Source organism: Pseudophryne corroboree, chromosome 3 (genome assembly GCF_028390025.1).
Source record: "Pseudophryne corroboree isolate aPseCor3 chromosome 3, aPseCor3.hap2, whole genome shotgun sequence".
Lineage (NCBI taxonomy): Eukaryota > Metazoa > Chordata > Amphibia > Anura > Myobatrachidae > Pseudophryne > Pseudophryne corroboree.
Window position 1 is genome coordinate 782,681,800 of NC_086446.1, and position 144,179 is coordinate 782,825,978.

Sequence of the window (144,179 nt, forward strand, 5' to 3'; positions counted from 1 at the left end):
ATAAGTACGGACTGTGTGACGTGCCTACTTGGATGCGGTCACTCATATAATCCTCCACCATTCTTTCAATGGGGAGAGAATCATATGCAGTGACAGTAGACGACATGTCCGTAATCGTTGACAGGTCCTTCAGTCCGGACCAGATGTCAGCATCAGCAGTCGCTCCAGACTGCCCTGCATCACCGCCAGCGGGTGGGCTCGGAATTCTGAGCCTTTTCCTCGCACCCCCAGTTGCAGGAGAATGTGAAGGAGGAGATGTTGACAGGTCGCGTTCCGCTTGACTTGACAATTTTCTCACCAGCAGGTCTTTGAACCCCAGCAGACTTGTGTCTGCCGGAAAGAGAGATCCAAGGTAGGTTTTAAATCTAGGATCGAGCACGGTGGCCAAAATGTAGTGCTCTGATTTCAACAGATTGACCACCCGTGAATCCTTGTTAAGCGAATTAAGGGCTCCATCCACAAGTCCCACATGCCTAGCGGAATCGCTCCGTGTTAGCTCCTCCTTCAATGTCTCCAGCTTCTTCTGCAAAAGCCTGATGAGGGGAATGACCTGACTCAGGCTGGCAGTGTCTGAACTGACTTCACGTGTGGCAAGTTCAAAGGGCAGCAGAACCTTGCACAACGTTGAAATCATTCTCCACTGCGCTTGAGACAGGTGCATTCCACCTCCTATATCGTGCTGAATTGTATAGGCTTGAATGGCCTTTTGCTGCTCCTCCAACCTCTGAAGCATATATAGGGTTGAATTCCACCTCGTTACCACTTCTTGCTTCAGATGATGGCAGGGCAGGTTCAGGCGTTTTTGGTGTTGCTCCAGTCTTCTGTACGTGGTGCCTGTACGCCGAAAGTGTCCCGCAATTCTTCTGGCCACCGACAGCATCTCTTGCACGCCCCTCTCGTTTTTTAAATAATTCTGCACCACCAAATTCAAGGTATGTGCAAAACATGGGACGTGCTGGAATTTGCCCAGATTTAATGCACACACAATATTGCTGGCGTTGTCCGATGCCACAAATCCACAGGAGAGTCCAATTGGGGTAAGCCATTCCGCGATGATCTTCCTCAGTTGCCGTAAGAGGTTTTCAGCTGTGTACGTATTCTGGAAACCGGTGATACAAAGCGTAGCCTGCCTAGGAAAGAGTTGGCGTTTGTGAGATGCTGCTACTGGTGCCGCCGCTGCTGTTCTTGTGGCGGGAGTCCATACATCTACCCAGTGGGCTGTCACAGTCATATAGTCCTGACCCTGCCCTGCTCCACTTGTCCACATGTCCGTGGTTAAGTGGACATTGGGTACAGCTGCATTTTTTAGGACACTGGTGACTCTTTTTCTGAGGTCTGTGTACATTTTCGGTATCGCCTGCCTAGAGAAATGGAACCTAGATGGTATTTGGTACCGGGGACACAGTACCTCCAACAAGTCTCTAGTTGGCTCTGCAGTAATGATGGATACCGGAACCACGTTTCTCACCACCCAGGATGCCAAGGCCTCAGTTATCCGCTTTGCAGCAGGATGACTGCTGTGATATTTCATCTTCCTCGCAAAGGACTGTTGGACAGTCAATTGCTTGGTGGAAGTAGTAAAAGTGGTCTTACGATTTCCCCTCTGGGATGACCATCGACTCCCAGCAGCAACAACAGCAGCGCCAGCAGCAGTAGGCGTTACACGCAAGGATGCATCGGAGGAATCCCAGGCAGGAGAGGAATCGTCAGAATTGCCAGTGACATGGCCTGCAGGACTATTGGCATTCCTGGGGAAGGAGGAAATTGACACTGAGGGAGTTGGTGGGGTGGTTTGCGTGAGCTTGGTTACAAGAGGAAGGGATTTACTGGTCAGTGGACTGCTTCCGCTGTCGCCCAAAGTTTTTGAACTTGTCACTGACTTATTATGAATGCGCTGCAGGTGACGTATAAGGGAGGATGTTCCGAGGTGGTTAACGTCCTTACCCCTACTTATTACAGCTTGACAAAGGCAACACACGGCTTGACAAATGTTGTCCGCATTTCTGTTGAAATACTTCCACACCGAAGAGCTGATTTTTTTGGTATTTTCACCAGGCATGTCAACGGCCATATTCCTCCCACGGACAACAGGTGTCTCCCCGGGTGCCTGACTTAAACAAACCACCTCACCATCAGAATCCTCCTTGTCAATTTCCTCCCCAGCGCCAGCAACACCCATATCCTCCTCATCCTGGTGTACTTCAACACTGACATCTTCAATCTGACTATCAGGAACTGGACTGCGGGTGCTCCTTCCAGCACTTGCAGGGGGCGTGCAAATGGTGGAAGGCGCATGCTCTTCACGTCCAGTGTTGGGAAGGTCAGGCATCGCAACCGACACAATTGGACTCTCCTTGTGGATTTGGGATTTCGAAGAACGCACAGTTCTTTGCGGTGCTTTTGCCAGCTTGAGTCTTTTCATTTTTCTAGCGAGAGGCTGAGTGCTTCCATCCTCATGTGAAGCTGAACCACTAGCCATAAACATAGGCCAGGGCCTCAGCCGTTCCTTGCCACTCCGTGTGGTAAATGGCATATTGGCAAGTTTACGCTTCTCCTCCGACAATTTTATTTTAGATTTTGGAGTCCTTTTTTTACTGATATTTGGTGTTTTGGATTTTACATGCTCTGTACTATGACATTGGGCATCGGCCTTGGCAGACGACGTTGCTGGCATTTCATCGTCTCGGCCATGACTAGTGGCAGCAGCTTCAGCACGAGGTGGAAGTGGATCTTGATCTTTCCCTAATTTTGGAACCTCAACATTTTTGTTCTCCATATTTTAATAGGCACAACTAAAAGGCACCTCAGGTAAACAATGGAGATGGATGGATACTAGTATACTTATGGATGGACGAGCGACTGCCGACACAGAGGTAGCTACAGCCGTGGACTACCGTACTGTGTCTGCTGCTAATATAGACTGGATGATAATGAGATGAAATCAATATATATATTGTAACTAGTACTGCAGCCGGACAGGTAGATATATTTATTATGTAATGACTGATGACGGACCTGCTGGACACTGTCAGCTCAGCAGCACTGCAGACTGCTACAGTAAGCTACTATAGTAGTATGTATAAAGAAGAAAGAAAAAAAAAAAACACGGGTAGGTGGTATACAATTATGGATGGACGAGCGACTGCCGACACAGAGGTAGCTACAGCCGTGGACTACCGTACTGTGTCTGCTGCTAATATAGACTGGATGATAATGAGATGAAATCAATATATATATATATATATATATAATATCACTAGTACTGCAGCCGGACAGGTATATATATTTATTATGTAATGACTGATGACGGACCTGCTGGACACTGTCAGCTCAGCAGCACCGCAGACTGCTACAGTAAGCTACTATAGTAGTATGTATAAAGAAGAAGAAAGAAAAAAAAAAAACGGGTAGGTGGTATACAATATTATATATATATTATATACAATTATATATATATATTATATATATTAAACTGGTGGTGATTATTAAACTGGTGGTCAGGTCACTGGTCACACTATCAGCAACTTGCAAGTAGTACTCCTAAGCAGACAATCACAATATATATTATACTGGTGGTCAGTGTGGTCACAATGGCAGTGTGGCACTCTGGCAGCAAAAGTGTGCACTGTACGTTATATGTACTCCTGAGTCCTGCTCTCAGACTCTAACTGCTCCCCACTGTCAGTGTCTCCCCCACAAGTCAGATATACATTATACAGTCACACTATCTATCTATCACTTCAGCAAGTAGTAGTACTCCTCCTAATGCTCCCCAAAATTACTGCTGTGTCTCTCTCTACTCTAGTCTCACTCTCTTCTCTATAAACGGAGAGGACGCCAGCCACGTCCTCTCCCTATGAATCTCAATGCACGTGTGAAAATGGCGGCGACGCGCGGCTCCTTATATAGAATCCGAGTCTCGCGATAGAATCCGAGCCTCGCGAGAATCCGACAGCGGGATGATGACGTTCGGGCGCGCTCGGGTTAACCGAGCAAGGCGGGAAGATCCGAGTCGCTCGGCCCCGTGTAAAAAAAAATGAAGTTCGGGCGGGTTCGGATTCCGAGGAACCGAACCCGCTCATCTCTAGTTAATACCCACAGTCACTGTCCTATTCACCGTTGCTGGGGAGCAGAATCTGCCTTTGGGTAGGTAACCCAGTATTAATATGAGATATGGAAGGAGAGAAGGGGAGACATGTGTCTTTGTAATAGCCCTGGCTCAGTTCTGTGGTGACAATACTGATGCCCAGTGTCCCTGGGTCAGTTCTGTGGTGACAGTGCTAATGCCCAGTACCTTCCGCAGTTGCCAGCTCCAGCTGGATGTCGCTGTCCCTGACACACAGTATCCCTTGGTCACTGTAGTCTCGCCCGCTCGCCAGCTGCCTGTGCGTAGTAGGCCTCTGTGGAAGCGATCGCTGCCTGGCTGTCTCTAAACCTGGGTCACGCTAGTGTGGGCGCTATGCGTTGCCGCACTCAGCTCTGACCCCTTGTCCTGCTCTGGGAAAACCGCCTCTGCATCACTCCTGCTCCTCGCCACGTGTATCCACACACTGGCCCCTCCTGCACGCTCTCCACACTGCAGCTCCTATTCCCTCCTCTGCACACATGTAATGTTGCAACTCCCAGCTCACTCCTCACACAGGTCACAGGGTTATCAAAATAGCGGGCTTTTCCTTTCCTGCTTCAGAGCTGAATCTGCCTTCCCTGGGTCCTAGTGCCTCTCTTGTTCCATTAACCCTGTGTTGTCAGAATCTTGAATAGTCTGAGGGAATCTCTGATATCTCTAGGGCAATCTTGCAGAAGTTCCTGCTGAGACAGGGGTACCATATATATTATCCCACTTGAAACATGCGTGTCCCTACGCATGCGATCCTTTCGGGAAAAAACAAAGTCTCTCCTGGAACAAGTCTTTGCAGAAACTAATTACACATCTGTGGAATGTCTTTTGACAACAGAATGTTGCGAACGAACACATACTATTGGACAAGGTAAATAGTATAAACAGTGAACATATCAACATAATGTATGCACAGTACCATCATCGGAGGAGCCTTACTGCTGAAAGCGATGTGGCAGGGTGCCTCTTGTGCTTCTCGTCGAGCGTCGTAATACCGGAACTTGGACTGCATCCGTAAGTGCTACTGGGACCTGACAAGGGGGTAAAGCATGCTCATCCACGTGCACCGCCACTGTAGGCACCATAGGCCAACTCACATCGAGCAACAGTTCTAGTGGATTGATTGGCATCGTCGGTACTGGTGGTTCAGCCGTTGTTTGCTCCTCAGATGCATCACTGGTGGACTCCGCAAAGACTTGGCCAGGGTCGCGATGAAGTTTAAGTTGATCTCGGTGGACCCACTGAGAATGGGACCCATCCCATTTTGCAATACGGTATATCGCCACGGTAGAGCGGGGTCCCTCCCGCACGACATATGGATAGGACTTCCACTTTGGGTCGAGTTTACTCCGCGGTCTGTTGTTCCTTTTTAATACCACTGTCCCTACCGGTAAGGTACAAGCTTGGGCATCCTTGTCATAGTTGGCCTTTTGTCGATCCCGCATTTGTTCCAACCGTTGATCCACTAGTGCTCAAGCTTCTTCTAACTTAGCCTTATGTTCTCGGACCCAAGACGTTTTCAGCTGTACTGGTGTTTCCATGTCGGGGACATCCAACTGCAGATCAGCAGGTAGTTTGCCCGGCCGGCCAAAAAGTAGAAAGTATGGCGAATAACCTGTGGAGCTATGGCACATATTGTTATAGATGAACGTCAGTTCGGCCAATAGGGTAGGCCACTCGAGCCTTTGTTTAGCAGGGACTGCCCTTAACATGTTGATGAACGTCTGATTAGTGCGCTCACACAATCCATTTCCCTGCGGGTGATACGGGGTGGTGCGCAATTTCTTACACCCATAGAGGGTGCAAAGTTCTTTGAAGAGGTGGGCCTCAAACGACGGGCCTTGATCGGTGAGGATCTTGTGCGGGAAACCATATGGCCGTACAAATGCTCTCTAGAATATCTCTGCAGTGGTTCGGGCGGTTAGGTCGCGGACTGGCAACACAACTGCAAATTTCGTGTAGTGGTCCACGATGGTGAGGGCATAATTATAGCCAGTGCGACTAGGCTCCAACTTCACATGATCTAAGTCACGAGCTCCAGGGGATACCGGCTGACAATGGGGTGAAGGGGGGCCCACTCTTGCGGTGTCGCTGACCTCCGAGTTGTGTAGTTTACACAGGTCTTGCACCATCCTTCGACATCTTTTCTTAATTGGGGCCAATAGAAACGGTTCCGTATGTTGTCCTCCGTCTTTTGAACCCCAAAGTGTCCCGAATAGTCATGGAAGGCCCGTAGTACAACATTGATGGCTACTCTTGGGAGTATCAGTTGTTTTCGTAAGTGATGTATTTTCGGATCTGTCCAACGTCTGTATAACAGCCCCTTTGCTAGTTCTAGTCGATCTCGTTGCTTCCACAAAAGTCTGAAGGTGCCGATTCTCGCTCGGCCCTTATGGGGCCTTGGTTCGTAACTAGATAACTCTTTATCCGCTGAATGTGGGGACACTCACGTTGCCAATGTTCCCATCCACTGTCGGTGGTTGCTCGTGTCACGTCAGCGGAAGCCGAATTTGATTCAGGCAGTGGAAGCTTCCGGGGTGGTGTGTTGAAGTTAGGCATCTCCACCTGTTCCCTCCTGTCTTGACCCTCTTCCTCCTCCGGTAGGGGCAGTCTGGAAAGGGCGTCCGCATTGGCATTACTGTGTCCACTTCTGTATTCTATTTTGTACTGGTAATTAGCCAGGCGAGACGCCCAACGTTGCTCCAGAGCGCCCAACTGGGCTGTCGTTTGATGGGCAAGAGGATTACAGTCAGTTACCGCTACAAAAGGGGTAGCAGCCAGATAGTCTCTGAACTTCCCCATCACCGCCCACACCAGCGCCAAGAACTCGAGTTTAAATGCGCTGTAATTGGCATCATTCCATTCGGTTTTCCTCAATCTCCGGCTGGCATAGGCGATGACGCGCTCATATCCATCTTGTAGTTGGGCGAGTACGGCCCCCAATCCCTGTTTACTTGCATCCGTATACAGGCGGAATGGAGTACTGTAGTCTGGGTAAGCCAATAGCGGTGCTCTTGGTAGGGTCTCCTTCAGTTGGTCAAAGGCGCTCTGGCAGGTTGCCGTCCAGTCTACGGTCGCTTTCCGGTCATATTCGTCTTTGGGAATGTCACGGAGCAGCTTCATCAGGGGCTTGGCGATTTTGGCGAAGTCTTTTACGAATCGACGGTAGTACCCCATGAACCCTAGAAACCGTCTGACATCTTTAACCGTCCTTGGGACTGGCCACTCCACCACTGCCTTGATTTTCTCTGGGTCTGGGGAGACCCCTGCCGAATTAACCACATGTCCCAAGTACTGGACTTCAGGTTTTAGGAGGAAGCATTTGCTGGGTTTCAGCTTCAACCCATATTTTGCCAACTGTTGAAAAACCTCCCGCAAGTGTTGCAGATGCGCGGCATACGTTTCCGAAAAGATGATAATATCATCCAGGTAAAGGAGTACAGTTTTGAAATTACGGTGACCCAGATAATGCTCCATCACCTGCTGGAATGTGGCTGGGGCGTTGCATAGCCCAAATGGCATCCTGTTAAATTCGTATAGTCCCATTGGGGTGACGAAAGCCGTCTTCTCTTTGTCCGCTTTGGCCATCTGGACCTGCCAGTATCCGCTGGTCAAATCCAGTGTAGAGAAGTATTTGGCTGCCTTGAGGGCCGTTAGTGACTCCTCGATACGAGGGAGTGGGTATGCGTCTCGGTGTGTCATGCTGTTCAGTTTTCTATAGTCTACGCAGAAGCTAGAACCATTGGGGCGGCCCAGGGACTATGGCTTTTTTGGATGATTCCATTTCTCTTCATGTCCTCGAGCATCTGTCGGACCGGCGGGTATAGGGCTGGGGCCACCTGTCGGTGTCGGTCTCTAATAGGTCGAGCATCCCCCGTAGGGATCTGATGGCGAATTTCTTCTATGACCCCCAATTCGGAGGGGTCTTTGCTGAAAGCGACGGCGTTTTCTTTCACCACTTGTAGGACTCCCTGTCGGTGTTCTTCCCTGGTGTTCGTGTCTCCGACTTGAACTTCGTTCCACCACGCACAGGTTAGTGTATTTCCTGACTCTTTTTCAGTTCCAGCGGTACATTGTCCCACCGGTGGGACAGGATGTAATACGTCCTGGAATGTGGTCCACAACAACGTCGCCAACGGTTGGCTGCGGTACAGTTTGACCGTGTGATTATGGGGGTTTAACACCCGCACTGGTACTCTCCCATTCTTGACTCTGACGAGGGCACTAGCCACCACCACATCATGGCGTGCTGGTATCAGGCATGCTTCGATAAGGACATCGTAATCACATCCGCTTGGACCACAACGTGCATTTCCCCACAGTATTGTCTCTGAATTTGGTTGTAATTTGATGGGTTTCCCGTCGGTTAATCGTATTTTTCCGACTTCTCCAGTCTTCCGTATAAATCTTTGATGACCCTGCAACACTTTGATAGTTTTCTGTAAGGCTCTTTGAGCTGGCGGGCCCGTATTCGTCTGTCCCCCCCTGAAGATGGTCACTAGTTCTTCGGGGCATTGCTGTAATATATTCATGCCTAAGATTACGGGTGCTACCTTTCCTTCCCCACTTGTGGTTACTAAGCACCCTTGTTTGGGCAAGAGAGTTTCTCCAATCTTCATGTCAGCCTCCCAATATCCAATGCACGAAATCTCCAGGCCGTTGCTGGCAATCAGTTGAAGCCAGGAAGGGGGTGGTGAAAGTAACGGATCCTCTCCCCAATGTTGTTGGAGGGTCGCCAGCATGTTAATTGCGATCCTGTGTCTAGCATGGCGAGTGTCTCTATTCCATTTATGATTACAGGCATGGTCGGACATTGTCCTATATATTGGGGCCACCACTTCTCTGGATCTGGGTCCATTCCCGACGTTCTCCCCAAGGCTCGGCCCCCGTCCTCGGGGCACTGGAGTTTAAAGGCTCCGAGCGGTAACAATTTCTCTCCACATGACCGGTTTCTTGGCATCGTCGACAAATAGGACGTCCCTGGCTATCGAACTGCCGAACTCTCTTGGGGGGTCCCATCGGTTCCCAGTTGGTCTACGCTGACCTGCCCTCCATCCGTACTCCCCGGTGTTGTACGTTGGTTGCCTTGCCATCTGACGCATCTCTCGTTGCATGTCCGCCATCCCGACTGTTAGTTCCTCCATTTGTTTCCGCAACATTTGTAACTGGTCCCCGGAGGGGTGCTGCCCACCTTGCATCGCGGTCTCCTTGCTCCTCTTTATCCTATCAGGACTGGTAGCCGCGGCTTCGTGTGGATTTTGATGTTCGCGGAAACCCAGTAATTCTGGGTATTCATCTTAGCGTTCTATTTGCGTGCCGACTACTGCGATAGCAGCTTCTTTGAAGTCTGGGAATGATTTTCCCATCACCTGCCTGTGCAATAATCTCAGTTGTGCTCGCACGCTCTCTCTCAATGCCCCTTCTATCAATTGGACCGTCAACGCTTCGTCAGAGTTTTTTGCTTCTTCAGGGTCAATGGCCTGGTTTTCCTCAGGGTCTCTTGTAAACTGAGAGCATAATCTCGCAGCGTCTCTCCTGACTGTTGCTTTCTTGCATAAAGCTTCATTTTTAATTCTGGAAGGGACTTTGTTTCAAAGGTGGTAGATAGTCTTTTCAATATTTGTTCCACATCCTTCTTATTGTCTGGGGGCCATGATATCACTTCGCGGAGGGCAGACCCCGTTAGCTGACCTATCAGGATCTCCACTTTCTGCTGTTCCTGTAATGAGTGTAACTGGAACATCGACTTCAGTTTATTTTTGAATTCGACGAATGTGGTTCCTTTGCGGCATGTTAGTATCTCCGCTGTAGGTAGGAAGCCACGGCACCCCAAAGTAGTATGGAAGCTTGATCGGCGTGGCTGCTGCCATAGCAGGTGGCTCTTGTTGTTCTCCCCTCTGTTCTATTGGTGCTACACCGATTGGTGCTCCATCCCCAGCCTGTAGTTGTTGTTCCATTACTGTTTTCCCGGGTTACTTCTTTGAACTAGGCTTCGGATCTGGTTCGTGACGCCAAAAGAGATGTGACACACCCGCCCCGAGTGTGAGTGCGATTACCTTATCGGTGCGGGGAAACCCCAGTTCTTGTTATCCGGCAGTTCAGAGACACCTGCTGGGGACTCAAGGAGCAAGTAACAATAGGGCTATGCAATCAGGGTCTTTTATTATTCCACAATTGTTACAATCTGCATGTGTACTACGTCACTGGGGCGAGAACCCCTACATTTCTCTATGCTGTCAGACACCTGGTTAATAAACAGGTCACCTCAATAATGATTCTGCACTTGTAACAAACACAATACTTTCAGTACAGTGGTATCAACAACAGTAAGTGAGTTACTTTATCTATAGCTTATGTAACATATCACAACAGTGCTATTAATACTAGTATGTCCCAATCACTATTTAAGGCTAGCAATGGTATACCTTTTATTACTAACACTTGCAAGTGTGTGGTAAACCAAACCTGACCTGTGCACAGGGATTTAAGTCTATTTCTATAAATAGGGTTTATACCCACAGTCACTGCCCCATTCACAGTTGCTGGGGAGCAGAATCTGCCTCTGGGCAGGTAACCCAGTATTAATATGAGATATGGAAGGAGAGAAGGGGAGACATGTGTCTTTGTAATAGCCCTGGCTCAGTTCTGTGGTGACAGTACTAATGTCCAGTACCTTCCGCAGTTGCCAGCTCCAGCTGGATGTTGCGATCCCTGACACACAGTATCCCTTGGTCACTGTAGTCTCGCCCGCTCGGCAGCTGCCTGTGCGTAGTAGGCCTCTGTGGAAGCGATCGCTGCCTGGCTGTCTCTAAACCTGGGTCACACTAGTGTGGGCGCTATGCGTTGCCGCACTCAGCTCTGACCCCTTGTCCTGCTCTGGGAAAACCGCCTCTGCGTCACTCCTGCTCCTCGCCACGTGTGTCCACACACTGGCCCCTCCTGCACGCTCTCCACACTGCAGCTCCTATTCCCTCCTCTGCACACATGTAATGTTGCAACTCCCCAGCTCACTCCTCACACAGGTCACAGGGTTATCAAAATAGCGGGCTTTTCCTTTCCTGCTTCAGAGCTGAATCTGCCTTCCCTAGGTCCTAGTGCCCCTCTTGTTCCATTAACCCTGTGTTGTCAGAATCTTGAATAGTCTGAGGGAATCTCTGATATCTCTAGGGCAATCTTGCAGGGGTTCCTGCTGGGAGAGGGGTACCACAAATCATTCAGTGCAACTTAATTTATGTCAACAATGTTGAAAGGATGAGTGCACTATTGCACATACTCCAGTCTTCCAGTTCTCTAGAGAGGCTTCATGACCTATCCCAAGATGGCCACCAAGATTTCTACTGAGCATGTGCAGAGCCATCTTGGAACTGTGTGAGAGGCTGTGTAGTGTGTCTGGCTGTGTAGTGTATCTGGCTATTATGGGGGATCTGATTAATACCTGCAGATGAATCTGTTCCAGCATCCCTACACCGCTACCCGTTTGCAGTTTACACTGACCGGCTGGGGAATTGTATGAAAACCCACTCCATTCAAGCTCTGCTCCATCACCAGTGTGCATGTAACAGTGAGTACTGCTTTAACTGCTATCAATCTTTGAGAACCAAACCCTACCGAACATCACATCCCGAACCCGGATCCAAGCCCGGCTCAGGACTTCCCACCAGATTCGGAAACCAGAACGAGGCAAAACGTCATCCTCCCGCTGTCAGATTCTTGCGGGCTTTGGATTTCATATAAGGAGCTGCACGTCGCCGCCATTTTCACTCCAATCCTGGAGAGTGTAGCGAGAGGACGTGTCTCCTTAGTGTCTGTGCGGGAAAGTGGTGTGGGGTGGCGACCTGCTCTTATGTGTCATTCTAGTGCTGTCTTGTGCTGCATCAGTCCAGTGGTGGAGTTTTGTGCTGCATCAGACAAGTCACAGTGGTGGTGCCCTGTGCTACCATAAACCCAGTGCTGCTGTATAAGTCCAGTCCAGTGCAGTGGTGGAGTTTTGTGCTGCATCAGACAAGTCACAGTGGTGGTGTCCTCTGCTGCCATAAGTCCAGTGCTGCTGTATAAGTCCAGTCCAGTGCAGTGGTGCTGTGTTGTGCTGCATCAGTCCAGTGGTGGTGTCCTGTGCTGCCATAAGTCCAGTGCTGGTGTCCTGTGCTGCCATAAGTCCAGTGTTGCTGCCGAATAAGTCCAGGGGTACTGCTTGCTGTATAAGTCCAGTACAGTGGTGCAGCTGTATAAGTTCAGGGGTACTGCCGTATAAATTCAGTGTTACTGCCATATAAGTTCAGGGATACTGCCGTATAAATTCAGTGGTACTGCCATATAAGTTAAGGGGTACTGCCGTATAAGTTCAGGGGTACTGCCACATAAGTCCAGCGGTACTGCCGTATAAGTCCAGCGGTACTGCCGTATAAGTCCAGTCCAGTGGTGCAGCCGTATAAGTCCAGGGGTACTGTCGTATAAGTCCAGTCCAGTGGTGCAGCCATATATGTTCAGGTGTACTGCCATATAAGTTCAGCGGTACTGCCATATAAGTCCAGTGGTACTGCCGTATACGTCCAGGGGTACTGCCATATAAGTTCAGGGGTACTGTCGTATAAGTCATGGAGTACTGTCATATAAGTCCAGTCCAGTTGTGCAGCCGTATAAGTTCAGGGGTACTGCCATATAAGTCCAGGGGTACTGATATATAAGTCCAGGGGTACTGCCGTATAAGTCCAGTGGTACTGCCATATAAGTCCAGGGGTACTGCCGTAAAAGTCCAGTGGTACTGTCATAGAAGTCCAGTCCAGTGGTGCAGCCGTAAGAGTTCAGGGGTACTGCCATATAAGTTCACGGGTACTGCCGTATAAGTCCAGTGGTACTGCCGTATAAGTTCAGCGGTACTGCCGTATAAGTTTAGGGGTACTGCCATATAAGTCCAGTGGTACTGCCGTATAAGTTCAGGGATACTGCCGTATAAGTCCAGTGGTACTGCTGTATAAGTTCAGGGGAACTGCCGTATAAGCACAGGGGTACTGCCGTATAACTCCAGTGGTACTGTCGTATAAGTCCAGTCCAGTGGTACATCCATATAAGTCCAATCCAGTGGTGCAGCTGTATAAGTTTAGGGGTATTGCCGTATAAGTCCAGGGGTACTGCTGGATAAGCCCAGGGGTACTGCCATATAAGTCCAGTCCAGTGGTGCATCTGTATAAGTTCAGGGGTACTGCTGTATATGTTCAGGGTTACTGCCATATAAGTCCAGTGGTACTGCCATATAAATTCAGGGGTACTGCCATATAAGTCCAGTAGTACTGCCGTATAAGTCCAGGGGTACTGACGTATAAGTCCAGTGGTATGCCTGTATAAGTCTAGTCCAGTGGAGCAGCCATATAAGTTCAGGGGTACTGTCGTATAAGTTTAGGGGTACTGCTGTATAACTCCAGTTGTACTGCCATATAAGTTCAGGGGTACTGCCATATAAGTCCAGTGATACTGCCGTATAAGTCAGGGGTGCAGCCGTATGAGTTATGTGGTACTGCCGTATAAGTCCAGTGGTACTGCCGTATAAGTCCAGGGGTCCTGCCGTATAAGTCCAGTGGTACTGCCGTATAAGTGCAGTCCAGTGGTGCAGCCATATAAGTTCAGGGGTACTGTCGTATAAGTCCACCAATATTGTGCGTGTATTACATCTGGGCAAATTCCAGCACGTACGATGTTTTGCACATACAATTAATTTGGTGGTGCATAAGTTTTTTAAAAATGACAGGGGCGTGCAGGAGATGCTGTCAGTGGCCCGGAAAATTGTGGGCCACTTTCGACATTCAGCCACTGCATGCCACTCCTAGATGGGCCAGGTGTTTGTGCCGCACAGTTGTGTCGCTTAGCTTAGCCATCCAGCGACCTATTGCACCTCTTTTTTTTCTTTGCATGATGAGCTGTTTGGGGCCTAGTTTTTAAAAGTGCCATCCTGTCTGCCACTGCAGTGCCACTCCTAGATGGGCCAGATGTTTGTGCCGCAAACTTGTTTCGCTTAGCTTAGCCATCCAGCTACCTCATTGCACCTCTTTTTCTTTTTTGCATGATGTGCTGTTTGGGACCTAGTTTTTAAACGTGCCATCCTGTCTGACACTGCAGTGCCACTCCTAGATTGGTCAGGTGTCTGTGCCGCACACTTGTGTCGCTTAGCTTAGTCACCCAGCGACCTCGATGCACCTCTTTTTTTCCTTTGCATGATGTGCTCTTTGGGGCCTAGTTTTTAAAAGTGCCTTCCTGTGACACTGCAGTGACACTCCTAGATTGACCAGGTGTTTGTGCCGCACACTTGTGTCACATAGCTTAGTCATCCAGCTACCTCATTGCACCTCTTTTTCTTCTTTGCATGATGAGCTGTTTGGGGCCTAGTTTTTAAAAGTGCCATCCTGTCTGCCACTGCAGTGCCACTCCTAGATGGGCCAGGTGTTTGTGCCGCACACTTGTGTCGCTTAGCTTACCCATCCAGCTACCTCATTGCTCCCCTTTTTCTTTTTTGCATGATGTGCTGTTTGGGGCCTAGTTTTTAAAAGTTCCATCCTGTCTGACACTGCAGTGCCACTCCTAGATGGGCCAGGTGTCTGTGCCGCACACTTGTGTTGTTTAGCTTAGCCATCCAGCTACCTCATTGCACCTCTTTTTTTTTCTTTGCATGATGAGCTGTTTGGGGCCTTGTTCTTAAAAGTGCCATCCTGTCTGCCACTGCAGTGCCACTCCTAGATGGGCCAGGTGTTTGTGCCGCACACTTGTGTCGCTTCGCAAAGTCATCCAGCCACCTCGGTGCAACCTTTTGGCCTAAAAACAATATTGTGAGGTGTGAGGTGTTCAGAATAGACTGGAAATGAATATTATTGAGGTTAATAATATCGTAGGATTAAAATTAACCCCAAATTCTGTGATTTTAGCTGTTTTTGTGGGGAGGTTTCAAAATCATCCAAAACCAAAACCCGAAAGGGTGGTTTTAGCAAAACCAATCCAGATCTAAAACACGAGCGGGGCTCCAGAATCAAAACCAAAACACGAAAAGTGTCCGCTGCACATCTCTACTATATAACTCACCACCTGCATTCCCAACACACAAACTGGAATAGCTTTCACATATACTTAAATGCATCCTGTTAATGCTGAATTATTTTTTCTCTAAATCTGCCTATTATTGTTGCAGGATATCCAAACAAAATGAAGACATGCTAAAGGCAGAATATTAAACCAGGGACTTTTATAGAAGCAAAACTTGCCGTTATGTACTTATCACTTATTCAGATCTCACCCCCGTGTCTCTCACCCGCTGTACTGTCAGCAACACTGCTACTGAAGGAAGAGATGAGAGAGCAGAGTTGTTGATTTAAGGATTAGGATGAGAGGGAATAAAAGGGAAAGTTTACCTTTCATATTAATCAGAATATCAGTGTGTACAGAGCCCGGGAGCAGTTATATAACATACAAAAGCTAAATAAACACTTGTACAACTCATACCAACCACCTGACACAAGAGGAGATAAAGAAGGGAAATAATAAAACCAATTTGCTTTTATTATCTTCATATTCTTATGGTAACATTATACAGATTGATTATATATACTACATTTTGTTCCTTTTATTCTTCTCCAGCCCCCACCCATGCTCAGAATTTAGCAAAAATAATATATTCCTTGGGATAACTACTGAGTGATACTAAACTTCCCTACGGATAAAAGTCCAGAGGGGGAGACGCAGCCAATCAATGAGGGGGGCGGGCCAGTCACATCCCATAACTGGGCCTGACTCCCTCAGGGTATAGTGCCACAAATCGAGAGTCTATGAAGTGGGAACTAAATGATGACGCTTAGGTCCAGATTTATCAAGCCTTGGAGAGTGATAAATTGGACGGTGATCAAGTACCAATCAATCAGCTCCTAACTGCCATGTTAAAGGCTGTAATAGAAAATGACAGTTCTGAGCTGATTGGCTGGTACTTTATCACTCTGCAGTTTATCAGTCTCCAAGGCTTGATAAATCTGGGCCTAAATCCCTTATATTGGAGGCCATACTCTGTTGGAGGTTCTACATCTTAGCATGGGGCTGGTGCACGTGTTGATGGTGCATCTAGTGATTTCATCCACCTGGATAAATTGGATCTATAGATGCGCAGAGTGGGTGTCCCAGTCTTTGCACATGCTGACAGAAGGAAGCACACCATGGAAGGGTTTACTTTATACTAATATTATTAGCATAAACAGGCAGACGCAGCTGCAGCAAAAGGTGCAAACACGGACACTGCTGAGTCTGACTCAGAATCAGACAAAATACTTAACATACAGAAATAAGGATGCAGAGACTTTACGTCTGTCAGCAAATGGTCAGCTCTGTATAATGTAATTGAGGAAGACTACCCGTAAGGGTGGTACAACTCGCAATATAATCAGGGGGGTGAGTGGCACCCCAACACAAATATTAGAGATGAGCGCCTGAAATTTTTCGGGTTTTGTGTTTTGGTTTTGGGTTCGGTTCCGCGGCCGTGTTTTGGGTTCGACCGCGTTTTGGCAAAACCTCACCGAATTTTTTTTGTCGGATTCGGGTGTGTTTTGGATTCGGGTGTTTTTTTCAAAAAACCCTAAAAAACAGCTTAAATCATAGAATTTGGGGGTCATTTTGATCCCATATTATTATTAACCTCAAAAACCATAATTTCCACTCATTTTCAGTCTATTCTGAATACCTCACACCTCACAATATTATTTTTAGTCCTAAAATTTGCACCGAGGTCGCTGGATGACTAAGCTAAGCGACCCTAGTGGCCGACACAAACACCTGGCCCATCTAGGAGTGGCACTGCAGTGTCACGCAGGATGTCCCTTCCAAAAAACCCTCCCCAAACAGCACATGACGCAAAGAAAAAAAGAGGCGCAATGAGGTAGCTGACTGTGTGAGTAAGATAAGCGACCCTAGTGGCCGACACAAACACCGGGCCCATCTAGGAGTGGCACTGCAGTGTCACGCAGGATGGCCCTTCCAAAAAACCCTCCCCAAACAGCACATGACGCAAAGAAAAAAAGAGGCGCAATGAGGTAGCTGACTGTAAGCGACCCTAGTGGCCGACACAAACACCGGGCCCATTTAGGAGTGTCACTGCAGTGTCACGCAGGATGTCCCTTCCAAAAAACCCTCCCCAAACAGCACATGACGCAAAGAAAATAAGAGGCGCAATGAGGTAGCTGTGTGAGTAAGATTAGCGACCCTAGTGGCCGACACAAACACCGGGCCCATTTAGGAGTGTCACTGCAGTGTCACGCAGGATGTCCCTTCCAAAAAACCCTCCCCAAACAGCACATGACGCAAAGAAAATAAGAGGCGCAATGAGGTAGCTGTGTGAGTAAGATTAGCGACCCTAGTGGCCGACACAAACACCGGGCCCATTTAGGAGTGTCACTGCAGTGTCACGCAGGATGTCCCTTCCAAAAAACCCTCCCCAAACAGCACATGATGCAAAGAAAATAAGAGGCGCAATGAGGTAGCTGTGTGAGTAAGATTAGCGACCCTAGTGGCCGACACAAACACCGGGCCCATTTAGGAGTGTCACTGCAGTGTCACGCAGGATGTCCCTTCCAAAAAACCCTCCCCAAACAGCACATGACGCAAAGAAAATAAGAGGCGCAATGAGGTAGCTGTGTGAGTAAGATTAGCGACCCTAGTGGCCGACACAAACACCGGGCCCATTTAGGAGTGTCACTGCAGTGTCACGCAGGATGTCCCTTCCAAAAAACCCTCCCCAAACAGCACATGACGCAAAGAAAATAAGAGGCGCAATGAGGTAGCTGTGTGAGTAAGATTAGCGACCCTAGTGGCCGACACAAACACCGGGCCCATTTAGGAGTGTCACTGCAGTGTCACGCAGGATGTCCCTTCCAAAAAACCCTCCCCAAACAGCACATGACGCAAAGAAAATAAGAGGCGCAATGAGGTAGCTGTGTGAGTAAGATTAGCGACCCTAGTGGCCGACACAAACACCGGGCCCATTTAGGAGTGGCACTGCAGTGTCACGCAGGATGTCCCTTCCAAAAAACCCTCCCCAAACAGCACATGACGCAAAGAAAATAAGAGGCGCAATGAGGTAGCTGTGTGAGTAAGATTAGCGACCCTAGTGGCCGACACAAACACCGGGCCCATTTAGGAGTGGCACTGCAGTGTCACGCAGGATGTCCCTTCCAAAAAACCCTCCCCAAACAGCACATGACGCAAAGAAAAAAAGAGGCGCAATGAGGTAGCTGTGTGAGTAAGATTAGCGACCCTAGTGGCCAACACAAACACCGGGCCCATCTAGGAGTGGCACTGCAGTGTCACGCAGGATGGCCCTTCCAAAAAACACTCCCCAAACAGCACATGACGCAAAGAAAAAAAGAGGCGCAATGAGGTAGCTGTGTGAGTAAGATTAGCGACCCTAGTGGCCGACACAAACACCGGGCCCATCTAGGAGTGGCACTGCAGTGTCACGCAGGATGGCCCTTCCAAAAAACACTCCCCAAACAGCACATGACGCAAAGAAAAAAAGAGGCGCAATGAGGTAGCTGTGTGAGTAAGATTAGCGACCCTAGTGGCCGACACAAACACCGGGCCCATCTAGGAGTGGCCCATCTAGGAGTGGCACGCAGGATGTCCCTTCCAAAAAACCCTCCCCAAACAGCACATGACGCAAAGAAAAATAAAAGAAAAAAGAGGTGCAAGATGGAATTGTCCTTGGGCCCTCCCACCCACCCTTATGTTGTATAAACAAAACAGGACATGCACACTTTAACCAACCCATCATTTCAGTGACAGGGTCTGCCACACGACTGTGACTGATATGACGGGTTGGTTTGGACCCCCCCCCAAAAAAGAAGCAATTAATCTCTCCTTGCACAAACTGGCTCTACAGAGGCAAGATGTCCACCTCATCATCATCCTCCGATATATCACCGTGTACATCCCCCTCCTCACAGATTATCAATTCGTCCCCACTGGAATCCACCATCTCAGCTCCCTGTGTACTTTGTGGAGGCAATTGCTGCTGGTCAATGTCTCCGCGGAGGAATTGATTATAATTCATTTTAATGAACATCATCTTCTCCACATTTTCTGGATGTAACCTCGTACGCCGATTGCTGACAAGGTGAGCGGCGGCACTAAACACTCTTTCGGAGTACACACTTGTGGGAGGGCAACTTAGGTAGAATAAAGCCAGTTTGTGCAATGGCCTCCAAATTGCCTCTTTTTCCTGCCAGTATAAGTATGGACTGTGTGACGTGCCTACTTGGATGCGGTCACTCATATAATCCTCCACCATTCTTTCAATGGTGAGAGAATCATATGCAGTGACAGTAGACGACATGTCCGTAATCGTTGTCAGGTCCTGCAGTCCGGACCAGATGTCAGCATCAGCAGTCGCTCCAGACTGTCCTGCATCACCGCCAGCGGGTGGGCTCGGAATTCTGAGCCTTTTCCTCGCACCCTCAGTTGCGGGAGAATGTGAAGGAGGAGATGTTGACAGGTCGCGTTCCGCTTGACTTGACAATTTTCTCACCAGCAGGTCTTTCAACCCCAGCAGACTTGTGTCTGCCGGAAAGAGAGATCCAAGGTAGGCTTTAAATCTAGGATCGAGCACGGTGGCCAAAATGTAGAGCTCTGATTTCAACAGATTGACCACCCGTGAATCCTTGTTAAGCGAATTAAGGGCTCCATCCACAAGTCCCACATACCTAGCGGAATCGCTCCGTGTTAGCTCCTCCTTCAATGTCTCCAGCTTCTTCTGCAAAAGCCTGATGAGGGGAATGACCTGACTCAGGCTGGCAGTGTCTGAACTGACTTCACGTGTGGCAAGTTCAAAGGGCAGCAGAACCTTGCACAACGTTGAAATCATTCTCCACTGCGCTTGAGACAGGTGCATTCCACCTCCTATATCGTGCTCAATTGTATAGGCTTGAATGGCCTTTTGCTGCTCCTCCAACCTCTGAAGCATATAGAGGGTTGAATTCCACCTCGTTACCACTTCTTGCTTCAGATGATGGCAGGGCAAGTTCAGTAGTTTTTGGTGGTGCTCCAGTCTTCTGTACGTGGTGCCTGTACGCCGAAAGTGTCCCGCAATTCTTCGGGCCACCGACAGCATCTCTTGCACGCCCCTGTCGTTTTTTAAATAATTCTGCACCACCAAATTCAAGGTATGTGCAAAACATGGGACGTGCTGGAATTTGCCCATATTTAATGCACACACAATATTGCTGGCGTTGTCCGATGCCACAAATCCACAGGAGAGTCCAATTGGGGTAAGCCATTCCGCGATAATCTTCCTCAGTTGCCGTAAGAGGTTTTCAGCTGTGTGCGTATTCTGGAAACCGGTGATACAAAGCGTAGCCTGCCTAGGAAAGAGTTGGCGTTTGCGAGATGCTGCTACTGGTGCCGCCGCTGCTGTTCTTGCGGCGGGAGTCCATACATCTACCCAGTGGGCTGTCACAGTCATATAGTCCTGACCCTGCCCTGCTCCACTTGTCCACATGTCCGTGGTTAAGTGGACATTGGGTACAGCTGCATTTTTTAGGACACTGGTGACTCTTTTTCTGAGGTCTGTGTAAATTTTCGGTATCGCCTGCCTAGAGAAATGGAACCTAGATGGTATTTGGTACCGGGGACACAGTACCTCCAACAAGTCTCTAGTTGGCTCTGCAGTAATGATGGATACCGGAACCACGGTTCTCACCACCCAGGATGCCAAGGCCTCAGTTATCCGCTTTGCAGTAGGATGACTGCTGTGATATTTCATCTTCCTCGCAAAGGACTGTTGGACAGTCAATTGCTTGGTGGAAGTAGTAAAAGTGGTCTTACGACTTCCCCTCTGGGATGACCATCGACTCCCAGCAGCAACAACAGCAGCGCCAGCAGCAGTAGGCGTTACACGCAAGGATGCATCGGAGGAATCCCAGGCAGGAGAGGACTCGTCAGAATTGCCAGTGACATGGCCTGCAGGACTATTGGCATTCCTGGGGAAGGAGGAAATTGACACTGAGGGAGTTGGTGGGGTGGTTTGCGTGAGCTTGGTTACAAGAGGAAGGGATTTACTGGTCAGTGGACTGCTTCCGCTGTCACCCAAAGTTTTTGAACTTGTCACTGACTTATTATGAATGCGCTGCAGGTGACGTATAAGGGAGGATGTTCCGAGGTGGTTAACGTCCTTACCCCTACTTATTACAGCTTGACAAAGGGAACACACGGCTTGACACCTGTTGTCCGCATTTCTGTTGAAATAGTTCCACACCGAAGAGCTGATTTTTTTGGTATTTTCACCAGGCATGTCAACGGCCATATTCCTCCCACGGACAACAGGTGTCTCCCCGGGTGCCTGACTTAAACAAACCACCTCACCATCAGAATCCTCCTGGTCAATTTCCTCCCCAGCGCCAGCAACACCCATATCCTCCTCATCCTGGTGTACTTCAACACTGACATCTTCAATCTGACTATCAGGAACTGGACTGCGGGTGCTCCTTCCAGCACTTGCAGGGGGCGTGCAAATGGTGGAAGGCGCATGCTCTTCACGTCCAGTGTTGGGAAGGTCAGGCATCGCAACCGACACAATTGGACTCTCCTTGTGGATTTGGGATTTCGAAGAACGCACAGTTCTTTGCGGTGCTACTGCTTTTGCCAGCTTGAGTCTTTTCATTTTTCTAGCGAGAGGCTGAGTGCCTCCATCCTCATGTGAAGCTGAACCACTAGCCATGAACATAGGCCAGGGCCTCAGCCGTTCCTTGCCACTCCGTGTGGTAAATGGCATATTGGCAAGTTTACGCTTCTCCTCCGACAATTTTATTTTAGGTTTTGGAGTCCTTTTTTTTACTGATATTTGGTGTTTTGGATTTGACATGCTCTGTACTATGACATTGGGCATCGGCCTTGGCAGACGACGTTGCTGGCATTTCATCGTCTCGGCCATGACTAGTGGCAGCAGCTTCAGCACGAGGTGGAAGTGGATCTTGATCTTTCCCTAATTTTGGAACCTCAACATTTTTGTTCTCCATATTTTAATAGGCACAACTAAAAGGCACCTCAGGTAAACAATGGAGATGGATGGATACTAGTATACAATTATGGACGGACTGCCGAGTGCCGACACAGAGGTAGCTACAGCCGTGAACTACCGTACTGTACTGTGTCTGCTGCTAATATAGACTGGTTGATAAAGAGATGTAGTAGTATGTATGTATAAAGAAGAAAGAAAAAAAAACCACGGGTAGGTGGTATACAATTATGGACGGACTGCCGACACAGAGGTAGCTACAGCCGTGAACTACCGTACTGTACTGTGTCTGCTGCTAATATAGACTGGTTGATAAAGAGATGTAGTAGTATGTATGTATAAAGAAGAAAGAAAAAATAACCTCGGGTAGGTGGTATACAATTATGGACGGACTGCCGAGTGCCGACACAGAGGTAGCTACAGCCGTGGACTACCGTACTGTACTGTGTCTGCTGCTAATATAGACTGGTTGATAAAGAGATGTAGTAGTATGTATGTATAAAGAAGAAAGAAAAAAAACCACGGGTAGGTGGTATACAATTATGGACGGACTGCCGAGTGCCGACACAGAGGTAGCTACAGCCGTGAACTACCGTACTGTGTCTGCTGCTAATATAGACTGGTTGATAAAGAGATGTAGTAGTATGTATGTATAAAGAAGAAAGAAAAAAAAAACACGGGTAGGTGGTATACAATTATGGACGGACTGCCGAGTGCCGACACAGAGGTAGCTACAGCCGTGAACTACCGCACTGTACTGTGTCTGCTGCTAATATAGACTGGTTGATAAAGAGATGTAGTAGTATGTATGTATAAAGAAGAAAAAAAAAACACGGGTAGGTGGTATACAATTATGGACGGACTGCCGAGTGCCGACACAGAGGTAGCTACAGCCGTGAACTACCGTACTGTACTGTGTCTGCTGCTAATATAGACTGGTTGATAAAGAGATGTAGTAGTATGTATGTATAAAGAAGAAAGAAAAAAAAACCACGGGTAGGTGGTATACAATTATGGACGGACTGCCGAGTGCCGACACAGAGGTAGCTACAGCCGTGAACTACCGTACTGTGTCTGCTGCTAATATAGACTGGTTGATAAAGAGATGTAGTAGTATGTATGTATAAAGAAGAAAGAAAAAAAAACCTCGGGTAGGTGGTATACAATTATGGACGGACTGCCGAGTGCCGACACAGAGGTAGCTACAGCCGTGAACTACCGTACTGTGTCTGCTGCGACTGGATGATAAATAATGATATAAAAAATATATATATATCACTACTGCAGCCGGACAGGTATATATTATATAATGACGGACCTGCTGGACACTGTCTGTCAGCAGAATGAGTTTTTTATAGAATAAAAAAAAAACACCACACAAGTGAAGTCACACGACGAGTGTTTAACTTTTTCAGGCAATCACACAATATAGTATACTACTAACTATACTGGTGGTCAGTGTGGTCAGGTCACTGGTCAGTCACACTGGCAGTGGCACTCCTGCAGCAAAAGTGTGCACTGTTTAATTTTAATATAATATGTACTCCTGGCTCCTGCTATAACCTATAACTATTAACTGGCACTGCAGTGCTCCCCAGTCTCCCCCACAATTATAAGCTGTGTGAGCTGAGCACAGTCAGATATATATACATAGATGATGCAGCACACTGGGCTGAGCAGTGCACACAGATATGGTATGTGACTGAGTCACTGTGTGTATCGTTTTTTTCAGGCAGAGAACGGATATATTAAATAAAACTGCACTGTCTGGTGGTCACTGTGGTCAGTCACTAGTAAACTCTGCACTCTCTACACTTCTACAGTACTCCTAAGCTCCAGTAAATCAGGTCAATCTCTCTCTCTCTCTCTCTCTTCTAATCTAAATGGAGAGGACGCCAGCCACGTCCTCTCCCTATCAATCTCAATGCACGTGTGAAAATGGCGGCGACGCGCGGCTCCTTATATAGAATCCGAGTCTCGCGAGAATCCGACAGCGTCATGATGACGTTCGGGCGCGCTCGGGTTAACCGAGCAAGGCGGGAAGATCCGAGTCGCTCGGACCCGTGAAAAAAAACATGAAGTTCGTGCGGGTTCGGATTCAGAGAAACCGAACCCGCTCATCTCTAACAAATATATTCTTGCACTCTGCAGTTCTGACGTTCTTTCCCACCCAAAATAACCAACAAGAATGAAAATAGCCAAACACCAAGCAAACAGGGGGAGAGGGGGGGGGGGGGGGGGAGAAAGCTTCCCCAGACCAAGATGCCTGGGCCTACCATTCACTGTACTGTTTAGCAGCAGCTAATAGAACCCTACCATAGGATAATACAGTCATGTGACTGGCACCGGGGATAGCCACCAGTCTTGTGGTTTATACCACATCAGGACTATTGTGCCTAGGGATAGCCATTGGTAAATTAACCAAAGAAGGTCCCCATCGCTGGTGCCATCGGTGATTAACATCAATGGCTTGAAACAATTGATGGTTTTCTATCATCAGTGGCTATCCCTGCTGGACCAATCAGGTTTGGGTGGCACGGCCTAGCAGCCCAATACGTGTGGCTTAGCTAAAAGGGTTTGGAGTGCACCCAATGTTGGGGAAACAAATGACAACCACCAGAACCATCAGATCTCTGCCATTGATGGCAGAACCATCAACCATCGCTAGCAAATCATCAGTGGTTGTTAACTATCAATAGTCGATGGCCATTCCTAATTCTTCAGTTCTTCGATTCCTGAAAAGACTGCATTAAAGTATATAGGGCCTAATTCAAGGTTGATTGCAAATCAGCATTTTCCTCTAATGGGCAAAACCATGTGCACTGCAGGTGGGGCAGGTGTAACATGTGCAGAGAGAGTTAGATTTGGGTGGGATATGTTCAAACTTAAATCTAACTTGCAGTGTAAAAATAAAGCAGCCAGTATTTACCCTGCACAGAAACAATATAACCCACCCAAATCTAACTCTCTCTGCACATGTTATATCTGCCCCACCTGCAGTGCACATGGTTTTGCCCATTAGAGGAAAATGTTGTTTTGCAATCAACCTTGAATTAGGTCCATAATCTTTAATAATTATGTGATTTGTTTTTTGAATACCACTTAGTTGTATAGGCAGACCAATTAATATTATGTACTGCAAAGTGACATACATCACCTTAATTAAAGAGTTGTACTGTTTTAGTTTTAGTGGCAGGGTCCCCCCCCCCGCAAAATGCTTGTTCTGGGACTCCTATATTTCTGAGTCTGTCCCTGGGCTGTTGTCCCCTGCAAACCTCCCGAGGCACACAAGTTTGGGTAAATTATTAAATTCTTACCCCAAATTGCCTGGATTAAGACACGGTTGTGCCCCCTTTCCTTGCTGGGTCACATCATAACCTATGTGTCTAAGATTTGTGCCCTCAACACCCCTGCCGTGGAGATACCTCGCCTGCTACGGGCACCAGTGCGCCACATGTTCACTTCATATTGTCATTTTTCTCCTTTAACAACATAGCAACATTTACAGCCACCACAGACATAGGATAACGTGGTCAGATGGAGACACAGCACCTGCCCTAGGATAGATGCAGGCATTGGTGTCAAGTAGGGGGGGGGGGGGGGGGGAGGGTGCAAATTATCCAGGATTAGGACTAATGGTTACAGTTCTACTCCTCAGCCCAGCGCACGCTGCTCTGTACTGGGCTGCAGTTTGGCCGTAGAGGCACTTAAAATACCATGACCACACCTCCTGTGATTAGGCCACACCCCCTAAAAGTACCTGAACCCAGCCAGGCTCCCTACTGCCTTGGATGCAGGGGCACTGACAGTAGGTGTCCCAGTGTACACAAGGGGAGGAGTTTGTAGCTGTATTTTCATAAACTCGCAGATGGGCAACCGCCAATTGACGCGGGTGCATTCGCTTTTGTGTGCGACCCCCCCCCATCAGCCCCATAATACCATTTAGTGGCAATTTAAACTTGCTTTTCGGAGCTAGTGAGTAAAACAAACTGTTTCAGTTTTATTTCTGATCTATTATTTTATTTCCCCCCAGAAATGAATTATTTAGGACCTTTTCTCAAAGTGCACTTAGGCGAAAGAATTTGAGTTTTCTTTTCTTTTTCACATTTTGCCTTGTACGTGTTAGCGACATTTTTTCTTTATACTTTTGAGAATATTATTTTATTAGATATTTTCCCCAGAGGTGGTTGGGAAGGAAACAAAACTCCTTACATTTATTTATTTACGGTTCCGATGCTGCATTTCATAGCGGAGGAGGCATTACCGCTGATCTCCGGCATAAAGGTGTTTTACTTCCATAAATGTGCCATATTACAGCAGGATTTCAGGATGCTACAGTGCTTTATTGCACATGTAAGAAACAATAAAACAGAAGCAGGATCGTATTGGCTTAATGTGTGAGCCGTGTTTCAGCAGAGAATAGCTGCGGGAAGTGTTGCAGACAATGCGTTTCTAGAGTAGATGGATTGTTGCAAGTGTCCCCCTCTAGCTACATCGGCTGGATGGCAGAAAACAGAGATCAAAGCAGAAAATTTAATATCGCTAATGTGCTGTAGTTAAAACAGCAATATCAGGGCGCTACGGTAAGTGTGCGGCCCATTTGTCAATTTTTACCATCTCTGAAGAGAGTGTAGAAGGAACACTATTCCAGTTGGTGTAGCATACAGCATCTTACATGAAATCACCCAGTATATGCTCACAGAGAGAATGAACACATACTGTATGTGCGACTACAGATCTGTGTATTGCTGGCACCTGGAACTTATGACTAGAGGGAGAGAGCAGCCTGACACATAGGCAAACGCAGGGGGGGTTTCTGGTTGCCCATAAACTCCCCTCCTCTTGGCAAGTAGCTCAATTTATGACAACAATATCAATGGTATATAATATGATTACTAGAGCTGCCGCCACATCATGCAGTGTATGGGACAGAGCAGAGCTGCTGCACATGTCGTGTGGTAGCAGCTTATTCTACCAAGTTTGCGGTGTGTAGTTCTGAGCCCTTATTCAGTGCGCTGGACCAGAGAGCAACTACTGGAAAGAAGAGACAGGAGCCTTACCATGAGGTGGGAGAATGGGTGTTTACAAAGTGCAGTACTGGTTCCATTGTGTTTGTGCATTTATTTATTATAGTATGTTTAACCTTTTCCTGACCACTTATTTATATTATTTAAATATGTTTGATACAGCCTATGCTATAGACCATCTATACTATATTCCATGTTCCACAGAGTGGGATATTTGCAGATTGCATTTGGAAACCCTCCTCTGGAAATTCTGCGTTTGACACTGGCCTGACGTAGGCTGACTAAAGTATGGACGTATTCAAGCCCTGTTAGCTTCCGCCCTCTTTTTGAATCCAAGATGGCTGATGCGAAACTACTCTATCCAGATATGGGCTAACGCTATGTGAAGATTTCACAATTTCGCAGCCAAACTGTCATTGCCTACATATCATGCAGCTGCTTTTATTTATATCTCCAGGCAGGTTTTACTAGAACCTGCTCCAAGGTGTCAAGACTGGGTGTCATAAAAAATTGCAATACAGTAATGATATACCCTAAGAAAAACAGTGGTTCTAGAGGAGATGAAACTAATGTAGACTTAAGAGTGGTGGAGAAATGCAGAAGGAGACAAATGTCCCTGAGACATCACCTTTGATGTAATAAAAATGATCAGTTCTTGGCCAGAATGGCCCTGTGATGTTCACCTGGCTAGTGTTGCCTGCTGAAGCTCTCTTGAAATGGCAGCCTTTAGCTCAGGACTTCCACTGTCTGCTTTGACGCTTCTAGCTTCTTCTTTCTTCAGTGGCTCCTCATTGCTCTCTCTCCACCATCAAACTAACTCCTGATGCCTTGCGCTGGCTAATATAGCACCAGGAGGTGGGTCGATGATGAGGCCAGCCGTGATTGGCTTATTGCGGACAATCTTCTATTGTCGCCGGGTTGAGCCCTGATTTGCTTGGTCACGACCCCATTTTTGAATAGCTGCGTCTTGACTGGCAGGAAATGAATTCTCTACGTGGGGTGGCACACCCACAACTGCCACTGCACTCTCCAGAGAGGGCAGGCGGACACTGGAGTTTCTCAGATCCAGGCCCGCTGCGATGCCCGATGGCCACGCTGTGTCCCATCTCTTTGGCAGACAAGATTCCTCTGGATCTATGCCCATCATCATGCTTTGGGCACCCGGATGACCCCACCAAACACTCTTGTTACTTTGGTCTCCACTACTACAACTTGCAGTGAATTGGATTCCTAATTAACGAGAGACCATCATGGCTGGATCACGAATAAGCTAATTAATGAATAGGTTTAAAACAAGTGAATATATATATGTGCTTGCTGCTCACAATGGGGATGATTCTGTGCTGGATGCAACTGGATATTCTGTATTCTGCACATGCGCCAAAGTAAGAAATCGGTGACTGCGTACGCACAGAATCAGCAGATCCTAGTGAAAGAGGTTTTATCTTTCCATCGACTCTTTCCGTGAAATGGGCGTTTCATGGAGGTAACTGAGCGACGACCGTGCGCACTGAACCATTTCCTCTTGTGGGAGTGATGTGAGGATATAAGCATGATTAGAACTTATACATGGAAATTGGATGCCTGTTTTAGTTTCATCCCGTGCACCTATCTGGACTTGCACCCACTGGGTGTAGTATGTGATGCCGGCGGCTGGGTTCCCGGCGACCAGCATACCGGTGCCAGAATCCCGACCACCGGCATACCAACAGCTGGGTGAGCGCAAATGAGCCCCTTGCGGGCTTGCTGCGCTCACCACGCTGTGAGCACGGTGGCGCCCAACGCGCGCCACGCTATCTGTTCTCCCTCCAGGGGGGTCGTGGACCCCCAAGAGGGAGAAAAGCTGTCGGTATGCCGGCGGTCGGGATTCCGGCGCGGGTATGCTGGTCGTCGGGAGCCCGGCCGCTGGCAAACTGAAGACCACCCCATGCGGACAAATGGATTTGTGGCATACACGCATAAGGAAGGAAGTAGCCTGCCGTGACCGTACGGAAAAGCGCCCGCAGATGTGTACAACTCATAATCCGGCCCAATTCCTTTTTAGAACAACTTTGCTGAAAGGTCCGGCGTAACTTTCTATTGATTCCTGACTCTACCATGCAACTGACTCTGAGTCACTCTGGACATAGCGGAATTTTCCGGCATTGAATGCCTTATTCTATAATTGACCGAATGTATGTCCTTTAGAACATGTTGTACCTATTCATCTGCCATTACTTCTTCCTTATTTTATAGCTAATGGCTCTTGGAATAACGCACATTGGGCCTAATTCTGAGTTGATCGCAGCAGCAATTTTGTTAGCAGTTGGGCAAAACTATGGCCCTCATTCCGAGTCGTTCGCTCTGTATTTTTCATCGCATCGCAATGAAAATCCGCTTAGTACGCATGCGCAATATTCGCACTGCGACTGCGCCAAGTAATTTAACAATGAAGATAGTATTTTTACTCACGGCTTTTTCATCGCTCCGGCGATCGTAATGTGATTGACAGGAAATGGGTGTTACTGGGCGGAAACACGGCGTTTTATGGGCGTGTGGATGAAAACGCTACCGTTTCCGGAAAAAACGCAGGAGTGGCTGGAGAAACGGGGGAGTGTCTGGCCGAACGCTGGGTGTGTTTGTGACGTCAAACCAGGAACGACAAGCACTGAACTGATCGCACAGGCAGAGTAAGGTTGAAGTTACTCAGAAACTGCAAAGTAGTTTGTAATCGCAATATTGCGAATACATCGGTCGCAATTTTAAGAAGCTAAGATACACTCCCAGTAGGCGTAGGCTTAGCGTGTGTAACTCTGCTAAATTCGCCTTGCGACCGATCAACTCGGAATGAGGGCCTATGTGCACTGCAGGAGGGGCAGATGTAACATGTGCAGAGAGAGTTAGATTTGGGTGGGGTGTGTTCAAACTGAAATCTAAATTGCAGTGTAAAAATAAAGCAGACAGTATTTACCCTGCACAGAAACAAAATAACCCACCCAAATCTAACTCTCTCTACACATGTTATAACTGTTCCCCCTGCAGTGCACATGGGAGGTCATTCCGAGTTGTTCGCTCTGTAAATTTCTACGCATCGCAGCGATTTTCCGCTTAGTGCGCATGCGCAATGTTTGCACTGCGACTGCGCCAAGTAAATTTGCTATGCAGTTAGGAATTTTACTCACTGTTTTTTCTTCGTTCTGGTGATCGTAATGTGATTGACAGGAAGTGGGTGTTTCTGGGCGGAAACTGGCCGTTTTATGGGTGTGTGTGAAAAAACGCTACCGTTTCTGGGAAAAACGCGGGAGTGGCTGGAGAAACGGGGGAGTGCCTGGGCGAACGCTGGGTGTGTTTATGACGTCAAACCAGGAACGACAAGCACTGAACTGATCGCAGATGCCGAGTAAGGTTGAAGCTACTCAGAAACTGCTAAGAGGTGTGTAATCGCAATTTTGAGAATCTTTCGTTCGCAATTTTAAGATGCTAAGATTCACTCCCAGTAGGCGGCGGCTTAGCGTGTGTAAAGCTGCTAAAAACAGCTTGCGAGCGAACAACTCGGAATGACCTCCATGGTTTTGCCCAATTGCTAACAAACTTTCTGCTGCGATCAACTCAGGATTACCCCCATTAGCAGCAATGGGGGTAATTCCAAGTTGATCGCAGCAGGAAATTTTTTAGCAGTTGAGCAAAACCATGTGCACTGCAGGGGGGGCAGATATAACATTTGCAAAGAGAGTTAGATTTGGATGGGTTATTTTGTTTCTGTGCAGGGTAAATACTGGCTGCTTTATTTTTACACTGCAATTTAGATTGCAGATTGAACTCACCACACCCAAATCTATCTCTCTCTGCACATGTTATATCTGCCTCCCCTGCAGTGCACATGGTTTTGCCCAACTGCTAAAAAATGTCCTGCTGCGATCAACTTGGAATTACCCCCAATACACGGTGACAGTGTTGAGCAGACAGCCTGTGTCCTGTAGTTTTATTGGTTCTTTCAAATTCTACGTACAACCTCGGATTCTGCACAGTGGTGCGGCATCGTAGCACAGCTGGGAATTCAGTATCGACCATCATGTCAGCACTGCGTATATCGGAGCATCAATGTGGGCACCAGTATGCCGACAATACTTAGATGCAGCTGAATTGCCCCCATATTGCAGGCATACAAAGAAATGCGTATATTTGCCGAGTTGTACAGAACATATCTCTGTGGCTGGATCGGCCTTTCCATACGCTTGTTGTCATAGATGTCATCATCCATAATGCAAATTTTCAATGATGCCCCAATTCACTAAGATTCGCATCACACCCCTCGGCGCGCTCATTTAATTGGAAACGACTGGGATGCGGCAGTGTGACCTGCACTCTTGAGAGTTAGTGGAACTTAGAAAAAATTTGTGAGACATTCTGGTAAATAAATAAATATACATGGGTCCTGAAGGGAAGAGGGAGAGGGAGGAGTGGGTACTGATTACATGGACCCAGGATTTCCTGGGGTCTGGGACTGCCATGGCGGTGGAGGAACACCCTAGACCCTTGGCATGGCTGCCCAGTATTCTTAGTGAGACTTTTTCTGAGCATTCATCTACTTGACCATGTCCCCATACTTACCGACATTTTAAATCTCCTCTCTGGGAGATGCCCGGAGAGAAGTAGGTGGGCGGCAACGAGGGTGTGGCCGAGCTAACCACATCATTAGGCCCTGCCCACTCACCGGTAAAAGCCCACGATTGGTCAATTTTTTTGTTTTCTTGGGACCGTAGAGTGGGGGGCGGAGCCACAATGACACGCCCTCAAGTCTCCACCCCCTGCAGCACAGCACCCTGTCAGCCACGCCCCCTATACGCCGAATAGGCTGCTCCCTCCCCTCCTTCTCTAACCAGGTAATGAACCAGCACCTCAGAGTTTCACAGTACAAGCATAGCACCCCCAGAACATCCCTTGCTACACCCCAGAACGAGAACCAAACCTACGAATAAGGAAAATGTACCTAAAGTACTGCCAGTGCTCTATGCTGTGGCTTACAGCAAAAGCATGCTAACACGGAGTGGGACCCCACCCAACTCACCACCCCTGCAGGCCAGGCCCGTCATTCTGCTCCTACAAATAGTAGTGATGTGCACCGGAAATTTTTCGGGTTTTGTTTTTTGGTTTTGGATTCGGTTTTGCGGCCGTGTTTTGGATTCGGACGCGATTTGGCAAAACCTCCCTGAAAATTTTTTGTCGGATTCGGGTGTGTTTTGGATTCGGGTGTTTTTTTTACAAAAAACCCTCAAAAACAGCTTAAATCATAGAATTTGGGGGTCATTTTGATCCCACAGTATTATTAACCTCAATAAAAATAATTTACACTTATTTCCAGTCTATTCTGAACACCTCACACCTCACAATGGCCCTCATTCCGAGTCGTTCGCTCGGTATTTTTCATCGCATCGCAATGAAAATCCGCTTAGTACGCATGCGCAATATTCGCACTGCGACTGCGCCAAGTAATTTAACAATGAAGATAGTATTTTTACTCACGGCTTTTTCATCGCTCCGGCGATCGTAATGTGATTGACAGGAAATGGGTGTTACTGGGCGGAAACACGGCGTTTTATGGGCGTGTGGATGAAAACGCTACCGTTTCCGGAAAAAACGCAGGAGTGGCTGGAGAAACGGGGGAGTGTCTGAGCGAACGCTGGGTGTGTTTGTGACGTCAAACCAGGAACGACAAGCACTGAACTGATCGCACAGGCAGAGTAAGGTCGAAGTTACTCAGAAACTGCAAAGTAGTTTGTAATCGCAATATTGCGAATACATCGGTCGCAATTTTAAGAAGCTAAGATACACTCCCAGTAGGCGTAGGCTTAGCGTGTGTAACTCTGCTAAATTCGCCTTGCGACCGATCAACTCGGAATGAGGGCCAATATTATTTTTAGTCCTAAAATTTGCACCGAGGTCGCTGGATGACTAAGCTAAGCGACCCAAGTGGCCGACACAAACACCTGGCCCATCTAGGAGTGGCACTGCAGTGTCAGACAGGATGGCACTTCAAAAAAATAGTCCCCAAACAGCACATGGTGCAAAGAAAAAAAGAGGCGCAATGAGGTATCTGTGTGACTAAGCTAAGCGACCCAAGTGGCCAACACAAACACCTGGCCCATCTAGGAGTGGCACTGCAGTGTCAGACAGGATGGCACTTCAAAAAAATAGTCCCCAAACAGCATATGATGCAAAGAAAAAAAGAGGCGTAATGAGGTAGCTGTGTGACTAAGCTAAGCGACCCAAGTGGCCGACACAAACACCTGGCCCATCTAGGAGTGACACTGCAGTGTCAGACAGGATGGCACTTCAAAAAATAGTCCCCAAACAGCACATGATGCAAAGAAAAAAAAAGGCGCAATGAGGTAGCTGTGTGACTAAGCTAAGCGACCCAAGTGGCCGACACAAACACCTGGCCAATCTAGGAGTGGCACTGCAGTGTCAGACAGGATGGCACTTCAAAAAAATAGTCCCCAAACAGCACATGATGCAAAGAAAAAAAGAGGTGCAATGAGGCAGCTGTGTGACTAATCTAAGCGACCCAAGTGGCCAACACAAACACCTTTCCCATCTAGGAGTGGCACTGCAGTGTCAGACAGGATGGCACTACAAAAAAATAGTCCCCAAACAGCACATGATGCAAAGAAAAATGAAAGAAAAAAGAGGTGCAAGATGGAATTGTCCTTGGGCCCTCCCACCCACCCTTATGTTGTATAAACAGGACATGCACACTTTAACAAACCCATCATTTCAGCGACAGGGTCTGCCACACAACTGTGACTGAAATGACTGGTTGGTTTGGGCCCCCACCAAAAAAGAAGCAATCAATCTCTCCTTGCACAAACTGGCTCTACAGAGGCAAGATGTCCACCTCCTCCTCATCGTCCGATTCCTCACCCCTTTCACTGTGTACATCCCCCTCCTCACAGATTATTAATTCGTCCCCACTGGAATCCACCATCTCAGGTCCCTGTGTACTTTCTGGAGGCAATTGCTGGTGAATGTCTCCACGGAGGAATTGATTATAATTCATTTTGATGAACATCATCTTCTCCACATTTTTTGGAAGTAACCTCGTACGCCGATTGCTGACAAGGTGAGCGGCTGCACTAAACACTCTTTCGGAGTACACACTGGAGGGGGGGCAACTTAGGTAAAATAAAGCCAGTTTGTGCAAGGGCCTCCAAATTGCCTCTTTTTCCTGCCAGTATACGTACGGACTGTCTGACGTGCCTACTTGGATGCGGTCACTCATATAATCCTCCACCATTCTTTCAATGGTGACAGAATCATATGCAGTGACAGAAGACGACATTTCAGTAATCGTTGGCAGGTCCTTCAGTCCGGACCAGATGTCAGCACTCGCTCCAGACTGCCCTGCTTCACCGCCAGCGGGTGGGCTCGGAATTCTTAGCCTTTTCCTCGCAGCCCCAGTTGCGGGAGAATGTGAAGGAGGAGCTGTTGACGAGTCACGTTCCGCTTGACTTGACAATTTTCTCACCAGCAGGTCTTTTGAACCTCTGCAGACTTGTGTCTGCCGGAAAGAGAGATACAACGTAGGTTTTAAATCTAGGATCGAGCACGGTGGCCAAAATGTAGTGCTCTGATTTCAACAGATTGACCACCCGTGAATCCTGGTTAAGCGAATTAAGGGCTCCATCCACAAGTCTCACATGCCTAGCGGAATCGCTCTGTTTTAGCTCCACCTTCAATGTCTCCAGCTTCTTCTGCAAAAGCCTGATGAGGGGAATGACCTGACTCAGGCTGGCAGTGTCTGAACTGACTTCACGTGTGGCAAGTTCAAAGGGTTGCAGAACCTTGCACAACGTTGAAATCATTCTCCACTGCGCTTGAGTCAGGTGCATTCCCCCTCCTTTGCCTATATCGTAGGTAGCTGTATAGGCTTGAATGGCCTTTTGCTGCTCCTCCATCCTCTGAAGCATATAGAGGGTTGAATTCCACCTCGTTACCACCTCTTGCTTCAGATGATGGCAGGGCAGGTTCAGGAGTGTTTGCTGATGCTCCAGTCTTCGGCACACGGTGGCTGAATGCCGAAAGTGGCCCGCAATTCTTCGGGCCACCGACAGCATCTCTTGCACGCCCCTGTCGTTTTTTAAATAATTCTGCACCACCAAACTCATTGTATGTGCAAAACATGGGACGTGCTGGAATTTGCCCAGATGTAATGCACGCACAATATTGGTGGCGTTGTCCGATGTCACAAATCCCCAGGAGAGTCCAATTGGGGTAAGCCATTCTGCGATGATGTTCCTCAGTTTCCGTAAGAGGTTGTCAGCTGTGTGTCTCTTATGGAAAGCGGTGATACAAAGCGTAGCCTGCCTAGGAATGTTGGCAGTTAGCGTTTGCGAGATGCTGCTACTGGTGCCGCCGCTGCTGCGGGAGGCAATACATCTACCCAGTGGGCTGGCTCAGTCATATAGTCCTGAGTCTGCCCTGGCCCACTTGTCCACATGTTCGTGGTTAAGTGGACATTGGGTACAACTGCATTTTTTAGGACACTGGTGACTCTTTTTCTGACGTCTGTGTACATTTTCGGTATCGCCTGCCTGGAGAAATGGAACCTAGATGGAATTTGGTACCGGGGACACAGTACCTCAATCAATTCTCTAGTTCCCTGTGAATTAACGGTGGATACCGGAAACACGTTTCTCACCACCCAGGCTGCCAAGGTCTCAGTTATCCGCTTTGCAGAAGGATGACTGCTGTGATATTTTATCTTCCTCGCAAAGGACTGTTGGGCAGTCAATTGCTTACTGGAAGTAGTACAAGTGGTCTTCCGACTTCCCCTCTGGGATGACGATCGACTCCCAGCAGCAACAACAGCAGTGCCAGCTGCAGTAGACGTTAAACTCAAGGATGCATCGGAGGAATCCCAGGCAGGAGAGGACTCGTCAGACTTGCCAGTGACATGGCCTGCAGGACTATTGGCTTTCCTGTCTAAGGAGGAAATTGACACTGAGGGAGTTGGTGGTGTGGTTTGCAGGAGCTTGGTAACAAGAGGAAGGGATTTAGTTGGCACTGGACTGCTTCCGCTGTCACCCAAAGTTTTTGAACTTGTCAATGACTTCTGATGAATGCGCTCCAGGTGACGTGTAAGGGAGGATGTTCCTAGGTGGTTAACGTCCCTACCCCTACTTATTACAGCTTGACAAAGGCAACACACGGCTTGACACCAGTTGTCCACATTTCTGTTGAAATAATTCCACACCGAAGAGGTGATTTTTTTTGTCATTTGACCAGGAATGTCAATGGCCATATTCGTCCCACGGACAACAGGTGTCTCCCCGGGTGCCTGACTTAAACAAACCACCTCACCATCAGAATCCTCCTTGTCAATTTCCTCCCCAGCGCCAGCAACACCCATATCCTCATCCTGGTGTACTTCAACAGTGACATCTTCAATTTGACTATCAGGAACTGGACTGCGGGTGCTCCTTCCAGCACTTGCAGGGGGCGTGCAAATGGTGGAAGGCGCCACCTCATCCCGTCCAGTGTTGGGAAGGTCAGGCATCGCAACCGACACAATTGCACTCTCCTTGGGGATTTGTGATTTAGAAGAACGCACAGTTCTTTGCTGTGCTTTTGCCATCTTAACTCTTTTAAGTTTTCTAGCAGGAGGATGAGTGCTTCCATCCTCATGTGAAGCTGAACCACTAGCCATGAACATAGGCCAGGCCCTCAGCCGTTCCTTGCCACTCCGTGTCGTAAATGGCACATTGGCAAGTTTACGCTTCTCCTCAGACGATTTTGATTTAGATTTTTGGGTCATTTTACTGAGCTTTATTTTATTTTATTTTACATGCTCTCTACTATGACATTGGGCATCGGCCTTGGCAGACGACTTTGATGGCATTTCATCGTCTCGGCCATGACTAGTGGCAGCAGCTTCAGCACGAGGTGGAAGTGGATCTTGATCTTTCCCTATTTTACACTCCACATTTTTGTTCTCCATTTTTTAATGTGTGGAATTATATGCCAGTAATATATCAATAGCAATGGCCTACTACTATATATACTGCGCGCAACTGAAATGCACCACAGGTATGGATGGATAGTATACTTGACGACACAGAGGAAGGTAAAGCAGTGGCCTACTGTACCGTACTGCTATATATTATATACTGGTGGTCAGCAAACTGTGCAAAACTGAAATGCACCACAGGTATGGATGGATAGTATACTTGACGACACAGAGGTAGGTAGAGCAGTGGCCTTCTGTACCGTACTGCTATATATTATATACTGGTGGTCAGCAAACTGTGCAAAACTGAAATGCACCACAGGTATGGATGGATAGTATACTTGACGACACAGAGTAGAGCAGTGGCCTACTGTACCGTACTGCTATATATTATATACTGGTGGTCAGCAAACTGTGCAAAACTAAAATGCACCACAGGTATGGATGGATAGTATACTTGACGACACAGAGGAAGGTAGAGCAGTGGCCTACTGTACCGTACTGCTATATATTATATACTGGTGGTCAGCAAACTGCGCAAAACTGAAATGCACCACAGGTATGGATGGATAGTATACTTGACGACACAGAGGTAGGTAGAGCAGTGGCCTTCTGTACCGTACTGCTATATATTATATACTGGTGGTCAGCAAACTGTGCAAAACTGAAATGCACCACAGGTATGGATGGATAGTATACTTGACGACACAGAGTAGAGCAGTGGCCTACTGTACCGTACTGCTATATATTATATATTGGTGGTCAGCAAACTGTGCAAAACTAAAATGCACCACAGGTATGGATGGATAGTATACTTGACGACACGGAGGTAGGTAGAGCAGTGGCCTTCTGTACCGTACTGCTATATATTATACACTGGTGGTCAGCAAACTGTGCAAAACTGAAATGCACCACAGGTATGGATGGATAGTATACTTGACGACACAGAGGTAGGTAGAGCAGTGGCCTTCTGTACCGTACTGCTATATGTTATATACTGGTGGTCAGCAAACTGTGCAAAACTGAAATGCACCACAGGTATGGATGGGATAGTATACTTGACGACACAGAGGTAGAGCAGTGGACTACTGTACCGTACTGCTATATATATACATATAGTTATACTGGTGGTCAGCAAAATTCTGCACTGTCCTCCTACTATATACTACAATGCAGCACAGATATGGAGCGTTTTTCAGGCAGAGAACGTATAATACTGGTGGTCACTGGTCAGCAAAACTTTACAAGAACCACCGAATTTCGAAATCATGATTCAAACCATGGGGTTTAAGACTATCAAATTCGTAAATGTTTCTCATTTCTGCTTTTGCCAACCTACTATCTCTATCCCTTGTTCTTGTAATAAATTGTACATATCATTGATTATTGCTTTGTTATGGATAGGCTTTTAGAAAATGTAGATACATTTGCCCATGCTATGTATGACTTCTAAACAATGGGGGCCATTTTTGGAATGGGCAAGGTGCATTGGTCTATGTATCTGAAATTAGGGTACATGTTTGCCGATTCATGTCATATGTTATATGTCTTGTTTTGTTTTAAATTAGGTTAATGTTGTTTGCTATATAGAATGCCATATGATAGAAATGCATTGGTTTCTATATTCATAAATTACGGTGGCCATCTTTGTAATGGGCAAGGGCAGATCTATAGTTAACATATGTATGTTTGTCCTCCCAGTTTATGATGCGGCCCGTGACTGCGGTGTGTAGTACCCGCATTCATGAGGAGTATGTGTAGGTCTTTTTTCGCCCGGCCACGTGATCGGAGGCCCGCACCGTGTGACCGGATGTTCGTTTGCGCGATGTTTGATGCTGCATATAGGAAACTAGAGGAAGTGATGCACGTCACGTGATCACATTCCGGAAGTTAGAATGGGTTACTATGGCGACCACACGTAATGTTATGTTAGAGGCCAAAGCCATGTGACCGGTAGTCCGAACGGGTCACCATAGCAACATAACGTAGGGCTATGTAATTAAAGGGATTGGAATAGTTAGTTGGCGCCGTTTATGTAAATGTATTCTAAATAAGATACATTTCATTGGTATATCCAAATGTCCATCTTATTCAGAGGGATGTTGATTGGATAATTGATTGCAAACACATTAGGCCACTGCTATTTAAGAGAGGCCAGGTTAAGAACCACCTCATTTGGCTGACCACACAGGAGAGGCTGCATACCAGTGGTATGTTCTCATTTGGGAAGCGTTTTATTTCAAAATTTTATTTTAAAAATCTTCACTGATTTTTTAGTATTACGTCATTTTATTGAGTATGGAAATGTCTATTTAATTAGAGTTTAACTTAGTGCAAAATTGGTTTAAAATACACCAGGCCTCTATTAGGTTAGTTTAGGAATTATTATATTCAGCTGACTATATATGAGAAGTGGTATATTAGGTTATTAGGGAAGTCGTATTGATCAGGGTAAAATCCTTATTGATGTTTGTTTTGGTTTTGGGTTCGGTTCCGCGGCCGTGTTTTGGGTTCGGACGCGTTTTGGCAAAACCTCACCGGAAATTTTTTGTCGGATTCGGGTGTGTTTTGGATTCGGGTGTTTTTTTCAAAAAACACTAAAAAACAGCTTAAATCATAGAATTTGAGGGTCATTTTGATCCCATAGTATTATTAACCTCAATAATCATAATTTCCACTCATTTCCAGTCTATTCTGAACACCTCACACCTCACAATATTATTTTTAGTCCTAAAATTTGCACCGAGGTCGCTGGATGGCTAAGCTAAGCGACACAAGTGGCCGACACAAACACCTGTCCCATCTAGGAGTGTCACTGCAGTGTCAGACAGGATGGCACTTGAAAAAAATAGTCCCCAAACACCACATGATGCAAAGAAAAAAAGAGGCGCAATGAGGTAGCTGTGTGACTAAGCTAAGCGACCCTAGTGGCCGACACAAACACCTGGCCCATCTAGGAGTGGCACTGCAGTGTCAGACAGGATGGCACTTGAAAAAAATAGTCCCCAAACAGCACATGATGCAAAGAAAAAAAGAGGCGCAATGAGGTAGCTGTGTGACTAAGCTCAGCGACCCAAGTGGCCGACACAAACACCTGGCCCATCTAGGAGTGACACTGCAGTGTCAGGCAGGATGGCCCTTCAAAAAAATACTCCCCAAACAGCACATGATGCAAAGAAAAATGAAAGAAAAAAGAGGTGCAAGATGGAATTGTCCTTGGGCCCTCCCACCCACCCTTATGTTGTATAAACAGGACATGCACACTTTAACGAACCCATCATTTCAGCGACAGGGTCTGCCACACGACTGTGACTGAAATGACTGGTTGGTTTGGGCCCCCACCAAAAAAGAAGCAATCAATCTCTCCTTGCACAAACTGGCTCTACAGAGGCAAGATGTCCACCTCATCATCATCCTCCGATTCATCACCCCTTTCACTGTGTACATCCCCCTCCTCACAGATTATTAATTCGTCCCCACTGGAATCCACCATCTCAGGTACCCATGTACATTCTGGAGGCAATTGCTGCTGGTGAATGTCTCCACGGAGGAATTGATTATAATTAATTTTAATGAACATCATCTTCTCCACATTTTCTGGAAGTAACCTCGTACGCCGATTGCTGACAAGGTGAGCGGCTGCACTAAACACTCTTTCGGAGTACACACTGGACGGAGGGCAACTTAGGTAGAATAAAGCCAGTTTCTGCAAGGGCCTCCAAATTGCCTCTTTTTCCTGCCAGTATACGTACGGACTGTCTGACGTGCCTACTTGGATGCGGTCACTCATATAATCCTCCACCATTCTTTCAATGGTGAGAGAATCATATGCAGTGACAGTAGACGACATGTCAGTAATCGTTGGCAGGTCCTTCAGTCCGGACCAGATGTCAGCACTCGCTCCAGACTGCCCTGCATCACCGCCAGCGGGTGGGCTCGGAATTCTTAGCCTTTTCCTCGCAGCCCCAGTTGCGGGAGAATGTGAAGGAGGAGCTGTTGACGAGTCACGTTCCGCTTGACTTGACAATTTTCTCACCAGCAGGTCTTTGAACCCCTGCAGACTTGTGTCTGCCGGAAAGAGAGATACAACGTAGGTTTTAAATCTAGGATCGAGCACGGTGGCCAAAATGTAGTGCTCTGATTTTAACAGATTGACCACCCGTGAATCCTGGTTAAGCGAATGAAGGGCTCCATCCACAAGTCCCACATACCTAGCGGAATCGCTCTGTTTTAGCTCCTCCTTCAATCTCTCCAGCTTCTTCTGCAAAAGCCTGATGAGGGGAATGACCTGACTCAAGCTGGCAGTGTGTGAACTGACTTCACGTGTGGCAAGTTCAAAGGGTTGCAGAACCTTGCACAACGTTGAAATCATTCTCCACTGCGCTTGAGACAGGTGCATTCCACCTCCTTTGCCTATATCGTGGCCAGATGTATAGGCTTGAATGGCCTTTTGCTGCTCCTCCATCCTCTGAAGCATATAGAGGGTTGAATTCCACCTCGTTACCACCTCTTGCTTCAGATGATGGCAGGGCAGGTTCAGGTATTTTTGGTGGTGCTCCAGTCTTCTGTACGCGGTGCCTCAACGCCGAAAGTGGCCCGCAATTCTTCGGGCCACCGACAGCATCTCTTGCACGCCCCTGTCGTTTTTTAAATAATTCTGCACCACCAAATTCAAGGTATGTGCAAAACATGGGACGTGCTGGAATTTGCCCAGATGTAATGCACGCACAATATTGCTGGCGTTGTCCGATGTCACAAATCCCCAGGAGAGTCCAATTGGGGTAAGCCATTCTACGATGATCTTCCTCAGTTGCCGTAAGAGGTTTTCAGCTGTGTGCGTATTCTGGAAAGCGGTGATACAAAGCGTAGCCTGCCTAGGAACGAGTTGGCGTTTGCGAGATGCTGCTACTGGGGCCGCCGCTGCTGTTCTTGCAGCGGGAGGCAATACATCTACCCAGTGGGCTGTCAGTCATATAGTCCTGAGTCTGCCCTGCTCCACTTGTCCACATGTCCGTGGTTAAGTGGACATTGGGTACAACTGCATTTTTTAGGACACTGGTGACTCTTTTTCTGAGGTCTGTGTACATTTTCGGTATCGCCTGCCTAGAGAAATGGAACCTAGATGGTATTTGGTACCGGGGACACAGTACCTCAATCAAGTCTATAGTTGGCTCTGAATTAACGATGGATACCGGAACCACGTTTCTCACCGCACAGGCTGCCAAGGCCTCAGTTATCCGCTTTGCAGCAGGATGACTGCTGTGATATTTCATCTTCCTCGCAAAGGACTGTTGTACAGTCAATTGCTTACTGGAAGTAGTACAAGTGGTCTTCCGACTTCCCCTCTGGGATGACGATCGACTCCCAGCAGCAACAACAGCAGCGCCAGCAGCAGTAGGCGTTACACTCAAGGATGCATCGGAGGAATCCCAGGCAGGAGAGGACTCGTCAGACTTGCCAGTGACATGGCCTGCAGGACTATTGGCTTTCCTGGGTAAGGAGGAAATTGACACTGAGGGAGTTGGTGGTGTGGTTTGCAGGAGCTTGGTTACAAGAGGAAGGGATTTACTGGTCAGTGGACTGCTTCCGCTGTCGCCCAAAGTTTTTAAACCTGTCACTGACTTATGATGAATGCGCTGCAGGTGACGTATAAGTGAGGATGTTCCGAGGTGGTTAACGTCCTAACCCCTACTTATTACAGCTTGACAAAGGCAACACACGGCTTGACACCTGTTGTCCGCATTTGTGTTGAAATAAATCCACACCGAAGAGCTGATTTTTTTTGTATTTTGACCAGGCATGTCAATGGCCATATTCCTCCCACGGACAACAGGTGTCTCCCCGGGTGCCTGACTTAAACCACCTCACCATCAGAATCCTCCTTGTCAATTTCCTCCCCAGCGCCAGCAACACCCATATCCTCATCCTGGTGTACTTCAACAGTGACATCTTCAATTTGACTATCAGGAACTGGACTGCGTGTGCTCCTTCCAGCACTTGCAGGGGGCGTGCAAATGGTGGAAGGCGCAAGCTCTTCCCGTCCAGTGTTGGGAAGGTCAGGCATCGCAACCGACACAATTGGATTCTCCTTGGGGATTTGTGATTTCGAAGAACGCACAGTTCTTTGCTGTGCTTTTGCCAGCTTAAGTCTTTTCTTTTTTCTAGCAAGAGGATGAGTGCTTCCATCCTCATGTGAAGCTGAACCACTAGCCATGAACATAGGCCAGGGCCTCAGCCGTTCCTTGCCACTCCGTGTCGTAAATGGCATATTGGAAAGTTTACGCTTCTCCTTAGACGCTTTTAATTTTGATTTTTGAGGCATTTTACTGATCTTTTGTGTTTTGGATTTTACATGCTCTGTACTATGACATTGGGCATCGGCCTTGGCAGACGACGTTGATGGCATTTCATCGTCTCGGCCATGACTAGTGGCAGCAGCTTCAGCACGAGGTGGAAGTGGATCTTGATCTTTCCCTATTTTTTTAACCTCCACATTTTTGTTCTCCATATTTTAATGCGCACAACTAAAAGGCACCACAGGTATACAATGTAGATGGATGGATAGTATACTTAATGGATGACGAGTGACGACACAGAGGTAGGTACAGCAGTGGCCTACCGTACTGCTATATACAGTATAATGGACCTGGTTTACACTCAGCAGACTGCTAAACTACTAGTATAAAAAAAAAAGCCACCACAGGTATACAATGTAGATGGATGGATAGTATACTTTATGGATGACGAGTGACGACACAGAGGTAGGTACAGCAGTGGCCTACCGTACTGTTATATACAGTATAATGGACCTGGTGGACACTGTCAGCAGACTGCTAAACTACTAGTATAAAAAAAAAAGCCACCACAGGTATACAATGTAGATGGATGGATAGTATACTTATTAATGGATGACGAGTGACGACACAGAGGTAGGTACAGCAGTGGCCTACCGTACTGCTATATACAGTATAATGGACCTGGTGGACACTGCCAGCAAACTGCTAAACTAGTATAAAAAAAAAGCCACCACAGGTATACAATGTAGATGGATGGATAGTATACTTATGGATGATGAGTGACGACACAGAGGTAGGTACAGCAGTGGCCTACCGTACTGCTATATACAGTATAATGGACCTGGTGGACACTGTCAGCAAACTGTTAAACTAGTATAAAAAAAAAAGCCACCACAGGTATACAATGTAGATGGATGGATAGTATACTTATTAATGGATGACAAGTGACGACACAGAGGTAGGTACAGCAGTGGCCTACCGTACTGCTATATACAGTATAATAAATGGACCTGGTGGACACTGTCAGCAAACTGCTAAAGTAGTATAAAAAAAAGCCACCACAGGTATACAATGTAGATGGATGGATAGTATACTTATTAATGGATGACGAGTGACGACACAGAGGTAGGTACAGCAGTGGCCTACCGTACTGCTATATACAGTATAATAAAGGGACCTGGTGGACACTGTCAGCAAACTGCTAAACTAGTATAAAAAAAAAAGCCACCACAGGTATACAATGTAGATGGATGGATAGTATACTTATTAATGGATGACGAGTGACGACACAGAGGTAGGTACAGCAGTGGCCTACCGTGGTGCTATATACAGTATAATGGACCTGGTGGACACTGTCAGCAAACTGCTAAACTAGTATAAAAAAAAAAGCCACCACAGGTATACAATGTAGATGGATGGATAGTATACTTATTAATGGATGACGAGTGACGACACAGAGGTAGGTACAGCAGTGGCCTACCGTACTGCTATATACAGTATAATGGACCTGGTGGACACTGCCAGCAAACTGCTAAACTAGTATAAAAAAAAAAACCACCACAGGTATACAATGTAGATGGATGGATAGTATACTTATTATTATTAATGGATGACGAGTGACGACACAGAGGTAGGTACAGCAGTGGCCTACCGTACTGCTATATACAGTATAATGGACCTGGTGGACACTGTCAGCAAACTGCTAAACTAGTATAAAAAAAAGCCACCACAGGAGTGTTTTTCAGGCAGACAAACGTATACTGGTGGTCACTGTCAGCAAAACTGTGCACTGTACTCCTGCTATAGCTGCTCCCCAGTCCCCACAATTAAGCAGTGTGAGCACTCAGCACAGATATATCATGCAGCACACTGAGCACAGATATGGTATGGAGCGTTTTTTTCAGGCAGAGAACGGATAAAAAACTGGTGGTCACGACTCACTTATCAGCAAAACTCTGCACTGTACTGTACTCCTCCTAACAGCTGCTCCCCAATCCTCCCCACAATTATAGTAAAATAAAACAAGCAATCAGATCAACCAACTGTCTCGTATTAGTAGTAGTTCGGAGAGGACGCCAGACACGTCCTCTCCCTATCAATCTCAATGCACGTGTGAAAATGGCGGCGACGCGCGGCTGCTTATATAGAATCCGAATCTCGCGAGAATCCGACAGCGGGATGATGACGTTCGGGCGCGCTCGGGTTAGCCGAGCAAGGCGGGAAGGTTCTAACCTGCCTCGGACCCGTGTAAAAAAGGTGACGTTCGGGGGGGTTCGGTTTCTCGGAAACCGAACCCGCTCATCACTACTAAATACTAGGGATGTGCACTTGAAATTTTTCGGGTTTTGTGTTTTGGTTTTGGGTTCGGTTCCGCGGCCGTGTTTTGGGTTCGACCGCGTTTTGGCAAAACCTCACCGAATTTTTTTTGTCGGATTCGGGTGTTTTTTTCAAAAAACCCTAAAAAACAGCTTAAATCATAGAATTTGGGGGTCATTTTGATCCCAAAGTATTATTAACCTCAAAAACCATAATTTCCACTCATTTTCAGTCTATTCTGAATACCTCACACCTCACAATATTATTTTTAGTCCTAAAATTTGCACCGAGGTCGCTGGATGACTAAGCTAAGCGACCCTAGTGGCCGACACAAACACCTGGCCCATCTAGGAGTGGCACTGCAGTGTCACGCAGGATGGCCCTTCCAAAAAACACTCCCCAAACAGCACATGACGCAAAGAAGAAAAAAAGAGGTGCAATGAGGTAGCTGTGTGAGTAAGCTAAGCGACCCTAGTGGCCGACACAAACACCTGGCCCATCTAGGAGTGGCACTGCAGTGTCACGCAGGATGGCCCTTCCAAAAAACACTCCCCAAACAGCACATGACGCAAAGAAGAAAAAAAGAGGCACAATGAGGTAGCTGTGTGAGTAAGCTAAGCGACCCTAGTGGCCGACACAAACACCTGGCCCATCTAGGAGTGGCACTGCAGTGTCACGCAGGATGGCCCTTCCAAAAAACACTCCCCAAACAGCACATGACGCAAAGAAGAAAAAAAGAGGCGCAATGAGGTAGCTGTGTGAGTAAGCTAAGCGACCCTAGTGGCCGACACAAACACCTGGCCCATCTAGGAGTGGCACTGCAGTGTCACGCAGGATGGCCCTTCCAAAAAACACTCCCCAAACAGCACATGATGCAAAGAAGAAAAAAAGAGGCGCAATGAGGTAGCTGTGTGAGTAAGCTAAGCGACCCTAGTGGCCGACACAAACACCTGGCCCATCTAGGAGTGGTACTGCAGTGTCACGCAGGATGGCCCTTCCAAAAAACACTCCCCAAACAGCACATGACGCAAAGAAGAAAAAAAGAGGCGCAATGAGGTAGCTGTGTGAGTAAGATAAGCGACCCTAGTGGCCGACACAAACACCTGGCCCATCTAGGAGTGGCACTGCAGTGTCACGCAGGATGGCCCTTCCAAAAAACACTCCCCAAACAGCACATGATGCAAATAAAAATGAAAGAAAAAAGAGGTGCAAGATGGAATTGTCCTTGGGCCCTCCCACCCACCCTTATGTTGTATAAACAGGACATGCACACTTTAACCAACCCATCATTTCAGTGACAGGGTCTGCCACACGACTGTGACTGAAATGACGGGTTGGTTTGGACCCCCACCGAAAAAGAAGCAATTAATCTCTCCTTGCACAAACTGGCTCTACAGAGGCAAGATGTCCACCTCATCATCATCCTCCGATATATCACCGTGTACATCCCGCTCCTCACAGATTATCAATTCGTCCCCACTGGAATCCACCATCTCAGCTCCCTGTGTACTTTGTGGAGGCAATTGCTGCTGGTCAATGTCTCCACGGAGGAATTGATTATAATTCATTTTAATGAACATCATCTTCTCCACATTTTCTGGAAGTAACCTCGTACGCAGAAAGCTGACAAGGTGAGCGGCTGCAATAAACACTCTTTCGGAGTACACACTTGTGGGAGGGCAACTTAGGTAGAATAAAGCCAGTTTGTGCAAGGGCCTCCAAATTGCCTCTTTTCCCTGCCAGTATAAGTACGGACTGTCTGACGTGCCTACTTGGATGCGGTCACTCATATAATCCTCCACCATTCTTTCAATGGTGAGAGAATCATATGCAGTGACAGTAGACGACATGTCCGTAATCGTTGTCAGGTCCTTCAGTTCGGACCAGATGTCAGCATCAGCAGTCGCTCCAGACTGCCCTGCATCACCGCCAGCGGGTGGGCTCGGAATTCTGAGCCTTTTCCTCGCACCCCCAGTTGCGGGAGAATGTGAAGGAGGAGATGTTGACAGGTCGCGTTCCGCTTGACTTGACAATTTTGTCACCAGCAGGTCTTTGAACCCCAACAGACTTGTGTCTGCCGGAAAGAGAGATCCAAGGTAGGTTTTAAATCTAGGATTGAGCACGGTGGCCAAAATGTAGTGCTCTGATTTCAACAGATTGACCACCCGTGAATCCTTGTTAAGCGAATTAAGGGCTCCATCCACAAGTCCCACATGCCTAGCGGAATTGCTCCCTTTTAGCTCCTCCTTCAATGCCTTCAGCTTCTTCTGCAAAAGCCTGATGAGGGGAATGACCTGACTCAGGCTGGCAGTGTCTGAACTGACTTCACGTGTGGCAAGTTCAAAAGGTTGCAGAACCTTGCACAACGTTGAAATCATTCTCCACTGCGCTTGAGACAGGTACATTCCACCTCCTATATCGTGCTCAATTGTATAGGCTTGAATGGCCTTTTGCTGCTCCTCCAACCTCTGAAGCATATAGAGGGTTGAATTCCACCTCGTTACCACTTCTTGCTTCAGATGATGGCAGGGCAGGTTCAGGCGTTTTTGGTGGTGCTCCAGTCTTCTGTACGTGGTGCCTGTACGCCGAAAGTGTCCCGCAATTCTTCTGGCCACCGACAGCATCTCTTGCACGCCCCTGTCGTTTTTAAAAAAATTCTGCACCACCAAATTCAAGGTATGTGCAAAACATGGGACGTGCTGGAATTTGCCCATATTTAATGCACACACAATATTGCTGGCGTTGTCCGATGCCACAAATCCACAGGAGAGTCCAATTGGGGTAAGCCATTCCGCGATGATCTTCCTCAGTTGCCGTAAGAGGTTTTCAGCTGTGTGCGTATTCTGGAAAGCGGTGATACAAAGCGTAGCCTGCCTAGGAAAGAGTTGGTGTTTGCGAGATGCTGCTACTGGTGCCGCCGCTGCTGTTCTTGCGGCGGGAGTCCATACATCTACCCAGTGGGCTGTCACAGTCATATAGTCCTGACCCTGCCCTGCTCCACTTGTCCACATGTCCGTGGTTAAGTGGACATTGGGTACAACTGCATTTTTTAGGACACTGGTGAGTCTTTTTCTGACGTCCGTGTACATTCTCGGTATCGCCTGCCTAGAGAAGTGGAACCTAGATGGTATTTGGTAAAGGAGGCACACTGCCTCAATAAATTGTCTAGTTCCCTGTGAACTAACGGCGGATACCGGACGCACGTCTAACACCAACATAGTTGTCAAGGCCTCAGTTATCCACTTTGCAGCAGGATGACTGCTGTGATATTTCATCTTCCTCGCAAAGGACTGTTGGACAGTCAATTGCTTACTGGACGTAGTACAAGTGGGCTTACGACTTCCCCTCTGGGATGACCATCGACTCCCAGCAGCAACAACAGCAGCGCCAGCAGCAGTAGGCGTTACACGCAAGGATGCATCGGAGGAATCCCAGGCAGGAGAGGACTCGTCAGAATTGCCAGTGATATGGCCTGCAGGACTATTGGCATTCCTGGGGAAGGAGGAAATTGACACTGAGGGAGTTGGTGGGGTGGTTTGCGTGAGCTTGGTTACAAGAGGAAGGGATTTACTGGTCAGTGGACTGCTTCCGCTGTCGCCCAAAGTTTTTGAACTTGTCACTGACTTATTATGAATGCGCTGCAGGTGACGTATAAGGGAGGATGTTCCGAGGTGGTTAACGTCCTTACCCCTACTTATTACAGCTTGACAAAGGCAACACACGGCTTGACACCTGTTGTCGGCTTTTCTGTTGAAATACCTCCACACTGAAGAGCTGATTTTTTTGGTATTTTCACCAGGCATGTCAACGGCCATATTCCTCCCACGGACAACAGGTGTCTCCCCGGGTGCCTGACTTAAACAAACCACCTCACCATCAGAATCCTCCTGGTCAATTTCCTCCCCAGCGCCAGCAACACCCATATCCTCCTCATCCTGGTGTACTTCAACATCTTCATCTTCAATCTGACTATCAGGAACTGGACTGCGGGTGCTCCTTCCAGCACTTGCAGGGGGCGTGCAAATGGTGGAAGGCGCATGCTCTTCACATCCAGTGTTGGGAAGGTCAGGCATCGCAACCGACACAATTGGACTCTCCTTGTGGATTTGGGATTTCGAAGAACGCACAGTTCTTTGCGGTGCTTTTGCCAGCTTGAGTCTTTTCAGTTTTCTAGCGAGAGGCTGAGTGCTTCCATCCTCATGTGAAGCTGAACCACTAGCCATGAACATAGGCCAGGGCCTCAGCCGTTCCTTACCACTCCGTGTGGTAAATGGCATATTGGCAAGTTTACGCTTCTCCTCCGACAATTTTATTTTAGGTTATGGAGTCCTTTTTTTACTGATATTTGGTGTTTTGGATTTGACATGCTCTGTACTATGACATTGGGCATCGGCCTTGGCAGACGACGTTGCTGGCATTTCATCGTCTCGGCCATGACTAGTGGCAGCAGCTTCAGCACGAGGTGGAAGTGGATCTTGATCTTTCCCTAATTTTGGAACCTCAACATTTTTGTTCTCCATATTTTAATAGGCACAACTAAAAGGCACCTCAGGTAAACATTGGAGATGGATGGATACTAGTATACAATTATGGATGGACTGCCGAGTGCCGACACAGAGGTAGCTACAGCCGTGGACTATTGTACTGTACTGTGTCTGCTGCTAATATAGACTGGATGATAATGAGATGTAGTATGTATAAAGAAGAAAAAAAAAAACCACGGGTAGGTGGTATACAATTATGGACGGACTGCCGAGTGCCGACACAGAGGTAGCTACAGCCGTGGACTACCGTACTGTACTGTGTCTGCTGCTAATATAGACTGGATGATAATGAGATGTAGTATGTATAAAGAAGAGAGAAAAAAAAAACCACGGGTAGGTGGTATACAATTATGGATGGACTGCCGAGTGCCGACACAGAGGTAGCTACAGCCGTGGACTACCGTACTGTACTGTGTCTGCTGCTAATATAGACTGGATGATAATGAGATGTAGTATGTATAAAGAAGAAAGAAAAAAAAAACCACGGGTAGGTGGTATACAATTATGGACGGGCTGCCGAGTGCCGACACAGAGGTAGCTACAGCCGTGGACTACCGTACTGTACTGTGTCTGCTGCTAATATAGACTGGATGATAATGAGATGTAGTATGTATAAAGAAGAAAGAAAAAAAAAACCACGGGTAGGTGGTATACAATTATGGACGGACTGCCGAGTGCCGACACAGAGGTAGCTACAGCCGTGGACTCCCGTACTGTACTGTGTCTGCTGCTAATATAGACTGGATGATAATGAGATGTAGTATGTATAAAGAAGAGAGAAAAAAAAAACCACGGGTAGGTGGTATACAATTATGGACGGACTGCCGAGTGCCGACACAGAGGTAGCTACAGCCGTGGACTACCGTACTGTACTGTGTCTGCTGCTAATATAGACTGGATGATAATGAGATGTAGTATGTATAAAGAAGAAAGAAAAAAAAAACACGGGTAGGTGGTATACAATTATGGACGGACTGCCGAGTGCCGACACAGAGGTAGCTACAGCCGTGGACTATTGTACTGTACTGTGTCTGCTGCTAATATAGACTGGATGATAATGAGATGTAGTATGTATAAAGAAGAAAGAAAAAAAAACCACGGGTAGGTGGTATACAATTATGGATGGACTGCCGAGTGCCGACACAGAGGTAGCTACAGCCGTGGACTACCGTACTGTACAGTGTCTGCTGCTAATATAGACTGGATGATAATGAGATGTAGTATGTATAAAGAAGAAAGAAAAAAAAAACACGGGTAGGTGGTATACAATTATGGACGGACTGCCGAGTGCCGACACAGAGGTAGCTACAGCCGTGGACTACCGTACTGTACTGTGTCTGCTGCTAATATAGACTGGATGATAATGAGATGTAGTATGTATAAAGAAGAAAGAAAAAAAAAAACACGGGTAGGTGGTATACAATTATGGACGGACTGCCGAGTGCCGACACAGAGGTAGCTACAGCCGTGGACTCCCGTACTGTACTGTGTCTGCTGCTAATATAGACTGGATGATAATGAGATGTAGTATGTATAAAGAAGAAAGAAAAAAAAACCACGGGTAGGTGGTATACAATTATGGACGGACTGCCGAGTGCCGACACAGAGGTAGCTACAGCCGTGGACTACCATACTGTGTCTGCTGCTAATATAGACTGGTTGATAATGAGATGTAGTATGTATAAAGAAGAAAGAAAAAAAAAACCACGGGTAGGTGGTATACAATTATGGACGGACTGCCGAGTGCCGACACAGAGGTAGCTACAGCCGTGGACTACCGTACTGTACTGTGTCTGCTGCTAATATAGACTGGATGATAATGAGATGTAGTATGTATAAAGAAGAAAGAAAAAAAAAACCACGGGTAGGTGGTATACAATTATGGATGGACTGCCGAGTGCCGACACAGAGGTAGCTACAGCCGTGAACTACCGTACTGTGTCTGCTGCGACTGGATGATAAATAATGATATAAAAAATATATATATATCACTACTGCAGCCGGACAGGTATATATTATATAATGACGGACCTGCTGGACACTGTCTGTCAGCAGAATGAGTTTTTTATTTTATAGAATAAAAAAACACCACACAAGTCACACGACGTGTGTTTAACTTTTACAGGCAGACATTCACAATACAATATAGTATACTATATACTGGTGGTCAGGTCACTGGTCAGTCACACTGGCAGTGGCACTCCTGCAGAAAAAAAGTGTGCACTGTTTAATTTTTTAATATGTACTCCTGGCTCCTGCTATAACCTAACTGCTCCCCAGTCTCCCCCACAATTAAGCTGTGTGAGCACAGTCAGATATTATACATAGATGATGCAGCAGCACACTGGGCTGAGCACAGATATGGTATGTGACTGAGTCACTGTGTATCGTTTTTTCAGGCAGAGAACGGATTATATTAAATAATATAAAACTGCACTGGTGGTCACTGGTCAGTCACTAGTATAACTAACTAATACTATCAGCAAAATTCTGCACTCTCTGGGGTATATTTACTAAGATTCGTAATTTCCGAAAATAGGTCAAAGTTCAATCACGAATGACATCGACAGTGTAAAACTGCAACTTTTTGAATTGATTACGATGGATTTACTAAGCTGTCGTATTCGTATTTTTCTTTGCTTCCGATGTCGATGTCATTCGTTTTTTTTTACCTATTTTTACGGCAGTGATTAGCAAAACACTGCCGTTTTTTTTTACAATCAATCTCGGCCGGATCTGTGTGATCCGTGCTGGGGTTCTTATTTTTTTTTTTTTTAATTAAACAATGTAAAATCCCCCAAAAAAATGCGTGGGGTCCCCCCTCCTAAGCATAACCAGCCTCGGGCTCTTTGAGCCGATCCTGGTTGCAGAAATATGTGGAAAAAATTGACAGGGGTTCCCCCATATTTAAGCAACCAGCATCGGGCTCTGCGCCTGGTCCTGGTTCCAAAAATACGGGGGACAAAAAGAGTAGGGGTCCCCCGTATTTTTAAAACCAGCACCGGGCTCCACTAGCTGGACAGATAATGCCACAGCCGGGGGTCACTTTTATACAGTGCCCTGCGGCCGTGGCATCAAAAATCCAACTAGTCACCCCTGGCCGGGGTACCCTGGGGGAGTGGGGACCCCTTCAATCAAGGGGTCCCCCCCCCCCAGCCACCCAAGGGCCAGGGGTGAAGCCCGAGGCTGTCCCCCCCCATCCAATGGGCTGCGGATGGGGAGGCTGATAGCCATTTGTGATAATGAAAAGATATTGTTTTTAGTAGCAGTACTACAAGTCCCAGCAAGCCTCCCCCGCATGCTGGTACTTGGAGAACCACAAGTACCAGCATGCGGCGGAAAAACGGGCCCGCTGGTACCTGTAGTACTACCACTAAAAAAATACCCCAAAAAACACAAGACACACACACCGTGAAAGTATAATTTTATTACATACATACACACATACATACATACTTACCTTATGTTCTCACGCAGGTCGGTCCTCTTCTCCAGTAGAATCCAAGGGCTACCTGTTGAAGAAATTCTACTCACCAGATCCATGGGTCCAGGCTCCTCGGCAAATCCAGGGTTAATCCACGTACTTGAATAAATAAAAAAAAACGGTGTCCCGACCACGAACTGAAAGGGGACCCATGTTTGCACATGGGTCACCTTCCCACGAATGCCAGAAACCCACTTTGACTTCTGTCTAAGTGGGTTTCTTCAGCCAATCAGGGAGTGCCACGTTGTAGCACTCTCCTGATCAGCTGTGTGCTGCTGTCCTCACTGACAGGCAGCACGCGGCAGTGTTACAATGTAGCGCCTATGCGCTACATTGTAACCAATGATGGGAACTTTCTGCCCTGCGGTTGACCTAAAGTGACGTCACCGCTGAGCAGAAAGTTCCCAGCATTGGTTACAATGGAGCGCATAGGCGCTACATTGTAACACTGCCGTGTGCCGCCTGTCAGTGAGGACAGCAGCACACAGCTGATCAGGAGAGTGCTACAACGTGGCACTCCCTGATTGGCTGAAGAAACCCACTTAGACAGAAGTCAAAGTGGGTTTCTGGCATTCGTGGGAAGGTGACCCATGTGCAAACATGGGTCCCCTTTCAGTTCGTGGTCGGGACACCGTTTTTTTTTATTTATTCAAGTACGTGGATTAACCCTGGATTTGCCGAGGAGCCTGGACCCATGGATCTGGTGAGTAGAATTTCTTCAACAGGTAGCCCTTGGATTCTACTGGAGAAGAGGACCGACCTGCGTGAGAACATAAGGTAAGTATGTATGTATGTGTGTATGTATGTAATAAAATTATACTTTCACGGTGTGTGTGTCTTGTGTTTTTTTGGGTATTTTTTTAGTGGTAGTACTACAGGTACCAGCGGGCCCGTTTTTCCGCCGCATGCTGGTACTTGTGGTTCTCCAAGTACCAGCATGCGGGGGAGGCTTGCTGGGACTTGTAGTACTGCTACTAAAAACAATATCTTTTCATTATCACAAATGGCTATCAGCCTCCCCATCCGCAGCCCATTGGATGGGGGGGGGGACAGCCTCGGGCTTCACCCCTGGCCCTTGGGTGGCTGGGGGGTGGGGACCCCTTGATTGAAGGGGTTCCCACTCCCCCAGGGTACCCCGGCCAGGGGTGACTAGTTGGATTTTTGATGCCACGGCCGCAGGGCGCTGTATAAAAGTGACCCCCGGCTGTGGCATTATCTGTCCAGCTAGTGGAGCCCGGTGCTGGTTTTAAAAATACGGGGGACCCCTACTCTTTTTGTCCCCCGTATTTTTGGGACCAGGACCAGGCGCAGAGCCCGATGCTGGTTGCTTAAATATGGGGGAACCCCTGTCATTTTTTTCCCCATATTTCTGCAACCAGGATCGGCTCAAAGAGCCCGAGGCTGGTTATGCTTAGGAGGGGGGACCCCACGCAATTTTTTTAGCAAAAATAAGCACTTTCCCACCCCTTCCCACTGATATACATGCACGGATCTCATGGATCCCTGCATGCATCTCAAATCACGGAAAAAAAAAGCAGGTCTGTTTTTTTTTAGGACTTTTTTACGAGTTGTAATTTTTCACGGCAGTGTTTTGTGTTTTTTTGCTTTGCACTTCTTAGTAAATGACCGAGATTCATATCTAAACAGGCGTAATTTGACCGATGGTGTATTCATTCGTAATTTTTTATCTGAACTAGCAAAAAATTACGAATGCCCTCATCACTGCCGTGATTAGTGTTTAGTAAATGACCGAGATTAACCGAGATGACACTTTGAAGAAAAAACGGCATCTCGGTCAAAATCGGGAGCTTAGTAAATATACCCCTCTGTCTGAGTACTCCTCCTAAGCTCCAGTAAATGAAGTGTCACTGTCTCACTCTGTCACTAGTATAACTAACTAATACTATCAGCAAAATTCTGCACTCTCTGTCTGAGTACTCCTCCTAAGCTCCAGTAAACGAAGTGTCACTGTCTCACTCTCACTCTCCTATCTATTTCTTCTCTAAACGGAGAGGACGCCAGCCACGTCCTCTCACTATCAATCTCAATGCACGTGTAAAATGGCGGCGACGCGCGGCTCCTTATATAGAATCCGAGTCTCGCGATAGAATCCGAGCCTCGCGAGAATCCGACAGCGTCATGATGACGTTCGGGCGCGCTCGGGTTAACCGAGCAAGGCGGGAAGATCCGAGTCGCTCGGATCCGTGTAAAAAAAGCTGAAGTTCGGGCGGGTTCGGATTCCGAGGAACCGAACCCGCTCATCTCTAATTGATACAGTGTTACATTGATGTTCTGAAACCAGCGTACTCATCGAGGAGATCATATGACATTGTGATATCCGGATTTTTACTGTGTCAGCTGAAGTCCATCTCTGTTCCCCTATTTGGGTATGACTAGTCGTTTGTTTGTTGTTTTAAACCAATAAAAAGGGTCTCCTTTGCCCTAATTAGCTTCCTGTTTTTAATCCTGCATATTGTTCTGTGAGTGGCGTTTTATCTACAACACACGGCCTGAGGAGGTGGAGAATAGACATCATCTCCAGTTAAAGAAACCTTTATGGGTTTTTCACCACATTTTTACAAGTAAGCATACATGTAAGAAGAACCCGTTGTCAAGTCCACACCATATCACTTTGGGTGACCCCATGAGAAGCTGGACGTCGGATCTCTGTTTGGGACTGTCTCTTATCACCTTATTTCCCCTCTACACAGTGGAAAGAACTTTCATATACAGTATTACACTATTTTGTGTTCATTTTTTTTGCCCTATGTAACAACTACATCGATGTGAGGACCATTCAAGTGAAGGGACATTTGGAGTGCAGAAAGTGAGATTGTACCATTTTTTTCTATTTGGAGAGAGAAATGACTACATAGGAATGGAAAGAGTTAAACATCCTGTGAGGGGTGGACCTAGCTGTGAGGAAAGTACAGCCTTTGGAAAAGGGGGAGGGTTAATATATATAGGGAATGCTAGGCCAGCTTTGTCTCTCTTGCTGCTGAATTGCCTTGGGTGAGTGCTGCATAGCAGAGTCTCCCCAGTGTTTGGCCTGTTGTTCTATTTTAAATCAGTTAATACAAGCCACTTCCCTTTATATACATTATTGTGTGTCATGGCTGCATCCCGCCCTCGCCGTTCCGCCGGGACCCCAGCCTGTTACCGCTCATCAGATGATGAGGCAGGAGACGGCACGGCCGGGGGCTTAGTGGCGGGAGAGGCAGGCCGCGCGCACGAGGTGCGCGCACGCCCGAGCTTTTCACAGGTGGCGCCGTTTGCGCACGTGTGCGCGCAGCGGCGCCGCTGGTCTCCCTGTCTCCCCAGCTCACTCCCTGGCAGCTGGAGTCCGGCGGGGAGCAGGGGAGGGGGAGTAACAGGATGGGTGACAGAGGCAGCAGTGCTGCACATGACAGCAGGCAGTCACGCCGCGGCGCCCTCCCAGCGGGCGGAGGGAGCTCCGGTCTGCGGGGGGAGGGTGCGCGCGGGGGATTTGATGGGGGGGAAAGCGCTGACGCCTTAGGGTAGTCACAAGGGGAGAGAAGTGACTGGTGGGGGACCGGGCCGCTGGTGGTCAGGGGCGCTGCAGGTTCCCCACCGGGCCAGTCTGGGCTCCGGACGTCGGGGCCCCGGTTGGCGCCTGTCGGGCGTCGGGCAAGAAGGCGTGCGCCGACACCGGTGGCGGAACCCGCGGGGGACGGCGACGAGTTCTGGGGTGGTCAGGACCCCTCCGGAACACTGGCGTCGGCCCTGTCAACGGTGGTGGCCGCATCCCCGGGGGTAGCAAGGCGTTCCGGCTCGCATGCAATAGCAGGCGGGTCCGGTACGCGGGCGGTGTCGGCGGCGCAACGAGTGGCTCGCGCCTGCCGGGAGCTGGGGGCGGCTGCGGCACAGCTGGATCATCGTGCCGTGCGGGACGAACAGGGGCGCAAAGTGGGGACGCCTGCGGCCCGGGGTGCTAGGCATGCGCCGCGATTGTTGTCTGGGTCCTTTGCTCCGTCTTCTTCTTCAGGTGATCACGGAGAAGTGGAGATGGTGGGGACCGAGGACGAGGATGTCGCATTTGCCACACCGGAGGATTCCATGTCCGAGCAGTCGATGGCATCAGGTGAGGTGGAGCAGTCGGGGTCGGGCTCCAGCACGCGCTCTAGTTCAAGTTCTCGCAGCTCGTCGTCTTCTTCTTCTCTGTCGTCGCCAGCGTCCGAAGTCAGTAGTGCGACTAGGGCGAAAAAGCGCGAGACGAAATACGCCAAGAGGGCGGCGGGTCAGCAGGAGAGACGGAAGAGACGGAAGCGGCTTAGCGAGGACGCTCGCAGGGCCAAGAAGCGCCGCGACTTGCCTGGGGTAGTCCACTGCGATTACACTGCCGTGATGCGGGGACTGAGGGACAGCTGCCGTAGGAAAATCTGCAGGGGGGATTACGTTGATATGTTCGTCTTGACGAAGGACGCAAAAAAGGACTATAAGTCGGCGTCAGCGGAGAAGGGTATCGGGGCCGAAGCTTTCCGTACCTTCGACAAACTGGCTGGCCGGTTTTTGTGTTTTCACGGCTTGTTACCTGGAAGATAGGCCGGACGAGCATATGAACGTCATTAGATACCTGCATTTAATACACGATATGCAGCGCACATCGTCGGGCATCGAATGGCGGATGTATGACGAGAAATTCCGGGAAAAGCAGGACTGCTTGCAGGTGATAGACTTTGGTTGCAAGGACGTGGAAGTCTGGCTCCAAGTCACCCGAGCTTCTCAACAGGCTAGGGAGCCCCGGATTCCGGGGGCGGACGGGCACCGCGCAGGGTCGTCCGCCCAAGGGACCGGCGCGGACGGCGGATCGGGCAAGACAGCTAGGTCGGCCGTCTGCGGAGGGGGGCAGGCCGTCGCAAAAGGGAAATGCTTCGCTTTTAACAATGCGTCCTGTTCCTTCGGCAAGCAGTGTCGGTTTCGACATTTGTGCTTGCAATGTGGCGGCTCCCACCCAGCCTCTTCCTGCTTTAAAGGCAGTCGCCAGGGTGCCCGGGGTAAGCAAAATTACCCAAGACCTGGCGCAAGCGGGAGCTCCAACACCAATTAATTTGGATACAATGGGCAAGTGGTTGGAGTGGTATCCAAATAGGGCGGACGCGCAGTTTTTGTTTTACGGTTTTTGTTTTGGTTTTCGCTTGCCTATTGCGAGCAAGTTTTCAGTTCGGGCCCAGCGGAATCTCCAGTCTGCTCGTGCCTTGCCGTCGGTTCTGCGGGAGAAAGTGGATAAGGAGGTTAGGCTGGGCAGGATGGAGGGACCGTTTATCTCACCCCCGGTGGATGACTTGATCATCTCCCCAGTGGGGGTGGTCCCCAAGAAGACTCCAGGTGCTTTTAGGCTCATTCAGCATCCTTCTTACCCGTCGGGGTCGTCGGTCAACGACGCTATACCGCCGGCTCATTGCTCGGTGGTGTATCAGTCGTTTGACGAGGCGCTAGAGCTGGTCCGCAGTTACGGGCCTGGGGCCCTCATGGCTAAGATAGATGTGAAATCCACGTTTCGGTTGCTGCCGTTGCATCCGGACTCATTCCATTTTATGGGTTTTCGGATTGGAGCGGAGTATTTCATCGACAAATGTTTGCCGATGGGATGTTCCGTTTCCTGCTCGTTTTTCGAACGGTTTAGCACATTCCTACATTGGTGCATGGAGTCTTCATCAGGGGGTCACAGAGTCGCCCATTACCTCGATGACTTCCTGTGTGTGGGTCCGGCGAATTCGCAACGCTGCGGCGACTTGCTGTTCAGCATCCGAGCTCTGTTTTTTCACTTCGGCGTTCCCGTGGCCGAGGATAAAACAGAGGGACCGGTCTCCTGTTTGTCATTTTTGGAGATAGAAATCGACACGGTGGCGGGATCGTGTCGACTGCCTCCGGACAAGGTTGCGAAGCTCCGCGAGGCTATCTGCCGGTTCGAAAGGTCGCGCAAAGTCACTCTGTGGCAGGCGCAGTCCTTGCTGGGCATTTTGAACTTTGCTTGTCGGGTTATCCCGATGGGCAGGGTTTTCTGCCGGAAGCTGGAAAGGGCGACTGCGGGGTGTGCCAGACCACATCATTTCGTGCGCTTGTCCTCCGAGATTAAAAGGGATTTGGCCGTATGGGCCTCGTTCCTGGAGGACTTCAACGGGGTGTGTATATGGCAGGCCCCAACAGTCGACAGCGCTGGGCTGCAGCTGTTTACCGACGCGGCGGGTTCCTCTGGGTTCGGTTGCTATCTGGAGGGATCTTGGTGCGCGGCCTCGTGGCCGGCGGAATGGCATAGCGAGGGTTTAACTAAGGACCTTTTGCTGCTGGAGCTTTTTCCCATTATGGTGGCCCTGGAGGTTTGGGGCGATCGGCTGGCGCATCGCAGCATCTTGTTTAGATGTGACAATCTGGGCGTGGTGCATGCGATAAATAACCAAAGGGCGAAGTCGCTGGTGGTCCTGAGGGTGCTGGGGCAGTTGCTGTTTACATGCTTGCATAGGAATGTGTGGTTCCGCGCGCAGCATGTGCCTGGGCTGGAGAACGGAATTGCCGATGCATTGTCACGAGGTCAGTGGGAGAGGTTTTGTTTGTTGGCACCCGAGGCCGATGAGCATGGTTTTCAATGTGTCGGTTATGTCTGGCAGGTGATCGGGCCGGACTGGAGGGTCAAGCGATGCGGTCAGTCGCTCCGAACACGCTCAAGGCTTACGGACAAGCTTGAGCGAATGGAAGGAGTTTGTCCGAGGACGAAGTCAACAAGGTAAGAGCGGGCATCGGATGATGCTTTCTTTTATTTGGCAGCTGTTTGTTATGGGTAGGTCCAGAGCGGTGGTATCCCGGTACTTGGCTGGTATTTCGTTCTTTAACAAAATCAAGGGTGTCCCTGACGTGACAAAGAGCGGGATTCTGCTTAAGGCGATGAAGGGATGGGCGCGCGTGGCGCCGACGCCGCCTGATAGGAGGCGGCCCATTGATGCGGCCTTGCTTCCGGCTGTCATCATGGCGGTTGGCAGTATCGCGTCGTCCATTTTTGAGTCGCTGCTGTTCAGTTTGGCGTTCTCAATGGCTTATCACGGTGCCTTTCGGGTTTCGGAGCTGGTGGCGCCTTCTAAGCGAGCAGATTCGCGCATGCTTCTCGAGGACGTGGTGGTGGGTGAGAGGTCCTTGCTGTGCAGATTGCGTCGCTCTAAGACGGACCAAGTAGGTAGAGGCCGATGGGTCACCTTGGTTCTTGCGCTCGAGGAGAGCATTTGCCCAGTGAGGTTGGCAGTTCAGTATGCGGCAGTACGGACCGATGGTCGGGGGTCGTGGTTGCTTCATTATGACGGTCTGCCAGTGACGAAATATCAGTTTCGTTGGATGCTGGGTCGCTGTCTGGCGAGCTTGGGCCTTCCACCCGCTGCTTTCGGGACGCATTCCTTCCGCATCGGGGCCGCAACGTCGGCTGCGTCGGCAGGGTTTTCCGTCGCTGAAATCCAGGCAGTGGGGCGATGGAAGTCGTCAAGTTACAGACGATATATTCGCCCCGTTGCATGAGTTGTTTGCTTAAATGTGGTTTTGGTTATTTGTAGTTGTATAAGTCCTGTTGTCCAGTTCAGTACGTCCTTGTGTGTTGTATCGTTTTTGTCTCCCCTGTTTTATCCTACTCAGGGATTAGCTACTCGCCGCTGCTGGCAGCGGGGGTCTGGAGTTCTTTTGCGGTTTTTTGCCTGACTTGACGGACTGAATTCTAATCTACAATTCGGCTGATCAGTTCTAATCAAAGTCCCTCAGCAGGTTTTTACGCTTTCACCTCCAGCTGAGTTCTTACATGTTTTTCCCGTTTTATACCCCCCCCCCATTTATTTTTCTTATTTTATTTTGATTTTTCACAGTGTGTGTTTTATGTTCTGCTTCAAATTGGCCGGAAGCTTGTGCAGATCGGCTAGGCCGTGACTTCTGCAATAAACAAAAAACAGTTTTTCTTTTGGCAGATCCTTCAGGTTAATGCGTTTAATAAACACTGCTTTAGATACTTAGTAACCAATTTTTTACCCCTTTCCTTCTCTTCAGGTTGGGTAGAAGATGATTTGGCTATCTGGGTGGTTGGCCACTCTTATGTGTACTGGGCAGCCAGGTTTTTGGCCTCGGAGGGGGCACAGATGTTTCCTAGGGCTCATGGCGTTCGTTGGCTTGGTTGGTGGGGGATGATGTGGAAAGATCTGAAGAGTAGATTAGTCAGTCAGGCCAGCGGGCATTGAGTCCCTAGGGTGCTGGTTGTCCATTTAGGTGGCAACGACCTGGGAAAGAGGACATCTTTGGAGCTGCGGTGGGCCATGATAAAGGATCTACCCAGTGTGGCCGCAGCATGGACCAATTGTGTCTTGGTGTTCTCTATGATGGTGCCAAGGTTGAGTTGGCGAGGAGTGGCGGATGGTCGCCCGATTGATGAGGCCAGGCAGAAGGTGAATGGGGCGGTGGCGAAGTGGGTGTTGTCCCACGGAGGCAAAGTGGTTCGCCACCCTAGGATTCGGTTCCGAGACAGTCACCTTTTTCGGCCCGATGGTGTGCATATGTCCAAGGAGGGGATGATGCTTTTCCTGGAGGATCTGTTCCTTGTGTTGCAGGAGTTAGGTTGAGTTTATGGTGGCGGTGCAAAGACTCTGGGGAGGAGTCTTTCGCTGTTGGCGGAAAAGAACGGCAGGTTGTAGTTTGTCTTGTTAGCTGTAGTGATTTACAGTTTGGTGTGGTTTAGATGCACTCACCTCCATCGACTTTTAAGGCCGCTCGACCACCCGTCCGGGGGCAGCGGCAGGCACCCATCAGGGTGGGTTGTCACCGTGGGGGTTGAGTTGGGCACCTATTACCGATTTTATAGTTTGTATTTAAATTAGGATAGTTTTGAATTTTAACGCTTTTAAGGTTAGCGTCAGTTCAATAGAGCCGTTCTTTTTTCTGCCACCATATGCCGGCTGAATCGGCATGTTAACAAAATTTTCAATTTACAGGTTTGCTAATGGTTAGGGTACAATAAATAGCTAGCAATTTTCTGCCAAATTCAAGTCTCCGTGTCATTATTTCTTGGTATTAGAGGTAATGAATGCTTTACTTTGAATGAAGGGGTCCACAGAGTATCATTAGGAGGTTTAGGAGAGAGAAATGACTGCATAGGAATGGAAAGAGTTAAACATCCTGTGAGGGGTGGACCTAGCTGTGAGGAAAGTACAGCCTTTCGAAAAGGGGGAGGGTTAATATATATAGGGAATGCTAGGCCAGCTTGGTCTCTCTTGCTGCTGAATTGCCTTCCCGCCCTCCCGCCCTGTTGATAGAGATTCTGGCACGGAGTGCCTTGGCGTTGAATTGTTGGCTGTTTTTATCGTTGGCTATTTTGTTGGCGGAAAAGAACGGCAGGTTGTAGTTTGTCTTGTTAGCTGTAGTGATTTATAGTTTGGTGTGGTTTAGGTGCACTCACCTCCATCGACTTTCAAGGCCGCTCGACCACCCGTCCGGGGGCAGCGGCAGGCACCCATCAGGGTGGGTAGTCACCGTGGGGGTTGAGTTGGGCACCTATTACCGATTTTATAGTTTGTATTTAAATTAGGATAGTTTTGAATTTTAACGTTTTTAAGGTTAGCGTCAGTTAAATAGAGCCGTTCTTTTTGCTGAATCGGCATGTTAACAAAATTTTCAATTTACAGGTTTGCTAATGGTTAGGGTACAATAAATAGCTAGCAATTTTCTGCCAAATTCAAGTCTCCGTGTCATTATTTCTTGGTATTAGAGGTAATGAATGCTTTACTTTGAATGAAGGGGTCCACAGAGTATCATTAGGAGGTTTAGGTGTTTCTATAGGTTGGTGACCTATTGGGTACTGTCTGTTTGCTGCTTCCAGTTTGCAGCGCCTTAGGAGGAAGTTTTTCTCTTTACTGGTGTCCATGTCAACCTATGTCGACATTGACACACAAAAAAAACAGAAAAAATGCATGTCGGTATTTTGGCATGTCAGCATTTCAAATGCCGGTATTCTGACTATGTCGGCATTTTGATCATGTCGTCATAATGAATGTCAGCATTTTGACCGTGTTGGTATTTTGACTGTAGGCCAATGGCTGTCGGCATTGTGTCCGTCGGTAAATCATACTGAACCCCAATCTACAAATACCCGGCTGCTGTACTGTCTATCAGGGTGAGTAATGGGGCACGTTCCCGATCTATCGTGGGCTTAGTATTCATTGCATAATATGCAAATTGCTTGCAAAACATCAGCCGAGCGTGTTCATGTTAAACGTGATATTCCTGCTCAATAACTCAGGGAGGGGCTTTGTTCTACTCAGTTACTTACAGGGGCTGGATAAATGTTACTTAACTGCTCTCAAGAGCTCTAACGAAGGATACAAGCTAATTACTACATTCCTTAGATATTTGGTATAAACAGCTCTTTTGAAATCGCATTTCCTCGTGACATTTTCCTTTAGCATGTAATCATTAATTACGTTTTTAATCTTCAACTTGAAGCTAATTGCAATTTTTGGTCTTCGAGCACCTAATCACGCCACATTAATAACCCCAATTTTCCAGCAGCCACGTCGCCTCTCCTTCTCCTGCCACCAGTAATGACCTGCTTGCGGGTGGAACATGCTCGATCAATAACTGAAGGCCTTTATATTATCTGCTTACAATGTTTATTAATGCAGTCAGCTGGAATTACCTGAATCGCAATCTGCAGAGAACAGCGGCGGAAAACACTTACAAGACTGGAGAGTAAACATTGCTTGGTGAGTACTGTACGATAGTATGGAATAAACGTGACCATAACACAGTATGTATGGGCTATGCAGTAATATCAGAAGTGTCTATGGGACTGCAAGGCAATAAGCAGCTTTGGGTTAAATATGGGTACAAGTATTGGAGGTATTTAAGATCTTGATTTGATAATAAACGTTTGATCCTTTTTCATTTGTTTACAGATAAAATCTGGGAGAAGAATCGTTGGAGCTGGAATATGATGGTAATGAGGTAACTGGAGTCTCTGAGGAAGGGCTCTGACAAATGGCGGTGTGCGGACTTCAGCTATCAATATGGGGCCGGATGGAGACGAGATACCGGACGATCTCTGACTTTTTTTTAAAGGGGCAATCACTTACAGGGATAAACCACGTCCGGTATCTCGCACCTCCTGCGATCTATGGCAATATTACATCCGGCCCCTGGTATGATGTTGGTATTAATAACTAGAGATGTGCGGTTCGGTTCTCCAGATATCCGAATCCACAAAATTTTGTGGATTCGAACCAAACTAAAGCCCGGTCTGGACCTACCAAGGAAATCCGATCCAAACCAAGTTCCGGTTTGGAATTTCCCGCAGTTCGGAATTCGGATTTTAAATCCAAATTTTGGGTTCTGCGTTGCGAACATTACATGATTTTCATTGTTTTTATCGATTTGTGCACAATACAGCTCATCTCCTGGTTACCAAGTGCACAATACAGCTCATCTCCTGGTTACCAAGTGTACAATACAGCCCATCTCCTGGTTACCAAGTGCACAATACAGCTCATCTCCTGGTTACCAAGTGTACAATACAGCCCATCTCCTGGTTACCAAGTGTACAATACAGCCCATCTCCAGGTTACCAAGTGCACAATACAGCCCATCTCCTGGTTATTAAGTGCACAATACAGCCCATCTCCTGGTTACTAAGTGCACAATACAGCCCATCTCCTGGTTACCAAGTGCACAATAGAGCCCATCTCCTGGTTACTAAGTGCACAATACAGCCCATCTCCAGGTTACTAAATGCACAATACAGCTCATCTCCTGGTTACCAAGTGTACAATACAGCCCATCTCCTGGTTACCAAGTGCACAATAGAGCCCATCTCCTGGTTACTAAGTGCACAATACAGCCCATCTCCAGGTTACTAAGTGCACAATACAGCCCATCTCCTGGTTACCAAATGCACAATACAGCCCGTCTCCAGGTTACCAAGTGCACAATACAGCTCATCTCCTGGTTACCAAATGCACAATACAGCTCATCTCCTGGTTACCAAGTGTACAATACAGCCCATCTCCTGGTTACCAAGTGTACAATACAGCCCATCTCCTGGTTACCAAGTGCACAATACAGCCCATCTCCTGGTTATTAAGTGCACAATACAGCCCATCTCCAGGTTACTAAGTGCACAATACAGCTCATCTCCTGGTTACTAAGTGCACAATACAGCCCATCTCCTGGTTACCAAGTGCACAATAGAGCGCATCTCCAGATTACCAAATACACAATACAGCCCATCTCCTGGTTACCAAATGCACAATACAGCTCATCTCCAGGTTATCAAGTGCACAATACAGCCCATCTCCTGGTTACTAAGTGCACAATACAGCCCATCTCCAGGTAACCAAGTGCACAATACAGCCCATCTCCTGGTTACCAAGTGCACAATAGAGCCCATCTCCTGGTTACCAAGTGTACAATACAGCCCATCTCCTGGTTACCAAGTGCACAATACAGCCCATCTCCTGGTTACCAAATGCACAATACAGCCCATCTCCAGGTTACCAAGTGTACAATACAGCCCATCTCCTGGTTACCAAGTGCACAATACAGCTCATCTCCTGGTTACCAAGTATACAATAGAGCCCATCTCCTGGTTACTAAGTGCACAATACAGCCCATCTCCAGGTTACCAAGTGTACAATACAGCCCATCTCCTGGTTACCAAGTGTACAATACAGCCCATCTCCTGGTTACCAAGTGTACAATACAGGCCATCTCCAGGTTACCAAGTGCACAATACAGCTCATCTCCTGGTTACCAAGTATACAACAGAGCCCATCTCCTGGTTACTAAGTGCACAATACAGCCCATCTCCAGGTTACCAAGTATACAATACAGCCCATCTCCTGGTTACCAAGTGCACAATACAGCCTATCTCCTGGTTACCAAGTGCACAATACAGCTCATCTCCTGGTTACTAAGTGCACAATACAGCTCATCTCCTGGTTACCAAGTGCACAATAGAGCCCAGCTCCTGGTTACCAAGTGCACAATACAGCCCATCTCCAGGTTACTAAGTGCACAATACAGCTCATCTCCTGGTTACCAAGTGCACAATACAGCCCATCTCCTGGTTACCAAGTGCACAATACAGCTCATCTCCAGGTAACCAAGTGTACTATACAGCCCATCTCCAGGTTACCAAGTGCACAATACAGCCCATCTCCTGGTTACCAAGTGTACAATACAGCCCATCTCCAGGTTACCAAATGCACAATACAGCCCATCTCCTGGTTACCTAATGTACAATACAGCCCATCTCCAGGTTACCAAGTGTACAATACAGCCCATCTCCAGGTTACCATACCAAGTGCACAATACAGCCCAACTCCTGGTTACTAAGTGCACAATACAGCCCATCTCCAGGTTACCAAGTGAACAATACAGCCCATCTCCTGGTTACCAAATGCACAATACAGCCCATCTCCAGGTTTCCAAGTGTACAATACAGCCCATCTCCTGGTTACTAAGTGCACAATACAGCCCATCTCCAGGTTACCAAGTGCACAATACAGCCCATCTCCTGGTTACCAAGTGCACAATAGAGCCCATCTCCTGGTTACTAAGTGCACAATACAGCCCATCTCCTGGTTACCAAGTGCACAATACAGCCCATCTCCAGGTTACCAAGTGAACAATACAGCCCATCTCCTGGTTACCAAATGCACAATACAGCCCATCTCCAGGTTTCCAAGTGTACAATACAGCCCATCTCCTGGTTACCAAGTGCACAATACAGCTCATCTCCTGGTTACCAAGTATACAATAGAGCCCATCTCCTGGTTACTAAGTGCACAATACAGCCCATCTCCAGGTTACTAAGTGCACAATACAGCTCATCTCCTGGTTACCAAGTGCACAATACAGCCCATCTCCTGGTTACCAAGTGCACAATAGAGCCCATCTCCAGGTTACCTAGTGCACAATACAGCCCATCTCCAGGTTACCAAGTACACAATACAGCCCATCTCTTGGTTACCAAGTGCACAATACAGCCCATCTCCTGGTTACCAAGTGCACAATACAGCCCATCTCCTGGTTACCAAGTGCACAATACAGCTCATCTCCTGGTTACCAAGTATACAATAAAGCCCATCTCCAGGTTACCAAGTGCACAATACAGCCCATATCCTGGTTACCAAATGCACAATACAGCCCATTTCCTGGTTACCTAGTGCACAATACAGCCCATCTCCAGGTTACCAAGTACACAATACAGCCCATCTCTTGGTTACCAAGTGCACAATACAGCCCATCTCCTGGTTACCAAGTGCACAATACAGGCCATCTCCTGGTTACCAAGTACACAATACAGCCCATCTTATGGTAACCAAGTGAACAATACAGCCCATCTCATGGTAACCAAGTGAACAATACAGCCCATCTCATTGTTACCAAGTGAACAATACAGCCCATCTCTTGGTTACCAAGTGCACAATACAGCCCATGTCATGGTTACCAAGTGCACAATACAGCCCATATCCTGGTTACCAAGTGCACAATACAGCCCATCTCCTGTTTACCAAGTGCACAATACAGCCCAACTCCTGGTTACCAAGTGCACAGCGTATACTAGCGGTGCCCGCATTCACTGGCAATGGATAGTGGTTGTGTGTACGCAAGCTCCTGCTATGTCACAATCTCTGTGTCACAGCAGCACAGTGTAAGGACACATCTGCTGCACATACATACAGCTAACATTTTATACTGTATTGCTGCTCTGAGGGGCAATGATGAAATCAGCATTAGGAGGGCATGCTGGTTCTTACAGTGTCATTTGGAGGATCTAGGGGGGACTCCATGTGAGTTGGCTCTTAATTTAGATATATGTTTATATGTGTTATTATCATGTAGCATAACAATAAGCAGTTATATGTGTTAGGGTCTCCTGTTCTGTGCTGCCACGTCGTCATGGCAACCGGGAGACAAGTGCTAGCGGAGTAACCTGAGCGTAGCTGATACTCCGGTTCGGGTCTTTTGCTGTGCAGTGGTTACAGGCTCTGTGCACGGCAGGGGATCCGGTGCTGGTTTTTGTGCTCACAGTCTGTGAGGTCTGAGTGGGGCGTGGACAGTACCTGCTATATAAACCCTCTTCTCAGGTTAGGCAGATGCTGCTGAATCTTTGTTGGTTAGTCAGTTCCTGAAAGCTAGCTAGTACTGTGTAAACTTTGTATTTGTTTGTTGCTTACTGCAAATAGGCCTTGGGATTTGGTATTACACTCTGCCAATCCAGACCTAGCAGTAAGACTGGAGTCAGTCGTTTAACCTGCTGGGGTTCTTTTGCTACTCTGTGAACCTAGCAAGTTTGCGGCTGTATTCTCAGACTTGCCTGCCAAAATCCTTTCTCACTGTGCAAGGTGTTCAGGTGTCAGTTTAGTGGCAGTAAGCTTAACCAGTGCACTGCAAGTGAGGACTAGGATTGTGGAGACTCTCCTTGTGTCTATTATTCCATCTCTGACCAAGGAGTTTACTGCCACACCCATTGGTAACCCTTTAGGGTTTTGCTGTTGCCCTTAGCAACAGCATTTCGGGTTCTCTACGTATTAAATCACTACATCTTGCTTCTTTCCATCTGAGCATTCCTAATATTAGGGAGACACCCAGTTTCTTAGCCTTTGGGCTTCTCTGTTCACTTTGTGTTTATTTTGTTACCCTATCACCTTCTGTGTATGTAATGTCATATTCCCCAGTCTGTCTGTGAGTTCATTTGTTTTGCATCCCTCACCGTTCAGACACCAGTACATTCCAGCTGGCACTGGTGTGCATAACATAATGACCCAGAGTGGGTGCTGTTACCAGGTAGCGTTAGGGACTAACCAGCATCAGACAAGCCTTGCCGAGTCCTAGTGGTTTAACCATATCTTTGCAAATACACGCTACTATGATCTCTGAATTTTCTATTATCATGTAGTGTTCAAGTCTTATCGCTGATACTTCTTGGTGTGCTGAGGGAAAACTTTTTCATTTTTGTGTTTGAAAAATGACAGGAGCTATTCAGTTGGCAGTTTATCTCTCCCCAAGGTTAGTACATTTGCCCGCTAGAGGATAATTGGGGTACTACGGAGACACTAAGGGGTACATTTACTAAAGCTTCTAAAACAGAGAACTGGTGATGTTGCCCATAGCAACCAATCAGATGCAGTCTATCATACTTCTATTGCCTTTTAGAAAATGAAAGACAGCATCTGATTGGCTGTTATAGGCAACATACCAATTCTCTGTTTTAGAAGCTTTTGTGAATTTACTTCTTAGAGGAATAGAAGGGTACTATGTAGGCAATTGAAAATCACTCCATCGCTTTAGTTTGGAGAGCGGACACGAGGGGGCGCGATAAAACAATCTAATTCCCCACTTAGAGGCTTAGGGTATAATGTAGAGATGAGCGGGTTCGGTTTCTCTGAATCCGAACCCGCACGAACTTCATGTTTTTTTTCACGGGTCCGAGCGACTCGGATCTTCCCGCCTTGCTCGGTTAACCCGAGCGCGCCCGAACGTCATCATGACGCTGTCGGATTCTCGCGAGACTCGGATTCTATATAAGGAGCCGCGCGTCGCCGCCATTTTCACACGTGCATTGAGATTGATAGGGAGAGGACGTGGCTGGCGTCCTCTCCATTAGAAATTAGATTAGAAGAGAGAGAGAGATTGTGCAGAGTCAGACAGAGCTTACCACAGTGACCAGTGCAGTTGTTGTTAGTTAACTTTTATTTATTTTAATATAATATATCCGTTCTCTGCTATATCCGTTCTCTGCCTGAAAAAAAACGATACACAGCAGCAGCCAGTCACACAGTGTGACTCAGTCTGTGTGCACTCAGCTCAGCCCAGTGTGCTGCACATCAATGTATAAAAGGCAAAGCTTATAATAATTGTGGGGGAGACTGGGGAGCACTGCAGGTTGTTATAGCAGGAGCCCCCAGGAGTACATAATATTATATTAATTTAAAATTAAACAGTGCACACTTTTGCTGCAGGAGTGCCACTGCCAGTGTGACTAGTGGTGACCAGTGCCTGACCACCAGTATAGTAGTATATTGTTGTATGTATTGTATACTATCTCTTTATCAACCAGTCTATATTAGCAGCAGACACAGTACAGTGCGGTAGTTCACGGCTGTGGCTACCTCTGTGTCGGCAGTCGGAACTCGGCAGGCAGTCCGTCCATCCATAATTGTATTACAATATATACCACCTAACCGTGGTATTTTTTTTTCTTTCTTTATACCGTCGTCATAGTGTCATACTAGTTGTTACGAGTATACTACTATCTCTTTATCAACCAGTGTACAGTGCGGTAGTTCACGGCTGTGGCTACCTCTGTGTCGGCAGTCGGCAGGCAGTCCGTCCATCCATAATTGTATTATTATTATAATATATACCACCTAACCGTGGTTTTTTTTTCATTCTTTATACCGTCGTCATAGTCATACTAGTTGTTACGAGTATACTACTATCTCTTTATCAACCAGTGTACAGTGCGGTAGTTCACGGCTGTGGCTACCTCTGTGTCGGCAGTCGGCAGGCAGTCCGTCCATCCATAATTGTATTATTATAATATATACCACCTAACCGTGGTTTTTTTTTTCATTCTTTATACCGTCATAGTGTCATACTAGTTGTTACGAGTATACTACTATCTCTTTATCAACCAGTGTACAGTGCGGTAGTTCACGGCTGTGGCTACCTCTGTGTCGGCAGTCGGCAGGCAGTCCGTCCATCCATAATTGTATTATTATTATAATATATACCACCTAACCGTGGTTTTTTTTTCATTCTTTATACCGTCGTCATAGTGTCATACTAGTTGTTACGAGTATACTACTATCTCTTTATCAACCAGTGTACAGTGCGGTAGTTCACGGCTGTGGCTACCTCTGTGTCGGCAGTCGGCAGGCAGTCCGTCCATCCATAATTGTATTATTATTATAATATATACCACCTAACCGTGGTTTTTTTTTCATTCTTTATACCGTCGTCATAGTGTCATACTAGTTGTTACGAGTATACTACTATCTCTTTATCAACCAGTGTACAGTGCGGTAGTTCACGGCTGTGGCTACCTCTGTGTCGGCAGTCGGCAGGCAGTCCGTCCATCCATAATTGTATTATTATTATAATATATACCACCTAACTGTGGTATTTTTTTTTCTTTCTTTATACCGTCGTCATAGTGTCATACTAGTTGTTACGAGTATACTACTATCTCTTTATCAACCAGTGTACAGTGCGGTAGTTCACGGCTGTGGCTACCTCTGTGTCGGCAGTCGGCAGGCAGTCCGTCCATCCATAATTGTATTATTATTATAATATATACCACCTAACCGTGGTTTTTTTTTCATTCTTTATACCGTCGTCATAGTGTCATACTAGTTGTTACGAGTATACTACTATCTCTTTATCAACCAGTGTACAGTGCGGTAGTTCACGGCTGTGGCTACCTCTGTGTCGGCAGTCGGCAGGCAGTCCGTCCATCCATAATTGTATTATTATTATAATATATACCACCTAACCGTGGTTTTTTTTTCATTCTTTATACCGTCGTCATAGTGTCATACTAGTTGTTACGAGTATACTACTATCTCTTTATCAACCAGTGTACAGTGCGGTAGTTCACGGCTGTGGCTACCTCTGTGTCGGCAGTCGGCAGGCAGTCCGTCCATCCATAATTGTATTATTATTATAATATATACCACCTAACCGTGGTTTTTTTTTCATTCTTTATACCGTCGTCATAGTGTCATACTAGTTGTTACGAGTATACTACTATCTCTTTATCAACCAGTGTACAGTGCGGTAGTTCACGGCTGTGGCTACCTCTGTGTCGGCAGTCGGCAGGCAGTCCGTCCATCCATAATTGTATTATTATTATAATATATACCACCTAACCGTGGTTTTTTTTTCATTCTTTATACCGTCGTCATAGTGTCATACTAGTTGTTACGAGTATACTACTATCTCTTTATCAACCAGTGTACAGTGCGGTAGTTCACGGCTGTGGCTACCTCTGTGTCGGCAGTCGGCAGGCAGTCCGTCCATCCATAATTGTATTATTATTATAATATATACCACCTAACCGTGGTTTTTTTTTCATTCTTTATACCGTCGTCATAGTGTCATACTAGTTGTTACGAGTATACTACTATCTCTTTATCAACCAGTGTACAGTGCGGTAGTTCACGGCTGTGGCTACCTCTGTGTCGGCAGTCGGCAGGCAGTCCGTCCATCCATAATTGTATTATTATTATAATATATACCACCTAACCGTGGTTTTTTTTTCATTCTTTATACCGTCGTCATAGTGTCATACTAGTTGTTACGAGTATACTACTATCTCTTTATCAACCAGTGTACAGTGCGGTAGTTCACGGCTGTGGCTACCTCTGTGTCGGCAGTCGGCAGGCAGTCCGTCCATCCATAATTGTATTATTATTATAATATATACCACCTAACCGTGGTTTTTTTATACCACCTAACCGTGGCAGTCCGTCCATAATTGTATACTAGTATCCAATCCATCCATCTCCATTGTTTACCTGAGGTGCCTTTTAGTTCTGCCTATAAAATATGGAGAACAAAAAAGTTGAGGTTCCAAAATTAGGGAAAGATCAAGATCCACTTCCACCTCGTGCTGAAGCTGCTGCCACTAGTCATGGCCGAGACGATGAAATGCCAGCAACGTCGTCTGCCAAGGCCGATGCCCAATGTCATAGTACAGAGCATGTCAAATCCAAAACACCAAATATGAGAAAAAAAAGGACTCCAAAACCTAAAATAAAATTGTCGGAGGAGAAGCGTAAACTTGCCAATATGCCATTTACCACACGGAGTGGCAAGGAACGGCTGAGGCCCTGGCCTATGTTCATGGCTAGTGGTTCAGCTTCACATGAGGATGGAAGCACTCAGCCTCTCGCTAGAAAACTGAAAAGACTCAAGCTGGCAAAAGCACCGCAAAGAACTGTGCGTTCTTTGAAATCCCAAATCCACAAGGAGAGTCCAATTGTGTCGTTTGCGATGCCTGACCTTCCCAACACTGGACGTGAAGAGCATGCGCCTTCCACTATTTGCATGCCCCCTGCAAGTGCTGGAAGGAGCACCCGCAGTCCAGTTCCTGATAGTCAGATTGAAGATGTCAGTGTTGAAGTACACCAGGATGAGGAGGATATGGGTGTTGCTGGCGCTGGGGAGGAAATTGACCAGGAGGATTCTGATGGTGAGGTGGTTTGTTTAAGTCAGGCACCCGGGGAGACACCTGTTGTCCGTGGGAGGAATATGGCCGTTGACATGCCAGGTGAAAATACCAAAAAAATCAGCTCTTCGGTGTGGAGGTATTTCACCAGAAATGCGGACAACAGGTGTCAAGCCGTGTGTTCCCTTTGTCAAGCTGTAATAAGTAGGGGTTAGGACGTTAACCACCTCGGAACATCCTCCCTTATACGTCACCTGCAGCGCATTCATAATAAGTCAGTGACAAGTTCAAAAACTTTGGGTGACAGCGGAAGCAGTCCACTGACCAGTAAATCCCTTCCTCTTGTAACCAAGCTCACGCAAACCACCCCACCAACTCCCTCAGTGTCAATTTCCTCCTTCCCCAGGAATGCCAATAGTCCTGCAGGCCATGTCACTGGCAAGTCTGACGAGTCCTCTCCTGCCTGGGATTCCTCCGATGCATCCTTGCGTGTAACGCCTACTGCTGCTGGCGCTGCTGTTGTTGCCGCTGGGAGTCGATGGTCATCCCAGAGGGGAAGTCGTAAGCCCACTTGTACTACTTCCAGTAAGCAATTGACTGTTCAACAGTCCTTTGCGAGGAAGATGAAATATCACAGCAGTCATCCTACTGCAAAGCGGATAACTGAGTCCTTGACAACTATGTTGGTGTTAGACGTGCGTCCGGTATCCGCCGTTAGTTCACAGGGAACTAGACAATTTATTGAGGCAGTGTGCCCCCGTTACCAAATACCATCTAGGTTCCACTTCTCTAGGCAGGCGATACCGAGAATGTACACGGACGTCAGAAAAAGACTCACCAGTGTCCTAAAAAATGCAGTTGTACCCAATGTCCACTTAACCACGGACATGTGGACAAGTGGAGCAGGGCAGGGTCAGGACTATATGACTGTGACAGCCCACTGGGTAGATGTATGGACTCCCGCCGCAAGAACAGCAGCGGCGGCACCAGTAGCAGCATCTCGCAAACGCCAACTCTTTCCTAGGCAGGCTACGCTTTGTATCACCGCTTTCCAGAATACGCACACAGCTGAAAACCTCTTACGGCAACTGAGGAAGATCATCGCGGAATGGCTTACCCCAATTGGACTCTCCTGTGGATTTGTGGCATCGGACAACGCCAGCAATATTGTGTGTGTATTAAATATGGGCAAATTCCAGCACGTCCCATGTTTTGCACATACCTTGAATTTGGTGGTGCAGAATTTTTTAAAAAACGACAGGGGCGTGCAAGAGATGCTGTCGGTGGCCAGAAAAATTGCGGGACACTTTCGGCGTACAGGCACCACGTACAGAAGACTGGAGCACCACCAAAAACTACTGAACCTGCCCTGCCATCATCTGAAGCAAGAAGTGGTAACGAGGTGGAATTCAACCCTCTATATGCTTCAGAGGTTGGAGGAGCAGCAAAAGGCCATTCAAGCCTATACAATTGAGCACGATATAGGAGATGGAATGCACCTGTCTCTAGTGCAGTGGAGAATGATTTCAACGTTGTGCAAGGTTCTGATGCCCTTTGAACTTGCCACACGTGAAGTCAGTTCAGACACTGCCAGCCTGAGTCAGGTCATTCCCCTCATCAGGCTTTTGCAGAAGAAGCTGGAGGCATTGAAGAAGGAGCTAACACGGAGCGATTCCGCTAGGCATGTGGGACTTGTGGATGCAGCCCTTAATTCGCTTAACAAGGATTCACGGGTGGTCAATCTGTTGAAATCAGAGCACTACATTTTGGCCACCGTGCTCGATCCTAGATTTAAAGCCTACCTTGGATCTCTCTTTCCGGCAGACACAGGTCTGCTGGGGTTGAAAGACCTGCTGGTGACAAAATTGTCAAGTCAAGCGGAACGCGACCTGTCAACATCTCCTCCTTCACATTCTCCCGCAACTGGGGGTGCGAGGAAAAGGCTCAGAATTCCGAGCCCACCCGCTGGCGGTGATGCAGGGCAGTCTGGAGCGACTGCTGATGCTGACATCTGGTCCGGACTGAAGGACCTGACAACGATTACGGACATGTCGTCTACTGTCACTGCATATGATTCTCTCAACATTGATAGAATGGTGGAGGATTATATGAGTGACCGCATCCAAGTAGGCACGTCACACAGTCCGTACTTATACTGGCAGGAAAAAGAGGCAATTTGGAGGCCCTTGCACAAACTGGCTTTATTCTACCTAAGTTGCCCTCCCACAAGTGTGTACTCCGAAAGAGTGTTTAGTGCCGCCGCTCACCTTGTCAGCAATCGGCGTACGAGGTTACATCCAGAAAATGTGGAGAAGATGATGTTCATTAAAATGAATTATAATCAATTCCTCCGCGGAGACATTGACCAGCAGCAATTGCCTCCACAAAGTACACAGGGAGCTGAGATGGTGGATTCCAGTGGGGACGAATTGATAATCTGTGAGGAGGGGGATGTACACGGTGATATATCGGAGGGTGAAGATGAGGTGGACATCTTGCCTCTGTAGAGCCAGTTTGTGCAAGGAGAGATTAATTGCTTCTTTTTTGGGGGGGGTCCAAACCAACCCGTCATATCAGTCACAGTCGTGTGGCAGACCCTGTCACTGAAATGATGGGTTGGTTAAAGTGTGCATGTCCTGTTTTGTTTATACAACATAAGGGTGGGTGGGAGGGCCCAAGGATAATTCCATCTTGCACCTCTTTTTTCTTTTCTTTTTCTTTGCATCATGTGCTGATTGGGGAGGGTTTTTTGGAAGGGACATCCTGCGTGACACTGCAGTGCCACTCCTAGATGGGCCCGGTGTTTGTGTCGGCCACTAGGGTCGCTAATCTTACTCACACAGCTACCTCATTGCGCCTCTTTTTTTCTTTGCGTCATGTGCTGTTTGGGGAGGGTTTTTTGGAAGGGACATCCTGCGTGACACTGCAGTGCCACTCCTAGATGGGCCCGGTGTTTGTGTCGGCCACTAGGGTCGCTTATCTTACTCACACAGCGACCTCGGTGCAAATTTTAGGACTAAAAATAATATTGTGAGGTGTGATGTGTTCAGAATAGGCTGAACATGAGTGTAAATTATGTTTTTTGAGGTTAATAATACTTTGGGATCAAAATTACCCCCAAATTCTATGATTTAAGCTGTTTTTTAGGGTTTTTTGAAAAAAACACCCGAATCCAAAACACACCCGAATCCGACAAAAAAAATTCGGTGAGGTTTTGCCAAAACGCGGTCGAACCCAAAACACGGCCGCGGAACCGAACCCAAAACCAAAACACAAAACCCGAAAAATTTCCGGCGCTCATCTCTAGTATAATGTAAACTTTTGGAGGTATAGGAATAGATACATTGATGAAATTTAGAGGCCTGAGGTGGGGGGTATTATGTAGACATTTAGAGGCATCGGTATAAGGTATCCATAACTTTATTGCAATTAACCAACCAATATATAAGACTTACATAAAAACTCCTTATTACACAGAGGAAGTGTAGGCCATACTAGCCAACCTTCAAAGTGTATGTGCCACACAACAGCTTCTTACACCTTGCGTGGCCGTTAGTTTGTAGCACCTTCCCACCCAACAGCACTTTATAAGATGAAGCATTAATAAAACATAGATAAAGGGAAACAAAATGGCTGCCAGGATCACCGCCAGCCCTATATACCACGCAAATAGCCACTCCCCTAAGTTCCTTCATAGGGCAATCCTGACAACCACAGGAAAACCCAATCCTACAAAAATCTAAGGATTCTTATATAGCATTAAGCTTAAACAGCTCTCGTCTGATCATATGTAAACATTTAGGGGGCTATTCAAATGTTTGTTCTTTGGCGATAATTAAAGGGTACCTATGGTTGCTATTTAATGGTTCAGGGCACCCTTTAATTATCGTGCTTGTTCCGCCCAGTCAGACAAAACCCGTCTAAACTAATGGGCGCGACAGGGAAAAGTCCTATTTGGTTGCTGAAACAGTCGACTTCTCGCACATTTCATCTCGTAGCCTCCGGGGCTGTGAGCTGAAATGTGACTGCTGTGGCTAATGGGTGCCAGATACACAAATAATGCCCCTCAGCAGTGCCAGATACACAAATAATGCCCCCAGCAGTGCCAGATACACAAATAATGCCCCCCCAGCAGTGCCAGATACACAAATAATGCCCCTCAGCAGTGCCAGATACACAAATAATGCCCCTCAGCAGTGCCAGATACACAAATAATGCCCCCAGCAGTGCCAGATATACAAATAATGCCCCCAGCAGTGCCAGATACACAAATAATGCCCCCAGCAGTGCCAGACACACAAATAATGCCCCCAGCAGTGCCAGATATACAAATAATGCCCCTCAGCAGTGCCAGATACACAAATAATGCCCCCCCCAGCAGTGCCAGATACACAAATAATGCCCCCAGCAGTGCCAGATACACAAATAATGCCCCTCAGCAGTGCCAGATATACAAATAATGCCCCTCAGCAGTGCCAGATACACAAATAATGCCCCTCAGCAGTGCCAGATACTCAAATAATGCCCCTCAGCAGTGCCAGATATTCAAATAATGCCCCTCAGCAGTGCCAGATACACAAATAATGCCCCCAGCAGTGCCAGATACACAAATAATACCCCTCAGCAGTGCCAGATATACAAATAATGCCCCCAGCAGTGCCAGATATACAAATAATGCCCCTCAGCAGTGCCAGATATACAAATAATGCCCCTCAGCAGTGCCAGATACACAAATATTGCTCCCAGCAGTGCCAGATACACAAGTAATGCCCCTCAGCAATGCCATATATACAAATAATGCCCCCAGCAGTGCCAGATACACAAGTAATGCCCCTCAGCAGTGCCAGATACACAAATAATGCCCCCAGCAGTGCCAGATATACAAATAATGCTCCCAGCAGTGCCAGATACACAAATAAAGCCCCTCACCAGTGCCAGATTCACAATTAATGCCCCCAGCAGTGCCAGATACATAAATAATGCCCCCCCAGCAGTGCCAGATACACAAATAATGCCCCCCAGCAGTGCCAGATACACAAATAATGCCCCCCAGCAGTGCCAGATACAATGCCCCCACCAGTGCCAGGTACAATTCCCCCCACAGTGCCAGGTACAATTCCCCACACAGCGCCAGATAAAATGCCCCCCCCCCCCCCCCGCAGTGTCGATACAGTGCCCCACACAGTGCTAACCCTTGCTGGCTTCTTCTACTTCCGCCGGTGCTGCTCCTCCTGTATGAGGGACGGAAGGGGAGGAGAGCGCAGCGTGCGCCTCTCCTGTGAAGTCTGGAGAGTGTCTGCAGTGAGGGTGACAGAGTGTCCGGTGGCGGCGGGCATTTAAAATATGGTGCCGGTAAGTGAGCCAATCAAAATCGCCGTCCGGCAGCCAATCAGGTGCCGCCAGTGCCGGTCCATGAGCTCTGATTGGCTGACAGCCAGCACCATATTAAAAATTAAGGCAGGAGGAGTGCCAGTGACTGCCCAAGCCCGTGCGCTCTGTGAGCTACCGAAAATACTACGGCGAGCTACCGGTAGCTCGCGAGCTACGGGTTGGAGATCACTGCTGTAGAGGGAGTACTGTACAAGGGGGGTAATTCAGAGTTGATCGAAGCAGCAAATTTGTTAGCGAATGGGCAGAATCATGTGCACTGCAGTGTGTGTGTGTGGGGGGGGGGGGCAGATGTAACATGTGAAGAGAGAGTTAGATTTGGGTGGGTTATTTTGTTTCTGTGCAGGGTAAATACTAGCTGCTTTATTTTTACACTGCAATTTAGATTTCAGTTTGAACACACCCCACCCAAATCTAACTCTCTCGGGCACATGTTACATCTGCCCCACCTGCACTGCACATGGTTTTGCCCAACTGCTAAAAAATTTGCTGCTGCAAGCAACTCTGAATTACTCCCAATGTACATATTTAGAGGCATAGATGAGTACTATAAAGAGATTTAGGGGGTAGTGATAGCCAACGGCGGCACATGCACAGCATATTCTCAGGGTATCTGTTGTGGAAACATACCCCGAGAAGTGTACGGAGAGCTTTCACACGGACAGATCTTTCCCGCATGCTCTATGCGATAATTGATACTGTACATCCCTGCAATGTATTCATTTATTGCATTGTGGATTGGGGCAATTTTACCACATTCCATTAGTATCTGGCATGTGGATTGGGATGTGGACCGGCCAGTCCTCTCCCCATCCAACATGTGGCTGACAGCAACGAGGAAGGGGGAAGGTAGGGCAACGAGGAAGGGGGAAGGTAGGTAGCGGGACCCGGGTCTCCTCTGGGCCCCTCCAATGGGCCCGGCTAAAGAGTACCCACTCCCCACTTATCCGGGGTAATGCTGCTTACCAACGCTCTGCATAGCGAGTAAGCAGCGGGTGAATAGAAGCTGTACGCATGAACACCGCGTCTATTCACACGGGGCTCATTTGCGCTCGCCCAGCTGTCGGTATACCGGCGATCGGGATTCCGGCGTCGGTATGCTGGTCGCCGGGAGCCCGGCCGCCGGCATACCCTACTACACCCGGTTGAACCCGATGCACATCTGTCTTTTTTTCAACCTCAGCAACTATGTAACTATCTCAGAGAGTGCTGGACACGCCCCCACACAGTGACAGAAAATAAGAATTTACTTACCGATAATTCTATTTCTCGTAGTCCGTAGTGGATGCTGGGGACTCCGTCAGGACCATGGGGATTAGCGGGCTCCGCAGGAGACAGGGCACATCTAAAAAAGCTTTTAGGTCACATGGTGTGTACTGGCTCCTCCCCCTATGACCCTCCTCCAAGCCTCAGTTAGGTACTGTGCCCGGACGAGCGTACACAATAAGGAAGGATCTTGAATCCCGGGTAAGACTCATACCAGCCACACCAATCACACCGTACAACTTGTGATCTGAACCCAGTTAACAGTATGATAACAAAATGAAGTAGCCTCTGAAAAGATGGCTCACAACAATAGTAATAACCCGATTTTTGTAACAATAACTATGTACAAGCATTGCAGACAATCCGCACTTGGGATGGGCGCCCAGCATCCACTACGGACTACGAGAAATAGAATTATCGGTAAGTAAATTCTTATTTTCTCTAACGTCCTAGTGGATGCTGGGGACTCCGTCAGGACCATGGGGATTATACCAAAGCTCCCAAACGGGCGGGAGAGTGCGGATGACTCTGCAGCACCGAATGAGAGAACTCCAGGTCCTCCTTAGCCAGAGTATCAAATTTGTAAAATTTTACAAACGTGTTCTCCCCTGACCACGTAGCTGCTCGGCAAAGTTGTAATGCCGAGACTCCTCGGGCAGCCGCCCAGGATGAGCCCCCTTCCTTGTGGAATGGGCATCTACATATTTAGGCTGTGGCAGGCCTGCCACAGAATATGCAAGCTGAATTGTACTACAAATCCAGCGTGCAATAGACTGCTTAGAAGCAGGAGCACCCAGCTTGTTGGGTGCATACAATATAAACAGCAAGTCAGACTTTCTGACTCCAGCCGTCCTAACTATATATATATATATATATATATATATATATCTTTAGGGCCCTGACAACGTCTAGTAACTTGGAGTCCTCCAAGTCCCTAGTAGCCGCAGGCACCACAACAGGTTGTTTCAGGTGAAAACGCTGACACCCCTTTAGGAAGAAACTGGAGACGAGTCCCAGTTCTGCCCTGTTCAAATGGAAAATTTTAATATGGGCTTTTGTAAGACAAAGCCGCCCATTCTGACAATCGCCTGGCCGAGGCCAGGGCTAACACATGGTCACTTCCCATGTGAGATATTGGTCAACAGCATGGTCACTTTCCATGTGAGATATTTCAAATCCACAGATTTGAGCTGTTCAAACCAATATGATTTTAAGAAATCCCAACACTATGTTGAAACCTCACGGTGCCCCTAGAGGCACAAAAAAGCTGTATATGCAATACACCCTTTACAATCTGGACTTCAGGAACTGAAGTCAATTCTTTCTGGAAGAAAATCTACAGGGCCGAAATTTAAATGTTAATGAACCCCAATTTGAGGCCCAAAACACTCCTATTTTCAGGAAGTGTAGAAATCGACCTAGTTGAATTTCCGTCGTGGAGCCTTCCTGGCCTCACCCACGCAACATATTTTCACCACATGTGGTGATGACGTTGTGCGGTCACCTCCTTCCTGGCTTTGACCAGGGTAGGTATGACCTCTTATGGAATGCCTTTTCCCTTCAGGATCCGGCATTCAACCGCCATGCCGTCAAACGCAGCCGCGGTAAGTCTTGGAATAGACATGGTACTTGCTGAAGCAAGTCCCTTCTTAGCTCCCCAGGCCCTTAGTCCTCTGTGAGCATTTCTTGAAGTTCCGGGTACCAAGTCCCTCTTGGCCAATCCGGAGCCACTAGTATAGTTCATACTCCTCTATGTCTTATAATTCTCAATACCTTGGTTATGAGAAACAGAGGAGGGAACACATACACTGACTGGTACACCCACGGTGTTACCAGAACATCCACAGCTATCGCCTGAAGGTCTCATGACCTGGCGGAATACCTGTCCCGTTTTTTGTTCGGGCGGGACGCCATCATGTCCACCTTTGGTCTTTGCCAACGGTCCACAATCATGTTGAAAAACTTCCCTATGAAGTTTCCACTCTCCCGGGTGGAGGTCATGCCTGCTGAGGAAGTCTGCTTCCCAGTCGTCCACTCCCGGAAAGAACACTGCTGACAGTGCTATCACATGATTTTCCGCCTAGCGAAAAATCCTTGCAGTTTTGTCACTGCCCTCCTGCTTCTTGTGCCGCCCTTTCTGTTTACGTGGGCGACTGCCGTGATGTTATCCCACTGGATCAATACCGGCTGACCTTGAAGCAGAGGTCTAGCTAAGTTTAGAACATTATAAATTTGCTCTAAGCTTATTTATGCGGAGAGAATTCTCCAGACTTAATCACACTTCCCTGGAAATTTTTTCCCTGTGTGACTGTTCCCCAGCCTCTCAGGCTGGCCTCCGTGGTCACCGGCATCCAATCCTGAATGCCGAATTTGCGGCCCTCTAGAAGATGAGCACTCTGTAATCACCACAGGAGAGACACCCTTGTCCTTGGATATAGGGTTATCCGCTGATGCATCTGAGGATGCGATCCGGACCATTTGTCCAGCAGATCCCACTGAAGAGTTCTTGCGGGAAATCTGCCGAATGGAATTGCTTCGTAATAAGCCACCATTTTTACCAGGACTCTTGTGCAATGATGCACTGACACTTTTCCTGGTTTTAGGAGGATCCCGATTAGCTCGGATAACTCCCTGGCTTTCTCCACTGGGAGAAACACGTTTTTCTGGACTGTGTCCAGAATCATCCCTAGGAACAGTAGACGTGTCGTCGGAAAAAGCTGCGATTTTGGAATATTTAGAATCCCCTCGTGCTGTCGTAGAACTACTTAAGATAGTGCTACTCCGACCTCCAACTGTTCTCTGGACCTTGCCCTTATCAGGAAAGCGTCCATGTTTCTTTTAAGAAAAATCATCATTCCGGTCATTACCTTGGTAAAGACCCGGGGCGCCGTGGACAATCCAAACGGCCGCGTCTGAACTGATAGTGACAGTTCTGTACCAGGAACCTGAAGTACCCTTGGTGAGAAGGGCAAATTTGGACCTGTAGGTAAGCGTCCCTGATATCCAGTGACACCATATCGTCCCCTACTTCCTGGTTCGCTATCACTGCTCCGAGTGACTCCATCTTGATTTGAACGCTTGTATGTAAGTGTTCAAATATTTCAGATCTCACCGAGCCGGTTGGCTTCAGTACCACAATATAGTGTGGAATACTACCCCCTTCCTTGTTGTAAGAAGGGTACTTTGATTATCACCTGCTGGGAATACAGCCTGTGAATTGTGTGAGGGGGAGACGTCTCGAATTTCCAATGTACACCTGGGATATTACATGTAGGATCCCGGAGTTCCCTTGCGAGTGTTGCTGAAACTCTTGAGATGACCCCCTACCGCACCTGAGTCCGCTTGTACGGCCCCAGCGTTATGCTGCGGACTTGGCAGAAGCCGTGAGGAGCTTCTGTTCCTGGGAATGAGCTGCTTGCTGCAGTCTTCTTCCCTTTCCTCTACCCCTGGGCAGATATGACTGGCCTTTGCCCGCCTGCCCGTATGAGGACGAAAGGACTGAGACTGAAAGACTGTGTCCTTTTCTGCCAATATGTGACTCGGGGTAACAAAAGGTGGATTTTTCAGCTGTTGCCATGGCCACCAGATCCAATGGACCGCCCCTTTATACGGCAATACTTCCATATGCCGTCTGGAATCTGCCTCACCTGTCCACTGTCGTGTCTTCGTCTGGCAGATATGTACATCACATTTACTCTTGATGCCAGAATGCAAATATGCCTCTGCGCATCACGCATATATAGAAATGCATCCTTAAAATGCTCTATAGACAATAAAATCCTGTCCCTGTCAAGGGTATCAAAATTTTCAGTCAGGAAATCCGACCAAGCCCCCTCAGCGCTGCACATCCAGGCTGAGGCGATTGCTGGTCGTAGTATAACACCAGTATGTGTGTATATACTGTTATGATATTTTCCAGCTTCCTATCAGCTGGCTCCTTGAGGGTGGCCGTATCTGGAAACGGTAACGCCATGTTTTTTATAAGCGTGTGAGCGCCTTATCCACCCTAAGGTGTGTTTTCCAACTCGCCCTTACTTCTGGCGGGAAAAGGGTATACCGCCCATAACTTTCTATCGGAGGAAACGTATCATCACACACTTCATTTAATTTATCTGATTCAGGCAAAACTACAAGTAGTTTATTCCCACCCTACAAAATACCCTTATTTGTGGTACTTGTGGTATCAGAAATATGTAACACCTCCTTCATTGCCCTTAATATGTAACTTGTGGCCCTAAAGGAAAAATACGTTTGTTTCTTCACCGTCGACACTGGGGTCAGTGTCCGTGTCAGTGTCTGTCGACCGACTGAGGTAAATGGGCGTTTTTACAAGCCCCTGACGGTGTCTGAGACGCCTGGACCGATACTAATTTGTCCGCCGGCTGTCTCATGTCGTCAACCGGCTTGCAGCGTGTTGACATTATCACGTAATTCCCTAAATAAGCCATCCATTCCGGTGTCGACTCCCTAGAGAGTGACATCACCATTACAGGCAATTTTCTCCGTCTCCTCACCAACATTTTCCTCATACATGTCGACACACACGTACCGACCTACTGCACACACACAGGGAATGCTCTGATAGAGGACAGGACCCACTAGCCCTTTGGGGAGACAGAGGGAGAGTTTGCCAGCACACACCAAAAGCGCCATAATGTATATAACAACCCTAGAAGGTGTTGTTTCTATATATATATGCGCTCTTAATATATAATTATATCGCCAATTTATGCCCCCCTTCTCTTTAACCCTGTTTCTGTAGTGCAGGGGAGAGTGGGAGCCTTCCTCACCAGCGGAGCTGGTCAGGAAAATGGCGCTGAGTGCTGAGGAGAATAAGCTCCGCCCCTTTCTCGGCGGGTTTTTCTCCCGGTTATTAGGAAAACTGGCCTGGGTTAAATACATACATATAGCCTTAATGGCTATATGTGATGTATTTATTTGCCTCTAAGGTAATCTATATTGCTGCCCAGGGCGCCCCCAGCAGCGCCCTGCACCCTCCGTGACCGAGATCAGTGAGCCGTGTAGCAACAATGGCGCACAGCTGCAGTGCTGTGCGCTACCTTCATGAAGACTGAGGAGTCTTCTGCCGCCTGTTTCCGGACCTCCGTTCTGCCGTTCTTCAGCGTCTGTAAGGGGGATCGGCGGCGCGGCTCCGGGACGAACCCCAGGCTGACCTGTGTTCCGACTCCCTCTGGAGCTCAGTGTCCAGTAGCCTAAGACTTCAATCCTCCTGCACGCAGGTGAGTTGCAAGTCTCTCCCCTAAGTCCCTCGTTGCAGTGATCCTGTCGCCAGCAGGAATCACTGATTAGAAACCTAAAAAAAAACTTTTCTAAACAGCTCTTTAAGAGAGCCACCTAGATTGCACCCTCTCGGACGGGCACAAAAACCTAACTGAGGCTTGGAGGAGGGTCATAGGGGGAGGAGCCAGTACACACCATGTGACCTAAAAGCTTTTTTAGATGTGCCCTGTCTCCTGCGGAGCCCGCTAATCCCCATGGTCCTGACGGAGTCCCCAGCATCCACTAGGACGTTAGAGAAATAGGGGGTGCCGTGAATCTCCACCCCTTTGTGGCTGCAGCTGCGCCAAGGGTCTCCTAATCCACCCCTGACCAATGTTGGGAGGTATGATGTATAGGTACAGAGTGCATACCTCCCAACTTTGTAGATTCCAGGGTTGTGACGCCTGCGCGGCTTAGCCGTGCACGACCCAGAAAAGGGGCGCGGTTTAGCGGTAAATGGGCGTGGCCTCTGCAGAGTGGGCGTGGACGAGCATTACGGACCCTTTTTTTAGGCATTTGGGATGGGGGGGTGCCCAGCGCTCCCCGAGCAGCTGGGCAGCCCCCTGCTCCTCTCCCAGCACTGAAGAGATGCCGTGCGCGTACACACAGCATGTATTCAGTGATCACCGGCTGCTTTGCCGAGCAGAGGGTGATCAAAGCCTCTCCAACTGCGCCCGCCCGTGGGACACTGCGAACCGCGAGAGGGACAGCGGGACAGTGTCCGAATAGCGGGACTGTCCCGCTGAAATCGGAACAGTTGGGAGGTATGGGAGTGCTATGTGAACATTTATAGGCATTTATATTAGAAAGTAAGTAGACATTACACGGCCTAGAGGGGTATTATGTAGATATTGGGGAGACATGTGAGAACACTATGTATTACTTGTATAGAGATAAGTTGGGTATGGGACAATGAATGATGGATAAAGCTTGGCTAAGAAGAAGCCATATTTAGGGAACATTAGCATCCTGTATTGCTGACTGCGGACCTCTGTTTTATATTCTCAAGAACACTTCAAACGCCTCCTCCCCTGTTCTCTGTGATGTATACATTCTCCCTTCCCGGTTAACGCTGATGAGTCTAAAACAACCCCAGACTATTATATGTAAACGTGTCTATCTTGAAGAGTCATTTAGAGAAGCTGAACAGAATTAGCAGCCATTGATTCACGTAACGATCTCTCATCAGAAATCCGCAAACACCTGAGTAACAGCTTAATTCTCAGCGCTCTTCGTCAATATTGTTTAGCTGGTAATTATCCGTTATTTTGCTTGGAGAGCAGGTGATGAAGCCTCTGAAACAAGAATAGCTGCATGAAAGGACAGAATATGTGACCAATTTGTATGGCTGCGATGCACAGTGTAAGGGGCTCTGAGACACATAAATACAAGTTACTGTAGCATAATCTCAGTTTTAAATGGTATAATACAGTGTTGCCTCTTTATACCGCCTGTTTATAATACTGCACATGCCCAAGCTGGAATGACATGAATTACATTATATAGTGTTTATTACACTACTGTTAATCCTATAATTTAGACCTACCTTTCTCCCCACTTACCCAAGAGAGGGTGGTCCAGGGGTGAGAGGTAAAGGCATGGACATGTGAGAATGGTGAGAGGTAAAGGCATGAACATGTGAGAGGGGTGAGAGGTAAAGGCATGGACAGATCCTCCAACATGACCCCTGCCACCATGATATAAATGTTCTGCTCCTGGACTTCCCTCTTAATTTGTATTTGCAGTCACTTGTATTGAACTAGTTGATTGGTGCAACATATATGAGGGTCTAACTGGTGCAACATATATGAGGGGCTACCTGGTGCAAAGCATATGAGGGGCTACCTGGTGCTACGTATAAAAGGGGCTACCTGGTGCAATGTATATGAGGGGCTACCTGGTGCAATGTGTGTAAGGGTCTACCTGGTGCAATGTATGTAAGGGGCTACCTGGTGCAACAAGGCTATCTGGTGCATTGTATCTAAGGGGCTACCTGGTGCAATTTGTGTAAGGGGCTACCTGTCACAATGTATATAAGGGGATACCTGGCACAATGTGTATACTAGAGATGTGCACCAGAATTTTTTCGGGTTTTGTGTTTTGGTTTTGGATTCGGTTCCGCAGTCGTGTATTGGATTCGGAACGCGTTTTGGCAAAACCTCCCTGAAAATTTGTTGTCGGATTCGCGTGTGTTTTGGATTCGGGTGTTTTTTTTTCAAAACCCCCTCAAAAACAGCTTAAATCATAGAATTTGGGGGTCATTTTGATCCCATAGTATTATTAACCTCAATAACCATAATTTCCACTCATTTCCAGTCTATTCTGAACACCTCACACCTCACAATATTATTTTTAGTCCTAAAATTTGCACCGAGGTCGCTGGATGACTATGCTAAGCGACCCAAGTGGGCGGCACAAACACCTGGCACATCTAGGAGTGGCACTGCAGTGTCAGACAGGATGGCACTTAAAAAAATAGTCCCCAAACGCACATGATGCAAAGAAAAAAAGAGGTGCACCAAGGTCGCTGGATGGCGGAGCTAAGCGACCCAAGTGGGCGGCACAAACACCTGGCACATCTAGGAGTGGCACTGCAGTGTGAGACAGGATGGCACTTAAAAAAATAGTCCCCAAACGCACATGATGCAAAGAAAAAAAGAGGTGCACCAAGGTCGCTGGATGGCGGAGCTAAGCGACCCAAGTGGCTGGCACAAATACCTGGCCCATCTAGGAGTGGCACTGCAGTGTCAGACAGGATCGCAGATTTAAAAAATAGTCCCCAAACAGCACATGTTGCAAAGAAAAAAAGAGGTGCACCAAGGTCGCTGGATGGCGGAGCTAAGCGACCCAAGTGGGCGGCACAAACACCTGGCCCATCTAGGAGTGGCACTGCAGTGTCATACAGGATGGCACTTAAAAAAATAGTCCCCAAATGCACATGATGCAAAGAAAAAAAGAGGTGCACCAAGGTCGCTGGATGGCGGAGCTAAGCGACCCAAGTGGCCGGCACAAATACCTGGCCCATCTAGGAGTGGTGGCACTGCAGTGTCAGACATGATGGCACTTTAGAAAAAACTTTTTTTTTATATGACAGGGACAAACCCACTGTCTTAACAATTGGCAGGGCTGATTAAACAAACAGCCAGGGGGAAACTCCTGAATCCAGTTTGTAACCCTGGGTAATAATTTTTATTACCCGGGATATAATTATAATCACTAAGGCTCCCCTGTAGTCATGTAGATGAGATCCCCCCCAGTGGACCCCCACATGGGAGTCCTTCCGCGTCACGCTGAGGACGCTAAGGGAGTACAATCCAACCTCTGTACCCGGGCACCTGTAGAGGGTACAGACTTTCTGCTCTTTCTATGGCCTAGCCTCGTGCAGAAGTAGGCCCTCCCGAATTTTCTCGATCTGGCATCCCAAGGGGACTTACGTTACGTCTTCTCACAGGTGGTGCTGCGGAAGGATTTGTTTTCAGAGTGTCCCCAAGCGGTGTCTCACCTGCGAAGGGGAGGTACAGTACCTCTTGTATTCGGCGTCTGCATTACATTGGCGGATCCAGAGACCTCTGCGAGCCGCTACTGCCATGGAGGATGCTCTAGAATTCATCAGCCCAATGCCCCTCATGGCTTTAACCATGAATTTAGCCGAATCCTTTATGTGACCTAGGGGTATATTTACTAAGGTCCCGATTTTGACCGAGATGCCGTTTTTTCTTCAAAGTGTCATCTCGGTAATTTACTAAGCAAAAATCACGGCAGTGATGAGGGCATTCGTAATATTTTGGAAGTCCTAAGAAAAAATCACGAATCAATACACCATCGGTCAAATACGCCTGCAATTTGGTAGAAATCGGGAATTTACTAAAAAGTGCAAATCACAAACACTGGCGACAATAGCCAAACACTGCCGTGCAGAAATACAATTCGTAAAAAAGTGCTAAAAAAAAACAGACCTGCTTTTTTATCCCGTGTTTGGATAGGCATGCAGGGATCCATGAGATCCGTGCATGTTTATCAGTGGGAAGGGGATGGGAAAGTGTTCATTTTTAGAAAAAAAATTGCGTGGGGTCCCCCCTCCTAAGCAAAACCAGCCTCGGGCTCTTTGAGCCGGTCCTGGTTGCAAAAATATGGGGAAAAAATTGACAGGGGTTCCCCCATATTTAAACAACCACACCGGGCTCTGCGCCTGGTCCTGGTTCCAAAAATACGGGGGACAAAAAGCGTAGGGGTCCCCCGTATTTTTAAAACCAGCACCGGGCTCCACTAGCTGGACAGATAATGCCACAGCCGGGGGTTACTTTTATACAGCGCCCTGCGGCCGTGGCATTAAATACCCAACTAGTCACCCCTGGCCGGGGTACCCTGGAGGAGTGGGAACCCCTTCAATCAAGGGGTCCCCCCCTCCAGCCACCCAAGGGCCAGGGGTGAAGCCCGAGGCTGTCCCCCCCATCCATGGGCTGCGGATGGGAGGCTGATAGCCTTTGTTGAAAGTGTTGAATATTGTTTTTAGTAGCAGTACTACAAGTCCCAGCAAGCCTCCCCCGCAAGCTGGTACTTGGAGAACCACAAGTACCAGCATGCGGCGGAAAACCGGGCCCGCTGGTACCTGTAGTACTACTACTAAAAAAATACCCCAATAAAAACATAAGACACACACCTTGAAAGTATAACTTTAATACATACATCCACACCACCATATACACATACTTACCTTATGTTCACACGAGGGTCGGTCCTCTTCTCCATGTAGAATCCATGGTGTACCTGTTGAAAAAATTATACTCACATACTCCAGTGTAGAAGCATCTTCTTCTTGTAATCCATTTGTAATCCACGTACTTGTCAAAATAAAAAAACGGACACCCGACCTCGAACTTAAAGGTGTTAGGCGCCGGGGTCCGCTCGTCGGTGCGGCCCGGCGCCTAGCAACCAGGGACGCCGTGCGCGTACAGCCGCCGGCTCCCTGGCAACGCTAGACGCCGGGCGCACGGAGCCGCACGGACCCTAGCAACGGGGACGCCACTGGCGGACCGCGTTCCCCGTTGCTGGGTCCATTTAAATTAGTAAGGGCACCTGTTTCCTGGCCGTGCAGCAAGGCAGCTGCACGGCATTCATGCAATCAGCACTGGCAGCAGTTGATTGGAGGGCTTCGGTTTATATGCTCTTGCAGTGCCTCACACAGACGCCGGTAATAGCTTCCTGCATGCTGTATCTGTTTGCTGAGAGTGTTTCCAGTCCTGCTGTATCCGGTCGTTCCTGTCCTCAGTTGTCCTGCACTCGGAAGTCGTCATCTGTTCCTAGAGTCCTGACTGAGCACCGTTAAACATCAAGTGGTGTTCGTGAGTCGCGGCGTAGCCGTGTGTTGCGGCTTGGCCGCTTTATTACTTATTATTTATTATTTGTGTTTCGGAGCTTTTGCGGAGGATTCCGCTCCCACAGATCCACTCTGGTATCCAGCGGTGCTGGGTAGGAGTAATGGACTAGTGGATTTTGGTTGTCCTTTTATCTGGCGGTTTTTCCGCGCATACTTCAAGTTTGGTTAGTTAGCTTGTTGCCCTTGGCCTGTTGTAGTCAGAGGTCCTCTTGTCATCATCCTGCCTCGGATTTCCCTTTGTCTCTCACTAAGACCGGGGGGCACCGGAGTTGGGCAGACTTAATCCGCCTTTCAAACGTGGCTGCCAGGGGCTCAAGAAACCATAGTCTCGCAAGGGATTTCCGATAGCACGGGTGAGACAATAGAGTTAGGGCGCCAGGGGCAACTAGTCTTTCCTGCTCCCGTAACCAGCATTCCCTTCCAGTACTCTGGCCATTGTCATAAGATCTCCTCCGGTCAGGAGTACTGGAATCATAACATTATTACCGGCCAAACCAAAACTTAAAATTAAACAGGGTTTGATTTTTTCCTTATTCCGTTTTGTAAGAGTTATCGGCCTCATGAATCCCACTTTTAGGGCCAAATCCTGGTCAGCTCCTAGTCAGCCAGATTCAAGAACTTACTCAGATGGTTCAGGATCTTTCCCTGCGGGTGAAGTCGCAGGAAGATCTTTTACGAACTTCCCCGAGGGTAGTCCCTGAACCAAAAATGCACTTGCCTGACCGTTTTTCTGGTGATAGGAAGGAGTTTTTTAATTTTAAAGAATCCTGTAAACTTTATTTTCGTTTAAGACCGATCTCCTCAGGTACTGAATCTCAGCGGGTTGGAATCATTATTTCTTTGCTCCAGGGGGATCCTCAGACCTGGGCATTTGGTTTAAAAGCAGAGGATCCGACATTGTTGTCAGTCGACGCTTTTTTGGGGTCTTTAGGGCTTTTGTATGATGACCCTGATAGAGAGGCATCCGCTGAGAGTCAGTTACGCGCTCTCAGACAGGGTAGAAATCCTGCAGAGGTTTATTGGACAGAATTTCGCCGTTGGTCGAACGACTGTGGCTGGAATGACCCAGCCCTGCGCAGTCAGTTTCGCCTCGGCTTATCTGAGTCTATAAAAGACAGTCTCCTTCAGTATCCCGCTCCTGAGACTCTCGATAAACTCATGGAGCTTTCTATTAAGATTGATCGACGTCTCAGAGAGCGGAGGGCTGAAAAAGGAGCACCAGTCAGGACTACTCCATGTGTATTTTCCATTCCTGAGGACGTAGAGGAGCCCATGCAGATGGGTCTCTCCCGACTGTCTCCAGAAGAAAGAGCCAGAAGGCAAAACTCTGGTCTTTGTTTGTACTGTGGGGGTAAGGGACATTTTGCCCGTAATTGTCCGAACAAGTCGGGAAACGCCTCGACCAAGTGAATTGTGAGGGGGTTCACTTTGGTCTGCAGCTTATCTCCTCGAATAACTCCCTTTTAGTCCCAGCTAAAGTTTCCTTTGGCAGCCTCAGTTCTTCTGTGTCGGCTTTTGTCGACAGTGGAGCTGCAGGGAACTTTATGGACTTAACTTGGGCCAAGGCCTTAGGTATTCCTCAGTTAGCCTTGGGTAGGTGTATCACCATGCATGGTTTAGATGGGAGTCCCTTGTCCAATGGGGTTATTTCCCTCTGTACACCTCCTGTACTACTTACGGTAGGAGCTCTTCATTCCGAAAAGATCGAGTTCTTCCTTACCCATTGCCCAGCAGTTCCAGTGGTTCTGGGTCACCCTTGGCTGGCCTTTCATAATCCCACCATTGATTGGCAGTCGGGGGAGATTTCACAATGGGGTACCATCTGTAATAAGGAATGTATTACGTTTCCCGTTAGAATAGCTGCTGCCATTCCCGAACCCATTCCCGTGGAATACCAGGACTTTGTTGATGTGTTTTCCAAGGGCAATGCGGACATTCTGCCTCCCCATCGGCCTTATGATTGTGCTATTGAGCTAATTCCCGGTGCCACATTGCCAAAGGGAAGGTTATATGCTTTATCCGGGCCAGAAACTGCGGCCATGAATGAGTATGTTAAGGAGAGTCTAGGGAAAGGATTTATCAGGCCATCTAAATCCCCTTTAAGTGCAGGCTTCTTCTTTGTGGAGAAAAAAGATGGATCACTCAGACCTTGCATTGACTTTAGAGCCCTGAATAAGATCTCAGTTAAAAATACTTATCCTCTGCCGCTGATTTCTGTCCTCTTTGATCAGCTGCGTTCGGCTGTGATTTTTTCTAAAATTGACCTGAGGGGAGCATATAACCTCATCCGAATCAAGTCTGGAGATGAGTGGAAGACGGCTTTCAGTACTCAGTCGGGTCACTACGAGTATCTGGTGATGCCGTTCGGCTTGTCTAACGCTCCGGCAGTTTTCCAGGATCTCATTAACGATGTGCTCCGTGACTTTCTAGGAAGATTCGTGGTCGTTTACTTAGACGACATCCTGATCTATTCTGACTCAATTGAACAACATGTTACCCAGGTGCGTCAGGTTCTTCAAAAATTACGTGAAAATCATCTATATGCCAAGCTGGAGAAGTGTGAGTTTCATGTCACGGAGGTATCCTTTTTAGGGTACATTATTTCCCCTCGGGGATTCTACATGGAACCTAAGAAGCTCCAAGCCATCCTTAGTTGGGCGCAACCCACCAACTTAAAAGCAATTCAGCGCTTTTTAGGGTTTGCGAATTATTATAGAAGATTTATTCATTCTTTTTCCGACCTGGTTGCTCCCATGGTGGCACTGACTAAGAAGGGAGCGGATCCTACCAACTGGTCACGTGAAGCTGAGTTATCCTTTCAGGCCTTGAAACAAGCTTTTGTCTCAGCTCCAGTCCTCAGACATCCCAACCCAGAATTGCCCTTCATTGTTGAGGTTGATGCCTCGGAGGTTGGAGTGGGGGCTATCCTATCTCAAAAGGATCGTGAGTCTCTGGAACTACATCCTTGTGCCTTCATGTCCAGGAAATTCTCATCCGCTGAATCCAACTACGATGTTGGTAACCGGGAGTTACTGGCTATTAAATGGGCTTTCGAGGAGTGGAGACATTGGCTTGAGGGAGCAACACATACCATTTCAGTATTGACTGACCACAAAAATCTTCAGTACATCGAATCAGCTAAGCGGCTGAATGCCCGGCAGGCTCGTTGGGCTTTATTTTTTACTCGTTTCAAGTTTATTATCACCTTTAGGCCAGGTTCCAAGAATACCAAGGCGGATGCCCTGTCACGCAGTTTTCTTCCAGTTCATAATAACAGTCCTGTTACTCCCATACTTCCGTCTTCAGTCATTTGGGCAGGCTTCACACAAGATTTATTTACCCAGTTAAAGCAGCTTCAACATCAAGCTCCTGGAAATACTCCTGCTGGTCATCTTTACGTCCCTGAGTTTTTGAGAACTACTGTTTTGACTGGATTTCATGATAGCAAAGTTGCCGGGCATCCGGGGATCTCTAAGACTTTGGAATTAGTCTCCCGCTCAGTATGGTGGCCTGGTCTTTCTAAAGACATTAAGGAGTTTGTTTTTTCTTGTCAGGTCTGTGCACAGCATAAGGTTCCCCGTTCCTTGCCTATCGGGCAACTTATGCCCTTAAATGTTCCTCTCAAGCCATGGTCTCATATTTCCATGGATTTTGTGGTAGACCTCCCTCTGTCAGCCGGATTCCGAGTCATATGGGTGGTAGTGGACCGTTTTAGCAAGATGGCTCATTTCATTGCTCTTCCCCGACTGCCATCTGCCCAGGGATTGGTTGTTTTGTTTCTCCGCCATGTTTTCAGACTTCATGGGTTGCCCACTGATATTGTTTCTGATCGGGGTCCATAATTCATTGCACAATTCTGGAAGTCCTTTTGTGCCTCATTAAAGATGAAATTGTCTTTAACATCCGGTTACCATCCCCAATCCAACGGGCAGACCGAGCGAGTTAATCAATCATTAAAACAGTATTTGCGTTTGTACTCAGCCAAACTCCAGAATGATTGGTCCGAGTTTCTTCCTTTGGCGGAGTTTGCTTACAATAATTCTTGTCATTCCTCCACTAATGTGTCTCCATTCTTTTCAGTTTTTGGTTTTCACCCCAGAGCTAATTCTTTTTTTCAACATTCTTCTGTTTCCTGGCTAACCTTAACCTCTCATCTCAGAGTTATTTGGAAAAAAGTGCACCTTGCCCTCAGAAAAGCGGCATTTCGAGAGAATTTTTTTTCGGACAGGCTCCGACGTCCTTGCACTTTTAAGGTGGGAGACAGGGTATGGTTGTCGACTCGTAACGTTAGACTTCGACAAACCTCAGCTAGATTGGGCCCCAAATTTATTGGACCATTTCATATTATTAAAAAAATCAACCCAGTTGCTTTCCGGTTACGTTTACCAAGAGCTCTCCGGATCGGAAATATGTTCCATTGCTTCCTGTTGAAACCATACGTTTCTTCCAGTAGATTTCCTCGGAAGATCTCTCAGGGGAAATCACCAGTAGATGTACAGGGACAACAGGAGTTCTTGGTGGAGAAGGTTCTCGATTCCAAATTGTCCCGGGGTCGGCTTTATTTTCTGGTGCACTGGAGAGGCTATGGTCCAGAGGAAAGGTCTTGGGTCCTGGATAAGGATCTCCATGCCCCGAGGCTCAAGAGGGCATTTTTTCGGGAATTTCCTCGGAAACCTGGCTTTAGGGGTTCCTTGACCCCTCCTCAAGGGGAGGGTACTGTTAGGCGCCGGGGTCCGCTCGTCGGTGCGGCCCGGCGCCTAGCAACCAGGGACGCCGTGCGCGTACAGCCGCCGGCTCCCTGGCAACGCTAGACGCCGGGCGCACGGAGCCGCACGGACCCTAGCAACGGGGACGCCACTGGCGGACCGCGTTCCCCGTTGCTGGGTCCATTTAAATTAGTAAGGGTACCTGTTTCCTGGCCGTGCAGCAAGGCAGCTGCACGGCATTCATGCAATCAGCACTGGCAGCAGTTGATTGGAGGGCTTCGGTTTATATGCTCTTGCAGTGCCTCACACAGACGCCGGTAATAGCTTCCTGCATGCTGTATCTGTTTGCTGAGAGTGTTTCCAGTCCTGCTGTATCCGGTCGTTCCTGTCCTCAGTTGTCCTGCACTCTGAAGTCGTCATCTGTTCCTAGAGTCCTGACTGAGCACCGTTAAACATCCAGTGGTGTTCGTGAGTCGCGGCGTAGCCGTGTGTTGCGGCTTGGCCGCTTTATTACTTATTATTTATTATTTGTGTTTCGGAGCTTTTGCGGAGGATTCCGCTCCCACAGATCCACTCTTGTATCCAGCGGTGCTGGGTAGGAGTAATGGACTAGTGGATTTTGGTTGTCCTTTTATCTGGCGGTTTTTCCGCGCATACTTCAAGTTTGGTTAGTTAGCTTGTTGCCCTTGGCCTGTTGTAGTCAGAGGTCCTCTTGTCATCATCCTGCCTCGGATTTCCCTTTGTCTCTCACTAAGACCGGGGGGCACCGGAGTTGGGCAGACATAATCCGCCTTTCAAACGTGGCTGCCAGGGGCTCAAGAAACCATAGTCTCGCAAGGGATTTCCGATAGCACGGGTGAGACAATAGAGTTAGGGCGCCAGGGGCAACTAGTCTTTCCTGCTCCCGTAACCAGCATTCCCTTCCAGTACTCTGGCCATTGTCATAAGATCTCCTCCGGTCAGGAGTACTGGAATCATAACAAAAGGGGCCCCATGTTTTCACATGGGACCCCTTTCCCCGAATGCCAGAAACCCCCTCTGACTTATGTCTAAGTGGGTTTCTTCAGCCAATCAGGGAGCGCCACGTTGTGGCACCCTCCTGATTGGCTGTGTGCTCCTGTACTGTATGACAGGCGGCACACGGCAGTGTTACAATGTAGCGCCTATGCGCTCCATTGTAACCAATAGTGGGAACTTTGTGGTCAGCGGTTGACCGAAAGTAACCTCACCGCTGACCACAAAGTTCCCACCATTGGTTATAATGGAGCGCATAGGCGCTACATTGTAACATTGCCGTGTGCCGCCTGTCATACAGTACAGGAGCACACAGCCGATCAGGAGGATGCCACAACGTGGCGCTCCCTGATTGGCTGAAGAAACCCACTTAGACATAAGTCAGAGGGGGTTCCTGGCATTCGGGGAAAGGGGTCCCATGTGAAAACATGGGGCCCCTTTCAGTGCGAGGTCGGGTGTCCGTTTTTTTATTTTGACAAGTACGTGGATTACAAATGGATTACAAGAAGAAGAGGCTTCTACACTGGAGTATGTGAGTATAATTTTTTCAACAGGTACACCATGGATTCTACATGGAGAAGAGGACCGACCCTTGTGTGAACATAAGGTAAGTATGTGTATATGGTGGTGTGGATGTATGTATTAAAGTTATACTTTCAAGGTGTGTGTCTTATGTTTTTATTGTGGTATTTTTTTAGTAGTAGTACTACAGGTACCAGCGGGTCCGGTTTTCCGCCGCATGCTGGTACTTGTGGTTCTCCAAGTACCAGCTTGCCGGGAGGCTTGCTGGGACTTGTAGTACTGCTACTAAAAACAATATTCAACACTATCAACAAAGGCTATCAGCCTCCCATCCGCAGCCCATGGATGGGGGGGACAGCCTCGGGCTTCACCCCTGGCCCTTGGGTGGCTGGAGGGGGGGGACCCCTTGATTGAAGGGGTTCCCACTCCTCCAGGGTACCCCGGCCAGGGGTGACTAGTTGGGTATTTAATGCCACGGCCGCAGGGCGCTGTATAAAAGTGACCCCCGGCTGTGGCATTATCTGTCCAGCTAGTGGAGCCCGGTGCTGGTTTCAAAAATACGGGGGACCCCTACGCTTTTTGTCCCCCGTATTTTTGGAACCAGGACCAGGCACAGAGCCCGGTGCTGGTTGTTTAAATATGGGGGAACCCCTGTCAATTTTTTTCCCATATTTTTGCAACCAGGACCGGCTCAAAGAGCCCGAGGCTGGTTTTGCTTAGGAGGGGGGACCCCACGCAATTTTTTTTTTAAGTTTAAACATTTTTTTTTTTTTTTTACAAGGTGCACAATGAAGCCCAGCACGGATCTCTCAGATCCGGCCGAGATTCATTGTATTAAAGTCGGCAGTGTTTTACAAGTCACTCACGTAAAACACTGCCTAAAAAAACGAATGACATCGACATCGGAAAAACGGAAAATGCAGAATACGACAGCTTAGTAAATTAGCCGTAATAAATTCAAAAAGTTGCAAAATTACACTTGCGATGTCATTCGTGATTGAACTTTGACCTCAAACCGGAAAATACGAATCTTAGTAAATTTACCCCCTAGAATCAAGACAACATCGCTACCCTATGGATTGTATCAAGGTCTTCTATTAAATTGTCTGACCATTTTAACATAGCCCTAGCTACCCAATTGCATGCAAAAGTGGGCCTAAGGGCGGCTCCAGTAGCCGTGTAAATGGATTTTAGTGTTGTCTCTATCTTGCGGTCAGTCGGCTCCTTTAACGAGGCTGAGCCTGGTACAGGTAATGTAATTACCCCTGATGGCCTAGACACCGAAATGTCCATTATGGGAGGAATCTCCCATCTACTTCTATCCTCCTCAGGAAAGGGATATGTCTTAAGTACTTTATTGGGGATGTGAAAAACCTCTTCTGGGTTTAACCAGGATCTTTCAAATAGGGTATTCAACTCTTCCGAAACCGGGAATGTCACTAATGATTTTGCAGTTAGCAAACTTAGCATACAAGAATTTTCCTCCATTTGTATAGGTATTTCTAACACATCCCTAATGGCATTGATAAATTGCTGAATTTTATATTCCAATCTATCATAGTGCCCCCCCTCTAACTTCTGTGTCGATCCCTGTGTCAGCATCAATGTCCGCGTTGGCCTGCAAGACCTGTGTATCAGGAGCTGAGGGGGTTTGTACTGTACTGTACTACTATATATACTGGTGGTCACCAAAATGCTGCACTGTACTAGTATATACTGCTCACAACAATGCAGCACAGATATGGATACTTGAAGTGACACGGAGCTGCAAGGTACAGCAATGGCCTACTGTACTGTACTACTATATACTGGTGTACACCAAAATGCTGCACTGTACTACTATATACTGCCCACAACAATGCAGCACAGATATGGATACTTGAAGTGACATGGAGCTGCAAGGTACAGCAATGGCCTACTGTACTGTACTACTATATACTGGTGTACACCAAAATGCTGCACTGTACTACTATATACTGCTCACAACAATGCAGCACAGATATGGATACTTGAAGTGACACGGAGCTGCAAGGTACAGCAATGGCCTACTGTACTGTACTACTATATACTGGTGTACACCAAAATGCTGCACTGTACTACTATATACTGCTCACAACAATGCAGCACAGATATGGATACTTGAAGTGACACAGAGCTGCAAGGTACAGCAATGGCCTACTGTACTGTACTACTATATACTGGTGTACACCAAAATGCTGCACTGTACTAGTATATACTGCTCACAACAATGCAGCACAGATATGGATACTTGAAGTGACACAGAGCTGCAAGGTACAGCAATGGCCTACTGTACTGTACTACTATATATACTGGTGGTCACCAAAATTCTGCACTGTACTACTATATACTGCTCACAACAATGCAGCACAGATATGGATACTTGAAGTGACAGAGCTGCAAGGTACAGCAATGGCCTACTGTACTGTACTACTATATACTGGTGTACACCAAAATGCTGCACTGTACTACTATATACTGCTCACAACAATGCAGCACAGATATGGATACTTGAAGTGACACGGAGCTGCAAGGTACAGCAATGGCCTACTGTACTGTACTACTATATATACTGATGGTCACCAAAATGCTGCACTTTACTACTATACTGCTCACAACAATGCAGCACAGATATGGATACTTGAAGTGACACAGAGCTGCAAGATACAGCAATGGCCTACTGTACTGTACTAAGTATATACTGGTGGTCACCAAAATGCTGCACTGTACTACTATATAATATACTGGTCACACAACAATGCAGCAGATATTAAGCACTGATCATCAGGATACTGTCTAAAACTGAGTCTGACACGGAGCTGCAAGATACTGCAATGGCCTACTGTACTGTACTACTATAAGATACTGGTGGTCCCCACAATGCAGCACACTGAGCACAGATATTTGCAGCACACTGAGCACAGATATTGAGCTTTTCAGGCAGAGAACGTAGCCACATCCTCTCCGCTCAATCTCCAATGCACGAGTGAAAATGGCGGTGACACGCGGCTCTCGCGAGAATCCGACAGCGGGATGATGACGTTCGGCCTCGTTCGGGTTAACCGAGCAAGGCGGGAAGATTCGAGGCTGCCTCGGACCCGTGAAAAACACGTGAATTTCGGGGGGGTTCAGATCTTGACGAACCGAACCCGCTCATCTCTAGTGTATACAGGGCTCTGCCTGGCGCAACATGCATAAGTGCCTACCTAGTGCAATTTATGTAAGGCGCTACCTGGCCCAATGTGTATAAGGAGCTACCTGGCACAATGTGTATAAGGTTCTACCTGGTGCAGTGTGTATAAGGGGCTACCTGGCATAGTGTGTATAAGGGGCTACCTGGTGCAGTGTGTATAAGAGTCTACCTGGTGCAGTGTGTATAAGGGGCTACCTGGCGCAATGTGCATAAGGGGCTACCTGGCACAATGTGCATACAGGGCTCTGCCTGGCGCAACATGCATAAGTGGCTACCTGGTGCAATTTATGTAAGGGGCTACCTGGCACAATGTATGTTATGGGCTACCTGGTGCAATGTGTATAAGGGGCCACCTAGCACAAAGTGTATAAGGTTCTACCTGGTGCACTGTGTATAACGGGCTACCTGGCACAGTGTATATAAGGTGCTACCTTGTGCAGTGTGTATAAGGGTCTACCTGGTGCAGTGAATATAAGGGGGGCTAACTTGTGCAGTGTGTATAAGGGGCTACCAGTCGCAATGTGTATACAGGGCTCAGCCTGGCGCAACATGCATAAGGGGCTTCCTGTTCCTGTTTTCAATGGGGAGAGGAGGGTGCCAAAAGAAACATTTGTCCTGGGCACCAAAAGGTCTAGAACCAGCCCTGACTAAACTTACAGACTAGTAGGGGAGGGGGGCATATTGATGCATATACAGACTAGGAGGGGGCACACTGATGCATATACAGACTAGGAGTGGGCACACTGATGTATATACAGACTAGGAGTGGGCACACTGATGCATATATATAGACTAGGAGGGGGCACACTGATGCATATACAGACTAGGTGGGGGCACACTGATGTATATACAGACTAGGAGTGGGCACACTGACGCATATACAGACTAGGTGGGGGCACACTGATGTATATACTGACTAGGTGGGGGCACACTGATGTATATACTGACTAGGAGGGGGCACACTGATGTATATACTGACTAGGAGTGGGCACACTGATGCATATATATAGACTAGGAGGGGGCACACTGATGTATATACTGACTAGGAGTGGGCACACTGATGCATATACTGACTAGGAGGGGACACACTGATGTATATACAGACTAGGAGTGGGCACACTGATGCATATATATAGACTAGGAGGGGGCACACTGATGCATATACTGACTAGGAGTGGGCACACTGATGCATATACTGACTAGGAGGGGACACACTGATGTATATACAGACTAGGAGTGGGCACACTGATGTATATACAGACTAGGAGTGGGCACACTGATGCATATATATAGACTAGGAGGGGGCACACTGATGCATATACTGACTAGGAGGGGGCACACTGATGTATATACAGACTAGGAGTGGGCACACTGATGCATATATATAGACTAGGAGTGGGCACACTGATGCATATACAGACTAGGAGGGGACACACTGATGTATATACAGACTAGGAGGGGGCACACTGATGCATATACAGACTAGGAGTGGGCACACTGACGCATATACAGACTAGGTGGGGGCACACTGATGTATATACTGACTAGGTGGGGGCACACTGATGTATATACTGACTAGGAGGGGGCACACTGACGCATATACAGACTAGGTGGGGGCACACTGATGTATATACAGACTAGGTGGGGGCACACTGATGTATATACTGACTAGGTGGGGGCACACTGATGTATATACTGACTAGGTGGGGGCACACTGATGTATATACTGACTAGGAGGGGGCACACTGATGTATATACTGACTAGGAGGGGGCACACTGACGCATATACAGACTAGGAAGAAAAGGGGGCACACTAATGGATAGCTATACAGACTAGCAGGGGAGGGGGCACACTAATACATGTAGTTTGTAAGACACACTTCTTTTCAGCGGCCATGCTCCCACAACAGAAATCCTGTTTTCTTTCCCATACCCCCACTTCAAAATTCCCAGTTCGATGACCACTGTACGTATGTATGTGTGTATGGGTCTGTTGTTCTGCTTCTCTATTAAATGGTTGATGGCAGGCACTAGCTATGACCTCCATGGAGATAGCCACACCCATGGCACAGGTCACACCCCCTATTTAGACCACCCTCACCGCTTGTCATACCGCCTGCCAATGCACACAATAGGCCCTTCATACATTTCAGCTCCAGGCCCATGTGGACCTTAATCTAGCACTGGTTAGGGGGGAAGAATTCTTTGGCCATGGAACCTTGTCCTTGCTAGTGGAGCCTGGTTATGGTTCTGAAAATACAGGGGACCCCTACTTGTTTAGTTCCCCTTAATTTTAGAACCAGTGCCGGCTCCAAGAGCCCAGGACTGGTTGTGCTATTGGGGGTGGACCCACACATTTTATTTATTTTTGGAAGGAACATAAAAATCCTGTCTCCATTCCCACTTCACCATTATAATTAATTAAATTCCTCATTAATAAATCTCCCTTTCCCCAGCCAAAATTTAATTTTTTTAAGCATAGTGTTTCAGCAGACAGATTGGTCTGCTGAAAAATTGGACAAGTGTGTAGTGAGGATTGGATGTAGAACAAGTATGTAAACACTCTCTACTTATTCTACTTGATCTCTCTGCTGCTTTTGACACTGTGGACCATCCTCTCCTACTGCAAATCCTTCACTCCATTGGTCTGCGTGACACTGCCCTCTCTTGGTTGTCGTCCTACCTTTCTGACCGTTCATTCTCTGTCTCCTCTCATGACTCCACCTCCCCCTCACTTCCACTAACTGTAGAGGTACCCCAAGGTTCAGTCCTTGGTCCTCTTCTCTTCTCTCTCTATACGTCCTCACTAGGTAAGCTCATTAGTTCTTTTGGTTTCCAATATCATCTCTATGCTGATGACACTCAAATCTATCTTTCCTCTCCAGACCTCTCCCCTACTCTCCTCACTCGTATCTCCAACTGTCTCTCTGCTATCTCTTCCTGGATGTCCCAGCGCTTTCTTAAACTTAACATGTCTAAGACCGAGCTGATCATCTTCCCTCCCTCCCGCATAACCTCACCTCCTACAATCTCATTATCTATTGATGGCACTACTATCTCCTCTACCCCCCAACTGCGCTGTCTTGGAGTAATCCTTGACTTCTCCCTCTCCTTCAAACCACACATTCAGCACCTCTCACAAACCTGCCGTTTTCATCTAAAAAATATTTCCAGGATCAGACCCTTTCTGACCCAGGATGCTACTAAGACTCTTATCCACTCACTGGTCATCTCCAGACTGGACTACTGTAATCTCCTCCTGACTGGCATTCCTGACAAATACCTCTCTCCACTCCAATCTATCCTCAATGCTGCTGCCCGGCTCATTTTCCTCACCAAACGCACTACGTCCACCTCTCCTCTCTTACTAGACCTTCACTGGCTCCCCTTCCCTTTCAGAATCCATTTCAAGCTTCTCACACTTGCTTACAAAGCCCTCACCCACTCCTCTCCCATCTACATCTCTGATCTTATCTCGCTTTACACTCCCACCCGTCCTCTTCGCTCTGCTAATGCTCGCCGACTCTCCTGCCTACGGATTACTTCCTCCCACTCCTACCTCCAAGATTTTTCACGTGCTGCACCACTTCTCTGGAATTCCCTACCTCTCCCCCTCAGACTCTCCACCTCTCTGCAAAACTTCAAACGGGCTCTCAAGACCCACTTCTTCACCAAACCCGGCCAAATCTCATCCTAAACCTCTGTTCCACGCTCTCTATGTACCCCATCTGTCTCACCCCTGTCTGTCTACCCCTCCCCTTTAGAATATAAGCTCTAACGAGCAGGGCCCTCTTCCCTCATGTGCTAACCCTTTTCTTACTTTAATAATCTTCAGCTGCACCAAATCCAGCAGTCTTCTGCCACCTGATACCTATTCCAGTGTCATCTGCTGATGTAGCTATGTTTATTTACCCTGTACTTGTCCTATATTGTCGTCAACTGTAAGTTGCTGTTTTCCTGTTTGACTATTTGTTTATGTACTCTGTAATTGGGCGCTGCGGAACCCTTGTGGCGCCATATAAATAAAGGATAATAATAATAATAATAATAATAATAATAATAATAAACAGCCTTAGTCATTTTTCCAAAGGATGTTATTCCCAAGAATAGTCCAGGCAAATTTAGGCTCATTCAGCATTGGGCTTACCCATCAGGGTCATCGATCAATAATGCTATACCTCCTGAATTGTGTTCAGTGGTTTACCAACCCCTTGACAATGCTTTACATATTTACAGGGATTATGGGCCACTGCCCTAATGGCTATAGTTGAAGTTCATGGTTCTTCAACTTGGCAATTAATATTTCATAGACAAATGTTTTCCTATTGGATGTTCAATTTCTGGTGCCTTTTTTTGAAATATTTAGCCCCTTTCTACATTGGTGCATGCAATTTTTTACAGAGGTAATGGGATAGCTGATAATCTTGATTATGTTCTATGTGTGGGTCCCACTCATTTGGATCATTGTTTTCCACGCAAGCTTTACCTTTCATTTTAGAGTACCTGAGCCTGATGATAAAATGGAGTGGCCTCTCTCTTGTCTGTCATTTCTTGGTATTAAAATCAAAACCTATGCAGGGTCTTACCATCTTCCTCAGACAAGGGGGTATATTTACTAAGATTCGTAATTTCCGAAAATAGGTCAAAGTTCAATCACGAATGACATCGGCAGTGTAAAACTGCAACTTTTTGAATTGATTACGACTAATTTACTAAGCTGTCGTATTCGTGTTTTTCTTTTCTTCCGATGTCGATGTCATTCGTGTTTTTTTACCTAATTTAACGGCAGTGATTAGCAAAACACTGCCGTTTTTTTTTACAATCAATCTCGGCCGGATTTGTGTGATCCGTGCTGGGTTTTTTTTTTTTTTTTTTTTTAAAGTAAACAATGTAATTTTTTTAAAAAAAAATGCGTGGGGTCCCCCCTCCTAAGCATAACCAGCCTCGGGCTCTTTGAGCCGATCCTGGTTGCAGAAATATGTGGAAAAAAATGACAGGGGTTCCCCCATATTTAAGCAACCAGCATCGGGCTCTGCGCCTGGTCCTGGTCCCAAAAATACGGGGGACAAAAAGAGTAGGGGTCCCCCGTATTTTTAAAACCAGCACCGGGCTCCACTAGCTGGACAGATAATGCCACAGCCGGGGGTCACTTTTATACAGCGCCCTGCGGCCGTGGCATCAAAAATCCAACTAGTCACCCCTGGCCGGGGTACCCTGGGGGAGTGGGAACCCCTTCAATCAAGGGGTCCCCCCCCCCAGCCACCCAAGGGCCAGGGGTGAAGCCCGAGGCTGTCCCCCCCCATCCAATGGGCTGCGGATGGGAGGGCTGATAGCCTTTGTTGTAAAATAAAAGATATTGTTTTTAGTAGCAGTACTACAAGTCCCAGCAAGCCTCCCCCGCATGCTGGTACTTGGAGAACCACAAGTACCAGCATGCGGCGGAAAAACGGGCCCGCTGGTACCTGTAGTACTACCACTAAAAAAATACCCAAAAAAACACAAGACACACACACCGTGAAAGTATAATTTTATTACATACATACACACATACATACATACATACATACTTACCTTATGTTCCCACGCAGGTCGGTCCTCTTCTCCAGTAGAATCCAAGGGGTACCTGTTGAATAAATTATACTCACGAGATCCAGGGGTCCAGGCTCCTCGGCAAATCCAGGGATAATCCACGTACTTGAATAAAACAAAAAAACGGTTGCCCGACCACGAACTGAAAGGTGACCCATGTTTGCACATTGGTCACCTTCCCACGAATGCCAGAAACCCACTTTGCCTTCTGGCTAAGTGGGTTTCTTCAGCCAATCAGGGAGTGCCACGTTGTAGCACTCTCCTGATCAGCTGTGTGCTCCTGTCTTCACTGACAGGCGGCACACGGCAGTGTTACAATGTAGCGCCTATGCGCTACATTGTAACCAATGATGGGAACTTTCTGCCCTGCGGTTGACCTAAAGTGACGTCACCGCTGAGCAGAAAGTTCCCATCATTGGTTACAATGTAGCGCATAGGCGCTACATTGTAACACTGCCGCGTGCTGCCTGTCAGTGAGGACAGCAGCACACAGCTGATCAGGAGAGTGCTACAACGTGGCACTCCCTGATTGGCTGAAGAAACCCACTTAGCCAGAAGGCAAAGTGGGTTTCTGGCATTCGTGGGAAGGTGACCCATGTGCAAACATGGGTCACCTTTCAGTTCGTGGTCGGGCATCCGTTTTTTTGTTTTATTCAAGTACGTGGATTATCCCTGGATTTGCCGAGGAGCCTGGACCCCTGGATCTCGTGAGTAGAATTTATTCAACAGGTACCCCTTGGATTCTACTGGAGAAGAGGACCGACCTGCGTGGGAACATAAGGTAAGTATGTATGTATGTATGTGTGTATGTATGTAATAAAATTATACTTTCACGGTGTGTGTGTCTTGTGTTTTTTTGGGTATTTTTTTAGTGGTAGTACTACAGGTACCAGCGGGCCCGTTTTTCCGCCGCATGCTGGTACTTGTGGTTCTCCAAGTACCAGCATGCGGGGGAGGCTTGCTGGGACTTGTAGTACTGCTACTAAAAACAATATCTTTTATTTTACAACAAAGGCTATCAGCCCTCCCATCCGCAGCCCATTGGATGGGGGGGGACAGCCTCGGGCTTCACCCCTGGCCCTTGGGTGGCTGGGGGGGGGGGACCCCTTGATTGAAGGGGTCCCCACTCCCCCAGGGTACCCCGGCCAGGGGTGACTAGTTGGATTTTTGATGCCACGGCCGCAGGGCGCTGTATAAAAGTGACCCCCGGCTGTGGCATTATCTGTCCAGCTAGTGGAGCCCGGTGCTGGTTTTAAAAATACGGGGGACCCCTACTCTTTTTGTCCCCCGTATTTTTGGGACCAGGACCAGGCGCAGAGCCCGATGCTGGTTGCTTAAATATGGGGGAACCCCTGTCATTTTTTTCCCCATATTTCTGCAACCAGGATCGGCTCAAAGAGCCCGAGGCTGGTTATGCTTAGGAGGGGGGACCCCACGCAATTTTTTTTAACAACAAAAAACACTTTCCCACCCCTTCCCATTGATATACATGCACGGATCTCATGGATCCCTGCATGCATCTCAAATCACGAATAAAAAAAGCAGGTCTGTTTTTTTTTAGGACTTTTTTGCGAATTGTAATTTTTCACGGCAGTGTTTTGTGTTTTTTTGCTTAGTAAATGACCGAGATTCGTATCTAAACAGGCGTAATTTGACCGATGGTGTATTCATTCGTAATTTTTTACCTGAACTAGCAAAAAATTACGAATGCCCTCATCACTGCCGTGATTAGTGTTTAGTAAATGACCGAGATTGACCGAGATGACACTTTGATGAAAAAACGGCATCTCGGTCAAAATCGGGAGCTTAGTAAATATACCCCACGGTGAGTAAATTGTGGGATTTCATTGCGCAGTGCAAGGCTATATGTATGATAATGTTTAATCGCAATCCAGTTTGGGCCTTTTAACTTTGCATGTAGGGTCATCCTCATAGGCAGGATTTTTCCCAGAAAGCTTGAGGGGGTCACACTGGAGTTGCCAGGCCTCATCATTTTATCCAGATATCATCTGAGATTAAAAGGTACATATCTGTTTGTTTGTTTTTCCTTGAGGATTTTAAAAGTGTTAGGCTCTGGCTTGCCCCACTCATCGACTACTTCATTGTTATCTGGTCACAGTTGCAGGGTGGTATTTGTGGTTCTTAAGGCACCTCAATGGATCCTGGTGCGTGGCACCTTGGCCAGAAGAATGGGCACAGATGGGTTTAAACCAGAGATCTCCAGCTTCTGGAACTCTTCCCAATCATGGCGGCATTGTACATTTGGGGCAAATGATTCTGTAATCGCAGTGTTATGCTTGGCATAGTACAGGCTATCAACTAGCAAAAGGCCAAGTCTTTGCTAGTGTTGCGCATGCTTGCACAGCTCTTTGTGACCTACTTGTAATGCACTGTGTTGTTTAAATTTCAGCATGTTCCTGGGGTTGACACAGTGGCGTAAGTTTGTCCCAGTTACCCGGAGGCAAGAAAAATATTGGTGCCCCCCTATATATATATATATATATATATATATATTTGCTCCTGCATAGCAAGCCTGCAGATTCTAACAATATGAAGCTACTACAAAACCGTTGCATCTAGGCAGATCTTTGTAGGGGTCCAGCCACACACTACATAGATCTGCTCAGTCACTCACAATGCTGATTATTTCTCTGACAATTAATTTGCAAGTGTCATATCCAGGATTAGAACCCACAACCTATTACACTGGAAACATGCACCTTACTCATGGAGATATCTGATCTTGCATAGGAAGTATGAGAATTCTAACTACAGTATATGAAGTTCCTTGTAATTGTCTGAGAAATAACTTCATATAGTTAGAATTCTCATGCTTCCTTTATAGGGGCAAATAGCTTCATCAGTAAGGTGTCTGCTTCCAGTGTATCTATAATAAAGAGGGTGTGATTTGTAAGGTGTAGTGACTACTGGGGAAGTCGGCTACGGAAGAGATACCGGCTGCTGTCTTTTAACTTACTTGATTAATGTCGCTGAACACACGGAACAGGAGGAGAGGTACCCCCCTTCAAAGCAGGAGCCCGGCGGCAGCTGACTCCATTGCCTTCCAGAGTTCTGCCTCTGGGTTGACAAGGCGATAGCTAAATGCTTTAGCTTGGTTTCAGTGGGCTAAGTTTAGGTCCTTGCCTCCTGTGTCTGATGCTGTTGGTTTACCCTTCTTGTTATGGCAGGCTATAGAGTTGGCTTGGAGAGGATAGCAGAGAGATCTGTTGCCCCATGCATCCACTGGGTGTACCATCAAGCTTGGGAAGAGTGGCCAAAGGCATGGAGATAGTAGTGGGCATTGATCGATCCTTTATATTACTTGGCGAATCTGTGTCTCTAGAAGATCCTGTGTGGTGGTTTCTAGATATCTAGTGGGTTTTTCCCTTTTCTCTAAATTTAAGAGCATCCCTAAACTTACTAATTTTTTTATCATGAAGGCTTTGAAAGATTGGGATCATATTGTGTTGGTTCTGCCCTGCAGGGGGTGCCCCATTGACATTTCACTTCTTCTATCCTTGCGGCCATTGCAGACATGTTGGTTTTATTATTCAAGCTGCTTTTGTTTAAAGTAGCTTTTTCCTGTTAGAACTCTTGTCGGTTTTCCTGTGTTTACCAGTAATATATTTCCCCGCCACCAGGGGTTGCCAGGGTGGCTGTTAAGTGAACCTACAGTACTGGTCCTTACCAGAGGTGCTTCTCTCTGGACAATGTTCTGCACCCAGATGTCAGGTAATTAATGATTCAATTACCAGCATGGACTACACCTGACTACTTCCTATGAAGTCTGCTTGACCCCACAGCACTCAATGCTGGGTCTTTGATGTTTCCTAATGTCTCCTAATGTTACCTGTTCATGTTTTATGGATCTGCCAAGCCAGGAAACTTATGTTTGGACATATGTTTCATGTTTTGCCTTGCCAAGATTCTGCCATGCCAAGGAACTTTTGTTTAGACTAGTGTTTCATGTTTTGCCTGCATTGTCAACATAATCTGCATTATCAAGATACATTTGACATGGCAAGAAAACCTGTACTATCAAAGTATTCTGCATTTCAAGTACAGTAATCCTGCCTTATCAAGTGTTTGCATATCAAGTTTACTTTTACCCTTCTGCCATTGTATTTCCCAAAATAACTATCATTGTGAATTTACTGCTACGTAACATTTCCTTGGCCTCTTATGTGGATGTCGAGTCTTCTAGTTGGTTGCCTCCTCCAAGTGGGTGGATGCAGCTGAGCTCTGTTAAAATGTTGTAATAGAGGTCTTTGCTGTGTAACCAGGAACTGGGGAGTCTCATTGGTTCCCTCTGAGGATCAGTTATCCTGATTACCCTGCCAAATAGTATTTGGCTGACAGACCCTCATCAACAGGCTTCTGCATGGTGGTGGTCTTCCAATGACCAAATATCAATTTAGTTGGCTTTTCAGGCATTGTGTTTCCATTATCAGCCTCTTTCTTATCAGCCTCTTTCCACAGCTCTTTGGTATACAGATAGAGCCATCTTTATCGTGGCCTTTAATAGGATTAACTGAGCCAGGGCAATCAGACTTAATCCCCTATTGTAATGACTTAATCCCGTGCTGTATTGTTCTCTCTATTGCATTGCAGTTGAGAACAATAGATGAAAGGTTTATGCTAATAAACCATGGTGTGCCTAGGCGCAGCAGAGAAGCCAAGATAATCGTAGCTCCATCTGTACATTCATTTCGAACCAGGGCTACTACATCCATCGTGGCTGTGGGATTTTTGGTTTCTGAGATACAAACTTTACGCTGATGGAACTCGTACTATTATAAACTAGAGATGAGCGGGTTCGGTTCCTCGGGATCCGAACCCCCCCGAACTTCACCCATTTTACACGGTTCCGAGGCAGCCTCGGATCTTCCCGCCTTGCTCGGTTAGCCAGAATGCGCCGGAACGTCATCATCCCACTGTCGGATTCTCGCAAGATTCGTATTCTATATAAGGAGCCACGCGTCGCCGCCATTTTCACTCGTGCTTTGGAGATGATAGCGAGAGGACGTGGCAGCGTTCTCTCAGTTTCTGTGTTCAGTGTGCTGCAAATATCTGTGCTCAGTGTGCTGCAAATATCTGTGCTCAGTGTGCTGAAAATATCTACGTTCTCTGCCTGAAAAACGCTCCATATCTGTGCTGCATTGTAGTATATAGTAGGAGGACAGTGCAGAATTTTGCTGACCACCAGTATATATATAGCAGTACGGTATAGTAGTTCATTGCTCTACCTCTGTGTCGTCAAGTATACTATCCATATCTGTGCTGCATTGTAGTATATAGTAGGAGGACAGTGCAGAATTTTGCTGACCACCAGTATTTATATAGCAGTACGGTACAGTAGTCCATTGCTCTACCTCTGTGTCGTCAAGTATACTATCCATCCATACCTGTGCTGCATTTTAGTTGTGCGCAGTATATAGTAGGAGGACAGTGTAGAATTTTGCAGACCACCAGTATATATATAGCAGTACGGTACAGTAGTCCATTGCTCTACCTATGTGTCGTCAAGTATACTATCCATCCATACTATCCATAAGTATACTATCCATACTATCCATCCATGTGCTGCATTTTAGTTGTGCGCAGTATATAGTAGGTCAGTGCAGAATTTTGCTGACCACCAGTATATATATATATATAGCAGTACGGTACAGTAGTCCATTGCTCTACCTCTGTGTCGTCAAGTATACTATCCAGCCATACCTGTGCTGCATTTTAGTTGTGCACAGTATATAGTAGGAGGCCAGTGCAGAATTTTGCTGACCACCAGTATATATATAGCAGTACGGTACAGTAGTCCATTGCTCTACCTCTGTGTCGTCAAGTATACTATCCATACATACCTGTGCTGCATTTTAGTTGTGCGCAGTATATAGTAGGACAGTGCAGAATTTTGCTGACCACCAGTATATATATAGCAGTATGGTACAGTAGTCCACTGCTCTACCACTGTGTCGTCAAGTATACTATCCATCCATACCTGTGCTGCATTTTAGTTGTGCGCAGTATATAGTAGGAGGACAGTGCAGAATTTTGCTGACCACCAGTATATATATAGCAGTACGGTACAGTAGTCCATTGCTCTACCTCTGTGTCGTCAAGTATACTATCCATCCATACCTGTGCTGCATTTTAGTTGTGCACAGTATATAGTAGGAGGCCAGTGCAGAATTTTGCTGACCACCAGTATATATATAGCAGTACGGTACAGTAGTCCATTGCTCTACCTCTGTGTCGTCAAGTATACTATCCATACATACCTGTGCTGCATTTTAGTTGTGCGCAGTATATAGTAGGACAGTGCAGAATTTTGCTGACCACCAGTATATATATAGCAGTACGGTACAGTAGTCCACTGCTCTACCACTGTGTCGTCAAGTATACTATCCATCCATACCTGTGCTGCATTTTAGTTGTGCGCAGTATATAGTAGGAGGACAGTGCAGAATTTTGCTGACCACCAGTATATATATAGCAGTACGGTACAGTAGTCCATTGCTCTACCTCTGTGTCGTCAAGTATACTATCCAGCCATACCTGTGCTGCATTTTAGTTGTGCACAGTATATAGTAGGAGGCCAGTGCAGAATTTTGCTGACCACCAGTATATATATAGCAGTACGGTACAGTAGTCCATTGCTCTACCTCTGTGTCGTCAAGTATACTATCCATACATACCTGTGCTGCATTTTAGTTGTGCGCAGTATATAGTAGGACAGTGCAGAATTTTGCTGACCACCAGTATATATATAGCAGTACGGTACAGTAGTCCACTGCTCTACCACTGTGTCGTCAAGTATACTATCCATCCATACCTGTGCTGCATTTTAGTTGTGCGCAGTATATAGTAGGAGGACAGTGCAGAATTTTGCTGACCACCAGTATATATATAGCAGTACGGTACAGTAGTCCATTGCTCTACCTCTGTGTCGTCAAGTATACTATCCATCCATACCTGTGCTGCATTTTAGTTGTGCGCAGTACATAGTAGGAGGACAGTGCAGAATTTCGCTGACCACCAGTATATATATAGCAGTACGGTACAGTAGTCCATTGCTCTACCTCTGTGTCGTCAAGTATACTATCCATCCATACCTGTGCTGCATTTTTGTTGTGCGCAGTATATAGTAGGAGGACAGTGCAGAATTTTGCTGACCACCAGATTATATATAGCAGTACGGTACAGTAGTCCATTGCTCTACCTCTGTGTCGTCAAGTATACTATCCATCCATAACAGAGCTGCATTGTAGTTGTGCGCAGTGTATAGTAGGAGGACAGTGCAGAATTTTGCTGACCACCAGTATATATATAGCAGTACGGTACAGTAGTCCACTGCTCTACCTCTGTGTCGTCAAGTATACTATCCATCCATACCTGTGCTGCATTTTAGTTGTGCGCAGTATATAGTAGGAGGACAGTGCAGAATTTTGCTGACCACCAGTATATATATAGCACTACAGTACAGTAGTCCACTGTTCTACCTCTGTGTCAAGTATACTATCCATCCACACCTGTGCTGCATTTTAGTTGTGCGCAGTATATAGTAGGAGGACAGTGCAGAATTTTGCTGACCACCAGTATATATATAGCAGTACGGTACAGTAGTCCATTGCTCTACCTCTGTGTCATCAAGTATACTATCCATCCATACCTGTGCTGCATTGTAGTTGTGCGCAGTATATAGTAGGAGGACAGTGCAGAATTTTGCTGACCACCAGTATATATATAGCAGTACGGTACAGTAGTCCACTGCTCTACCTCTGTGTCGTCAAGTATACTATCCATCCATACGTGTGCTGCATTTTAGTTGTGCGCAGTATATAGTAGGAGGACAGTGCAGAATTTTGCTGACCACCAGTATATATATAGCAGTACGGTACAGTAGGCCATTGCTATTGATATATTACTGCCATATAATTCCACACATTAAAAAATGGAGAACAAAAATGTGGAGGGTAAAATAGGGAAAGATCAAGATCCACTTACACCTCGTGCTGAAGCTGCTGCCACTAGTCATGGCCGAGACGATGAAATGCCATCAACGTCGTCTGCCAAGGCCGATGCCCAATGTCATAGTAGAGAGCATGTAAAATCCAAAAAACAAAAGTTCAGTAAAATGACCCAAAAATCTAAATTAAAAGCGTCTGATAAGAAGCGTAAACTTGCTAATATGCCATTTACGACACGGTGTGGCAAGGAACGGCTGAGGCCCTGGCCTATGTTCATGGCTAGTGGTTCAGCTTCACCTGAGGATGGAAGCACTCATCCTCTCACTAGAAAACTGCAGTGCCACTCCTAGATGGGCCAGGTGTTTGTGTCGGCCACTTGGGTCGCTTAGCTTAGCCATCCAGCGACCTTGGTGCACCTCTTTTTATCTTTGCATCATGTGCTGTTTGGGGACTATTTTTTAAATCTGCCATCCTGTCTGACACTGCAGTGCTACTCCTAGATGGGCCAGCTGTTTGTGTCGGCCACTTGGGTCGCTTAGCTTAGCCATCCAGCGACCTTGGTGCACCTCTTTTTTTCTTTGCATCATGTGCTGTTTGGGGACTATTTTTTAAATCTGACATCCTGTCTGACACTGCAGTGCCACTCCTAGATGGGCCAGGTGTTTGTGTCGGCCACTTGTGTCGCTTAGCTTAGCCATCCAGCGACCTTGGTGCACCTCTTTATTTCTTTGCATCATGTGCTGTTTGGGGACTATTTTTTAAATCTGCCATCCTGTCTGACACTGCAGTGCCACTCCTAGATGGGCCAGGTGTTTGTGTCGGCCACTTGGGTCGCTTAGCTTAGCTATCCAGCGACCTAGGCGCACCTCTTTTTTTCTTTGCATCATGTGCTTTTTGGGAACTATTTTTTAAATCTGCCATCCTGTCTGACACTGCAGTGCCACTCCTAGATGGGCCAGGTGTTTGTGTCTGCCACTTGGGTCGCTTAGCTTAGTCATCCAGCGACCTCGGTGCAAATTTTAGGACTAAAAATAATGTTGTGGGGTGTGAGGTGTTCAGAATAGACTGGAAATGAGTGCAAATTATGGTTATTGAGGTTAATAATACTATGGGATCAAAATGACCCCCAAATTCTATGATTTAAGCTGTTTTTGATGGTTTTTTGTAAAAAAAAACACCCGAATCCAAAACACACCCGAATCCGACAAAACATTTTCAGGGAGGTTTTGCCAAAACGCGTCCGAATCCAAAACACGGCCGCGGAACCGAATCCAAAACCAAAACACAAAACCCGAAAAATTTCCGGTGCACATCACTATTATAAACATTATATGCAGCCTGTTCATTGATTTACTGTATAATGGTTCATTGCGCTTTGTTTGTTTGTACTGTTGTTTGTTATGTCTACCCCATCTTTCCTATTCCGAGATCACTCACCGCTGTTGGTAGTGGGAGACATAGGGGTATATTTACTAAGCTCCCGATTTTGACCGAGATGCCGTTTTTTCTTCAAAGTGTCATCTCGGTTAATCTCGGTCATTTACTAAACACTAATCACGGCAGTGATGAGGGCATTCGTAATTTTTTGCTAGTTCAGGTAAAAAATTACGAATGAATACACCATCGGTCAAAACGCGGCTGTTTAAGTATGAATCTCGGTCATTTACTAAGAAGTGCAAAGCAAAAAAAGAACAAACACTGCCGTGAAAAATTACAACTCGTAAAAAAGTGCTAAAAAAAAACAGAACTTTTTTTTTTATTCGTGTTTGGATAGGCATGCACGGATCCATGAGATCCGTGCATGTATATCAGTGGGAAGGGGTGGGAAAGTGCTTATTTTTAAAAAAAAAATTGCGTAGGGTCCCCCCTCCTAAGCATAACCAGCCTCGGGCTCTTTGAGCCGATCCTGGTTGCAGAAATATGGTGAAAAAAATGACAGGGGTTCCCCCATATTTAAGCAACCAGCATCGGGCTCTGCGCCTGGTCCTGGTCCCAAAAATACGGGGGACAAAAAGAGTAGGGGTCCCCCGTATTTTTAAAACCAGCACCGGGCTCCACTAGCTGGACAGATAATGCCACAGCCGGGGGTCACTTTTATACAGCGCCCTGCGGCCGTGGCATCAAAAATCCAACTAGTCACCCCTGGCCGGGGTACCCTGGGGGAGTGGGGACCCCTTCAATCAAGGGGTCCCCCCCCCCAGCCACCCAAGGGCCAGGGGTGAAGCCCGAGGCTGTCCCCCCCCATCCAATGGGCTGCGGATGGGAGGGCTGATAGCCTTTGTTGTAAAATAAAAGATATTGTTTTTAGTAGCAGTACTACAAGTCCCAGCAAGCCTCCCCCGCATGCTGGTACTTGGAGAACCACAAGTACCAGCATGCGGCGGAAAAACGGGCCCGCTGGTACCTGTAGTACTACCACTAAAAAAATACCCAAAAAAACACAAGACACACACACCGTGAAAGTATAATTTTATTACATACATACACACATACATACATACATACTTACCTTATGTTCCCACGCAGGTCGGTCCTCTTCTCCAGTAGAATCCAAGGGGTACCTGTTGAATAAATTCTACTCACGAGATCCAGGGGTCCAGGCTCCTCGGCAAATCCAGGGATAATCCACGTACTTGAATAAAACAAAAAAACGGATGCCCGACCACGAACTGAAAGGTGACCCATGTTTGCACATGGGTCACCTTCCCACGAATGCCAGAAACCCACTTTGCCTTCTGGCTAAGTGGGTTTCTTCAGCCAATCAGGGAGTGCCACGTTGTAGCACTCTCCTGATCAGCTGTGTGCTGCTGTCCTCACTGACAGGCAGCACGCGGCAGTGTTACAATGTAGCGCCTATGCGCTACATTGTAACCAATGATGGGAACTTTCTGCTCAGCGGTGACGTCACTTTAGGTCAACCGCAGGGCAGAAAGTTCCCATCATTGGTTACAATGTAGCGCATAGGCGCTACATTGTAACACTGCCGTGTGCTGCCTGTCAGTGAAGACAGGAGCACACAGCTGATCAGGAGAGTGCTACAACGTGGCACTCCCTGATTGGCTGAAGAAACCCACTTAGACAGAAGGCAAAGTGGGTTTCTGGCATTCGTGGGAAGGTGACCCATGTGCAAACATGGGTCACCTTTCAGTTCGTGGTCGGGCAACCGTTTTTTTGTTTTATTCAAGTACGTGGATTATCCCTGGATTTGCCGAGGAGCCTGGACCCCTGGATCTCGTGAGTAGAATTTATTCAACAGGTACCCCTTGGATTCTACTGGAGAAGAGGACCGACCTGCGTGGGAACATAAGGTAAGTATGTATGTATGTATGTGTGTATGTATGTAATAAAATTATACTTTCACGGTGTGTGTGTCTTGTGTTTTTTTGGGTATTTTTTTAGTGGTAGTACTACAGGTACCAGCGGGCCCGTTTTTCCGCCGCATGCTGGTACTTGTGGTTCTCCAAGTACCAGCATGCGGGGGAGGCTTGCTGGGACTTGTAGTACTGCTACTAAAAACAATATCTTTTATTTTACAACAAAGGCTATCAGCCCTCCCATCCGCAGCCCATTGGATGGGGGGGGACAGCCTCGGGCTTCACCCCTGGCCCTTGGGTGGCTGGGGGGGGGGGACCCCTTGATTGAAGGGGTTCCCACTCCCCCAGGGTACCCCGGCCAGGGGTGACTAGTTGGATTTTTGATGCCACGGCCGCAGGGCGCTGTATAAAAGTGACCCCCGGCTGTGGCATTATCTGTCCAGCTAGTGGAGCCCGGTGCTGGTTTTAAAAATACGGGGGACCCCTACTCTTTTTGTCCCCCGTATTTTTGGGACCAGGACCAGGCGCAGAGCCCGATGCTGGTTGCTTAAATATGGGGGAACCCCTGTCATTTTTTTCCACATATTTCTGCAACCAGGATCGGCTCAAAGAGTCCGAGGCTGGTTATGCTTAGGAGGGGGGACCCCACGCATTTTTTTTGGAGATTTTACATTGTTTAATTAAAAAAAAATAAGAACCCCAGCACGGATCACACAGATCCGTCCGAGATTGATTGTAAAAAAAAAAGGCAGTGTTTTGCTAATCACTGCCGTAAAATTAGGTAAAAAAAAACGAATGACATCGACATCGGAAGAAAAGAAAAACACGAATACGACAGCTTAGTAAATCCATCGTAATAAATTCAAAAAGTTGCAGTTTTACACTGTCGATGTCATTCGTGATTGAACTTTGACCTATTTTCGGGAATTACGAATGTTAGTAAATGTACCCCATAGGGGCATATTTATTATCCTTAAAATGTCATAATTTCCACACTCCCCAGGGGATGCTTTTTCGGAGTTTGATGAATGTCACAATTTCTACTAGAAATTGTGACATTCATCAAACTCCGAAAAAGCATTTTTTTGGGAGTTTGAGTGAGAATCTGTTCGCTATCCTGAGATGGTGAACAGCCCTCTAATCCCTTCACAAGCTGCCATTTACACAGCAGCTTGTGAAGCAGATGGGCTTTGAAGCTGCAGGATCTAAAGTGTCCAATAACGAGCCTCCCGGGAGAGGGAGGGCTGCTGCCGCTGTAGTGATGCGGGGGGGCAGTGACTGCAGCCGGGCAGCCCCTATAGTAAAAGGTGCCGGCGGCAGGGGAGCTTGGGAGGGGGGCCGCAGCTGCAGTGTTACAGCTGTTATAGTAACGGTGGGAGGGCGCGCTGGACACACAGCAAGGTGCCGATGGGGGGGTTGTGGGTGGCCATGTGATGAATACTCTAACAAGTTGCCGGCGAGGGGGGTTGGCCGCAGACACAGACAGGTGCGAGGGAGCGGGGCTGCGGCTTCGGATGTGGCCGCGACGGGAGACGCAGAAATGTACCGCCAGGGGGTGGGTGGGACACACACACACAAACAAGGTACCGGTGCGGGGGAAGATTGTCGGCCACAGACACAGCCAGGTGCTGGCTGTGGTGGTGGCGGTGGTGGTGGTGGTGGTGGTGGTGGGGGGTTCGGTTCGGTTCTGTGGCTTCAGAGGGGGGAGGTTATCACTTTTCCGAAAAACTGGCTTCTCAAAAAGCCCAGTTTTCCGGAAGTGATAATTTTCTCATACTGGAATGATGAATCATGAAAAAAAATGTGTGAGAATTCAATGAGAATTGGAAACTAAAAACTTGCATTGCACATTTTTTTCATGATAAAGATGCCCCTTGAAGTATTTACAAAATAATTTGCCTGAACTGAAAGACCTAATTCGGCTGATTGCCGTAACGATTATTTGTCCCTTAGGAGGTTTTTTAATATTTACCTTGCTGAGTTCATTTGTGTTTTCCTTGACCCCAACCTCACTTAGCTTTTCTTTTTGTTTCTGCTAATTGGCACTGAAGCTAGTCAGAATTCAATTCCAACAAATTGTTTCTTTTGGCAGTTCCTCATTCCTGTTTTTTTATTTTACCCAAAATGTAATTATTTTAGCTTCTTTTTTCCCCTTCTTATACAGTAGGCCTTACTTTTGATTATTTCTTATAAGGTGTGGATTGTTGGTCACTCACTTATTTTGGGCAACAAGTTTCATGGCTTCTCATGGATTGACTTTTTTTCCGTGGTCAAGTGGATAAGGGTAGAGGTATGTCGTGGCATGATCTTAGACCAAAGCTTTTGGATCAAGACAAATATTTTGGTTTGCCCGAGGTCTTAGTCATGGATTTGGAACTGTGGTGGTCCGTGGTGGATGACATTGACCCGTATTTTGTCTGCCTTGTCGTCTTATACAAATGTATGATTGTTCATAGTTTCTAGATTGATTTGACAGAGAGCGTTGAATTGTCGGGCAATTTATGAGGCTAGGAAGAAGGTGAAGTCAATTGCGGCAGAATTTGTGTTGGCCAATAATGGTGGTGTCGTTAGGCATTCCAGAATTAAGTTTTAATATCTTTATTTGTGATTGGATGGGCTGCATTTATCCAAGAAAGGTCTCTGGGCGGGATGTACTAAGATGCTACGCGGCGCTGAGCTGCATTGCGCTGCGCTAATAGTTAGCTTACCACTCCGAAGCATGTTAGAATCCTCCTCAGACTCCAGGCACTGTCATTTTTTCAAAGCAGTTTCCGCATCACGTGATCCCTTTGTCTCCTGTCTCCATTGGCTAGTGCATACAGTTCACGTGATGTGGAAACTGCTTTGAATTAATGACAGCACCGGGAGGCTGAGGAAGATTTTGAACAGCTTCGGAGTGGCAAGAGGGTACAGCACATAGGCGGCGGTGTTATCCACTCACCTCTCTGCCGCCTGCAGCCAGCGCCGGGCGGTCGGGAAAGGTGGAGGCTGTGGAGGGAGAAGAAGATTGTGGAAGATGAGGGGGAAGGGATGTTTGCTCCCAGGTGTCCTTGCTTCGGGAGGGAAGGGGGGGGGGGGGGCGGCTGCGCTGCTCCAGGGGAGGAGGAGGCGGAGGGTGGGGGATTCGGAGCTGTAAGATAGCTGTTAGCAATGCATCTCAGCGACGCGTAGCATCTTAGTACATCCCGCCCTTTGTCTATTCCTTGAGGATCTTTTTTTTATTTTCTGTGCTTCAGTGCGTTAGTGGTATGGTGGTGGTGTGATGGTTCTGCTATCAGAACCTTGCTTTGAAAGGAAAGAACAGTACAGTAGGTCACAAGTTTCGGTGCAAAATTTGCATTATTTTTGATTTGTTGTGGTTTTAGGCGCACTTACCTTTGTTGACTGTTGAGATCACTGTACCACCCTGACAGGGCAGCGCTATAACCCTACTGGATGGGTAGTCAAGATAGAAGGTTAGAGTGGTTACCTTTAGTTGAATTAAGTTTATTTGATTTTCTTTTGTACCTAGGGTGGTCTACACCTGCATTGCCTGGTATCAGTTGTTATAGTGCAATGTTGGATCAGGGTGATCTTAGCTGTACATTCCTTTATAATTCTTAAAGCATATAATTCAGGGCCATTTAACATATGGGTTCACTGGACAGCAGCATTCTCTACCTAGGTGCCCCCAAAAGGCATTCGGCCCAAAGGCCAGTGCCTAATCTGCCTATTTGGTAATCCGGCACTGCATACAGCCAGTGAATGGCTGTCAGCACGCTGATTGGTGGATGGTTGGAGCTATCCACCAATCACAGTGCTGACAGCCATTCACTGTATGGAAGCATGTGGCGAGATGTGAATGGGTGGTTAGGGGCCTCAGTGCTTTGCCCTTCACCTACAGCGCTGTTGAGATGGCCCTGAAATAATTATATCTTTTTGTCTCCATGTCTTTATTTCTGGTTCACAGCGGACAGCAATGACATATTAATCAAGAAGATTGTGGAAGGGGTCGTGTTATATTTTTGGTCCTTCCCCATAACAAATGCTGTGACTCTACCTCAGCTCAGCGTCAGTGAGCCAAATTCAGTCCGTGACTGCACTGGTTTCACTGTGACTGGTCACGGCTGCCTTTTGGAGGTTCTACAGAACCTGTCAGCCACAAACACTACAGGCAGTCCCATTGGGAGGTGTTTTCTCCCTCTTTGACTGCCAGACCAGGTTGTGATTAGCAGGCAGCATGCATCCAGTAGGAAGCCACTCCCTGCCTTTCATGCAGTCCAGTCCAGCTTCTACGGGCTGCAGTCTGATGGTCTCCAGGGTTTAGTCACATGGACCTGGCAAAGCCTGTGATTGGGACTGCCATTGGCCGAATCAGACTGTACTTGGCCTGGAGAAGCTGTATGCATGAAGATCTCATGTGTTTACAGCTGTTTGGTTAATATTTTCAATTACATCGCAGAGATACTGTACCATGGCCCTCATTCTGAGTTGTTCGCTCGTTCTTTTTCTTTGCATCGCAGCGATTTTCCGCAAACTGCGCATGCGCAATGTTCGCACTGCGGCTGCGCCAAGTAAAATTGCTAAGAAGTTTGGTATTTTACTCACGGCATTACGAGGTTTTTTCTCCGTTCTGCTGATCGTAGTGTGAGTGACAGGAAGTGGGTGTTACTGGGCGGAAACTGGCCGTTTTAGGGGAGTGTTTGGAAAAACGCTGCCGTTTCTGGGAAAAACGCGGGAGTGGCTGGAGAAACGGGGGAGTGTCTGGGCGAACGCTGGGTGTGTTTGTGACGTCAAACCAGGAACGACAAGCACTGAAATGATCGCACTGGAGGAGTAAGTCTCGAGCTACTCAGAAACTGCTAAGAAATTTCTATTCGCAATTCTGCTACTCTTTCGGTCGCAATTCTGCTAAGCTAAGATACACTCCCAGAGGGCGGCGGCTTAGCGTGTGCACTGCTGCTAAAAGCAGCTAGCGAGCGAACAACTCGGAATGAGGGCCCATGTTCCATAAATGCAGGTACCATCACTAGAGATGAGCGGGTTCGGTTTCTCTGAATCCGAACCCGCACGAACTTCATGTTTTTTTTCACGGGTCCGAGCGACTCGGATCTTCCCGCCTTGCTCAGTTAACCCGAGCGCGCCCGAACGTCATCATGACGCTGTCGGATTCTCGCGAGACTCGGATTCTATATAAGGAGCCGCGCGTCGCCGCCATTTTCACACGTGCATTGAGATTGATAGGGAGAGGACGTGGCTGGCTTCCTCTCCGTTATAGTAGAAAAGAGTAAAGACTGAGTGACTTAGTTATAATTGTGGGGAGGATTGGGGACGGGGAGCAGCTGTTAGGGAGTACAGTGATTTAGATTAGGAGAGAGAGAGAGAGAGAGATTGACCTGATTTACTGGAGCTTAGGAGTACTGTAGAAGAGAGTGCAGAGTTTACTAGTGACTGACCACAGTGACCACCAGACAGTGCAGTTTTATTTAATATATCCGTTCTCTGCCTGAAAAAAACGATACACACAGTGACTCAGTCACATACCATATCTGTGTGCACTGCTCAGCCCAGTGTGCTGCATCATCTATGTATATATTATATATCTGACTGTGCTCAGCTCACACAGCTTATAATTGTGGGGGAGACTGGGGAGCACTGTAGTGCCAGTTATAGGTTATAGCAGGAGCCAGGAGTACAAGACAGTCACATACCATATCTGTGTGCACTGCTCAGCCCAGTGTGCTGCATCATCTATGTATATATTATATATCTGACTGTGCTCAGCTCACACAGCTTATAATTGTGGGGGAGACTGGGGAGCACTGCAGTGCCAGTTATAGGTTATAGCAGGAGCCAGGAGTACATATTATATTAAAATTAAACAGTGCACACTTTTGCTGCAGGAGTGCCACTGCCAGTGTGACTGACCAGTGACCTGACCACACTGACCACCAGTATAGTTAGTAGTATACTATATTGTGATTGCCTGAAAAAGTTAAACACTCGTCGTGTGACTTCACTTGTGTGGTGTTTTTTTTTTTATTCTATAAAAAACTCATTCTGCTGACAGACAGTGTCCAGCAGGTCCGTCATTATATAATATATATACCTGTCCGGCTGCAGTAGTGATATATATATATTTTTTATATCATTATTTATCATCCAGTCGCAGCAGACACAGTACGGTAGTTCACGGCTGTAGCTACCTCTGTGTCGGCACTCGGCAGTCCGTCCATAATTGTATACCACCTAACCGTGGTTTTTTTTTCTTTCTTCTTTATACATACATACTACGACATCTCTTTATCAACCAGTCTATATTAGCAGCAGACACAGTACAGTACGGTAGTTCACGGCTGTGGCTACCTCTGTGTCGGCACTCGGCAGTCCGTCCATAATTGTATACCACCTAACCGTGTTTTTTTTTTCTTTCTTCTTTATACATACATACTACGACATCTCTTTATCAACCAGTCTATATTAGCAGCAGACAGAGTACAGTACGGTAGTTCACGGCTGTGGCTACCTCTGTGTCGGCACTCGGCAGTCCGTCCATAATTGTATACCACCTAACCGTGGTTTTTTTTTCTTTCTTCTTTATACGTACATACTACGACATCTCTTTATCAACCAGTCTATATTAGCAGCAGACACAGTACAGTACGGTAGTTCACGGCTGTGGCTACCTCTGTGTCGGCACTCGGCAGTCCGTCCATAATTGTATACCACCTAACCGTGGTTTTTTTTTCTTTCTTCTTTATACATACATACTACGACATCTCTTTATCAACCAGTCTATATTAGCAGCAGACACAGTACAGTACGGTAGTTCACGGCTGTGGCTACCTCTGTGTCGGCACTCGGCAGTCCGTCCATAATTGTATACCACCTAACCGTGGTTTTTTTTTCTTTCTTCTTTATACGTACATACTACGACATCTCTTTATCAACCAGTCTATATTAGCAGCAGACACAGTACAGTACGGTAGTTCACGGCTGTGGCTACCTCTGTGTCGGCACTCGGCAGTCCGTCCATAATTGTATACCACCTAACCGTGTTTTTTTTTTCTTTCTTCTTTATACATACATACTACGACATCTCTTTATCAACCAGTCTATATTAGCAGCAGACACAGTACAGTACGGTAGTTCACGGCTGTGGCTACCTCTGTGTCGGCACTCGGCAGTCCGTCCATAATTGTATACTAGTATCCATCCATCTCCATTGTTTACCTGAGGTGCCTTTTAGTTGTGCCTATTAAAATATGGAGAACAAAAATGTTGAGGATCCAAAATTAGGGAAAGATCAAGATCCACTTCCACCTCGTGCTGAAGCTGCTGCCACTAGTCATGGCCGAGACGATGAAATGCCAGCAACGTCGTCTGCCAAGGCCGATGCCCAATGTCATAGTACAGAGCATGTCAAATCCAAAACACCAAATATCAGTAAAAAAAGGACTCCAAAACCTAAAATAAAATTGTCGGAGGAGAAGCGTAAACTTGCCAATATGCCATTTACCACATGGAGTGGCAAGGAACGGCTGAGGCCCTGGCCTATGTTCATGGCTAGTGGTTCAGCTTCACATGAGGATGGAAGCACTCAGCCTCTCGCTAGAAAACTGAAAAGACTCAAGCTGGCAAAAGCACCGCAAAGAACTGTGCGTTCTTCGAAATCCCAAATCCACAAGGAGAGTCCAATTGTGTCGGTTGCGATGCCTGACCTTCCCAACACTGGACGTGAAGAGCATGCGCCTTCCACCATTTGCACGCCCCCTGCAAGTGCTGGAAGGAGCACCCGCAGTCCAGTTCCTGATAGTCAGATTGAAGATGTCAGTGTTGAAGTACACCAGGATGAGGAGGATATGGGTGTTGCTGGCGCTGGGGAGGAAATTGACCAGGAGGATTCTGATGGTGAGGTGGTTTGTTTAAGTCAGGCACCCGGGGAGACACCTGTTGTCCGTGGGAGGAATATGGCCGTTGACATGCCTGGTGAAAATACCAAAAAAATCAGCTCTTCGGTGTGGAACTATTTCAACAGAAATGCGGACAACAGGTGTCAAGCCGTGTGTTCCCTTTGTCAAGCTGTAATAAGTAGGGGTAAGGACGTTAACCACCTCGGAACATCCTCCCTTATACGTCACCTGCAGCGCATTCATAATAAGTCAGTGACAAGTTCAAAAACTTTGGGTGACAGCAGAAGCAGTCCACTGACCAGTAAATCCCTTCCTCTTGTAACCAAGCTCACGCAAACCACCCCACCAACTCCCTCAGTGTCAATTTCCTCCTTCCCCAGGAATGCCAATAGTCCTGCAGGCCATGTCACTGGCAATTCTGACGAGTCCTCTCCTGCCTGGGATTCCTCCGATGCATCCTTGCGTGTAACGCCTACTGCTGCTGGCGCTGCTGTTGTTGCTGCTGGGAGTCGATGGTCAACCCAGAGGGGAAGTCGTAAGCCCACTTGTACTACTTCCAGTAAGCAATTGACTGTTCAACAGTCCTTTGCGAGGAAGATGAAATATCACAGCAGTCATCCTGCTGCAAAGCGGATAACTGAGGCCTTGGCAACTATGTTGGTGTTAGACGTGCGTCCGGTATCCGCCGTTAGTTCACAGGGAACTAGACAATTTATTGAGGCAGTGTGCCCCCGTTACCAAACACCATCTAGGTTCCACTTCTCTAGGCAGGCGATACCGAAAATGTACACGGACCTCAGAAAAAGACTCACCAGTGTCCTAAAAAATGCAGCTGGACCCAATGTCCACTTAACCACGGACAAGTGGACAAGTGGAGCAGGGCAGGGTCAGGACTATATGACTGTGACAGCCCACTGGGTAGATGTATGGACTCCCGCCGCAAGAACAGCAGCGGCGGCACCAGTAGCAGCATCTCGCAAACGCCAACTCTTTCCTAGGCAGGCTACGCTTTGTATCACCGCTTTCCAGAATACGCACACAGCTGAAAACCTCTTACGGCAACTGAGGAAGATCATCGCGGAATGGCTTACCCCAATTGGACTCTCCTGTGGATTTGTGGCATCGGACAACGCCAGCAATATTGTGTGTGCATTAAATATGGGCAAATTCCAGCACGTCCCATGTTTTGCACATACCTTGAATTTGGTGGTGCAGAATTATTTAAAAAACGACAGGGGCGTGCAAGAGATGCTGTCGGTGGCCAGAAGAATTGCGGGACACTTTCGGCGTACAGGCACCACGTACAGAAGACTGGAGCACCACCAAAAACTACTGAACCTGCCCTGCCATCATCTGAAGCAAGAAGTGGTAACGAGGTGGAATTCAACCCTCTATATGCTTCAGAGGTTGGAGGAGCAGCAAAAGGCCATTCAAGCCTATACAATTGAGCACGATATAGGAGGTGGAATGCACCTGTCTCAAGCGCAGTGGAGAATGATTTCAACGTTGTGCAAGGTTCTGATTCCCTTTGAACTTGCCACACGTGAAGTCAGTTCAGACACTGCCAGCCTGAGTCAGGTCATTCCCCTCATCAGGCTTTTGCAGAAGAAGCTGGAGACATTGAAGGAGGAGCTAACACGGAGCGATTCCGCTAGGCATGTGGGACTTGTGGATGGAGCCCTTAATTCGCTTAACAAGGATTCACGGGTGGTCAATCTGTTGAAATCAGAGCACTACATTTTGGCCACCGTGCTCGATCCTAGATTTAAAGCCTACCTTGGATCTCTCTTTCCGGCAGACACAAGTCTGCTGGGGTTGAAAGACCTGCTGGTGAGAAAATTGTCAAGTCAAGCGGAACGCGACCTGTCAACATCTCCTCCTTCACATTCTCCCGCAACTGGGGGTGCGAGGAAAAGGCTCAGAATTCCGAGCCCACCCGCTGGCGGTGATGCAGGGCAGTCTGGAGCGACTGCTGATGCTGACATCTGGTCCGGACTGAAGGACCTGACAACGATTACGGATACGGACATGTCGTCTACTGGCACTGCATATGATTCTCTCCCCATTGAAAGAATGGTGGAGGATTATATGAGTGACCGCATCCAAGTAGGCACGTCACACAGTCCGTACTTATACTGGCAGGAAAAAGAGGCAATTTGGAGGCCCTTGCACAAACTGGCTTTATTCTACCTAAGTTGCCCTCCCACAAGTGTGTACTCCGAAAGAGTGTTTAGTGCCGCCGCTCACCTTGTCAGCAATCGGCGTACGAGGTTACATCCAGAAAATGTGGAGAAGATGATGTTCATTAAAATGAATTATAATCAATTCCTCCGCGGAGACATTGACCAGCAGCAATTGCCTCCACAAAGTACACAGGGAGCTGAGATGGTGGATTCCAGTGGGGACGAATTGATAATCTGTGAGGAGGGGGATGTACACGGTGATATATCGGAGGATGATGATGAGGTGGACATCTTGCCTCTGTAGAGCCAGTTTGTGCAAGGAGAGATTAATTGCTTCTTTTTTGGTGGGGGTCCAAACCATCCCGTCATTTCAGTCACAGTCGTGTGGCAGACCCTGTCACTGAAATGATGGGTTGGTTAAAGTGTGCATGTCCTGTTTATACAACATAAGGGTGGGTGGGAGGGCCCAAGGACAATTCCATCTTGCACCTCTTTTTTCTTTTATTTTTCTTTGCGTCATGTGCTGTTTGGGGAGGGTTTTTTGGAAGGGACATCCTGCGTGACACTGCAGTGCCACTCCTAAATGGGCCCGGTGTTTGTGTCGGCCACTAGGGTCGCTTATCTTACTCACACAGTCAGCTACCTCAATGCGCCTCTTTTTTTCTTTGCGTCATGTGCTGTTTGGGGAGGGTTTTTTGGAAGGGACATCCTGCGTGACACTGCAGTGCCACTCCTAGATGGGCCCGGTGTTTGTGTCGGCCACTAGGGTCGCTTATCTTACTCACACAGTCAGCTACCTCATTGCGCCTCTTTTTTTCTTTGCGTCATGTGCTGTTTGGGGAGGGTTTTTTGGAAGGGACATCCTGCGTGACACTGCAGTGCCACTCCTAGATGGGCCAGGTGTTTGTGTCGGCCACTAGGGTCGCTTAGCTTAGTCATCCAGCGACCTCGGTGCAAATTTTAGGACTAAAAATAATATTGTGAGGTGTGAGGTATTCAGAATAGACTGAAAATGAGTGGAAATTATGGTTTTTGAGGTTAATAATAATATGGGATCAAAATGACCCCCAAATTCTATGATTTAAGCTGTTTTTTAGGGTTTTTTGAAAAAAACACCCGAATCCAAAACACACCCGAATCCGACAAAAAAAAATCGGTGAGGTTTTGCCAAAACGCGGTCGAACCCAAAACACGGCCGCGGAACCGAACCCAAAACCAAAACACAAAACCCGAAAAATTTCAGGCGCTCATCTCTAACCATCACTACCAGCCTTGGGAAATCAGACAGGTGCTGTATGTACTGTATACTAAATAACTGGCAGCACTTCTGGGGAATCAGGGCTGCTACTTATTCATTTTCTCCCCATTACTGAAATACAATTAGGCACTAAACATCTTTATTTATTGTGCTTATACGGTGCACCTTGTAAATATTAATTGTGTTCACTGTAATTATTTTCCCATAAAGCGCAACACGTTTCAGTAGTGAACGTGGTAAGGTCACGGAGCAAATATGTCTCTGGCCGCCTCTCATTCCGTTCTTTGACAGCTGCATTGAAGAGAGACGATTGATCACATAAAGAGACCTATAAAATGGAAGCAAGCCGAAGGACTCCGCTCTCACTGTCTGTGGTGTAACACAGGTCCCGTCTTCACAACATCATGACATTACATGTGGGGAGATGGGACCAGCGATGATGCATTATTGTTCTGCAGCTGACAGGCACTCACTTCCGCCTGCATAATTAATTAATTCAATTGCAACAATGGGGGTCATTCCAAGTTGATCGCACGCTAGCTGTTTTTAGCAGCCGTGCAAACGCATAGTCGCCGCCCACGGGGGAGTGTATTTTCGCTTTGCAAGTGTGCGAACGCCTGTGCAGCCGAGCTGTGCAAACACATTTTGTGCAGGTTCTGAGTAGGTCTAAACTTACTCAGCCCTTGAGATCACTTCAGTCTTTTTGGTGCCGGGATTGACGTCACACACCCGCTCTCCAAACGCCCAGACACGCCTGCGTTTTCCCTACCACTCCCAGAAAATGGTCAGTTGCCACCCATAAACTACCTCTTTCTGTCAATCTCCTTGCGATCGGCTGTGCGAATGGATTCTTCGTAAAATCCATAGCTCAGCAACGATCCGCATTGTACCTGTTTGACGCGCGTGCACATTGCGGTGCATACACATGCGCAGTAGAGACCTGATCGCAGCGCAGCAAAAATCAGCAGCGTGCAATCAACTCGCAATGACCCCCAATATCTCTGGTGTAAGGGGCCTAATGATTATAAGTTCCAACATTTGTTATGATATCACTGGGACAAATTACAGTCACTTGGATTGGTAGCATCTGTCACCATAGAGGTTGCCATTTTTTGGAACAAGAATTCAGCAGGTCATTTAAATTTGAGCCAGGAGCATAACTGAGACAATTCATGAGCAGTAAGGCACTGTCTCTAGTGATGGGATTATGACCCTCATTCCAAATTAATCTCTCGCTTGCTACTTTTAGCAGCTGTGTAAATGCATAGTCGCCGCCCACGGGGGAGTGTATTTTCGCTTTGTAGGAGTGCGAACGCCTGTGCAGCCGAGCGTCAGCAAACACATTTTTTGCAATACAAGACCAGCCCTGTAGTTACTTATCCTGTGCTATGCTTGCTGCGACGAAGGTTCCGGGATTGACGTCAGATACCCGCCCAGCAAACGGCTGGCCACGCCTGCATTTTTCCAATCACTCCCAGAAAATGGTCAGTTGACACCTAGAAACGCCCTCTTCCTGTCAATCTCCTTGCGTCCGCCAGTGCCACTGGAAGCATCGCTAGAACCTGTGCAAAAGCACAAAGCTCTTTGTACTTGTACGACATGCCTGAGCATTGCGGTGCATACGCATTCGCAGATTAGCCCCGTTCTGCCATAATCGCTCCGCTACGAAAATCTGTAGCGAGCGATCAACTCGGAATGACCCCCTATGTCAGACATGGTCCCTGTTTCCCCCTATACCCTATGCAGTCATAGACGTGTATGGAGGAGAGATATGTTGCTGCCGCAGTCCCAGGACCACAACCATACCTGAATCCCCTCTGCTGATCAACTGGAGTAAGTGTCATGAAGGAGGCATGAGGCTATATAATATGGGATACCGTACATGCATGAGCACACCTGTACTTTTCTTTTGCTTCAGTACCATTGGCACTAGAATTGCTTCTTTTTGTATACTCTTGTAGAATGTCTGAGCAACTCTATCTTTTAGAGTTGATGGACTAATGGACCACTTATAATGAATTTATTTTTGTGAAAATAGGCACACCTAGTATATGCACATGTAACGATTGGGTACTTATGTAACCTCCAGATTCAGAGTTGGGTAACAGGGAAGCCGGAGCCGCCGAGAAGCTGGAGGTGCTGGAGTTTTGTGCAAGAATGCCCAGCTTTTTAAAGTGCCAATCATTTGCCACTCTAAAAAGCATTCCCGCACAAACTCACGCACACCAACTTCTCGCACCCTATTACATTTACCTCCGAATCTGGATTCCGAGTATCTGGCAGAGCTGCATTGTTACTGTATGAAATGACATCAGAACACTACACTGGAAGAGTGATATTTGCATTGGACTGGAAGAAGGGATGGAGCAGAGTCTGACTGACAGGACTGAAGAGGCATGATAGGATGGTGTGCACCAGGTCATTTAATGTATGTGTATGGAGGGTAGGTTGCTGTCACTGATTTATTGTCCCACATTTGTCATCTTGATGTGTGCTTAAGCTCTTACAAGCAGTTATACTCTGCCCCTCCCCTGTGAGTCCCTCAGCTCCAATATCTGTGTGAAACCCTCAGCTCCCATACTGTATCTGTGTGAACCTATGACAAAATACAGTGAAGGGGGAGCAATATAAATATGCAGATGTCATATAAGGCGCATGTGGAGGAGTCTGATGGCATAAGGTATAGGGGGAATGTGGAGAAGTCTGATGGCATATTATAGACATGTGGAGGAGTTTCATGGAAGGGGCATGTGGGAGAGTCTGATGGCATATAAGGGACATGTGGAGGAGTTTCATGGAAGGTGCATGTGGGGGAGTCTGATGGCCTATAAGTGTCATACAGGGGTCTGGTAGCATATAAGGGCATGGGGAGGAGGCTGATGGCATATAAAGGGCATGTGGAGAAGTCTGATGGAAATAAGAGGCATGTGGAGGAATTTCATGGAAGGGGCATGTGGGGAATCTGATGGCATATAAGGGACATGTGGAGGAGTTTCATGGAAGGTGCATGTAGGGGAGTCTGATGGCCTATAAGTGTCATACAGGGGTCTGATAGCATATAAGGGCATGGGGAGGAGTCTGATGGCATATAAAGGGCATGTGGAGAAGTCTGATGGAAATAAGAGGCATGTGGAGGAATTTCATGGAAGGGGCATGTGGGGAATCTGATGGCATATAAGGGACATGTGGAGGAGTTTCATGGAAGGTGCATGTAGGGGAGTCTGATGGCCTATAAGTGTCATACAGGGGTCTGATAGCATATAAGGACATGGGGAGGAGTCTGATGGCATATAAAGGGCATGTGGAAAAGTCTGATGGAAATAAGAGGCATGTGGAGGAATTTCATGGAAGGGGCATGTGGGGAATCTGATGGCATATAAGGGACATGTGGAGGAGTTTAATGGAAGGAGCATGTGGAGGAGTCTGATGTCATATAAGGGACATGTGGAGGAGTTTCATGGAAGGGGCATGTGGTGAATCTGATGGCATATAAGGGACATGTGGAGGAGTTTCATGCAAAGGGCACCTGGGGGAGTCTGATGCCATATTAGGGACATGTGGAGGAGTTTCATGGAAGGGGCATGTGGGGGAGTCTGATGGCATATACCTGTAAGTATCATACAGGGAGTCTGATGGCATATAAGTGTCATACAGGGGGTTTGATGGCATATACGGGCATGTGGAGGAGTCTGATTGCATAAATGGGGCATGTGGAGGAGTGTAATGGCATATAAAGGGCATGTGGAGAAGTCTGATGGAAATAAGAGGCATGTGGACGAGTTTCATGGAAGGGGCATGTGGGTGAGTCTGATGGCATATAACAAATATATTATAAAGAGAGCGCTAAACACCTGCAGTGTCTATAAATTAATTGTGCAAAAAAGGGAAAGTGCTTATATTATTTTTTGCATAGTATAAAATTTATTACACATAAAAAGCTAAATATTATAATCTTTCACAACTTTTGTATTAATCACGGATTCACATAAAAATAAAAACTAGATATTATAATCTTTCACAGTTTTTATATATAATCACGGATTCACATAAATGGGAACACTCAGGGAGCTAGATGGTAACTATAGATAGCTATTGGGACAGTCCTTGGTCTCCAACCCAAATGAAATACATACGTTGCCACTCCTAGTAACGAATTTTATTTTGTATCACATAACCATGGTTAGTAATTTTGTATCGTTATTAGATCCAGGATCTGATTCGAGTGCTGAATTTTTGATTAATGGAATCAGTCAATTACGGCTCATGAAGTATTTCAATGTCCCAGAGTTTAATTAGAGGAATATCGTGAAATATTGTTGCTCACCTCCCCAGCAGCAGGGTTTCAGATGTTAAGCTCCGGGAAACGCAGTGCCCGGCTGCGGCCGCGCGCCGCTCAGTGTGTCTCTTCCGGAGTCGCGTATTCCCGGAGTGATTGCAGCTTCACGTACTGACCTCAGTACTTTCAATTAGGGGGGTGAGAAAGCAACTCCCAGCTGTGGCTGCACGCCGCTCAGCTTCTCCTCGTTGGTACTTTTAAAGGAGCTTCTCACCAAGGTATAGGTTAGAGATATTTTACCAAGATGTCGGTTCTGTGGTCCCAAACGTCGGTGTTCCCAAATAGAGTATGGAAATGTCCTTAACGCGTTTCTCCGTTATGTTAATTGAACGGTTTCATCAGATGAATTCTGATGAAACCGTTCAATTAACATAACGGAGAAACGCGGAGCTTAACATCTGAAACCCTGCTGCTGGTGAGGTGAGTAACAATGGCCCTCATTCCGAGTTGTTCGCTCGGTATTTTTCATCGCATCGCAGTGAAAATCCGCTTAGTACGCATGCGCAATGTTCGCACTGCGACTGCGCCAAGTAACTTTACTATGAAGAAAGTATTTTTACTCACGGCTTTTTCTTCGCTCCGGCGAACGTAATGTGATTGACAGGAAATGGGTGTTACTGGGCGGAAACACGGCGTTTCAGGGGCGTGTGGCTGAAAACGCTACCGTTTCCGGAAAAAACGCAGGAGTGGCCGGAGAAACGGTGGGAGTGCCTGGGCGAACGCTGGGTGTGTTTGTGACGTCAACCAGGAACGACAAGCACTGAAATGATCGCACAGGCAGAGTAAGTCTGGAGCTACTCTGAAACTGCTAAGTAGTTAGTAATCGCATTATTGCGAATACATCGGTCGCAATTTAAGAAGCTAAGATTCACTCCCAGTAGGCGGCGGCTTAGCGTGTGTAACTCTGCTAAATTCGCCTTGCGACCGATCAACTCGGAATGAGGGCCAATATTTCACGATATTCCTCTAATTAAACTCTGGGACATTGAAATACTTCATGAGCCGTAATTGACTGATTCCATTAATCAAAAATTCAGCACTCGAATCAGATCCTGGATCTAATAACGATACAAAATTACTAACGATGGTTATGTGATACAAAATAAAATTTGTTACTAGGAGTGGCAACGTATGTATTTCATTTGGGTTGGAGACCAAGGACTGTCCCAATAGCTATCTATAGTTACCATCTAGCTCCCTGAGTGTTCCCATTTATGTGAATCCGTGATTATATATAAAAACTGTGAAAGATTATAATATCTAGTTTTTATTTTAAATCACCCATGACTTTATTCCGACGAACTTAACATTTATAACTAGCTAGCTTATCACTAAGAAATAAACACACGGACACCAACTGCTAGATTTAAAAGGTCAAACAGATATTTATTGTTTGGTGACCTGTCGTTTTTTAAACTAAGAATATTGGAGGATGGCAAGAAAAAGGCGCTACCAACTCACCAGCACCAGTCAACTATAATAAACCATAAAATAGGAGGGGCCTCACAACCGCCTCCTTAACATAACCTGCACTGCGCAGGCTCACCCCCCTTACTTTAGCAGAGCCGTGGACGAACCCGCAAGGGAACATCCGTAGTCCACCCGCAAGGGGAGGACACACTCGCTGTTCAATCAAAAGGGGGTGCCCCACAGTGACCACTTATGTAACTATTTGACCGCTGGCTGGTAGCGACTTTCCGCCACAACAAGGATTTTAACAAAAAACCGCAGACCGCCATCCAACCAACAACAGAAGAAGAGATTCAACCGGACAGTACTCTAAAAATACTGTCCAAGAACACACCAATACCCGCAGGGGAAAGGTGAATACCATCTTCCCTATAAAACTGCACATTGTGCAGCACCAAAAACGGATGCCTAACCACTAAACCTCCTATCGCCTGCACGTATACTGACACTGCGGAATTAACTTTCTTTCTAGCTTCTTCTATAGCAGAGAAACGAATGGCACCCCGCCAATGGAAACGGGGCACTATGTCGGACCACACCACTATCACCCGTGGCCAAGATGCCCGTAACGCTACTAGGTCCGCTTTGATACTCAAGATGAGATCAATGCCTTTGACCCTCCCCATATCATTCCCCCCGAGGTGAATGACAACCCAGCCGGGCCGCCCCCACCTCCGCTCATGGCAAAACAGCAAGCGAAGTAAACCCATCCAACGTAAACCTCTAACTCCTAACCATCTAACTACCTTGTCCACAAATAATTCGCCCGTTCGTCCTGCCATTGGATGCCTCTCCGCCCAAAAAATAAAAGAATGGCCAATGAGCCGAATCTGATCCGAGATGTCCAAAGTAGCTGCAAAAAGAAAATTCCTTACTGTCAGACATTATAAAGATCAAAAACAAATTAACTTAAACATGCAAGTAAGAACCCGAGTGAAGGAGAAAACTCAAAAAACCTCCCGTGAACCGTGTGTGAATGCCAATTGTAATTCGGTCCCCTCGGAGGAAAATTTAAAAATTCACTTCACACCCTCCATTTCTGAACGCTAGCCGTTCAAAAACCGACGAGTAAAACACGTTTCCGGGTTCGCGCAACAGGCGCAATAACAACAATACTTAACAGATCCTTATACTAGGCGCAAGCCTAGCCAAATGAATACCGGTTGCCCAAACCCAAACGGTATCCCGCCCGCAGGGGCAAGACCCACTCACCAGGGAGGGCCTTAGTCAACGATTCTCCACAGGAAGGGCGGCACCAATAGACCCCCAACCTCCGCATCGGGTACCAGCTCCCTAAACTTGTCGAACTCAAAACGCGACAGTGCGTCAGCAATTCTGTTGTCAACCCCTGGGACATGCGCAGCCGTGAAATGAATGTTATGCCTCAAGCACTTGAGCACAAGATAACGCAACAAGCGCAGAGCCTCAGGAGAGGACGAGCGCTGGTTATTCACGGCGTGCACGACGCCCAGATTGTCGCAGCGAAATACAATACTCCGATCCGACAAGCTGGGTGCCCACAACTCAACTGCCACTATCAAGGGGAATAACTCCAGCAGGAGCAAGTTCTTTGTAAACCCTCGAGTCACCCATGCTGCGGGCCAAGGCGCGGCGCACCACTGTGTTCTGAAAAAAGCCCCAAAGCCCGAACCACCAGCGGCATCGGTGAAAAGTTGTAACGCAGCGTTGGAACAGCGTTTCGCTGGCCACAACACCTCCCGGTTAAAAGAAACCAAGAAAGTGGACCAGGTTCTCAAGTCCTCCCCGACCTCGCGCGAAATGTAAACCGTATGATGAGGTTTCCGTACCCCCGCCATGGATCTCTCAAGTTTACGGCAGAAAACCCGGCCCATGGGTATGATCCTGCACGCAAAATTAAATGACCCGAGCAACGACTGAACCCGTTGTAGTCTGACCCTGCGCGAGAGGAGGCACTGCTCTATGAGACCCAAAAACTTGAGTACCTTATCGGCCGGAAGCCGGCAACAGCCGGCTTCCGAATCGATTTCAATGCCCAAATAACTGAGGCACGCCGTGGGCCCCTCGGTCTTATCCGAGGCCACGGGAACGCCCAGGCGGCCGAATAAACTCTGAGCTAAACCCAGTACATCCCCGCACACCGACCCCACCCTTGGACCCACAAAGAGAAAATCGTCTAGGTAGTGGGCGACCCCCGGGTGGCCGGAGGCCGACACTACGCACCGATGCAAAAATGAGCTGAATTTCTCAAAATAGGCACAAGAAATGGAACACCCCATGGGCAAGCACCTATCTACATAATACCCACCCCCTAACCTGAAACCAAGGAAACGCAGGGAGTCGGGGTGGATGGGCAGGAGGCGGAAAGCGGACTCAATGTCCAGCTTGGCCATGAGGGCGCCGGGACCCGCCCTTTGGACTAACCGCAGGGCCTCATCGAACGATTGATATCGCACCCTGCAAGCTTCCTCCGGGATGGAGTCGTTGACCGAGCCGCCACGGGGGTGTGACAAATGCTGGATGAGGCGGAATTTACCCGGAGCTTTCTTGGGGACCACCCCTAACGGTGAAATGCACAGCCGGGGCAGTGGGGGGGACGGGAAAGGGCCGCACGTGCGCCCCAAATCAATTTCCGCCCGAACCTTACGGGCGACCACGGGGGGGAAATCCCGTGCGGATTTTAAATTGCGCCTGGAGACCACGAGGACGGAATCCGGGATGGGAAGCCTGAAACCGCTACGAAAACCTTCCAACAAAAACAACCCCAAAGTGACGTCGGGGTAACTGCCCAACCATTTAGCCAATTCGGGGACGTTGATGGGGGAAAACGCCTTACTTTCCACTTCCGGGCACCTCGGCAGCATCAGAGGGCCTGGACCCGGAAGGGGACTGGCAATCTTTGGCCGGGTGCCCCCCGCCGCACGCCTTGCAGGAGTGGCGAAAACGGCAGTTAGCCCCCCGGGAACACTTGCCCTCGTTGAAGGCAAAGCATTTCCCTTTATTCCCCGTGGGCGGGCTCGGCCGGACATTTAAACCCGGCTTACCGCCCTGGGCTTCATAAAGGGGCTTATTCTGATGAGTGACCTCTAACCAAACTTCCACGTCCTTGAAACCCAAGGGTAGTGTCGGGTTACCGTCTTGGTTACGACGGAATTTCTCATTGTAATCCCTCCACGCGTAACCCTTGGATGTCAAGTACATTTCATGCACCAGGTACAAATACTTGACCGTGTTGTGATATTCCTTAGGCCTCGTCTCGGCGTAGCATGCCGTGAACACTAAAAACCCCCGGAGCCACTGGTGAAAATTGCGAAATGCATTCTCGCCAATGCCACCAACCTTCTTGGCCTTATCGAAAGCCTTCCGCATGTCATCCGTAAGGGTGAACATGTCGACGTATTTACCTTTCTTAATCTTCTCCCTCATCCGTTTACGTAAACCCCTGGTGACCGCAGTGTTAGCGCAGTGCACCATTTCCGTAAAGCGCGGAGGGTCTGGCGTGGCTGCCGCAGCTGCGCCCTTAGCCTTCCTTTCTTTCTTGTGCAAGCGATGCGCAATGAGCCTAGCTAACTTACGCGGGCGCCTGGGGGACCCGGAAGACCTAGTATCAGAAGAGGAGCTGGAAGAAGAGCTATCAGAAGAAGGATTAAATGTCTCACCCGTTCCAGGAGGACCGCCCGCGTCAACTGCTGCGATGGCGGGGCCGGATGGAACCTCTTCAGGGACCCGAGATCCCCCCGTCTCCACATGTTCAGCCTGCATCGCCGCTCCTGTCTGTGCCTCGCTGGATGTTGCTGTCGTCGTGGCCCCCGACAATCCGGCCGGGGGAGAGACCCCCCTCGCCGTACCTGCACCTGTTGGGGAAACAGAAGGGGGGGGGGGGAGGTACAAAAGCAGCCACCTCCGGGGGGGGGGACCGGAGGTAGCGGGGGAGGGGGAGCCGCAAGTGGGGGCCGCGAACCGAGTGCGGGCAAGCCCGATGTCGCGACGCCCGCCATTTCAAACGCTGCACCAGACGCTGGAGGCACTGTGCCCGGGGAAGTAAAACCAGCGTGCCAAGTGGACGGAGCCTGTGAAAACGGCGACGCCCAGTAAGGAGTCTGGCCGAGGGCCCCTGGGGTAAAACCACTGGAGTAAGAACCCCCCCATTGCGCAAAACCCGGACCACTCGGCGTGGGCCAGGAGGTTACCGATCCCTGCGCGTGCGTAAACGCCGCCGGCAAATAAGTGGACGAAAAGGGGGCAGGAACCCCGCGGAATGCGGGTCCCGCCCCGGAAGTCATGACCGGGAGCTGCAATGACCCCAACCAGGCCACTGACACCGAAGCCGCCGTAAGGAAACCCGTGGGCGAAGCCGTATACGTGCCGCCCCGGTACGCGAATGGAGCGGCCAAGGAACTTGGTCCCGGCCCCATCTGGTGCACCAGGAGCTGGCCAGCAGACGGCGTCGGCTCGCTGGGCCACAGGCCACTCACAGGCGGCAGCAGTATCTGGGACACCGGGAGCGCACCGGGGTAAATCCCAGCTGTCTGCCCGCTGACGCCCGACACCCCGCTGCCCGCCCCGATATTGGCACCTATGGAAATGGTGGGGGGAAACAGAGCCTGCGCATGCTCAAACGCAGGCCCCGCACCCCCCGTTGTCCCTGGACCAGAAGGCAGGGACACTACATCCTGCACCAGCCAGGCACCCGCAGGGGAGCTGGCCGGTGGAAGACCCCTCATTCCCCTCCTCACCGCTGATTCGCGGCACCCACCCGCCGGGTCACGTGACCCGCCAATTGCAGCCGTGTGGAGAGGCGTACTAACGCCTGTGGAGGCCAGAGCCCCGGCGCGCGCGGCTCTGCCGCTGCGCCGGGCTCCGGGAACGGCCGACGCTGGGGAAGCACCGCCGCCCGTGGAGAGCAGGACCCTGTCTCCGGCGGGCGACGAAGCGGAGGGGGGGACCGCGCGCACCAGCTGCCGGCGATAGCCCGCTGCCGCGAGCGGTCGGGAGGCCTCAGCCAGGTGGGGGGGGGGGGGGCTGATCTTCTGGGACGGGGCATGCTGCAGCAGAACAGTGTGGATAACACCTAAAGCGCACACTGACTGTAATATAAAGGGAGGGAGCAGTAGTATATGCAGTATTGAAAAGAGGGGAAATAACTGACAAAATGCTGACAGTATGCCTTACCCTCATCCAAGAAAAACTGGCAAGAGGAAGATGGCTGCCAAAACCCTGAACTATATACCCCTGTGCATACTCCTCCTACCTATCCCTAATAGGCACCCATCTGTCACCTGACCACCACTGTCAATCACTAAGGCTAGCCCTGCCTATCCTCAACACATGTCAGAAAAATTCAGGGAGTTTATGTGGCTTCGAGCCTATGCGGATCTCTGCCTGCTTTATGTGAATCCGTGATTAATACAAAAGTTGTGAAAGATTATAATATTCAGCTTTTTATGTGTAATAAATGTTATACTATGCAAAAAATAATATAAGCACTTTCCCTTTTTTGCACAATTAATTTATAGACACTGCAGATGTTTAGCGCTCTCTTTATAATATATTTGTGACTGTTGTATAGTTTACTTCTAGCTATAAGTGGGAGCAGCTTGTTTTTTAATAAGTGGCAATCGGTATAACATTTTGGTTCCTTTTCCTTAATTGGGATTAGGGCAATATTTATTTTAACCAGTATACTGGTGCGCCTGAGATATTGTCTATCCACAGACGTCCAGGGAGTGACATTTAGTTGACCTCCCGGTACGTCTGTGTGTATACAAGGATTGTTTATTCTGATGGCATATGTGTCATACAGGGGGTCTAAAGGCATATAAGGGCATGTGGAGGAGTCTGATGGGAAATAATGGGCATGTGGAGAAGTCTGATGGAAATAAGAGGCATGTGGAGGAGTTTCATGGAAGGGGCATGTGGGGGAGTCTAATGACATATAAGGGACATGTGAAGGAGTTTCATGGAAGTCACATGTTGGGGAGTCTGATGGCATAAATTGGGCATGTGGAGGAGTCTAATGGCATATAAAAGGCATGTGGAGTAGTCTTATGGATATAAGAGGCATGTGGAGGAGTTTCATGAAAGGGGCCTGTGGGGTGGTCTGATGACATATAAGGGACATGTGGAGGAGGTTTATGGAAGGCACATGTGGGGGAGTCTGAGGGCATATAAGTGTCATACAGGGGGGGTCTAATGACATATAAGGGCATGTGGTGGAGTCTGATGGCATATAAAGGGCATGTGGAGAAGTCTGATGGAAATAAGAGGCATGTGGAGGAGTTTCGTGGAAGGGGCATATGGGGGAGTCTGATGGCATATAAGGGACATGTGGAGGAGTTTCATGGAAGTTGCATGTTGGGGAGTCTGATGGCATAAATTGGGCATGTGGAGGAGTCTAATGGCATATAAAGGGCATGTGGAGTATTCTTATGGAAATAAGAGGCATGTGGAGGAGTTTCATGGAAGGGGCATGTGGGGTGGTCTGATGGCATATAAGGGACATGTGGAGGAATTTCATGGAAGGCGCATGTGGAGGAGTCTGATGGCATATAAGAGTCATACAGGGGGACTGATGGCATATAAGAGCATGTGGAGGAGTCTGATGGCATAAATGGGGCATGTGGAGAAGTCTTATGGAAATAAGAGACATGTGGAGGAGTTTCATGGAAGGGGCATGTGGGGTAGTCTGATGCCATATAAGGGGCATGTGGAGGAGTTTGATGGCATACAGTGTAAGGGGCATGTGGGGGAGTCTAATGGCATATAAGGGACATGTGGAAAAGTTTCATGGAAGGCACATGTTGGGGAGGCTGATGGCATATAAGGGCATGTGGATGAGTCTGATGGGATAAATGGAGGAGTCTTATGGCATATAAAGGGCATTTGGAGAAGTCTGATGGAAATAAGAGACATGTGGAGGAGTCTCATGGAAGGGGCATGAGGGAGAGTCTAATGACATATAAGTGTCATACAGAGGGTCTGAAGGCAATTAAGGGGCATGCAGAAGAGTCTGATGGCATAAACTAAGCATGTGGAGGGGTCTGGTGGCATATAAGAGGCATGTGGAAGAATTTGATGGCATATAAGTGTCATACAGGGGGTCTGACAGCATACAAGAGGCACGCAAAGGAGACTGGTGGCATATAAGAGGCATGTGTAGGAGTCTGAAGGCATATGTATAAGGGCATACAGTATGGTGGAATCTGATGGCATGGCACCAAACAAACATCAGGTTTGTTGCCCATCTAGACTGCCCTCATTCATAGGGCACTTGGAAAATGCATTTCTTCACCAGAGTGCAACATGAAGGCACAAAATAGGTCCTTTTAACCGGGCAGGTTGAGACCCTTTGCCCACCAAACTCCAAGTGTAGAGGAAGTGGTCATGCCCCCATCCACACAGCAATGAACACCTCCAAAAACACATTCCCTCCACCTCTTTTGATGTTATGAATAATCTCGCTCTGAGAAACAAACCTAAATCTCTCCATAACACTAAACAGATGTGCGCCAATTCTGCACCTTGACAGGAACCCGGTCACTCTGCCAAACCCCTCCATTCAGTCTACACTGTGTGCCCTTCAGCAAATTCCACATTGCTCCACGAATGTAAATATGCAGCTGCCCAAACTGAGGCACGAGGCGTAACTCTTTCATGCTGTTTGGCGGATAAGGCCCAACAGCTTAAACACAGCAAATGTAAATGAAATGGGGAATAATAAATTCGGCAAAGGTCACTTACTAGCATATCTGGCCATGCCGTCAGTAGCTCCTTTATTCTTTTATGTACAGAAAGAAACTTGTATATTAGGTTTAGTCAATGGAAAACTTCAGAGAATAAATAAATCTTTGATCATTTGCCTGAGCACAACGGCATAATCTGGTGCTAATTTAATAACACTGCGAGGGAGCTGAGGGGCCTTGTCTTAGTCAATACAACGCTGCCCTGCTGAGGGATGGAAGACAAAGGAGAATTGAAGACACAAAAGTGATAAACAGAATCGTGCGCTGTATTTAGATTTGCAATTAAGTCCTAATTGTTGATGTTTCAGAAATCACTTTTGGGAGCTCCGGTGGGAGAGCGCTGGCCGACTGTGACATTGTTCCGAGCGCCCGCACTCCTGTGTCTAGGAGCCTCTTGAAATAAAATGGCAGCAGTAAAATGATCAGCAAGAAGAAGCATTTTAATAAACAGTTACACTTGATTATAATACATCTCTCAGCGGTGGCAACAGGCTTCGGGGTTTGCGCTCTGTTTCTGCGGCAGCAGGCGTGCGTCATCCGAGACATGACTGACGTCTGGAGGGATTCATGTTAAAAATTATTATTTTTATGGTTATAGCACCAAAGAAAGCTAATTACAGTTATTCACTCCCTTAATTAATTGTTCACCCACAGATGACTTATACGTATGGGCTTGTAAATCCACATCTTAAAGTTTTACTAAACGAGCCTCTATCTTTCTTCTTTCTCTGCTGTTCACTTAGGGGGTCATTCCGAGTTGATCGCTCGCTTCCGTTTTTCGCAGAGCAGCGAACAGGTTACTGCTGCGCATGCGTATGCACCGCAAGGCGCAGGCGAGTCGTCCGAGTACAAAGAGGATCATTGCTGGGCTATGGATTTTACAAAGAATCCATTCGCACACCCGATTGCAAGGTGATTGACAGGAAGAAGGCGTTTGTGGGTGTCAACTGACCATTTTCTGGGAGTGTTTGGGAAAAGGCAGGCGTGTCCAAGCGTTTGCAGGGCGGGTGTCTGACGTCAATTCCGGGACCAAAATGACTGAAGCTATCGCAAGGGCTGAGTAAGTCCAGAGCTACACAGAAACTGCACACTTGCAAAGCGAAAATACACTCCCCCATTGGCGGCGACTATCTGATCGCAGCACAGCAAAACGTTGCTAGCGAGTGATCAACTCGGAATGACCCTTAATGTACTGTGTCTGGATTTAAATGGCTGGGGAGGGCACATTTGCAGAGCTGTATAAAGACTTCAATTCTCCACCAGCTTAGAACTGACAGGGGTGAAGTCTCAGAAAGTTTATCAGTTTGCACACACTTTCTCCACTATCTCGCTCATCTCTAGATCAGGGGTGGGGAACCTCAGGCCCGAGGGCCGTATAAGGCCCGCAGAGCCACTTGATCCGGCCCGGCCAGGCTCACCTAGCGCCCGCTGAGATTTTGTTACTAGTGGGCGCTTGGCTTCTTACCCTCAGTAGCAGCTGGAGGCAGGAGCTCACTCCTGAACCCCGGCTTACGGCTCTGGCAGTGTGCGTCTGCTGCTATGCGGTGTTATGGGAGAGATGTCATGACTTCTTTCCCATAGTTCTGAGGAGTGAGTGGCCAGGCGGAGGGCAACGGTCCGGAAGCAGGAGCGGAGCTGGTGAGTATTGTGCTTTTTTTTCTTTTAATGTGTGTGTAAGCATCGCT